Source organism: Wolffia australiana, chromosome 4 (assembly GCF_029677425.1).
Source record: "Wolffia australiana isolate 7733 chromosome 4, ASM2967742v1".
NCBI classification, from domain to species: domain Eukaryota; kingdom Viridiplantae; phylum Streptophyta; class Magnoliopsida; order Alismatales; family Araceae; genus Wolffia; species Wolffia australiana.
The window spans coordinates 7,992,661-8,136,839 of NC_135838.1; the positions used below are offsets into that span (position 1 = coordinate 7,992,661).

Sequence of the window (144,179 nt, forward strand, 5' to 3'; positions counted from 1 at the left end):
GCATTCCGTTCAGACACTCGTCGCGGGCTTCTTGTTCTGTTAGGTTCAACTCAGGGATTAGGTTGTTGGGCGGGTGACAGATTGGAGTAGATGTAGTCCCAGCAATGATGACGATGATGATGATGATGATGATGGCGATGGCGATATGCGCCGCAATCAGTATGTGGGGCGTTGGCGAGCTTCGCCGTCATTTTACCATTGGAATGACAGACGGAACTGGACTGAACGGGCATTCCGTTCAGACACTCGTCGCCGGGCTTCTTGTTCTGTTAGGTTCAACTCCGAGGATTAGGTTGTTGGACGGGTGACGGTTGGGAGTAGATGTAGTCCCAAGGCAATGATGACGATGATGATGATGATGATGATGATAGCGATGGCGATGTGCCGCAATCAGTATGTGGGGCGTTGACGAGCTTCATCGCCGTCATTTACCATTGGAATGACAGACGGAACTGGACTGAACGGGCATTCCGTTCAGACACTTCGTCGCGGGCTTCTTGTTCTGTTAGGTTCAACTCCGAGGGATTAGGGTTGTTGGGCGGGTGACAGTTGGGAGTAGATGTAGTCCCAGCAGCAATGATGGCGATGATGATGATGATGATGATGGCGATGGCGATGTCTGCCGCAATCAGTATGTGGGGCGTTGGCGAGCTTCATCGTCATTTTACCATTGGAATGACAGACGGAACTGGACTGAGCGGGCATTCCGTTCGGACACTGTCGCGGGCTTCTTGTTCTGTTAGGTTCAACTCCGAGGATTAGGGTTGTTGGGCGGGTGACGGTTGGGAGTAGATGTAGTCCCGGCGCAATGATGACGATGATGATGATGATGATGATAGCGATGGCGATGCGCAATCAGTATGTGGGCGTTGGCGAGCTTCATCGCCATTTTACCATTGGAATGACAGACGGAACTGGACTGAAGCGGGCATTCCGTTCGGACACTCGTCGCGGCTTCTTGTTCTGTTAGGTTCAACTCCGAGGATTAGGGTTGTTGGACGGGTGTGACGCTTGGGAGTAGATGTAGTCCCAGCAATGATGGCGATGATGATGATGATGATGATAGCGATGACGATGTCTGCGCCAATCAGTATGTGGGGCGTTGGCGAGCTTCATCGTCATTTTACCATTGGAATGACAGACGGAACTGGACTGAGCGGGCATTAGTTCAGACACTCGTCGCGGGCTTCTTGTTCCAGGTTCAACTCAGGGATTAGGTTGTTGGACGGTGACAGTTGGAGTAGATGTAGTCCGCAATGATGACGATGATGATGATGATGATGATGACGATAGCGATGTCTGCGCAATCAGTATGTGGGGCGTTGGCGAGCTTCATCGTCATTTTACCATTGGAATGACAGACGGAACTGGACTGAACGGCATTCCGTTGACACTCGTCGGGCTTCTTGTTCTGTTAGGTTCAACTCCGAGGGATTAGGTTGTTGACGGGTGACGCTGGGAGTAGATGTAGTCCCAGCAATGATGGCGATGATGATGATGATGATGATAGCGATGGCGATGTCTGCGCAATCAGTATGTGGGGCGTTGACGAGCTTCGCCGTCATTTTACCATTGGAATGACAGACGGAACTGGACTGAAGCGGGCATTCCGTTCGACACTCGCCGCGGGCTTCTTGTTCAGGTTCAACTCAGAGGATTAGGGTTGTTGGGCGGGTGTTGGGAGTAGATGTAGTCCCGGCAGCAATGATGACGATGATGATGATGATGATGATGAGCGATGGCGATGTCCGCGCAATCAGTATGTGGGACGTTGGCGAGCTTCATCGTCATTTTACCATTGGAATGACAGACGGAACTGGACTGAGCGGGCATTCCGTTCGCACACTCGTCGCGGCTTCTTGTTCTGCTAGGTTCAACTCCGAGGATTAGGTTGTTGGGCGGGTGACGGTTGGGAGTAGATGTAGTCCCAGCAATGATGACGATGATGATGATGATGATGATAGCGATGGCGATGTCTGCGCAATCAGTATGTGGGGCGTTGGCGAGCTTCATCGTCATTTTACCATTGGAATGACAGACGGAACTGGACTGAGCGGGCATTCGCGTTCAGACACTCGTCGCGGGCTTCTTGTTCTGTTAGGTTCAACTCCGAGGATTAGGGTTGTTGGACGGGTGACGATTGGGAGTAGATGTAGTCCCAGGCAATGATGACGATGATGATGATGATGATGATGACGATGACGATGTCTGCGCAATCAGTATGTGGGCGTTGGCGAGCTTCATCGTCATTTTACCATTGGAATGACAGACGGAACTGGACTGAAGCGGGCATTCCGTTCAGACACTCGCCGCGGCTTCTTGTTCTGTTAGGTTCAACTCCGAAGATTAGGGTTGTTGGGCGGGTGACGATTGGGAGTAGATGTAGTCCCAGCAGCAATGATGACGATGATGATGATGATGATGATGACGATGACGATGTCTGCCGCAATCAGTATGTGGGACGTTGACGAGCTTCATCGTCATTTTACCATTGGAATGACAGACGGAACTGGACTGAACGGGCATTCCGTTCAGACACTCGTCGCGGGCTTCTTGTTCTGTTAGGTTCAACTCCGAGGGATTAGGGTTGTTGGACGGGTGACAGTTGGGAGTAGATGTAGTCCCAGCAGCAATGATGACGATGATGATGATGATGATGATGACGATGACGATGTCTGCCGCAATCAGTATGTGGGACGTTGACGAGCTTCATCGTCATTTTACCATTGGAATGACAGACGGAACTGGACTGAACGGGCATTCCGTTCAGACACTCGTCGCGGGCTTCTTGTTCTGTTAGGTTCAACTCCGAGGGATTAGGGTTGTTGGACGGGTGACAGTTGGGAGTAGATGTAGTCCCAGCAGCAATGATGACGATGATGATGATGATGATGACGATGACGATGTCTGCCGCAATCAGTATGTGGGACGTTGACGAGCTTCATCGTCATTTTACCATTGGAATGACAGCGGAACTGGACTGAACGGGCATTCCGCTCAGACACTCGTCAGCGAGCTTCTTGTTCTGTTAGGTTCAACTCCGAGGGATTAGGGTTGTTGGACGGGTGACAGTTGGGAGTAGATGTAGTCCCAGCAGCAATGATGACGATGATGATGATGATGACGATGACGATGTCTGCCGCAATCAGTATGTGGGACGATGAGGAGCTTCATCATTGTTCGACCCTTGGAATGATGATGATGATGCCGGATCTCTTGGATGACAGACTGAACGGGACCGAATGGGCATTCCGTTCAGACACTCGTCACGAGCTTGTTGTTCTGTTAGGTTCAACTCTGAGGGATTAGGGTTGTTGGACGGCTGACGGTTGGGAGTACATGTAGTCCTAGTGGCAATGATTACGATGATGATGATGACGCTGATGACAATGATGATGTCCGCCGCAATCGGTATGTGGGACGATGACGAGCTTCGTCTTCATTCGACCCTTGGAATGACAATGATGACGCCGGACCTCTTGGATGATAGACTGAACGGGACCGAACGGGCATTTCATTCAGACACTCGTCGCGGGCTTGTTGTTCTGTTAGGTTCAACTCCGAGGGATTAGGGTTGTTGGACGGCTGACGGTTGAGAGTACATGTAGTCCTAGGCAGTCATACATTGTCACCCAGATTGTTGATGGATGGCTGATGACAGAAAATGACAAATGACTGGAAAATAACGGATCTGTGGGGAAAATTAAAAACCACGTATTAGAAAAATTGGATTAATAATGTTATAGAATATATAGTATATTAGATTTAATATATTGAAAACCAAAACATATACTTTACAATGAATAATATTTTTCATCAATGACATTTGAAGGATAAGGGTCATGGATGATATTTTTCATCAATGACAGCAATGACTGTCATGACTAGGGTTGGACATTTAGGACTGAGGACCTGTTTGACCAGACAGAACGGGGACCGTAGGTCCTCCATTTGAGGGTGGACCAGTTTGTCAAATAAGCTTAGGTCCAAGGGTCAAACCAGACCGGATCGGGGAGTATATTATTTTATATTTATTAATATGTTTTATAAAATTCTTAAGATATCAAATTCAACTCGACAGAGATTTCTTCTTGAGCTCAGCATAGACACCATATATTTCATGATCGGTGGGCACTCAGTTGATCTAGATGATATTTATCATTACTATGAGCAAAAAAAATTTTACTTTGACTTTGACATTGTCCAGTCAACCCAACCAAACCAGGACCAGTCCGGATCAGAAAAGGACCGGACAAGAACAGACCGGAAACGGGACCAAAGTATAGGTAAGGTTTAGATCTTTGCTAAAAACCCAGACCAGACCGAGACCATCAAACCCTTGTCATGACAATGATGTGACAGATGGAAGACCATTGATGGAAGTGTCGTTGACGAGGGCAACAATTGTTCTAGATGAGGAAAATAATTGTAGTTAACCAGGATGACAACTATTAATGACAACAATTTTTTGTGGATAATAACGAAGACTGTTGTTTTACAGCTACAGTGGACAACATCAGTGCAGACGAGAGGCTACAATGACGAATGTTGTTATGGCGACGAGAGGCAACAACAACAGACGCATTATCAAAGAGGATGATGAGTATAGTTGATTCTTGTCCTCGTCCATTCCTCATTGCGGACAAATGACAGAATGGGACCGATGACAGGATGGTGACAATAACAAAGTTAAACGGACAAGGCCTCAAAGAAAATGGACTGTATGAACAGATGACTGATCAGATGACCATTCATTCCCCTCACATTTATCCATAAACTTATTTCCACATATGTCCAACAACCATACTTGGGATAGAACGGAAAGCAGAGTAGTTCAGCCCCATTCTTCTTATCATCTCTCCATGAACCTCACTGTCGAGGATGAGGTCAATTGAAAGGCGATGATACCTCGTCTTCTTCATTGCTGACCAAGATGATAGCCAAGGTGATCAGATGATTTTGACTCTGTAATGTCAAACAATAATGGCATCCCAATAAAGTCTCCAACATAAGTCACATAAGCAATATCAGAGAGAGGAGCAGTGGGGACCACTGCATTGCCCCATCAAAGTCAACGACCAAGCAGTCAACTCCAAAGACTTCAGAAGGGGCGATACCGTGTCGGCCGGCGGAACCTCGGCACCTTCCTGAGGTCAATGCCCATTGGAAAATATGTTAAGAAGGCTCAAATGAATGAACGAAGGCGCGTAGACCAACTCACCCGTAACCATACGGTGAGTAGAAGTACGGCGGCACATAGGGGCGACGGAAGCGGTAGCCGCCATAGGGGCTGAAGCGACGCGGGCGGAACTGCTTCAACCCAGGCACGTTAGTCCTCTTGGGGAGCACCTGTTGACCAAATAAAGTCAATAGTCAATTATAAGTCAATGGTAGAAAGAGTCAAGGGGGTACGTGGCAAACCTTGAGTTGGCGGCCGTGGAGCTCGGATTCGTTGAGGAGGATGGCCTCCTGAACGGCCTCCAACTCGACGAATTCCACGTAGGCAAAACCCTTCGGTTGACCGAACTTATCGGTCAAAATGGTCACACGGTTGACCGTCCCGCACGACTGGAAGTGCTGCTGCACCTCCTCTGGGGTGCACGCGTAGTCCACCTGGAAATTCCACGTGTCAACAAACCCCCTCCAAATAGTAAAAAATATCAAAAAAATTATCAATTTCACATGAGAACTATGTACAACTTCACCGGATTAGCTAAAATGCTCATAATTATCTTTCAGCCAAATAGATGCCTTCCAGAAAAACTTAAATCATAGACGTCGTACATCGAAATAGAATTAAACTCTTGATTTACACCAGAAGATAAAACTAACAAAAGACATGAGACAATTATTGAAAATAAATGAGATAAAATCTTTGAGTAAAAGATCAAAGACCTCTGACCTAGATACCTAGATATCAGAGTTACTTACATCTCACATTCAACATTCATGAAGGCAAGGAATTCGGCTTGAGGCAGCATTCTAACATTCCAGATTTCTGTTTCATCGATCTACTGGTCTTCCCAGACTTGGGCTACAGAACCGGCTGATCGCGCATCTATTTTTTTCTCTACTCATTCTCTTTTCATTCAGCTTTTTCTTTTCTTTTTTCCTACTTTTTCTTCCCCTATTTATCAATTTTGGGGTGCACAAAAGCTTTTACGATCATTTTCCTCCATTTTTTCCCTTTTTAAGCGCGTTTCTTTTTTTTTGTAAAGCCCCAAGAGTTCTAGACCAGAGATTAGTGGCATCCCGAGAATCGTCTTTGTGAATCAGAAGATTGAACGACAGCCCTGCGACCATTATTACACACTTGGTCAACGGACATCGATAAAATAGCAAACTCTTTGTGGAATGTGATACAAAGTTCAGGAGACAATAACGCAGATAAATAGGATAGAATATCAGATCAATGTAAACAAACATCGTTTGATTCAACAGTTTTGACGGTGGAGTTGTTTCCTACACAAAGCTAAAACTACCTGTGTTCGTGGACAATGAAGAAAATATTGAAAAGTATGATAAATATCATATCACACTTGTGTCTGAGAGGGATTAACACAAGGAAATTGACAAGAGATGATGACGCGACAAAATCCCCATCGCCGTCATCATTCTGGTGAGGACGAATGAAGAAGCTGATGACAATTCGTCATCGTCCTCTCCTCATTAGTGATGGCGAACAATCTATATCATATACTTACTTTGTACATGATGAAAGAGGAGATGAGAATGCTACAACAATTGTTGAAGACGATCAAGAGCTGGATGGAGAGTAGCACAAAACAAACAAGAAAAGGAAAAAATCTTCACCGATGCTGTCACCTTGAAAAAGGGATGTACACAAGAAAAGGCCGGGCCAACGCTTAAGCCATCCAGTTAAAAAGGCAAAGTGAAACATAAAAGAATCCCGATAAGGAAAAATTAAACAACAAAGGATACCGCAACGCGTTGATAAAGAGACAGGAAATAAAATAGTGACATATCGAAACCAAATGTAGAATAAAGGACATGTATCACTCCCCAAATAAATGTCCTTTCGCATGATACTTGAGAAACTAAAAGAGTAGGATACACAGTAAAGTTCCCCATTGGAGATTAATTTTCACGTATTTTTTCCAATCAGTCATTCTCCGCCATCAGATAAAACAATAGATCACCGCATCACTAAAATCAAAAGTCCAAGATTAGGACTTTGCTTATTATACTCTAACTTTACTCAAGGATTAAAATTGGGTTAAAAGAGAAGCGAGATAGAGTTTTCCTCGAATAGTATGAAATTTACTTTATATCTTAAATACATAAATAATACGATATAATCAAAGATCAGGTCGATTAAGCAGTTTCAAGAGTAAAGGATAGCATAAATAAAGTCAGAAACGGAGTGGATATTTTAAGGGCATGATAGAAGAGAAAATAATCTTGCAGTCTAACGTTCTTAAAGACGTTCTGCAAGAGTTAAAACGCGACAATGGGCCATCTCGTTGCTCACGGCCTTCATGACATCACACGGTCACCTATCTAGGAAGAGCAGCCACTAACTGATCAAGTCACCAGATGCACTTCGTATAAAGAGAACAAGAGCATATCTGACATAACATAGTCACTATATTGTAGGATCTAGTTAATAATAAATTTCTCTAACGTGGAAGAAACTTATAATTAGCCAATCATCTCAGGGGAAAACGCGGGTACTGCGTCATTTTTCGGATATGTCTGAGACATTCGTATTACCTATAGCACCTTGAATTACTGAACTCAACGAGTGAACTCGGACAATAAGTCTACACCACTTATCGATCTTGCAAAATTCAAAACATAAAACTTGAGACGCCCCAGAAACAAGTTATCTACAACACAAAAATACATCGAGTGTGCATAAGTACTCACATTGCCAACAAATACAGAGCGTGCATCAGCTTCTTCCTTGTTAGCTTGAGAAGCAGCTGTACCAGATGGATCTGAAATTCATAATGAGAAAATACCATGAAGAAGGGCCCCAGTAGGGTATTCCGGGAAGCACGGATCTATAGCCAATAGATATACTACATAAACGGGAAAAGGCAACGAGTTTATAAAATCTATTAAGATGTAAGAAAACTCGCCTTCAGGTTCTCAAGCTGAGTGTAGTTTTATAACTCCAATTTTCTAGTGTCAGTATTTCATTCAAGTGGGTCAATGGAGGAAAATAAATTAGTTAACTACATTGAATGACACCTGCAAACATAATATATGCAAGGGTTTTCCAACCTCAAAATAGACGAGAACGAAAAGAAGTAATAAAATTTAGCCAAATGTAATCGACAAAAATGAAATGGAGACAATTTTTTCAATAAAACATAAATTTTTAAAGGATCAAGAAGTGAGCTGAATTAAAAATCCCGACAATAAAGTACAGGAAAACCGAATACAGAAGCCTAAACTACAAAACACTACACCAAAACATGCGATAAATACAGTTTAAAAAGATAAAAGCTCAGGGGGAAACTGGAGAGAGAAATCCAAAACAATAATACGATTAAAAAAATGTCAGGCCTCCCTGCAAATAAAAACCCTGCGATAAGAAACCCACCCCCACACATCTTACGTAAAAACAAGTGTAAAAAAAATTAATGGGTAGAAAAGAAACCCCGGAAAAATAAAAAAAAAACAGAAGAACACAAACCCTGAACCGCGCCCATCTCCTTCTCAACCTTCGCCTGCATCTCGCGCAGCGCAGCAGCCTCCTCCTCCATCTCCTTCAATCGTTTCTTCATCTCATCGAGCTCCTGGAACAAATCCAGGGTGTAATTTCACGCCCAAAAACGACACCAACAAGCGATCGCAGACGCGCAAAGGATCAAAAAAAGAGGAGAAAAATGGGACCTTGACGGCATCATCTTCGGTCCTGGACATGTCGATGTCGACGTTCTCGGCATCCATATCGCCCTCCATCTCTCCCTCGTCGGGGATCTCTCCTCCATACACCTCGTGCTCTTCTTCGTCCATGCTCCCCCGCCCAAACCCTAGTCTTCCTCCCCCCTTCTCCAACTTCGCAGCTCTGCGACTGAAACTCTAAGTTCGAACGCTCTTCGTTATTAGAAAAAGAATCAGCACTGGAGAAACGGGCCCAATAAAGGCCCATTAAGACCTGGTCCTGGTGATGTATTTTCAATAATGACGATACTACCCCTGTTGAATCCTTGTATGAAAAACTATGGATAGTTATTTTCTTGGATTACCTATCTATACTTTATTATTTATGTATTGAATAAACTATGGAAAGTGATTTCTTTGGATCAGCAATTTGTAGTTTATTATTTTTTCAGTGAAAAGTTTTTAATGGTGGTTTTCTTGAATCGGCTATGAATAATTTGTTGTATTTGGATTGTAAAACAGTGGGAAACGATTCTGTTGGATCCGCTACGTATATTTTATTATAATTTCATTTAAAAAATTGTAAATGGCGCTTTTTTTAGAGAAAAAATAACAGTACTGGAGAAACGGGCCCAATAAAGGCACATTAAGACCTGGCCGATTACGATGTATTCCTCATAATGACGATACTACCCCTGGTGAATACATAACGTGAAAAACTATGGGTAGTCATTTTCTTGGATTACCTATATATGCTGTACTATATTTGAACTGAACACACTATGGAAAGTGATTTCTTTGGATCGGCAATTTTCAGTTTATTGTATTTTCAATGAATGGCTTTTACTGGTGATTTTCTTGAATCGTCTGTGAATAATTTGTTGTATTTGGATTCTAAAACTGTGGAAAAACGATTTTTGTTTTATCAGCTACGAATATTTTATCATAATTTGATTGAAAAAATTGTAAATGGTGCTTTTCTTAGAAAAAATAACAGTACTGGATAAACGGGCCCATCAAAGGCCCATTAAAACCTGCCCCATTACAATGTATTCTCATAATGATGATACTACCCCTGCAGAACCCTTCCGTGAAAATCTATGGATAGTTATTTTCTCGGATTACCTATATATACTTTATTATACTTGCATTACCATGAAATATATGATAAGCTCGAAAATATGTGTTTCTATGTCGTTATTTAGGGGTTTTTCGAACTTAATCACTAAATTTATATATCCCTTAATGCTTGTGTAAGGGGTCGAACCCCAGAGAGGCGATAGAAAATATTCACTTTTCCTCTATTTAGGGATTAGCACTCTGGATTTTAACAAATTTATGCTTAGTTAGTAATTATCTATAAGAATTACTAACTAATTTAAAACTAAGCTATTAGAGTGCGAATTTGGTCTAAGACTTTTTTGGATTTGAGTGTGATCAAAATCTAATTTAGTAGTTTCTCATTAATCTTGCTTTGCTTGTTTATTTAACCCAAATACCTAGTTCAGCCTGAATACTTTTTTCTTACTTTTTCAGTGAATCAGAAATGACTTCAAGAAGAACATTGATCTTAATTTTTACTACCAAACTTCTTATAGAGATTGATCGAAATTACTTATGACTAGAGACTACTAATTCAGAAACCCTCAGGTCATACTTTCTAATATATTTAATTATATATTATTATATATATATTTATTTATTCCTCGTGGATTTAGAATGGTAAGAACATTATTATTATATTTTTATTTTGTCCTAATTGATTAAAAATTGTAGAACTATCCTAAAATAGCAAATCGTGAATGGGACTCCCGATTTGCTAATTTGAGAAATCTGAGCTTGAATTTGAGTGATTCAAGTATCAATTATGATTCGAAACGATTAAACTATACTTAAGAAATGTAAATTGATTTGCATTGACGGTAGAATTCAGAATTAAAGCGTTTTAAATTTGAAAATTAAGAAAAACGGTGAACGTGAACAGAATCGCTAAATTGAGAAAGTCAAAAACCAAATTGAGTGTAAAATATGTTCAGAATGAATCTAGAAATACCAGGAATAGCAGAGAATTGAATTGGGCGAACTTCTAGCAACGAACACCGAAGATTTTCCACTTAATCTGACGTGAAATTCCTGAAACTTGCGGCGACAGATCTGCGAATTTCTTCCGCCAATCGAACTCTGAATTCTTCTTGGCTGAATCTCGAGTCTTCAAGGGAGCTAAGTGTCTCTCCTTGGGCTTTAAAAATCAAGAATGGCGCTGAGTTTTTCGTTTCCCCCTTTTATCACCGTGGAATCGAAAGAACGTGTTCTTCCGATTCTGTTATTTTTCTCGTGTTAATCGCTTTATATGCAGGCTGCAGGAACGATTCGGGTTTGGCCACGTGGCAATGTGAAGCTCTGTTCGTCGTGTGCACAGCAGGTTGTGCGTGTGAAACGCACGGAAGAGAGAAGACGCTTAAGTTTAGATCTCTCTCTTCCGATTGGTCCACGACGCCCCGCACCGAATTTAGTTAAGTCGATTGGGATTGCTCCACGTCACGGTGCGTGCGGTCGCGTCGTGCTGCATGTGATGCGCGACAGGTATGACGCACGTGCGTGCGTGTCATGCATCGAAAGCTGAGTACGGCCTTCTGATTGGTTCACGCTCTCCTCGGTGGGTCTCCCTGCGCACCAAACATCCGATTAATGATTAAACTGGCCCAATAAGGGCCAGTTTTATAAAAAAATAGGTTTTAAACCTAAAAACAGTTCAAATAAATTCTAAAAAATGTTTATAAATGCCTAAAATGATTTTATTAATTTCTAAAATTCGTTTCATTTTTTTATTTTGTGTTTTTTTATAGAATTAGATCAATTCAACATTCAATTTCTTTTAAAATTCATTTTAAAAATGTTTAAAATGTATAAATTGAACTAATTATTTATTCAAAATCTTATTTAACTTGAAACTTAAGGAAAATCTTCTTTTGACCAGAAATCATGATAAACTGCATTAGAAATTAATGTTTTTAAGCATTAAAAAACCAAAAATATGATGAATTTGACACTTTATTAGCTCTTATTCACATGTTATCAATATACTTAGTATGTTTAAATTGTATAAACCATGGAAAACGATTTCTTTGGATCGGCCATTTTTAGTTTATTGTATTTTCAATTAAAAGTTATTGATGGTGATTTTCTTGAACCGGCTATGTATAAATTGTAGTATGTGGATTGTAAAACTGTAGAAAAATGATTTTTTTGGACCAGCTACGTATATTTTATTATAACTTCAATGAAAAAATTGTAAATGGTGCTTTTCTTAGAAAAAGAACAGTAGGTTGTAAAACTGTGGAAAAACGATTTTCTTGAAGCAGCTACATCGATTTTATACTTTCAATGGAAAAGCTGTAAACGGGAATATATGTACTTTATTATTTTTGTAATTAAATAAAATTGAACAATGATTGTCTTGGATCCGCTGCATGTACTTTATTATACCTGCATTGAAAAAACTACGAATAATGATTTTATTGGATTAGTTATACGTGTTTAGTTATATATGGCGTGATAAAAATATCAATGGTGATTTTCTTGTATCCGCTATTTGTACTTTAATATATTTGTAGCGAGAAAACTATAAATACTTTATTATATTTGTAGTGAGAAAACTATTAGCAGTGATCTTCTAAAATCCGCTATAAATACTTTATTATATTCACACTGAGAGTTGACCGTGTTGAATTTATTCCCAAAGTGAATCCTTCGATCAGAAAACTGTGAGCATTGATTTTCTTAGATCAACTATATATACTTTATTCTGTTTCAATTGAAAATACTGAATAGTGATTTCTTTGGATCAGCTGTGTAAACTTTATTGTATTTACATTGAAAAAACCGCAGAGAATAATTTTATCGGATCTGCTATATGTGCTTTATTATATTTTTGTGAAGAGCTGGCTCATTGTATTTGATCCGGCCATCTAGAGACAGTCCCTGGTGAATCGTTATGTAAAAAAAATAAGATTAATAATTTTCTAGGATGAGCTGATTGTACTTTATTATGTTTGCATTGAGAATACGTATAGTAACTGTCTTCTGGGCTATGGAGCTGTTTGTATTTTAATTATATTTGTAGGGCATCAGAGAAAATATCCAGAAAATTGCCTCATATGCTCCTGACACATCAAGGAAAACTAATTCACAAAAAAGTTAGACTATGCTCTTCTCACTTCAGCTAAATGCCTTTGAATATGCAATTTTTTTTTATAATTATTCAATAATCAAGACATCTAAACCCTTTGTGATGCCGAGACATGTGGCATAATGCATCCGGAAATTATGATAATGTATAATTTGAATATTAAGATTCTCGCGCAAGAGCCAGTTATAGTAAGTAGACAACTATCTTACAACAAGATGTCTTGGCACATATATATATTTTTTAAGAGGGGCGTGACATAATGCAAAAACCATCCCTGAAAACTCGACTAGCCTTTTGTCAATCTCTTGAAATCGAGAATAATATTTGACTCATATCAATCAGGGGTATCATGTGCAACCAACTTGATGTATATCTTCATTTAACGTGTCGTAAAAAATAATCACAGTTTGAAGTCCATCACATTATATAATGGAAACTGCTAAAAAAAAACTATTCTAATTAGTTTGCTCTTGAAATTCATAGAGATTAAGGGCATCTAGACTGAAAATACGCGACATAAAAGGGGGGTGAGTTGGATCCATAAAATTTAAATTTAATATAAATAATTGGATAAATTATGCAGAAACTATCCAGTATATAGATCACGTTTTACTCTTAACTTCGACACACGCACGTTCAACATTCTGAGAGGTTCTTCATGGCAAACAACTTGACAATTCAGCCCTTTGTCAGATATATCAATAATATAAAACTGTTAATGTGGCCCAAAAGTTATTTCCTTGTCTACCCCAATAACACTTTAATAAAATAACTTTTCCACTTAATCTCTGCAGCTGTTAAGAATCAAATATCAACAAATATAACAACTTATGTTTATGCGATCCACATCGACTGCAAGCTAAAGCCATAAAGATATCTATTACAGAAATAAGAAGGGGCCTTGGGCAATCACGGAACAAGCATGAAACAGTAATGTTCCCGATTAATATCTTCAGCTGTTAAGAATCAAATATCAACCAATATAACTACTTATGTTTATGCGATCTCCAGCAACTACAAGCTAAAGCCATAAAGACATTGGTAACAGAAATAAGCAGGGGTCTTGGACAATGAGAGATAACTATCAGAGTACACTAAGATCATGGAACAAGCATGAAACAGTAATGTTAAAAAAAGACTCCCAATACATAAGACAGAAATAAATGAAAATCGAGATGACAGGCAAGAAACAAAGAGGGAAGAACAGAGAGGTTCAAGGGGAAGGGGGCAAAAATGAGACAGCTATGTTGTGTTCTTATCTCTCTCTAGGCGACGATGGAAGGCTTAGAGGCAGTAGAGAGACGAGACCTCTTCTTGGCGAGACTCTCGCTCCTCCGGTCCCTCTGCTCCTTGAGCCTCGAGGCCAACAGCTTCTGGTACTCCGCCGCGTCCGACTTGGCCTTGGCGATCCTCTTCTGCTTCTCTCCGATTCTCGCCCTCTTCCTCTGCAGCGTCAGCGGCGTCACCAGCCTCTGAATCTTAGGCGCCTTGCTGCATTTCTTCCCTGCATAATCATCATTAACCCGTAAAACCCATGTCAATAATCACCGAAATTACGATCGACACGACTGATAATCACAATCTGAAATGATATCATTAACCCGTAAAACCCATGTCAATAATCACTCAAATTACAATCGACACGACTGATAATCACAATCTGAAATGATATCATTAACCCGTAAAACCCATGTCAATAATCACTCAAATTACAAAGGATACTAGCGATAATCACAATCTGAAGCGCCATCATTAACATTTTAAACCCATGTTAATAATCACCAAAATTACAAAGGATACTACCGATAATCACAATCTGAAATGTTATCATTAACATTATAAACGTATGTTAATAATCACCTAAATTACAAAGGATACTAGCGATAATCACAATCTGAAGTGTTGTCATTAACATTTAAAACCCATGTTAATAATCACCAAAATTACAAAGGATACTACCGATAATCACAATCTGAAGTGTCAAAATGAACATTTAAACCCATGTCAATAATCACACACATTACAAAGGATACTACCGATAATCACAATGTGAAGTGTTATCATTAACATTTAAAACCTATGTAATCACCCAAATAACAAAGGTTACTACTGATAATCACAATCTGAAGTGATATCATTAACATTTAAAACCGATGTTAAAAATTACCAAAATTACAAAGGATACAACTGATAATCACAATCTGAAGTGTCATTGCATCAATCAAACTAATTGATATCTTACAGTCAAATATGAGTGTTCAAATATCATTGCATCAATAGTTAACCATCATATGATAAAGTATAATTAACCATCATACTGCACGCCAAGTGATTACTATGACTAAAAACATAGTCTCGCACGAAGCAGTACAGAAACCCAGCAAATCTTAGTATTGTTTCTATTAAATCTAATTTGACGGTCAATAAACCAAATATTGATGATCGTCGCATCAATAATATTAGTTTCGATGCAATAATTGCAGATTCTGATAAATCGCGAGACATAATGCAAGCTAAGAAGTAAAATATGTTTAAAAAGTAATATTCGATTATCACATGACACTAAAATCTGCCTAAAAAGGTTCATAGAACTGAAAGGAATTAAAGATAGCAGTTTCACAAATCAGTGTTCTGGAGAGTCAATATAAGTGTTTCAGAGTTCATCACATTGGCATTAATAATTAGGTTGCATGCTTAGAGGTGTTGTTCATCAATGCATTTGAACAATCGTCAGAAACATAAAACAAAATGTGGTAAATCCAATACAATTTAAAAATGATTACGCAGGGCAAGAGTTCGTTTGTGGACCTTTAGCGTTGGTGAAGGTACGGCGATAAGTGTTAACGTATTTGCGGACGTCATCTTCCTTGGAGAGATTGAAGAGCTTCCTGATCTTGGAGGCTCTCTTGGGACCCCTCATCCTGGGCTTCTCGATGTCGGTGAGCCCAGGAAGCTCCTTATCACCCTTCTTCACAATAACCAAGTTGATGACAGAGAGATCCTGGCTAACAATGCACCCACGCACAGACTTCCTCCTCCTCTCTCCATTCCTCCTTCCATACCCACGGAAACAAGGAGTTCCTAAAACCCATAATTATTATAGGAAAATTAGGGTTCTAAAACTCAAAATAATAAGAAAAAATGATAGATTTTAAGTGTAAAATGTAGTTACCTCGAACCAGGAGCAGACGAACTCGGCCAGGGGTCAGCACTCCCTGCTTCATGGGGAAACCCTGTTTGTCACATCCTCCGGTGATCTTGAAGACGTACCCTTTGAATTCCTGCAAGAAATTTGAGACGATGGGTACTATTTAAAGATGTCATAAGATTATGTATGACACATAAATCAGAATATGGAATAGTGCGTACATCGCCCAGGGCATCCCCACTAACTTCCTGCGAGATCCTCTTGTCGTAAAATGCACGCCTGTGAGATGAAAAATTATGTGCTTAGAAAAAGTGCACAAGAATCATTAAAAAAACTGATTAGGTAACTTGACACTAATATGTTATAAGGTTAAAGTTATTAATATGTGATTTCAAAGAAAACATCTAGAGATTAAAAGAAAATCCTGGTAAGCGACGATGGTTCGAACAGCAGAAATTGTTCTTGCCTCGGAAAATCGCACGAATGAAGATATGTCTTGATTCATTCTAGATATCCAGCTCTTATGTATTCATATCAAAATGTCATAAAAGCATCGGGGTGTAGACGTAAACCCCTTTAGAAGAAGGAGAAAGAGGCATTCTTGCCAGGCAGACAAAACAGAACTGAATATCACTTTTTCCTTCCAATTCCCAAAACAAATGAATTAGCGAACGACATGTAGTTCTCAACTCGGAAGATATAACTTTTGAAATCATTATTCCGAATGCATCCACCCAAAAAACAAAATATTTAAAGAAGAAACTGAAAACGAACTCTTCAGTGGCAAGAACGGAAACGATTGAACAGCGGGAAACAAACTCACAGCTTCTGGTCATCGTCGATCTCGAGCTTTTTCTGACATCCAGTCGTCGGATTGGCGACGTTAAACTGTTCACAAACACGAAGAAAGAGATGAGAAGTCGGTAGAATCAATCACGAGCAAGAATCAACCATGGAATAGTAATCGGAAACTTCCAATACCTTCATTTTTGATCGAACTCTCTCGGCTCGCTCTCAAGACGGCGGCGGCCGCAGGAAATCAAGAACAGACGTCTTCTCGCTCGCCGTTAGGGCTTTCTTGAAAGAGCGGCCGATGGGTATTTATACTCCCGATGGAACACTCCGATTCAATATCCACCGTCGGATCTGCGCGACTTGGGCCTTCATTAAGGTTTTATTTTTATCCTGAATTAAATTTTGTTTTCTGTCCGTTTTTACAGCTTCTTCCACCTATATATTTATGCAAAATAATTTGAGAAGCCCTCACCAATCATCAGAAAAAAAGTTGATATTATATTTTCTTGAAAAAAAGGAGAGGCAGCAGAAGCAAGTCAGAAGAATATGTAGCTACATCTTTTTTTTAGTTTTATTCGAGATATAGGAATTTGCATACCCATTATTTGAAACATCAGACAAAAATGAAATGGACTAATTAGTTTTTCTTATCAACACATTTGTCACTCTTAGAGTCTTAGATTTGGTCTGAGGAATGTTTTATTTATATTAGCCCAGTTATTTTACTCTTGGAATCAAGTAGATAAAGTTTCTTAGAAAGTTTTTATGCATATCCAAGCTGGTCCATTTAAAAAAACTATTAGGGATTTGGGTCTGGGAAACACAAATATATTAATGGAATCGGGAGAATTTTAAATTGTATTGATATGGAAGTTATTTCGTTATGGGGTGATACTTGGTAGACCTGTATACTTGATAAAAATTATGATTGATAAAGAAACTAGAGATGCATTTTATAGAAAATATGCAAATGTGCAATTTAATTTAATGGGATATTGGAAAAAAAATTTGTGCGAAATAAATAAATAAGGCCCTGCATGAGGAGGGAGAGTTGATAATAATGTCGCAGAACACACATGATAATATAAATTAAGAGGATATACGCTTTTGAGGTAAAAGATATAAACCTCGTGTATTTTCTTTGAACTATTTTTTCAAAAAATACTGTCTTTTGAGGTAAAAGACATAATGCTAATTATTATTTGTCAAATGAATATTTCATACTTCCAACCAATGAGAAACTGATCACCCAGCCTATGGCGCTTGGAATAATATAGCCAATATATTTACTCATAAATTCAAAATGGACCAATGATACCCATTTAAGCCCTATACCTTACCAAAAATTATTCATTCTTCAGATCCACAAAATCCTCACGTGTCATGAGAATATGAATCAATTTGTGTTCAGAATTTTAAACAAAACATCTACCTGCATAACCTTTGATTTACAATAAATATGGATCTCATTAAGCCACGAAGGAGAAAGATATGTCTAAGACTAAATTAAAAGTTAGTTTTTTTGCATTAATAGCCAAAAAAATCTAAATTACCAACTAATCATTCCTTAAATCTAAAAAATAGTTCATACTGAGGAGCATCATAATTTTCTTTCCTGTTTTAACATCACGCAGATTATTAAAAATGATTGGTACTTCTAAACTTACTTTAACTTGAAGATATGTATTGTTCTATATTAGTAAATGGATGATGTTGAATCCGGAGATGAGTTATAAAATATAACTCCATACATATGATCGTGATCACTTATAATGTCGTATAAGACTATATTCAAGTTTTAAAATCTATAGTCTTATTATTTTCTTAAAATCATGAAACACCAGGCTAAACCTAGTACACAAGAGAATCATAATTTGGAAGCCTAATACTATCACATTGGTACACATAATATATAGTCTCCCCTGTGCGGCTAACATTTTGAGACAGTTACAAAGATTTTCCACCAAAAAGGTATAAATTAAAAGACTATATTAGTTTATTTGTTCAACCGGATTTTAAAGAATCAAGACTATTGCATCAACTTGTAATGCACAGATTAGTGTTTCATCAATCTAAAACTTCAGCATTATGAAGTCATAAGCAGATTAGCCAACCCCTTAACCATTAACTCGAACCTAGTTCATTCCCCTTTGGAAAATTTCAAGGCATGTGTGATGAAAAATTATTCATATTATAATAAAAATGTGTTGGTTTATATGACTGAGGTATGACAATTAGGGGGATGGTGGATTAAGTTATTTAGAAATTACGAAATCTAATATTTAGCTAACTGAGGCATGGTATTTTGTTCAGGGGAATACCATAGATGGTACTGAATATGTCATGATTTTTACACGGCTGCGATTATTCCTTCATGTTGTTCTAAGGATATGTAGCCCAATGTCCTGAAATCTCTTACTTGACTTTGTGTGAGTCCCCATTTAGAACATGGGTCATAAAAAAAAATGATAATCAATGCATATCTGACCTCATCCACCCCCAAAATTGTCTGCATATGATCAAATTCCACACCCTCTAAGTCGCCCCAAAGCCTTCTCTTATTTTTCCTCAAAAAACGTCTAATAAATACTTAAGCCTTTGTCTAAAAATTAATTCTAGCATGCACACCATTGATGGAAATCTGACCCAAAAAAATTATAAAATCATTAATGCTCCATCTCCAATAAATTTAATCAAGCCAACTTCAAGACAGTGTTTTGTGATTAATATTCTCAAGCTAGGTGACAACTCAATATTGTGAAGGTAACAATGTTTCTCATTCAACTCAATGAAAACTGCACCAATTAACAAAAAATTAGATAATATGGATCAATGTCGATGTCCGTATTTTTCATTTCGAATGAAAGTTGCAAATAAGCTTGCGACTATTCTTTTGAGGGTGATATTTCTCTCATGCTATTTGTAGTGTTTTTTTCTTGACATAGATATTGGAAATCAAATTAGGGCTCAGAGAAATAGTTCGAAGGATATTGGAAAGGAGAGAAGTTAGTCCAAAGATTAGTAACACATAAAACAGTAATAATTATGAACTGTCATAATTACGTGTTTTCCATTCATTTGAAAAGCACTATAATATGGAGTTTAGAAATATTGTTTCTCCATGAATTTTACTTAAAAAACTCCTGAAAATTCCAAAGATAATATTATGTATTAAATGAGATAAAGAAGTTAAGGCAGGGGTAACTCCAAAACTTTTTAATTGTGATAATTATGGGCTTGGCATTCATTTAGAGTGCATTATGACATGAAGTTTATATATTTTTTTCTTTATGAATTTTACTTCACAATTTCCTGAAAAGTTATGGTATGAAGCTAATTATACATTTTGTAAAAAATATATAATTAAATACTTTATATTTATTTAAACCATATAAAATAATGTATTAATTCAGACATAAATATGCAATCTGAATCCGGATGTAGATTCCGACATTGTGGCAGCGGTAGTTGTGGAACTGGCAATAATGCACAACTATAATAGAGGAGTGAGTGGCGAAGGTGCTCATAATTTAAAAAGTATAGATTTGTGGAAGCACTTGATGTGAGGTCAATAGTTTCACATAATTTGTGTTCATCGGTGTGGTGACAACAAGTGTGATTCAACAGCATTGGATTGGTGCTTATACACTAGCAGTGATGCGATGGGTAGAGGTAAATAATGGTGGCGAGAAATAAGGATGCAAATTGATTGTTTTAGGCTTATAAGAGACTATGGGTGGAAAGTTTTTTTGAGCGGAATTTTTTGTAAATGAATTTTTAGAGTTATTTTTTTGCTTTTTATTGATGTTTTCTATGGAAGGAAATCAAAATCTTAGGATTTTGAGGGGAGTCCCGAGACCAACAGGGAAGAAGATAATACAAACCTCTTTTTTGGTGGCAACCCTGTGCTACAACGTCCTTTATCATCCTCATGAAACTCTTTCTGATTATCACTCTTGAATAAGAATGGACCAAAGAAAAATTTGTTTATAAGTCTAGACACATCCCAGGAAAAAATCCAAAGGTGAGGTTTACAAATGAGGGATTTGAGAAGTGCGCAATAAAAGGGGTGGGGGCATATCTTTCTAGCATGGGGGCCTTATTGGGTTTTATAACCTTGATCTGGATAAAATAGATGGTATTTTGGCAAAGGAAGACTTGAAATTGAATCAAAATGATATGTATTAAACTATCGATCCAATCACCCATGAACTGATCACATCTGTGATTTCTTGGATCCTAGATTAAGACGTGTTGAGCTAATCAAGTGTGCAGCCCCTAGGCGTATCCACACGATTGATATTCATAAATAACATGCTAATTTACACAGTAATTTCATATATTTAATGTGTTTGTTCTCATCCAAACTATCATGCATCCATTTTTAAAATCCTTACGATGATTTATTACATTTTTAGAATCAAGTGCAACTTTTTCCATATATTATTGTATTGTAACATACTTTTTTGACATTATTCCATCAATAAATAAATTTAAGAGTCATACAATATCTATTTACATTATTGAAACATTATAATGGGGTTATTGTATTTTAAAAATTATATTTTGTTTTTTTGGGTATATTTATTGAAGGGACGAAGTCATAGAGAAAATAACTTTATAAGTAATAAAATATAGTTTTGAATTTATTTCAATTTATTTGTGAGTTTGTTGACTTCTTCACAATGGAGAGAGAACATCGGATGGCTCAGATTGCTCTCAATTTACACAATAATATCTGACGATTTAGAAGGTGCTTCATGTTAAACATCTGAGGGTAGTTACATATTTACCACCTCTCTTCCATCAAGAATCCTACATCTATAAATAGACCCCAATCATTATAAAAAGGCAACCTTGGATTTTTTTACTAATTACAATTAACGTAGTGATTTGCTCAATCAAAATCTCATTTGGCTCCCTTCTTTCTCCCCAAGTGCAAATGATTGAAGAAGTGTCGTTCAGATGAACACACATAATTATTGTTAATTAGATTTATTAAATTAGATTTAACTATTGAAATAAATATAAAAATTCCAAAAACAAAAATTAAAGCTAAATTTCACTTATTCAGTACTTGCTCGGTGAGGATCTGACCTTTGTTCACCATAAGCTCATATGCAAAATAAAAATATTGTTGCATAAACAAAAAGCCTTAACCGACATATTTAACCTTGATTTTTGGTTTGTTAGGGATCCATGATGAGTTGAATCTTCTCCTAAGTCTTCATAAACCTTATTCATGCTCCAGTGCCATTGTTATGTAGCCTCAAGTAGATTGTATTGGAGAGGATAAAAAAGGGAAGGGCAATAAAAAATTCTGGCCTAGGTAAATTTCATTCAGGTCCTTTACTTATTTATTATATTCATTTTGTATTTTTCATAAAACCTCCAAATTTTGAGTAAATCTTATGATATCTAAATCCCATTTTTGATTGACCTCAAAGGCCTATGAATAAGTTTTGTTAAATATTCCAACATTCGTGTAACCTTAATTGGCCTTCCAAAATAATAACCTGCATGATCATGAAGATTAAATAATGATGGATGAATTTAACCCAGTTGATTGGTCAAGTCTCTAGCCCGTGGGGTGCCAAGTTACACCTCATCCTCTAGAAGATACAAATGAGTGTATTAATGATAAACTCAAATTTATGATAAAATTACGTCTTTGAAACTTTGAGTTTAATCAATAAAATTTATAAACCTTTATTCGCGAATAATTTGACTAGATAGTGATGATCAAGGGTCGTCTCCACATGGAACGGATCTTAGGGAAATAGCTCTCTCCATAGAGTGACGAGAAGGGATACCTATAATCTAAGAGGTAGCATTAGGATGAATGCATTGATCATAGATTGGAATGACCCCCACTTAGGAAGTATGCGATGAGTAATGCACAAGTGGTGGGTTGAGTTCAAAGTGAGTGAAAACTAGAGAGTAGGATGGAGGAAGACATGCAAGAGTGACGATAAACGTAACGAGAACTAATGATTAGGAGCATCAGATTTGGGGTTAAATAATTTAGGGTTTAATAAAAGATAGGCAGTTGTGAAAGCAATATGGGATAAAGATGATGGTTTGAGATGCAGTGGTGAAGGTAGTGGAAGTTGGAGTAGAGTGGTGAGTCACATGGAGGACAGCAGTGGTTTATGTTTTATTAGACAAATGGAGAGGGGGACACATGGCGAGATCATGACGATGTAAGTGACATTTGAGGTGGATGGTAGTTGACAAAAAATAAGGATGGATGATGGATATTGATGGATATGGACAATGGATAATCTACCTAAATGAATGTATTAAAGAATGACCAATGCATGGCAGGAGACTAACCTTAGATCTCTATGTTTCACCATATTCAAGGCATCTTCCCGATGCAGATCAGCCTCAAAACTTCTCTGTTGATCCTCTCCGAGCACTTGAGAACCAAAAACACTCTTGATGGACCTTCAAAACATCAATTTCTTTTAATTTTCCTCTCTAGGAGGAATTGAGGTGAAATATGTTTTTACAAAGTTAAGAGGCTCAATTTATAGATCCAACCGTATGAATAGATAAAGGACATAAAGATGAAACTACCCTTCAAATTTCCAGTTCAATTGGATTTTGGATTGTCTGAAATCAAGCCTAGAAGTTGGATAATTCCTAAATGTTGATTTAATCCAAACTTTTCTCTATCGTCATCCTCGTCAGCTCAATCATGTCATTCTAATAAGGTTTTTTCTCTTCGTTGCATTAAATGCAATCATTGGATCATATATTAATAAACAGACATTTGGTTAATATTATAGTATACATATTAATAAAGTCATCCACGATTGATGTGGCAACGCGCCAACACACGCCACATCCATGCGCTTCCTTAAAACCCAATAAAAAAGAAACACATGCGCACCATGTGTACATTTGCACGCCACGTGTCTTGTAATAGTTGGATGGTGCCGCCATTTTTGACTAACCAATAGAGAGAGAATAATAACTTAAAATTTTGAGTTGCCTTTGTCTCCACATCGCATTTTTACCTTCTTTTTTATTGGGCCATGTCGCCCCTGTGACTAAAGAAATAAGAGAGAGTAGTAAGCATTAAATGCCATTATGGCATTGCTAATTGTGATGTCATATCGGTTTGTTTTTAATGATTGAATGATACCAATAGTTAACGAGGTTATACGTTTATCTGTCACTAATCATTAGCAACAATTGTATGTTGGTCATCATTTGATGAATTAAATGGTGACACGTGACATGGCAGAAATAAAAATCCAAAAATACCTTTAAATTTGTATAAAATTAAATATAAAACCAAATATTTTAATTAAATACGTATTTCAACTAAGAAAAATAATATCTTTATGAATATAATGTCAAAAATTCAGGAAATCTTATTGTGACTCAATAATTATAGAAATATGCTGCTAGAAAAATCCATAAAAATGCGTAAAAATGAAAAAAACTCAAAAAATCATTCTAAAAATGTATGTAATAATTTAGGCTTGATAACACACATATATAACTAATTTAATGTGAATGAATATGTAAATATAATCATATTAGCTTATTAATAGTGCATGTTATCGATTAAGTCACACATGGAACCTTTTTGTCATCAATTACGATGCATGTAGAGTCCATCATGATGGATATTATGTGGCCGTCAAGCCAATCACAATACCATGTTTATTTAAGTTCATTGAATAAAATATTTGCATTCTTTATTATTCATTGTGATTTTTATCATGAAGTCCATGAATACATGCAACGGCTTAGTGAATTATGATGAGATCATAATACAGTGATCGCTAGTCTTTAAACATTTATTCCAAATATTTATATTCGATGGATAGTCAAGACAGACATCAAATGATGCGGATAGAATAACGCTAGCTGATCCTACTTATACGATAAGTATAGCTTATCATGTAGCTATTGGTGGTGACACTAAGGACAGATAGTAGGTGCTCTTTGGAGAAAGAGTTCACTAAATTGATATGTAGGAATCCCTGAATGGTATTATACCTAAATGTCAATCAGGTTTATTCAAGTCACGGTTGTATAAGCGATCCACTAACCTGAGACACCAAGGACATCTCGTGAGTGGACGACTACACTTTGACTATGACTTACAAGCCTCTAATCATGGGATTCAAATAAGTTATATATCAGCTGTAGTAAGAAGCTCACGGAGATGATTGAGTGGTCAAGACGTGATCATTCACTCATCCGAGGAAGAGTGTCTTCATAGTGAGGAGATATTCAAGATTTTCAAGACGAGTTGAAGAAGAAGACATGGAGATCCAAGCGCGAAGTGATCGTGTGGATACTTCTAGAGGCTGGACGCATGAACGGCTTTAGAATGATCAAGGAGTGACAAAGTCAAGGGTGGAAAGAGTTCCCCAAAAGGTACTTTCAATGTTTTATTTTTAAGATCGATTGTGAATTGATCGACATGCTTCCGCATCCATGGAGGGTGTTTTCCATGGCCAAACCAAGGCACTGAACCCAACACATCATCTACTTGATACTCCTAGAATGAATAGAGTACAGTCAGTTATGAAACCCTAGTTGGTCGTCTGAGTTGTTCGGTTCTTTTTGTGTGAATTTGTGCAATTTGTTCGTTTTGTTTGGTTTTCCAAACAAAACAACAACGAATTTGCACAGATCATTGCACATACCAGTGTGTGGTTGAATTTTTTGGTTTGTGTGAAAATTTTTAGTCATTTTTGAAAAAAAGACGACACGATTTTTCCCTCTCCCTACTCCCTCAATGCTCTCCCAGTCCCCTCTCTCTATGTCTCTCTACTTTGTCGCAGGAATCAGTCTTGTTGCTCCGGCCACCGGTTCAGTTGAGGAGCAAATCATAGGCAGAAATAGGAAGCGGAAGATTACCAGATTTATAAGGTTGTTGGTACATTTTTTTCTTTCTGATTTTTGTTTGTGTTCTGGCGATCCAATTTTTTGTTTAGGGATTCGCGAATGATCCCGAATGACGGTGCAGGAGGGATGTTGGGTGTTATGGATTCATGGATGCCTGGAGAGATGGCAGACTAGGGGCCTTTTCTGCTCTGCGGACTAGATCAAATCCACGGAGGACTGTGTCGACCCTAGGAAGATTAGAAGTTTTCAAAGTCTCTGATTTTTTTTGGTCATGGGATAAGAGATGTTTAGATGGAAGAGAGATGGTGCACGCCATCTCGACACATCGAAGGCATCATCCGAGCCACTGCCATCATCGTCAACTGCCCACAGATTCGTGTCCAGCCGACGGGCACACCAAGGTGCCAACGAAGATACCTGGCGCCAATAGCCCGGGTGAATTATGCTCGCTTTTATTGTGTCTTGATTTCTTTTGTCTTCTTCGTTAGTCGCGCTTCTGTTTTATCAGTCTCGTCGAGTTGTTTCATCGAGTCGAGAACCATCTGTCATTTTGTGTGTGCTCTGTGTGTTTTCGTCTTTATTTTGGGAGGGTCCTTAGTTATTTGGAGCCCCCTCCCTTTTCTGTTCATGTCTTTTTTCCCCTCTTATTTTGTTGTAGTGGGGGCCCATTATATAAGGGCCCCCTTCACGGACTTTTCCCCCCCCCCCCCCCCTTATGGACCTCCTAGGGCCCATTTACTCCCCCTTTATAAGGGAAGAATGGCGCCCTAGGAGAAGGCAAACTTGTGTTTTCAGTGTATTGCATTCTGTGAAGAACGCAGGTCCCCCCATCTTGCTAAGAATAGGAGAAGGGGAAGAGGAGGCGACGAAATCGAAGAACAGGAGAAGAGGAAGAAATCAGGATAGGGGTAGGAGATCAAAGTCTGGAAGACAAAAAAAATAAGATTGCATGGTAGGGTTGTGCTCTCTCTCGCCAGGTTTTGTCCCCCTCCAGTCCGTTGATTCTATCTGTGGACCGGGTGACCGCTGTTGCCCTCGCTCGACGGGGAGGGTTTAAACAGCCCTAGCACCACTAGACAACCGGGAAAGTCACAAGACAGGATCCGCACTTCCCTCCCCGAGTCGTTGTCACATTAGTGCCAATCAACGACAGGTGCAACATTCGTTGCATCGCTACGGCAGATGGTCTTCGGTCGGTTGGCCGTGTGGTAGTTGACATCACAGCGCCTTTCATCGACCCCCGGAGTGGAGCCATCTGGCTCCTTCACAACTCCAGGGCGAGACATTTCCCTAGGGTCGGCCGCAAATTTATGGCTGTGATGGGAAGACCCGCACGCGGCCGCCGTTTCGTGCATTGGCTGAACAGTAGAATTCCCATCGGGGCTCCACTGGCTATCTAGTCTCTGGACCCAGAATCATTGCAGGGCCGTTGCAGCATCATCCGACCACACCGGTCGGTGCGGAACCATCGTGTGGTGGCTCACCTAGCCATTGACCGGCTGAAGTTGTGAATTGGTGCGCACTTTGGCATTTGCACTGGCTGCTCCTAGTCATCGACATTGCATCTGTTCGGCCAACATTCGAACGACCCAGCCCCCACACTGTAGTCAATCGACACCGCTCACGTCCTGCCCTCTAGCCGTCGTCTTCCTCCTCCCCAAGCTCCACCTACCGCTCCATCTTCGGGCCACTGCCTGCTATTGAGCCATCTCTATGCATTCCTCCACCACAACCACCAGTCTGGCCCTCGGCTTTGACGAAGATTCTGCACGGCGAGCAGTTCGCCGATGAGGTACGTCATCCTCCCACCATATTACCCTTTACAGTATATTTTAGATTGACTCCACCGCGCTCAGCTAGGTATAGGTGAGAGAGATAATTGAGAGATAACTACGATAATTGAGCGTCTTTACCGGCATGGGCCGAGCTCGTCCATTACGTGCGAACCCCTACGGATTGACGCCGTTCGGTGCCGTAGCCATCTTTGTCCCTCCGATGAGGCTCTAGAGGCCATCATCACCGTCACCGGTGACCCCCTTTGAAGCTTGGAGTTCGGTACTCATCATTGAGTCGGGGCCTACAAATACGACCATGTAGGCCACATCTTTCATTGTAGTTACATACCCATTAGGGTTTATCCGTTAGACGACGACACCGTCGACGTCCGGCATCACTATCTAGGTATCGAGCAAACGACTCAGTACCGATCGGACGACGTCCTGGACGACGCCCGACATCAAAGAGCATATGTTCTTTCTCCTCCTGAGCATTGAACACATTTCTATTGGGTCCGGTTTAGACATGAGTGATTGAAGCACTATATATCTGGAGGTCTGGTTGGATATGGCGATAATCAGCATCTCCAACAGTTTCATATCCTCTCCTGGTTTTTCTTTTTTATGAGTAAATGAGATAGCTCCGATCATGTATGATTATATCATTTTAATTTGAATCACCTACTTGAATGTATTATTGTATTTTATTCAAAATTTTCATTACTTCAATTATGACTTCCCCCTTTTATGTTTACTCTAACTCCCTATCTATTATCCTCTAAAATGGTTGTATTCATCATTTCATTAATTATCAATCTAACTTCATAATTATGTTCCGCATCATGATGTCATTAATTCAATAGGCATCATAAGATTTTTAGTGCCTTAAAAATGACCTTATTTGACCATCTAGCGGCCTAATTCGTTGAGTTCTCATATGGATGCATCAATAGAATGGATTCCAACAATTGGGCCAATTTCATGGTTTAGGAACTTCCTAGCATTCCGAGCATTATATATATGTGTATGTATAAGTTGCAAGAATCCTATTGCATTAAACAAACAAAGAAGAAGACTATGTGATTTTATGTATTCTTTGACTATACGCCAACTAGGGATGGCCCTTTCGTGCGACCGGTGCAAAAAGAGTGTGCAAAACCGCACATCAAACATTTCCAGGGTATTTCCCAATGCGCATTGATTCTGTGTTAGATTATTGTTGCCATTATCAAGCTACATTGATTCTGTATTTTTTTGCTGTTTTCAAAAGGGGTATTAATCTTATTAATTTTATCCTTCTTGGTAAAAAATTCTACAAAATAGAATAATACAATACAAATAAGATGATGTCAATTGAGAAAAACAGAATAAAAGATGTGTATGTACCGAAAATGTATTTTATTGTCATAGGGGCTTACGTGTTATTCTTCACTATCCATGGCTCTTCCAGTAGTTAGATATTCCTCTCTATCTTCTACTCCATCCAGCTTGTAGCATTTGGATTAGTTGAGATAATGGAATGATTTGGGTTTTCCTAGTTTGTACCTTTCTATAACCTTCCAAATGATGTAAGTTCATATTAAGATATCTCAAAAGGAAACTTTTATATGCCTTTAGATGACTTAATGCAACAATAAGAGACTAAGTCTGAATTAGGAATCAATAGGCCTTGCGTTGAGCTCCACACAGGGAGTATAAACAGAGGTAATTCCTGTCAAGGTCATTAATTTGGTACACATGAGATATTTCAAGCAAGTATGTCCTGATAGCCCTTGCTTTTGAACTGTTTTTATTCAAATATTTTGTATTTTTCTGAATTTGATCAAATCTGAAAGAAATTACCTTAATTCTCTAATTTTATTTATAAAATAAGTTAACAAATTTTCGAAATCTATAAAATTAACAAAGAAAAGTTTTATTGAAAAACCAGTATAAATTTTATCCGACTTGGGCATCTCCACAATTGTTTTCTTTTAATTGATTCTTCATGATTCCTCACTCATTAAATAAAAATCATCCATCAACACGATCAAGTCATGATGCATTATGCTTCTTTTAATAAGGGCTCGCATTCCAGGAATTTTACTATGTATTAGATTATTCAATTTCCTAATATCACGTGTTTCATTGTTGAGGATAATTTTTTGCATGATATATAATGGTGATAATTTAAAATATGCATATGCACTACATGTGGCCTTATAATGCCACCTCGCACGTGCCTGCATGTATTTTTTTATGTTATGAGATAATATGCCTAAATTGATGAAAATATATGTGGCCGGCAAGCCAATCACACATTCCACATCTCATTCCATGTTCATTAATAGAACATATTCATTATAGTGCATGTGTGATGCTTATAATGAAGTCTATGAATACATGATCAGATTTAGTGAATTATGACGAGATGTAATACAGAGATAATAAGTCTTTAAGAATGTGTTCTAAATATTCCTATTCGAAGGATACACGAGCGGGACATCGAAGTAGCCGGATAGAATAACACGATATAGACTCACTCATATGATGAGTATGGCCGGTCCCGTAGCCATTAGCGTGGATACCCTAAGGATAGATAGTGGGTGCTCTTTAGTAGGAAGAGTTCACTGTATTGATCCGTACGAATCCCTGAATGGTATAAAACCAAAATGTAAATCAGGTTGATTCACGTCACAGTTGTGTAAGCGGTCCTTAGACCTGAGACACCAAAGATGTCTTGTGGGCGGATGGTTGTACTTTGATTATGGCCAACGAGTCTCTAATCACGGGATTCTAAATGGTCTTAGTTCGGGTACATCAAGAAGTTCACAAAGATGATTAAGTGGTCAAGATGGGGTCGTCCACCCTTGGTATAAGAGGTGATAGCTCAAGGAAGACGATGCGATGAAGTCCTTAGTCAAGGCAGTGAAATATCAGAGAAGAGTTCTCCAGTGATTTCCAAATGCATCAGTACTAACTTGGATGACCGATTAGGATTTGATAGTTGACTGCACCCTAAGTCGTCCAAGGAGCATCAAGTGGATGAGAGACTATACGTACAAGGTAACCAATGACGAACATGTTCCAAGAGTGAGTTGATACACACTCCTTTGTATCTTCTAGAACACGAGGTATAGCTTGGCACCCCACATATTGGAGACTCAAATTATAGATTGGGTAAAATCGATCAGACATTAATTAATCTATATGATGATATACTTAATTAATTTGGAAGGCCAATAAAGGTTATTGGGCCACTAGAGTCGTTTACTAGATTGATACATGGGCCTAGAGGGTCACACGCAAATGGTCTTTTGGACGTCAAAAGATATATTTAAGTTTTGGATATTTTTATAAAAATACCCACTTAGTATGTATAGGGGAAGGCCCTAAATGAAATTCACCCGGGCCAGAATTGTTCAGGGCTCTTCCCCTTCTTCTCCCCTCTCCCCGTTCAACCTCCAAGCGCACACCATGTCAGCGGCTTACTTTTTTGTCTGATCAATGGCTGACACATATGCACCACGTGTACACGTGGCACCGTGTCATGCAGCTATGTCACCCCAGCTGCCTTCATGGCAAAGAGAGAGAGAGAGAGAGAGAGAGAGAGAGAGAGAGAGAGAGAGAGAGAGAGAGAGAGAGAGAGAGAGAGAGAGAGAGAGAGAGAGAGAGAGATTCGAAGATCCATATTTAATAAAATAAAGATCCAAAAATTACATATAAATATATATATTTTTACATATAAAAATCATATCTTTCTGAATTCAATGTCAAAAAATCCATAAAAATGATATTCGGACTCAAAAATTATATTATTTTATAATTTATTGTCACAAAAATCCCCAAAAATAGATAAAAATACAGAAAATTTGGTATATTATTCTAAAATTAGATTTACTTGTTTTGAGCTTAATGACATGCACATATAATTAATTTAATTCAAATAGAAAGATGTAAATATATTCTAATTTAGGTACTAAAAATGCATGTTATGAATTACGGTAATTTATTTTGGCAGAGAGAACCAGGGTTTTCCCACAAGAGCGCTTCGAACTTGATGTGGCAGCATTGAAAAATGTGCGGCAGATATCTGGTTATTCAGTTCAGTAAAAATCCAATACCGTGAACTATAGGACAACTTTTTTTAGCATTGTTAGCGATGTTGGAAAGCCCTGGGTATTGGCTATCACGTCTTATTAGAAAAGTTGAGTTTGGTACGCAAACACCTCTGAGATAATACAAAACTTTGGTGACACTGCCTTTCAGGTCAAAGATGCATTCTTCTTTAGTTTCCTCCAAATATGATGATCTGACTCCCTTCTTAACTCAAATGAAGACTCAAACAAAGTGTATCCAAGAAACACTTCAACACTCAAGGCTGCACTGTGAGAAACTCACGAATAGTTACAATGTGGAAAAAAAAAAGGTATAAATAAGGATCCCAGATTCTCAATGTGAAAAACTTAGAAATTGTGGCTAGGATTTGGCAATCTGGTCAGTCAATTCTGTGCCTCCCTTAATTAGAAAGAAACATCAACAACCCACTTGAATTTCTCCTTGATAGTAGGCCTCTCCTTTGACTAGACTTACACTCTTTTTGGGATTGTGTCTGTTCCATAGTGGGCTTCATTGTGCTTTAGGTCCCTCTCTTCTCCACCATTGATATATCATAAATATTCCAATTATCCGAGTCCTTTCATAAATGAGAGGATGCACTCTAAGAGTTTAACTTCTAAATTTACCTTCTTTAAGGGATGAACGGGATGGTCTCCTCATGGTTGGATTCTTTTTTATGTAAGATTTCTGAAATATCAAAATTTTATGAAGAAAGAGAACACGTAGTTCTAAAATCATGAATCATAGACCCCCCCCCCCCCCCCCCAGATTTAATTCATGCATGGTCCTCAGTGCGATGAGGATAAAACGTTCAAGAGGTGCATGAAATGCAAACTAAGGGGGTAGTTTTCTTCTTCATTTTTTTCTTAAGCTTGATGAGTAATGGCTTGAATATGCTATTGGCTGATTCCTTGGTTGAGTGTCTTTGGGCCACAAAACTTTCCAAATTCCAGGCATATCCATAATCTTTATAGTACACCGAGTCTCCTCATCATCTTCTCAAACAATGCCACCAGATATCCCTAAAGATCTTCTCACCATTCACTCCTTCGTTTTCGAGAAGGATGCTCAATAAAAAAAATGATGGATGCTCAATAGAAAACTGAAAGGAGGGGTTACTCTTGGGGGGTTGTCTTTTTTAACAATGTATATATGCTTTTAAACCCCCTTACACTTTAACTGTATATTCTAAAAGCCAATGAACCCAAATTGTGTGACTATCTAGACCCATATAGTATTGAAGTTATTAAGTCCAAAAGCCTCATAAATAAGTTAAACTAAATAATTAATTCCATCTAATAGGCAGATTAATTAATCATGTCTCTTGAACCCAATCAATGGGATGCATTGCCAACATATTGGTGGGATTATATACACGGGATGCAAGTGAATCACACATTCAATCACTTGTTCAATATTCATTAATATAAATTTATGCATATAATGAATGCACAATGCTTACATATTTATTTGAATATATATGCTTCACACATTGATTCACAGTTGAGTTTTTCTTCATGCTTGAGAAGATATCTTCCACTCTTATGGATCTATTTTCATGCTTTGAAGAATTTTTTTTTTTTGTATTAAATTTCTAATAAACCATGTTAAAGAAAGTTAAATCAACACATTTTACTCAACTTAGATCATTGCCTTGAGACCGTGGTATTGGCTTATTTATTTGAGATTGCACGTGTCATAAATTGTTTTTGTCTCCTGACCACTGACTATGGACTACTGACAGTTGATTGATTGATATTATTCTTATTACATAAAACCATTTGAAATCAAATGGACATAGATTCAATTTCTTTGAGATTTAATATTCTAGCGTGATATATCTCTTAACAAAATCAAACTTACTCATATAGGATGTTCTCCTAATAATTAACCTATGAGTATGGAGTTAAATACCAGTTTATAGCTTGATACATCAAGCTTAGCTTTTTAATATTAAGATGGTTTTCAAATATAGAATTTCTAGCAAACTTAATTAAGATAGGCTCTAGTAGTAAAAACTAATCGCTTCTTCTCCACTTAAATCCTTTTTGGAATCATTTTGGAAAAAAGAGAAAAATATAAAATCTCGCTTTATCATAGATATTCAGATAGTTTTTTGTATTCGTTCCAAGGATAGATTTCTTCGACAGAGGGGATAACTTTCTTCGATCGACATTCGTCTCTGATTTCTCCCGAGTGAACGCAATCGACGGGTAGTCGGCAAATGGCGTTCACTACTTCTCTCCAATCTCGATTGATGTCTTCATTTTTGGGAGAACGTGTAATCCAGTCAGCGATGAATCCCCTGCAGCCACTACATCGGTCCGGCTGCCCCAGTTCGTCTCTAATTTCTACTCCCCTCCATGCGTAGATAATTTTATTGTCGAAATCATCCCTTACATTCATATGAAGTTTTGTTTTTTTTTATAATTTGTGTTTCATTTGCTGATTGAAGTGCCGATCAGTGCAATGATGCGATATCGCTTCGTCAATAACCTCCGATTTATTGACAATGCGTCATATATGTTCTTATCGAGAAATTTGTGTTGTTAAGCATTCCTTTTCTTGTTATTGTACCTTCCGTGCCATGTTAATGAAAGGAAATTTATCCCCCGTAGCTTGACTTTCACGCAATGTATTATTTTGATTTTTTCTGCCGCCGTGAGTTCAAGTTATTTTTCAGGATTGTGATAGCAAGAAACTTGTTTCTTGTTTTAAGATAATTTATGCCTTTTAATCTATCGTCCAAACAATAATTCCTCATATTTGAAAAAAGTTAAGGATTAACTTGATTAACTTCATTTTCAATAACTTTAATTTTATATCTTTGTATTTCGTTTTAGCTGAATTCCTTGAGATCAATCTGGTATCGTCTTTTAGCTGTCATTTTTGTAAATTAAAGAAGGCTTATTTTATTCTTACATTGTTAAGGCATCTTTCTTTGCATCCTTCTCAAATGCTCTTTTTCTAGATTCTTACACTTACATTTCCACTGTATCCCAGGTCCCAAAGATGTTTCCAAACAGGTGCCCCGGGCATTATCAAATCTAGCCGATATCTTATTCAACAAAAGGTAGGCCATTTGCTCATCATCTTTATTAAATGACTATCTGTGGTGTGAAAATGGTGTGATTCTCTTTATTTTATTATTTTCTTAAAAAAAATAGCAAGTTGCTAATGAGCCCATGTCCCATCGTGCTGGGCACTCCGTCTAGCAATGAACATTTACTATGATTTAGAAAAATGCTAGTAGGATCAGTTGTAGGAAATGACACTGGTGACTGTCTGTTAATTTGTGGTATCTGATTGGTAAATATTTCTGTAAATTGACTTGCAAGAAGTCTAGTTCGATTCGAATTTCCAAAACCAGCTGAGTTCTTGAAATAAATCATAGAACAAGAGAGGAGAACAGGATGGAGATGATGGAGAGAGAGGAAGAGAGTTGACAGATACAAGAGTGGAGAAGAAGATACAAAAAGAAATCAAGGATCCTCCCGTCTAGACACAGGCTTCTCCTTGTCCCCAGCCTCAGTCCGTGTTGCCAGAATGGGACTTCTGACTTCATGAAAACTTGTCCTCTTGTCCGTGTTGCCAGAATGGGTTTCTTTACTTGCCATCTGCTGAGGTTCTTAAATCGGCTCTGATAAGTCTTGAAAATAATGCATCACTGTAACTCCATTATCCTTTTTGTCTCTTCGATTGTCACCGACATATTTTTTATATGCATGATTTTCTGGATACAGTCTTTGATATATCCTATTCGTATTTTTGAAAACTATCATAACGTTATTTAAGCTAGAAAAATAAACTTCTGGTCCAAAAGAGTAAATGTGTAGATTTCAGTTGAACATTGCGTTCTGTAAATATTACTGAAGGATGAGATTCATCTTTCAGGGGATAAGCTGCCCCGCGGTACATAATAAAAAAATTGCGATCATGGTTAAGTTTCAGTGCATAACAGCTCTGTGCGTTTTTTATAAGCTTAACTGTGATGGAGAAATGACTTTTTGATGCATCTCATGATAACATGTCTTGCTTGATGTTTCCTTTGGAAATTGTTGGCTTTTGGAACCAATTTCGAAACTTCAACTTCTATCAGTCGGGGTCTTTGATTTTATGTTCATGTTATGTCCATGTGGTGCCCTCATCTAAGTACATCCATATCACGTTATGGCTGCAGAAATCAGGGCAGCTTGCAAACTGATAAACGCAAACGCCTGCAGAAGGGTAAAGTTTCACCACGACGACCTGTTCCTAGTCATGTGCCAAAGCCTCCTTATGTAGATTCTCGGCAATTACCTGGTATCTCAAGCGGGCCTGAAGTTCATGATGCAAAGGGGATTGAATGCATGAGAGCAGCAGGAAAGCTTGCAGCAGAAGTTCTGTCTTTCGCAGGAACTCTTGTTAAGGTCAAAAAGTGTTTTTTTCACTTATTTTTGTTAAATTTAGTAGGGTTTTGAAGCAGGTCTATTATTTAAAAAAGAAGTAAAAACTCCTGTCCAGCAGACACAGGGATGGCAGAGAGGTGGGAAGGACTTTCGAATATTATATATAACTTGTAATATTTGTGGAATGCTTGATGTTTAGAGAGAAGAGGAAGGAGTAGATAGACAGAGATAGGAAGAAGCATAAAACTTAACTTAAAACAAAGTACAAGAGTCTTATATATACATCGGCTATAACGGCTAGTTAGCCTTGTAACGGCTACTTTGTAACGGCTAGTTTGACTAGCCGTTACTTACCCGATTTGACTTTTAAGCAAATCGGGTAAAACCTTTGGGGGCCCATGTGCATCCTTTATGGGCCTGGGCCATATTCGTCAACACTCCCCCTCAAGTGCAGGAATCTGTACTGGTCATTCCAAGCTTGGACACTAGATATTGGAGGGTCTTCATGGCTTGGGTAAATCTCCCAAACCATGCTCTAGGTGACTGCTTCAGACCATACAGTGCTTTCTTTAGTTTACATCCCTTTCCTTGAGTCGTTTCATCTGCATATCCTGGTGGGATCTCCAAGTAGCTTTCTTCCTTTAGATCTCCATGTAAAAAGGCATTTTTAATGTCATATTGGTTCAATGGCCAGTCTAAGTTTACTGCTAGAGAGATTAGAATTCTGATAGTATGGATCTTGGCTACTGGAGCAAATGTTTCTAGGTAGTCAATTCCATATGTTTGAGTATATCCCCTAGCTACAAGTCATGCTTTGTATCTGTCTAAAGTACCATCTGATTTATACTTAAGTGTATATACCCATCTACATCCAACGGATTTCTTCCCTTTAGGTCGATCGACTATTTCTGAAGTGTTATTTTGGTGTAGTGCCTTCATTTCTTCATCCATTGCTTCTTTCCACATTCTGTTTGTCATAGCTCCCCGAGGATTTCTTGGTATCAGAATATCTTGGACAGTTGTGAGAAACATTTTGTACACAGGTGATACCTTCTGATAGTTTAAGTATTTAGTTATTGAGTGAGGTAAGATTCCTTTAACACATTTTCTAGTTCCTTTCCTTAGGGCAATTGGCCAACTTGCATCTTCCTTTTCTTGGGTAGATATCTCCCCCTCTGCGTAATTCTCTTTGACTGTCTCTCCCCCTTCAATTCTTTCCATGGATTCTATTACTTTTCCCCTTTTTTTCCACTGGTAGTATTTGGGGTAGGGGACAATCGTACTTGATTCTTTCTGCCCTTCATTTTCGACTTTTCCATCTCCTTTTTCATCTGGTTGTTCAAATTCTATTTCCATTAAGTGTTGGTTCCTGCCTGCCACAGGCTCCTCATCTGTCATAGGATTGTTCTTCTCTTCACCAGTTATGGTAAGTAAATGGGAGACATCCCTATATTTTTCTGTACCACTTGGCTCGTAATAAAAGACCTTTTCGTCAAAGACTACATCCTTTGATACAATGTATTTCCCAGTGATAGGATGATATAGTTTGTAACCTTTTTGAGTGATCGAATACCCTAAAAAAACACACTTTTATCCTTTTGCGGACCATTTGTTCTGCTTAGAAGCATGGTTGTATACATAACCAACACAGCCAAATACTCTGACTGGCAATCCATTTTTTAGTCGAACGTTTGGATAATAGGTCTCTAGTAATTCCAAGGGACTCTGGAAATCCAGAATTCTTGACGGCAGCCTATTTATTAAGTGTACAGCTGTCATTACTGCAAATCCCCATAAATTTACTGGTATATTTCCATGAATGAGTAAGGTTCTTCCCTTATCTACAACATCACCTATCTTTCTCTCAGCCACTCCATTCTGTTGTGGAGTGTATGGACATGAAGTTTCGTGTTTTATCCCCTCAGATCTAAAGAATTCCGTCAGCTCATTGTTTAGAAAATCCTTGGCATTGTCTGTCCTCAAGCCTTGAACCTGATCTCCAAACTGTCTCTTAATCAGGTTACATAATCCTTTGATATTCTTAGTGACTTCACTCTTAGTTCTTTGTAAGAAAATCCAACTATATCTACTACAGTCATCAGTACACACTAAGAAATATCTATGTCCTAGTATGTCTGTTTGAGGAGAAGGTCCCCATACATCACAATGTATCATTTGGAAAGGTTTAGTCATCCGGGTGTCACTGGGTGGATAGGTAGCTCGCCTAAATTTCCCTAATTGACAGGATTCACAAGTCAAATTTTCCACTAAAACATCTTTAAACAATTTGGGATACATATACTTTAGGAGAAAGTAGGAGGGATGTCCCATTTTTTGGTGCATCTCAACAATCGATTCTTGGGATGACTTCATCACTATAATCGCCTTGGATTCTCCCTCCCTTAGTGATTCCTGACTTTGCACAGGTAGGTAGTACAGCCCTTGATAAACCTTAGCTAGTCCACCCGAGTTCCTTGTGACATAGGTAAGCATCAAGATTATCGAAGAGGACATTATATTCCTTAAGTTTTGCCAATTTTTGTACTGAGTCTAAATTTATAAATAACTTAGGAACATGTAGTACAGTTCCTAGTTCTCCTATTGGTTTGAGATTCATTTTACCAATACCAACTACTGGAAGTAGTGATCCATCGGCAGTTTGAACATATTTGCCAGGAGGGACAACCTCATATGCCATAAAAGAAGATCTTTTAGAGGACATGTCATCTGTTGTCCCGGAATCTAGGATCCATACATTTGCAGGTTCCTTAGCAAGTAAAGCAATACTATTAAGGAGCTCGTGTTTACCTGTGTTTGCCACTGATGTTGACCCAATGATAGTTCCAGAATTTATCAAGGACTTCAAGTTCTGGAGCTCTTGAAACATCTTCTGGAAATCTTGAGCTGAGGGAAGTTCATTAGCATTACCTGTTTGGGATGCTCCTTGTTGTGTGAAGTGGGCCTTGGCTAGATGTGGTGGCTTGCCATGTAATTTCCAGCATTTGTCTTTTGTATGGCCTCTTTTTTTGCAGTAGTTGCAGAAAATTTCTTCCTTGTTAGATTTTTCCTGATCTCCCTTCTGTTGACCTTTTGTTACATAGGCTGTACTTTCAACGGTTTCTTTGACTTAGTTTAGGCGGCTTTCCTCTTGCATTGCCTTGGACACAGCCTCATCAAATGTGGGTTCGTCTTCCCGATTGTAGAGTTGACTTCTTAGTAGTTCAAACTCGGGTCGAAGCCCCTGGAGGAATTGACAGAGGCGATTAGTTGCCTCGTGTGCTCTAGCCACTGGATCGGTAGAAGGTGGATGGCAGTGATCGAGCTCATTGTGAATTTCTCTTAGCTTATTCGAGTAAGTAAGTACGTCCATGTCGCCTTGCTTGAGGGTATAGGACTGGATGATCAATGTAATGATCTTCGTTTTGTCATTCTTTTTAGAATGATTTCGATGAACAGCCATCCATAGAGCTTTAGATGTCTCATAAGAGGAATATTGAGTAAGCTGCTCTGACGAAATAGAATCCAACATCCATCCAAACACAAATTCCTCCTCCATGACCCACTTTGGGTAATCTGGATGAGTTTCACTTGGACGGTCCTCGGTTAAGTGATGGAGGAGCTGACGAGGCTTTAAAGCTGCTTGGATAGTCCTCTCCCAGAGAAGGAGATTGTTTCCATTAAAAATGTTGCGTTTTGCGAACACTGGAAGATGGGTCAACCATTGATCAGGGATTATCAACGGATTCCCTGAAGATGGCGCAGCGGAAGCAGAAGATATAACTGGAACTGGGAGCTTCATTGAGTCATCAGCCATAGTTCCTCCCGTAGGATGATCCTCAGCTCAAATGATGAACAGAATCCTCCCAAAAGGAACCAGAATCCTCCCGTAGGATGATCCTTAGTGTCAATCGGACTTTCATGTGCTCTCGTAGATCACTCCCGCTCTGATACCATGTGGAATGCTTGATGTTTAGAGAGAAGAGGAAGGAGTAGATAGACAGAGATAGGAAGAAGCATAAAACTTAACTTAAAACAAAGTACAAGAGTCTTATATATACATCGGCTATAACGGCTAGTTAGCCTTGTAACGGCTACTTTGTAACGGCTAGTTTGACTAGCCGTTACTTACCCGATTTGACTTTTAAGCAAATCGGGTAAAACCTTTGGGGGCCCATGTGCATCCTTTATGGGCCTGGGCCATATTCGTCAACAATATTTATTCTTTCCGGTTTATTTGAATCTCATAGTTGAAGGTGGTGTAAAAGTTCCTTTAAATTGCATCTTTGTAGAGCTACCAGTGGTATATTTTATAGTGCTGGAATGTCTAATGATTGTAATGCTCTCCTTACTGTGGACAATTTTTTTGTGAACGGGAAAGTTCACGTGAGATGAAAGCGTATAAACTTTCTGACGATTTGCTGAAGAAATGAATTTTTTGAACAAGGGATTATAAAGCCCTTTCCCACCTTTACTCATATTCTGTAGTACAAAAAACATTAGTTTGCAATCCAGTGGTAGAACTACGACTGATTATGGCCATGCGTGGGTTTCACTGTTGATCTATTTTGATTTGAGCTCAGCCAGACATCGTATATCTTCCTCAGATGAAGGCTTTCTCCATACTTTTTCTGTTATTTGAAATTCTTGCATAGGATTTTTTTTTCATTATCCAGCTATTTTAACCAAGTAACCCTCCAGATCTTTATTAAACTGGGCAGCCAGGGATAACAACGGATGAAATCGATCAAGCAGTTCACCAAATGATCATCGATAATGGAGCATATCCTTCGCCTCTTGGGTATGGCGGCTTTCCGAAGAGCGTTTGCACTTCGGTCAATGAGTGCATTTGCCATGGCATCCCTGATTCACGTCCACTCGAGGTGCTTTCTCCCGCTGTTTATGGCATTACAATAATTTGCGTTGAATCGAAATAATGTTAAATTTCTTTTAATTTGGCAGGATGGTGACATAATCAACATAGACGTGACTGTCTATTTGAATGTAAGTTTCCTGGTGCATTCAAAATATATGTTTTCTCAAATCCATTCATATTACTTTTGGAAAGTTTTGTCAACTGATTTTTTTCAATCTAGTTTACGATCAACTTTTATCATCCAGGGCTATCATGGAGATACTTCTGCCACCTTTTTTTGTGGGAACGTAGATGAGGATGCAAAAAAACTTGTTGAGGTCAATCATCTCCGCTAATCTGCCTGTGTGTGCTGTTTTAGATTTTTTGGTTGCAAAAAATTCTGCATCCTTTTTTCATTTTATAATCTCATCAGAAATTGCAGAATAATTTATTGATAAATGCTCGGTCCATGCATGAATATTTTTTTAACCCTCTCTCCAACATATCTCTTCTTTATGCGATCTATAATGTTCAACTTCACATGATTTTTTCTTATTTGTGCAACAATTTTCTATTTCCCCTATCGTGGAATGTTATCCATTGATGTGTATGAATTGATTTACTTTCACCATCTTTATGACGGTGATTATCATTGACAAGAGTTGCTAATTACTTTTCTACGGAAATACTTTCTATGACTCATGTGATGCTAGTTTTACTGAATGCTAATTTTATCTGTATCTCTTTCCAGGTTACCCATGACTGCTTGCAGAAGGCTATATCTATCTGTCGGCCTGGAGTAGAGTACAGTAGAATTGGCAAGACAATACAGTAAGTCTTTCTTCACTCGTTCAGAATAAAAGATCTCTACTGAAAATTATATTTCTTCTTCGCGGTAATATTATATTTCTTATTAAATTTCATCTAAAAAGGCTTGTCATGAAGTGATCATGCAGCTAAGTTCAAGTTGGGGGTGGTTCGGCAATTCGTCGGCCATGGGATAGGCCGTGTCTTTCATTCCGACCCAGTTATTCTCCACTATAGTATGTTAGCTTATTTTTCCATTTTAAATAATTTATTTATTCTCTAGGTTTCTAAGTTCATTTCTTCTTCTTTAAAAGGAAATAATGAACGAGGGAGAATGCTTCTTGGGCAAACCTTCACAATAGGTAATGTTGCACAAACTGTTTTCAGAAATTTATGTTGACGTCGAATTAAAATATTTCTTATGATTTGTAGAGCAAGAAACTTCATGCTTTTAACACATCCGACCTTAAACCCCTGCAGAGCCGATGCTCACTATGGGCAGCATTAATCCAGTCTTATGGTCCGATGACTGGACGGCAGTCACAGAAGATGGAAGCCTCTCTGCGCAGTTTGAGCACACCTTATTGATCACGGAAAATGGGGCAGAGATAATGACTCAATGCTAATATCTGTGGTAATTCCAAACGCATCTTATCAGTATGATTGTAATTACTTGCATTTTTTACTCCATTTTGGGGTTCTATGCTCTTATTTTGTTTCAAAATGCCTCTTCTTTCGACTCTAATGGATTCTTTGTTTTGTTTGAACAGGAAAATCTTAATTTTTTTCATTTTAGGGGAGTATTCATGCCCAAAACCGTTTCATATTAGTGGGAAATCATCTGAAATGATGTGTATCTGCGTTTCTTGATTCATTGCCAATACTAAAATCCCAAAAGAAAGGGCTTGTGGCTGTAAAACGTTTCCTACGGGAAACGCACTATTGGGTTTATGTTCATGTTAAATGCTGAAACTGTTAGCATCTATTTTTGACGTACAGTAATGACTGTAACTCATCCTGTATCTATGGAACCTCCATCTGAATTTTTTACTTTCATCCTCTTAAAAGATATACGTTGAATGAATCTAGATAATTTTGAGAAGACAGGAAAAAAGTTTAAAAAACTAGAGGGTGTTACCGAATGATATGATGAGAGTAGATAGGAAAATGCCCACGAATGAGAAATGAAACTAAAAGGAAAATTGTTGAATTGTAAAGATCGGCTTGTTCAATTATAGATGTAGGCAAACTTTATGAATAAGTTTGGAATTGCATCTCCAAATACAAAACAATAAGGATCAATGCAAACACTTGCACTGAGTATCATTAGCCCGGCATTTGGAAAGAATCCAAAATTTTAGAAAGAAAACCTTGCATCAGGGCTGATACTAAATTGTTGGTTAGACAGATCAGTTTAGACAGATTGTTGGTTAGATATAAACACGATACCTGATAAAAAAATAATTCAACTGATGACACTGTAACATAACAGTTGAGGTGAGGATAGGTCGTCTCCGCTTGGAATAAACATTAGTTGATAGTATATTTTAAGAGAGGGTAAAACAGATGAGAGTTTTTTGAAATAATGAGATAAGGAAAATAAGAGAAAGAATGGAGCCAAAAACTAAGAATGCCAAGCCTCATAGAAAGAACATTGATAATGTTTTAATATAATAGTGGTGGAATGACCCCACAGCCTCCCCCATGCACGCTTCTCCCCCTCTGTTGGGTTATGCCAAGATCCACAATGGAATAAGTTTTGTGCAGTGAAAGTAAAACTGATTTTAACCTGGAATTTTGAAGAAACAAAAAATAGAAAAACTTGATGATCAAATCACCTTGTGCAGAAATAGATCAGCTATCATTTTTTTATTTGATTGAGTTGTTCCAGGTTATGAAAATGAGTGATCCCTACATGCATCCTCACGATCCCTTCATCTCCCTCTCCCTCATTATATTGCTATATCCCAAATGTAAAGCTGTTTAAAAAAATCTTATAAAATATAAGTGTTTTGTTTGTGATGTTGTGGACCACCAATAACTAGCTTCATTTTTCATATGAAAGGGAATGATATTAAACATTACGTGTTTTGTCTCCTAGGTCAACCTATTATTCTAGGATCATCATACTGTTTACATTTCATCTCCCTCATTCCATTATCTGGTGTCTTATTTTCTCTATCCCTTCAATTTATCTCTTCTTTCACCTTGCATTTTCCACCACCAAGAATATTCTTAATATCTAAATCCTAATTATACAACCTATAATCGTCATATCAACTAGATTAAAATCCTTAAACATGAAAACATATTTCCTTACATATGTTCTCTTTGATTTGAACTTAAACATATATATTTATACTTGAATAAAATACCACAAGATAGTATTGATTGTGTATATGACTACGTAGAGTAAGGTGTTGTGTTCTAGGGTCTGATCGAGGTTAAACATTGGCAATTTTTGAAGCAGAAAACTGAGAACAGAATTGTTAAAATAATTAAAACTTGATGATCAGATATCATGTGGATGAATCAAATCTGTGATTTCTTAGTTCCTCGAGTGAGACCTGTTGAGTTGTTCATGTGTCTATTCTCTAGATGGATCCACATGACCCCCTGCATGTTGAACTTCCTTTTTCATGTTGATGGTCCATGTTATTAATCCACCATTGTTATTGTGTTGTTCCAATCTAATGGAAGAAGGGAGCCAAAGGAAGAAGATAGAAGAACGAGAGGCGCTTGAATAATTTTGGCCCATGTGGATTTTTTACAACTTTCCTCTATTTATACTTAATATTTTTTTATGAAATACCTAATAATTTTTGTAAGTATATCTTCCAACATCAAAAAAGACATTTGTGTACGACACTCTAGGCACATGGATCAATCTAGTTAACAAATCTAACTGTCCAATAACTTTTATTGGATAACCTAATTAATTATTCAGAATATAGGTTAATTAATCACATATCACTTTGACCTAATCAATAGCTTGAGTTTCAAATCAATGGGGATCCAAATAACATTTTGACCCCTAGAAGATACAACATAATATAATTAATCTATTGTGGAACCTTATTCTCATTGCTTATCATGTATGAGTAATCCATCATCTGATTGTCACTCTTAGGATGACTTAAGGTATGGTTAACTGTCAAATCTTAAACGGTCATAATGATTAGTACTGGGGTGATAAACCAGAATTTGAGTTAAATAAGTAGTTTGTGGGCTCTGATTTATGACACAATATTTATAAAATTTTCCTTACTTAGAATAGGGTGAGGGTCTAACCCAAAAGGAGCAGGTAACGAGAGAGTAAATTGTAATTAAATATATTTAAAAATATTTTTGGTATTTTTTATATTTTTCTGGATTTAAAATATTTTCTAAAGCTCAAGTAAATGAAATGAAGGTGATGCCGGACGTCGTTGGGGACGTCGTCTGGTTGGCACCGAGTATGATGGCTCGGTACCGATAAAGGATAGTGGTATCGAACGTCGACGGTGTCATCGTTTGATGGATGAAACCCTAACGGGTTATGTAACTACGATGTGATGAAATGCATCCTACGTGTCGTACGTGCAGGCTCTGACTCGAGGGAGGCACTGAGCTCCAAGGTTGGACAGGGTTGCCAGGTGACGGCGACGGGGGTCTCTCGAACCTCGTCGGAGCGACAAGGACGTCTACAGCTGAACGAAATCAATCAATAGGGATCGCACGTAACAGACAGATTCGTTCGTACCGTTAAGACGCCCAAAGTTATCGTAGTTTCTCTGAAAACCTCTCTCACCTACCTAGCTTGAGCGCGGTAGAGTCAGGACGAAAAATTCCTGCGAGAGATAAGTAAACGAGCGACGGGAGAGGACGGCGTACCTTGTCGGCGTATGGCTCATGGTGTAGAATTTTGTTGACAGACAGCGGCGGTCAGAACGGGTGTGGCGGAGAGACGCAGGAGAAGAAACGGCGGCTCGACTCACGATTGCTCGCAGGAGCGCTTGGTAAAAGGTTGGAGGAGAATGTAAGTGTGAGTCGATAGAGGTGGCGTGATGACCACGAGGCTGACCCGACTCAACTGGCGGCGATCTTGACGATAATGGACCATCAGCGTGGGTGGGGAAAATTGGAATCCCGGCTGCCTTAAACAAACGGTCAGAGGGGCGTCGTCGGTCACATTTCGCTCGGTGGTAGATCCGATGCTGGTGGCCGCTGATGGAAAGGCCTGACTATGTCGCAATGAGTCAGCTTCAGTTCACGGTCAACGACTAGGGCTGGTGAAGGAGGGGGTCGCTCCTACTGCGTTACCCGTGGCTCACAAGCATGGAACAAGCAAGGGAACAATCCTGTCACCGATGGGACAAGCCCGTCGCCGATGAGAGTGGGGCACTCCATAAGGGTGTAATCTCACGCCAGTAGTGTGGGAACAATCCTTGAGCATCGCTCACTTGAAATTTGCGGTAGAGGACTCAGACAGATTTCTGCGGCGGAAGACCCGACATCTGAAATTGCTGCCTGCTTGAAGGGTTCCACGGACGCCACCGAGGATATCAACTGCGGAGGGCCCAACGGTGAGTCTTGGGGGCTCAATTGGCCAACATCGGTTCCGCGATCTGCTCACGGGGTCTCTTTCACCACCGTAACGTGATACGATCGAACTTGAAGATGCCGACGGTCCGTGAGGACAACATCGATTCATAGGTCTGGGAAGGGAAGACGGGGAATTGAGGGCAGGGTCCTGCCGTTTCCCTTTCCTAGATCCTGGATTCGTTGATTTTCCTTCCTCTCGATTCTTCCTTCTCTTGCTCCCTGTCCTTCCCTTTTTTTTTCTCTCTTGATGGAGGAAGGGGAGACCAGTAAAAAAACATAACTTCTTCTTCGTTAATTCCTGGTCTGCGGGGGCTAGGGCGCCCCCTTCTTCCATAAAGCATGAAGAGGTCAATGGGCCCCCCCTTAGTGGTTCAACAAAACAAGAAAGGATCCATTAGGGGCCCTTATAGAATGGGCCCCCATTACAAAGAAATAAAAGGGGAAATTGAAAATATAAAACAAAAAAGGGAAAGAGGAAAGGACTAGGGGTCCCTTCCCATGACGACGAAGACGGACATACATGACACGTTGCGAATGCGACGAAAAAAAAAAATGATGAATAGAAAACACAAAACATGACAAAGAAATGATGAAAATCAAAATGCGATAATTGAGCATCTTCACCTGGCTGTCGATGACGGTGGCGAGCGGTGCGGGCGACGTCATCGACAAACTTTGATGGCGTGCGCCATCAGAAGGGAAACTAGTCAAAACTATTTTAAGTAAATGAAATAAATATTTATTTTTTTCTAATAAGTTCTAATGATTTTTTATAAAAATTTTAAAACATGGTATTTGTTTAGGGCAATTAATAGTTTTAACAGAAAAATAGAATCTTAGGCTGCCCTTCCCGTGGTGAAGTTACAAAAAAAATGATTAGTGGACAAAAAAGCAGTAACTTTTGCTACAGGAGGAATCTTAGAGTGCTGTAAAATTAGAGAAAAAGCTAGAAGTCTAGGCTATCAATTAGAGAAAAAGTTAAGAACTTTCAAATCAAACTTTCAGGAGATCACACAAACCTTGTTGTCGCTTCTCCCAAGGCCAAGTGGTGTTTTTTCTCCAAGAATCATGATCACCCTTGAAATCTCTCTCCCACACGATTGTAGAACAAGAATGGATCAAATAAATATGATGCAATAGGCCTTCAACAACAAGTAGTGAGCAGAAATCCAAGATGAGATACAGAGAGAGAGGAGAAGAGAATAAATAGAAGTGCTCTAACTCTCCCAGCCATTGGAGTTAATTTCAAAGGTTTGTAGGGCTAGGATTTCTTTATTTCCATTCTGGACCCACGTTCTCTCCTTCCCATATTTGAAAACATGCCTTTCCAATTCAAATTGTGGGTTAGTTTCACAATTCTTGCCTTTAGTTGTTCCGGTCCTTAAGAGGTTTGAATGGGCTTCTAGAGTGGGTTTCTCGTGTATTGGGACTCTTCTAATTATCCATTAGAGGGATAAAGTTTCTAATTTCCTCCCATTTTTATATCAAATTCACCATAGTATTTACCTAAGTCCTGTTTTTCAAATAAAACTCCAAGAAGATGTGAGAAATCCACTTGACTCTTAAGGAGTCAAATAGGGTTAGTCTAAAAAATCAACAATGTTTATATATATATAAATAGAGATTAGGAAAATAAATCATAAATTTATCATTTTATCTTTAAATGGTGAATAATGGAAATGAAAATTAAAAATAAGATTAAAAAAGAAGTATACAAGCATAATTTTATTTATCTGATTTGATTTATCATGCAGTTTTTATTTCTTACTTCTCCATGTGACCAGACTCCCACCAATAAATATTAAATATTTGAAGTGGATCATCTATCCACTACTAAACTTCTATAATAAGCATTTGAGTAAATTCCAACTTATAAATCACCTCTAGAGGTGAATAAGTTGCCTCGTTCGATAGAGTTCTTCAGGTATGTCAATATATGATGTCCAACTTTGAGATGAATATCATAAGGGTTACTCATGAACTGGCTTAGGGCGTTGATTTATGGTGCTAGGGATAGCCTGAGGAAGGTTGGGGGGTTGAATTAGGTTATTCTTTAAAATCCTTTTACTTTCTTCTTTTAGGTTATACTATAAGCCTAAATCTTCTTTATCTATGTTTTATAATGATGACCAAGGGAAAGATGTCACCGGATATTTTATACAGGTTAGGTCTAGCCCCTTAATCCTGTCCCGAGATATCCGACCGGATTTCTTAGTCAATCCCAAACCAAGTCTCTATAGCCCCCCAAGCTAAAACAATCGGTAATAGGGATACACAGATCTCCTATCTAGGAAATGAAATAGCGAGTTGCCTTGGGCCCCCTTAGCCTTTTCAGGTACATACACGTTCTCCTCTCCTTTCAACGGACCACTCAGGTCTTTTGTAGCAGGCCCAATTTGCCTTCACCCAAAGATTCTTGAGCTAATCACATTAGAATGTCGAGTATGCAAGATAATTCACGATATAATTTCACAAATAAAAGAAAATATTAAGGTGTGACAGATAAATATAAAATATCAACCTATATCACTTTGAGTGATGTGATAACTCAGTCACTGCCAATAACTCAATCTCCAATGGACACTTTGCTTTGATCAATCAAATCTAAATTTTCCTTTAATAAGCAAATATTATTATTTCAAATACCCTAAAAGATACCAAACTTAATTGCTGAGAGATTTTCGGCAGAGTCTTGTCTGTATGTTAGTGATTTCTCACATTTTATCTACTCAAAATAATCTAGAGTTTTAAATGTAAATGCATTAAAAGCCTGAACCCAAACCTGAAAGGACTTGTGAAAGTCCTTCTGTATTATTCCTTCTCCCTTGATATATTTGTCGACTTTCCTGCAATGTCAGCTTCAACAAAAAAGTTCTACAATTCTAGTAGGAAATGGTCACTTAGGATTAATCTCGCTCAACCTTATTTAGGCAGAGTCAATCAATGTTTAAGGACTTCAATGTTTAAGGACTTCTAACAATAAATTAGCAGATATCACTATGTATTTTAGAAGTATCTTTTTTCTTAAAAACTGATATTGCGTACTTCACTGTGGTTTCAGATATTTATCTCAATGAATTTCCCAAATTTGAAACACCCTGAAGTTAAGCAATTTTCTCAATATCTCGATATTGTATTGCAATAGTCGATTGTAGATAGTGGATTAAATTCAGCTTGATAGAATAATATTCCTTGATCGAATAAGTAAATTCAACAGAATTAATTTGACATCGATGAATTTAAAGGAAAAATGGATGGATTTAATCAGGTTTGGAAATTTAGTTCAATGTTTGATAACTCAATTGATCTATTAATTTTTGGATTCACAATCTAAAGATATGACTAATTCTCTGATAAGATATATCTTCACAGTTCAGCGTAGAAAATATTTTAACCTACTTGTAATCCAGATTTATTATAAGTACTCTTACCATAAAAGTGATCGCCGTCTATTGAAGTATGCTCTATCTCACGACACCTTGTCGAATGACTTGGTATAACCTACAACAGAAATATAAACCAACACCACCACATATTTGTCTCACCGGATTTCTGGATTTCTGGAGCTCAATGTGTTCATAAAAGATCTTGATCAATCAGCTCAGCTGTTGTTCTTGATCACCCTTCTTCTTATTTTCAGATCTTGAACAATGCTTCGGGTTCTTGCTAGAGCACAGATGATCTTGCTCGACAACAATTGGAAGAGTCAAGGAACAGGGTAGGAGGGGAATGACCGCCCTTCCGAGTTTTCTTTTTATTTTGAACATTTTAAGGATTATGACTAAAATGCCCCTGCAACTCTTAATTTAACGGTTAATTCTTTTAAGGGTAAAAAGGTAAAGATCAGAAACTTAATTGAAATAAAATAATCTTTATGATTTAAACCAAAAAACTTGCTTTTATTAATATTAAACTATGCATCCAAGATATCCCCAAAAGGATATGTTTGCAAATTCTATATGATTTAGGATGTTTTCATGTTTAACTCTTCCTCAAACTCTTTATGAATATCAGATAATAGACAGGGAAGCTTTTGACAGAATTTTGACCAGAAACCTCAATTTTTACCATTGACCATTAAACTTGGTGGTTATCAAACTTTGGATTCACCTGAGTCGTCTCTAGCACATGGACATTAAGTTATTTGGACCTAGTATTGTAAGTTAACCCATGCTGTGGTTGACTTTGGATTGATCTTGATGTGATTGAAGTAAATTCATCAAAAACCCCAATTTCAAGATTAATGCTTCGGCGTTAATCTTCATAGGGTACTTAAACATATGATAGATCAGATATTTAAATAAATCAATCTTCCTATGGTTCTCTTGAAGGAGAATTTTTATACCAAAGAGTCATTTTCCCCATTTCCCAATTTACATTTACATCAATCGGATACTTGTGAGCTTCAAATCAAGCATTCTTGTTTCTTGGAGTAAATCTATTATATACCTATGTCGTGAGGTAAACACACCCTTTCCAAAATAGGCCACTTCAGTCCTAAGAAGATACTTCAGTGTGCCTAGTGATTTGATGACAAACTGTTCATAGAGCTTTCTGCTCAACTATTGAATCTCCTCGTGGTCGTCCCCTGTAACTAGAATGTCATCAACATACGTTGCAAGTACCGTCAAATTTCCTGAATAACTGTGCTTGATATACAGTTTATGGATACCATTATTATGCCAATGACCAAAACTAGAGACATATACACATATTCTTCCATTTCACCATGTAAGAATGCATTTTTCACATCAAAATTGAGAATTATCCAATTGAGTTTTGCTGTTCAAAGCAATCACAATTCTCACTATGTTGAACTTTGTCACTCTGGAAAAAGTCTTAAAATAATCAAAACCATATGATTGCATGAAATCGTTCACTACTAATGTGACAGTGTACCTTTCCAAGCTTCCATCAGCATTGAACTTGAGAGTGTGTACCCACCTGCACCCTAATACTTTCTTTTCCATACGGAGAGGGACCAGTTCCCATGTATTTTTTTCAAGTGCTTCCATCTCCTCATCCATAGCCTTCTTCCTCTCCCTACTTCAAAGTGCATCAGTCAGAGTTCTTGGAATGGTTGTATTCTTGAGAACACTTGCACAACTTTTACATTGGAGACTCAACTAGCAATATGACACATAATTACCGAGAGGATATACTTGGAGTCTGCCTACATCTTCTCCCACCTTTGCATAGAGCTATAGGCCATCTCAAGTTGCATTCTACTTGGCTGCTGCTGGCCGCCTGCACCCATTCCATACCTGCTAATCCTTCGTCCACCAACTCCACACCTGCAGTTGTGACTCCCCTCAAGCATGTCTATGGATGGGCTTGGTATTGGCTGGAAAATCTCTGATGGCACTCTCCATGTGAACTCAGTAATTTGTGGCTCGGAATTCAGTGGATCTGGTGGTGATAGGCTTACCTCCTTAGACCCATTATTATCTTTAGCTTGATCTTCTTGTGACAGAACTATATAATCAAGACTTTGTGGATGCAAGTGTAATTGAGTTTCAAGTCCCTCCAATAGCGGCTTGAAGTACCTCTCATGCTCACAAAAAGTGACATAAAGGGGTGAAGAATTTTCTGAATTCATGGTAATAACACATGTATCCTTTTTGGGTACTAGAGTAACTGATAAAGACACACTTAAGTGTCTTTGGGTCTAACTTCCCCAACTGTACATGCATATAATATACACATCAGAAAACTCTAGCAACCCATGTTAGTTCTCAATTTCATACCCGGACAAGCCAACATTATCTGATCAATCAAACTTAGAATTTCAATTACATTATAAGCTATTCTATTGATAATGTGTTGATGTCATGATTCTTCCGCTCCTCGCCCCAAAGGTATTTGAGCATGTTTATCTGGAATAACAATGCCCTAGCAGTTGTCAAGGTGTATCAATTTTTTTTTTAAGGATCATTCTGCCAGGGTGTATTGCAGATGAGGATTCATCTATGATGCCTCTTTGAGTGAACTAAGTGCTAATAGTAGCATTAAATATTCCCTGACACTATCAAATTTAAGGCACTTGATTTGGGCCCCAAACTATTTGTTCACCATTTTTCAGAACTGTACAATGGTTGTGTCCCTTCTTCTGACAAGGTTAATTGATAAAACCACATGATGGAATGCAATCATCAATGACCACCACAAACCAACAACACCCAGATAAACTTGACATTGGACACGGTCCCCTTATATTACCATGGTTATAATCAAATAGATAAAGATTTCTGTCATTTAAACTTTTAAATATGATTTTTTTTGCTTAGCCACCATATACAAAAGTGCTCACTTCAAATCCATTACAAAATGCAAAATAAGGCATAATTTAAAATGAAGGAGATAACCACAAATAAAATCCTAATTTTCATAGTAATTAATGTGTTTATTCTTATTGAAATTTTCATTAATTCATTTTATAAATGCTTAAAATGATTTATTACATAATTATAATGATAATTTAATGGTTTATGATTTTTTTATGTTCATGATTTTTAACATAATTTTATGACATAATTTTCATAAAAAATATTTTTCTCAGTCGTAAAATAAAATTTTCGATTAACTTAAAAATTTTCTAAGGACTTATTATAATTTTAGAATCATATTTTGATGTTTTTAGATTTTTTTGGTATTTTTACAGAATTAATGACTGTGAATTCATCAAGAACATAATTTTGTAAGTTAGTGGTGGTGCACACAACCATGCACCATCATTGGATGTGACACCACTACCGTAGGAGACGTCTCGTGTCATGACACGTCCCAACGTCAACATCAGACCTGGGATCCGAGCGTCATTTAAAATTAGATTTGAATTTTACAGTTATTTAATGTTTTCTCTTTCCTCCAACATATGCCAATGCTGTACTGAACTGTTTGGTAATTTTTCTTTGGAATTGAACTTTTCTTCTAAAGAAAGTTACCCAAATCTCTCCTCTGTCACCACTGCCGCCTTCGCTGCTACCGTCGAGAGGAGATCTTCCTGCCTATAGCCGCCGCATCGTGTCTGTCGCACGCCATAGCTGCCACTACGCATAGTACCTGCCCATGCGGCCATCGCGCACTGCGCCCCCCCACGCCGCGACTGCGCGCCACGCCCACCCGCTGCCACTGTGCGACGTCATCCTCCTGCTTCAGAAATGTCATCCTCAGCTAGATCCACATCCACCCAGTCAAAGCGCACGTCACTCACTCCTGCCATCGACACATTGACAACTTTCTACATTGCCTCTTCACACTACTCCTGTGCTAAAGGTCCATTCTTCCCTATTTGGTGTCAATATTACTTTCTCCAATGTTTCTCATGTGTTTTCCACTACCGTCAAACTTAGTAGTATAGGTGTGTGTCTTTTTGTGATCGACTGTTCAGAATAGTGAATTCAGAGCTTTGTTTTCACCGCGGTGGTTGTAAGTCAGTCCTCCCACCCTCGAATGAGGAAAGGGGCTGCACCATCAACATTTTCATCATATTTAAATGATTGAAAATTGATCGTGTTGATTTGTGGTTTGTTTTATCCATTCTTAGTTGATCGGTAGCCTATCCTATCTACGTCTGTCCTAGTCATCCTGAACCAGTCAGGAAATATAAATTTTAGTTTATTTAAATACATGTAATGAATTTTGGCTTGTTCAACTCCTAGAATTGCATACCACACTGGCAATCCATCACACATTAGAAGAAACAGAAAATTGGATGAGAGAGAAAATAGGATGACTTCAATTGCTCCGCATTGAAACGATGATATCTAACGATCCAAAAAGAGTTTCATTCTAAAAGGTTGAGTATATTTCCACCTTACCCTCCTCTATCCATCTACCATCTTGGATCTAAAAATATGACCCCCCATCCTTGTAAAGAAGGTACCCTTTGATTTTGTTGCTAAAAATGATTTGTGGAGTGATTTGCTCATTCAACATCTTTTTTGGGTCCGTTCTTATGCTCCAAGAGTGAAGGATTGAAGGAGCGACATTCAGATTGAGAGACATTGAGCAACATTAAGAAAAAACACCACTTTAACCTTAGGGCATGTGAAAAGAGGTTAGTATGATCTTTGTCCTTTTCCAACTCACATCTCCACCCTTTTTCCCAAGTTATCATCACCGATAACCTAGTGGTCCACTATCACGCATGCCACCTCCATTTCCACCGCTGGTCAGTCTACATCTTCCTCCATCTCTATCGTTCCAGCGATAGTAAAACCATCATCACTTACCCCCTTCTACCGCTTATCAACATGTATCCACCATCATCTCTGTCATAACCAACATGGTATCTCTTTCCTCCATTCCACTCCACTCACATTCATCGCAGTCAACCATCATCCAATGCTCTTGAGGCACTAAATAAGGTACTTTTCACAATAAACTACATTAAAATTCTTAAAATTAGTCTATTAAATACGAATAAATTTCTGTCTAGTGTCACACAATAAACAAACATCAACAAATCTCTGGCCAATATCACACACTTATCTTTGTAAGTATATTAGTTGTGCCTTGAGCCCAATCACATATAAAACTCCTTTGAGAATGCAATAGTGGTTGATGTGAACATTTCCAGTTTGACCACTAGTCAAATGCCTCCCCCTTATATAAGAACTTACATGGTTCACAAATAGACAAATAGGTGGTAAAGTGGGTTATTTGGAGTCATATGGTAAGTGACTCTTGTGTCTAAAATTCTTAAAATTATCAGAGTTAGAAGGATGTTTAAACCCAACTAGTGCATGACTCTCACCTCAGTGTGTAAGGGATGTAGAACAGCAATTCCTAGATGTGGCCCATGTCTTCTTTCAACCTTTGCACCTCGTCACCTCTTTCTAGAGACTCAATCGACTTCCCTTTTGCAATGATATCTCCCCATTCTCTTGGATCTGGGATGCAGCTACATATACTCTCTTTGCCTGCTGATGATTCCTCCGAGCCAGCTTCCAGAAATACTCAGTATGCCACCATTTCTTGTAGTACACACAAAATATGTTTTCTCTTGAGTCCGCTCTTTCTCCTTGGGTCTGACGTGGGTCAACGCCATGCTTCCCAGCACTAGTGCGCCCGCCAATAGGGACGCCTTGAGAAGTTGGACCATTCTTGGTAAAAAAGATTGTTGAGTTCCCTTTGGATTATTTTGGATTGATTTGCTACCTTTTCTCCTCATCCATGACCATCCTGACATATCATCCATGAGCATCCTGGTCAATCATTGTCTCTTTGTGAAAAATATTATGGGTTGAGGCCCATACAGAATATGAATAATCTCTATTTGAGAATATATCTAGATTCAATTGAGCTTCGATTATCTCCACACCAGTAATAATCAATCTCTCTCCAAATTTTTTTCAACCTAAAAGAGAAGGTCATTACCAGTGAGTCCCCTTGTTTGGTTTGCGTATCTTGCACCCTTGTTTTGTTACTTTGCATATATCTTTGTGATCTCAACCCAACTAATTTTTAAACTATCAACAGACATAAAATTGTGTGCCATATCTGAGGATAAATGCCTTCTCTGAGTTCCATGTCCGATCATGTATTCACACATTCCACATCTCATTCCATATCCATTAATAGAACATATTCATTATAGTGCACGTGTGATGCGTATAATGAAGTCTATGAATACATGATCGAACTTAGTGAATTATGATGAGATCGTAATGTGGAGATCACTAGTCTTTAATCATGTATTCTAAACATTCCTATTCGAAGGATACGCGAGAAGGACATCAAAGTATCCGGATAGAATAGCACTATCTAGCCTCACTCATATGATGAGTATGGCCGGTCCCGTAGCGATTAGTGTGGTGACACTAAGGATAGATAGTGGGTGCTCTTTAGTGGAAAGAGTTCACTGTATTGATCCGTACGAATCCCTGAATGGTATAAAACCAAAATATAAATCAGGTTGATTCACGTCACAGTTGTGTAAGTGGTCCTTAGACCTGAGACACCAAAGATGTCTTGTGGACAGACAGTTGTACTTTGGCTATGGCCAACGAATCTCTAATCATGGGATTCTAAACGATCTTAGTTCGGGTGCATCAAGAAGTACACGAAGGCGATTGAGTGGTCAAGATGGGATCGTCCACCTTTGGTATAAGAGGTGACAGCTCAAGGAAGATGATACGATGAAGTCCTTAGTCAAGGTAGTGAAATATCAGAGAAGAGTTCTCCAGTGATTTCCAAATGCATCAGTACTAACTTGGATGACCGATTAGGATTTGACAGTTGACCATACCCTAAGTTGTCCAAGGAGCGTCAAGTGGATGAGGGATTATACATACACGGTAACCGATGATGAACAGATTCCATGAGTGAGTCGATACACACTCCTTTGTATCTTCTAGGACACGAGGTGTAGCTTGGCACCTCACGTGTCGGAGTCTCGACCTATCGATTGGGTAAAATCGATCCAACATTAATTAATCTATATGATGATATAGTTAATTAATTTGGAAGGCCAATAAAGGTTATTGGGCCACTAGAGTCGTTAACTAGACTGATACATGGGCCTAGAGGGTCACAGGCAAATGGTCTTTTGGACGTTGGAAGATATACTTATGTTTTGGGAGTTTTTATGAAAAATACCCACTCAGTATAAATAGGGGAAGGCCCTGAACGAAATTCACCCAGGCCAGAATTGTTCAGGGGCTCTTCCCCTTCTTCTCCACTCTCCCCACACCCCCTCTCCATCCCTGATGTGATCGGGACGACGTAATGACGCCGACGGAGATAGAACGGGGCTCGTCTACGAGGAGGAGGAGATTCGACACACCGAGGACCACGTGGATACGTCTAGAGGCTCCACACTTGAGCAGCTCGACTCGTCTCACTCTAGGAACGAAGAAATCATAGATGCGATCCGTGAAAAGGTACCTCGTTTAATGGTTTTCATTGATGCCGTTCGATTAGCAAAAAGACTTCTGCTGCGCATCGTTTTTAATTGTTCATCCAGATCTAGGCCTCTAGAACCCAACAATTGGGACCACTCGCAACCATCCTATTTGGACGCTTACCCTTGATGGGTCCTTATCTTATCAATCTTCTTGGGAGCATTTCCATGCGAGCATTAAATATCATGCGATGAGTCCAACAGTGGATGCGACGCACCACCATCTCATACCGCCCCTCGCCTGCAGCTTAGCCCTCACATGCAATCTCCTTCTCACTTGGGGCATTTTGATGACCCTCGGCCCCATCACCATTCGGCTACAGCTTGTCCACTATCACCCCCCACCAATTGACATCCTCAAGTTGAATGTAGATGGTGCGGCCAAAGGGAACCCGGGACCAGCCAGAGGGGGCGGTATCCTCTACGATCACACATGGGGTATTATCTTTGCCTTTTCATCTTTTTAGGGTATCCAAACTAACACAAGAACCAAGGATAAACAAGTGACATGGAACACAATCATGCATAGGCATGTCAAGGCAAAATGTAAAGATTTGAGTGAAAACAAGTAAAATTATATGAAATTTTTATTTAAATTGCATCCACCTCCCCCCCCCCCCCCACCTTAACTTATGCGTTACCCTTAATGCAAAAGAAAACAAGCAAAATGCCGGTTGACAACAGGTGTGTGGCATGGCTTCTTGATACACGGTAAGCTTGATGATCCTCATAGTTAAATTTGGAGTAAAGCCCTTAGCTTGTTCTTAGACGCTCTCAAATTCTTGGATTTGATTATGCAACCCATAAAAACAAAGGAAACCAATATATATCTATTTTTAATCATGGGATGGAATTATATATGTATCCAAGTCCAGTTCCTCATTCTGAAGAAGTTGTTCTTGCTCTAGGTATGGCTTTACCCTCTTTCCATTAACTTTAAATTCAGAACCTGTCTTAGTATTTTTATCGTAATATTGACCCATTATCAAAACATTTAATTACAACAAAGGGATCATTCCATCTTGATCTTAACTTCCCTGTAAATAGTTTTAGCCTAGAGTTATATAACCAAACTTTTTAAGAATGATAAAATGTTTTTTTATGAATATATTGATCATGAAATGCGTTCATCTTGACTTTCTATATTGTTGAATTTTCATCTCATTTTCTTATCCTTTTTTTATTCTTCTCTTTTTATTTTCTTCTTCTCTTCTTCTTTTCTTCTTATGTTCTTCTTCTTTTCGTCTCATTTTATTCTTCTATTTTTGTTTTGTTCTTATCTTCTTCTTATTTTTTTCTTCTCTTCTTCTTTTCACCTCATTTTCTTATTCTTTTTATTCTTGTCTTTTTCCTTTTTTTCTTCTTTTGTTCTTCTCCTATTCTTGTTTTATATTATTCTCTTTTTCTTATTTTTTTTCTTTTGTTCTTATCTTATTCTTCTTTCATATTATTCTGTTTTTTCTTTTTTATTCTGCTGTTTTTATTTTTGTCTTATTTTGTTCTTTTCTTCTTCTTCTTTTCATCTCATTTTATTCTTCTGTTTTCTTCTTCTCTTTTTTTTCTTCCTCTCTTCTTCTTCTTTTGTTCTTCTCTTCTTCCTATTTTCATCTCATTTTCTTTTCCTTTTTTATTCTTCTCTTTTTTTTTTCTTCTTCTCTTATGCTTCCCTTCTTGTTGCCTACTTCTTTTTTCACCACATTTTCTTCTTTTATTACTCTTTTTTTTATTATTTTGTTCTTCTCTTCTTCTTCTTCTTCTCATCTTTTTATACTTGTGTTTTTTACTATCTTCTTTTTTTGTTCTTCTCTTCTTCTTCTTATTATTTTCATCTCATTTTGTTTCTTTTTTATTCTTCTCTTTTTGTTTTTTCTTCTCCTCTTCTTCTTTGGTTCTGCTCTTCTTCTTCTTTTTGTCTCATTTTCTTCTTATTTTTTATTTTTGTCTTTTTATTTTGTTCTTCTCTTATTCTTCATTTCTTCATCTCTTCTTCATTTTTTTCCAATCATTTTCTTCTTATTTTTATATTCTTCTTTTTTTCTTTTTTCCTTCTCTTCTTGTTTTCTTCTTCCATTCTTCTTCTTTTCATATCATTTTCTTCTTATTTTTCTGTTCTTCTCTTTTTTCTTTTTTTTCCTTTTGTTCTTCTCTTAATCTTCTTTCATATTACTTTAATTTTCTTATATTCTTATGTTTTTTTCTCATCTTGTTCTTCTTTTCTTCTCATCTTCTTCTTTTTCGTCCCCTTTTCTTCTTCGCTTTTATTGTTCTCTTTTTCTTTCCTGTATCTTTTGTTCTTCGCTTGTTTTTCTTTGTTATGATTTTATTCTTCTCTTTTGCTTTTGTTCTTTTCTTCTTCATCTTCTTCTTTTTTTATTCTTATCTTATTCTTTTCATCTCTTTTTCTTCTTCTTTTTGTTTTTCTCCTCTTCTTCTTCTTCTCATTTGCGTCTTCTTTCCTTATTTCTTTTTATTTTTGTATTCTTTTCTATTCTTTCCAGTGCCCTTTTTTCGTTTTCTTCTTTGACATTGACATTGACATTGACTAGTCAACCTCACTGGATTGAGTCCAGACAGGGATGGTAAAAACCTGCATATCTCTAGAAAATGTCTTAGGCCTCCTACCTGGGCTTGGTTTGCCAATGATCAGCCATGGATAAGGCCCAATCATATGCAGCCAATCAGATGCCGCCACGTGGATTTTTTTCCTTCCTTCAAATGGATTCTTGCTGGACCCCTTCTCTTGAAGGAAAAAGATTTCAATTTTACGTTCGAGAAGGCAGAAATGGCGTTGCCAGCGCTCAATCTACGCCGCCCTCTGCCCATCATCTCCTCCTTTGTCTCGATCTTTTCTTCTAATTCTTTCAGCTCCGGTTCTCTCTCTGTCAAAGGATCGGTGAAATTCTGCTCTTTGTCGCCTCCTTCTGCGAAGAAGAGACCCGACGTGATTGTAACGAGGGAGCAGGGAAAAAATTCAAAGTTAATCACTGCATTGGTATATTACCCTTTTAATTCTAATTTGGTGTCCGTCATTAGCGTTGGATTTGATTTTCTTAGCTGTTTCTCTTTTCTGTCTCCTGGCGTTTGACTTTCTAACGCCGAGGGAGCAGGGAAAGAATGCCAGGTTAATTAATGCATTAATATATCATCTTGTATTTATATTTGGGTATGTGGATTTAGCGTTGCATTTTGATTTCCCATCGCGATGTCTATTTTTTCTGTCTCTTGGTGTTTGACTTTTTAACGCAGATCCGTTTCATCACTTGTACGCGGAGAAATCTGTTTTTTTCGGTTAGAACTCGATTATTACATGGAGTCCGTTCGGATTTATTATAATTTTTTTTTTTACATTTATATTTTTTATTCTTCTTCGAGTTCGAGGAATGTGCATAGATTATTGCTGGAAAAACGCGAATCGCTGCTTTATCAATTATACTCCAAGAGTTATTTTTTTTTTCGGTTTGAAATTCAAGTTTACTTTTCAATTGGGTTTTTATGATAATGTTTTTACATACTTCTGGTTTTTCCTCTTTTGAGCTTGAGGAATGAACAAGAATTGGCTTTTCCTCTGGTATTTCCCAATGTGCAGGAAAAACACGAAGTTAACTGCTTGGAACTTCCTCTGGTAATGCACACTGAAGGCCCAGACACGAACAGGCTTCCATCTCTACTAACAGGTACCTAATCTTGGATAAATAAGTGTCATCATTAGTATTTGAAATCCGAGTCAAAGGAAATAACCCTGAGTCCACGCCAAATTTGATTTGTTGGTCAGTCCGAAAGAGGACAGTCAAACTCAATCATTCAGCTTGCGTCCAAAAATTTTGGCTTGCTTGAGTCCGGTTGCCTCAAAAAGACTTGTTGTGTACAACGACAAGTATTTTACTGCTCTCTACATGTTAAATTTGAAATTCGGAGTTATATTAGCGCAGTTAGTGCAATTAGCTTAGCCTTTGGGTTCTTGTCGGACATTTTCATTTAATCAGCTCATAAAGTTAATATTGCCCTCTAGTAAAGCTCGTCATGTTTGGGAGTTGACAAGAGTATTTGACCCGTCCCAAAAGGTCAAAGAAGATCAACTTTTGATAAATACCATTAGCAAAATGGAATCAGCACATTCAAGGAGGGTCATTAGATAAAACTGTACAACCAAGAAGATTTTGCATAATTCCCTAACTTGGACCAAATATCACAGAAAATGGGCCTTGGTTGTACCTCATATAGTGAAACAAGTTGGGAAAAAAAATAGGAAGAAATATATCGATTTGTGATTAGCCCTGTTTTTTCATTGCTGCCCTGCCTTTCTATTGAAACGACCCACCTTCATCTCTGGAAGTTATCTCTGCTTGAAATATCGTGGATCATACATTGAAAGAATGAATAGTTGTTAGATTTCTCAACGATGAACATGGTAAGTTGAAAAGTAAGAAATGCGGCTTTGGGTTGCTCTATTATGTTTATTTGTCTAGACGCACAATGTATTTTAACATTGGGTTGATCACCGACTTCGGTTGATCTTCCTTTTTCTCTAAAAGAAGACTCCTGTTAACATACTACTGGATAATGAAAACTTTGCTGGAAATGCACCGACTAGTAAAACATCATCCTTGGCGAATGAATTACTCTGGACTAACTAAAAATTTCTCATAAAATCGGGAATAAACATTCATGATTTACTCTTCTAGTTTTGCATTCTTCTTTTCGGGACAATGATTAGGTTATATCAAATGGCGCAAACAATTATTAATTTGATTCGTACTAAGTTTTTTCCTGTGATTTTTCTGATGGGTTCCGTGGCAGATGATATAATTTTTTCACTTTTGCATATACAGAGAAGCATTTTGACTGGATAATAATTACTTCTCCAGAAGCAGCCTCTGTCTTTCTCAATGCATGGAAGTAGGTATTCATGGAGCACCGATACCTCATTTGTTTTAATCTGATCTTCTTCTGTCCTCCTATTATCAGCGCGTTAAAATAGTTGTCCGATTTGGTTATTTCACTTTTGTTAACTTTATATTATGATAAGGGCTGCTTCCTGCCCAAGAGTTCGATTAGGTGTGGTTGGAGCCGGTACAGCTAGTATTTTTAATGACTTGCTGCAGTCATCAGAGAAAAATCTACAAGTAGCTTTCTCTCCATCAAAAGGTTTGCTTCAGCCTCCACTATTTGTATCCCGCTGATATAATGTTTTATTTTACTATCCCAGGATGAACTTGTCATTGACATCCACAAAGCATCATGTCATTGTCATAGTCATGGACAGACAGCTATGGTGGTGATGACTTTGTCATTGTCATCTTCGTCATCACTGGCCCTTGTGTAGAGGAATGATTCGTCATCACTGGCCCTTTTGTCATCATGAGAAGTTCACGGAACATCGGCCAAAGGTTGGTGATAAGGGCATTGCCAGCGGCTATCAACGATGGATTGGCAAAAATCCTCGTAGGTCTACAGAGAGAGGGTGGGGATAGTCAAGTCGGTGCTGGAGGGGGAGGCCGCAGGCTGCTACGGTGGGAGATGGCAGAGGCAGGCTGAGCTGTGGATTTTTCCTTCCGTTTTCTTTATCAACATCCTCTTCATCGTCCACTGTCAAGATGATGATGTTGTCTATTTCGTCATTGTCATCCTATCGACGAATGAGAGAGGATGACAATGAGTTCTTCGTCTTCATCATCATCATCATTACAGCACAGATGGATGGCATGGACAATGATGACGTGTCATCGTCATAAAGCCTGGCAAACCCTAAATAGCATCTGTCAATCATGGCCTTCTATTTCTTTTTTAATCACAGGGAACAGTTTCTGCAGTAATATCTAGTGTTGCTATATTGGGGGATCTCTCAAACTGACAACTATGTCCTATTTGAAAAAAACGGTGCAGCTCACCCAATCGGTTCATATTTTTTTGTTTCAGCTACAGGAAAAGTTCTAGCTTCAGAGCTCCCACATAATGACGATGGGATATGCTCTGTTTTGTATCCTGCATCTCTGAAAGCTGGAAAGGATATAGGTGACCTCTCAGTACAAAACACTTCTATGATTTCTCATCTTTATTTTGGTTGTAAATTAGTCAGAGTGTACTAGGACTCACCATCAATAATGATTATTATGGATCATCATCAAGATCGTAGTCCAATTTGATTTGCCATCATCCATCTAATGGCAAATCTTCATCCTCATCCGATTTCCAGGAGCCATCATCATCATCATCGTTGTCATCATCATCGTCCATCATTTCCATTTTAAGATGGAATATCAGATCACATCATTTTCATCCGTCATTTCCAATTTAAGATATAACATCAAATTACATCATCGTCATCATCAGCATCATCCAATTCCCAAGGGCCATCATCGTCATCCATCATTTCCATTTTAAGATAGAACATCCGATCACATCATTATCATCTATCATTTCCAATTTAAGATATAACATCAAATTACATCGTCGTCATCATCAGCATCATCCAATTCCCAAGGGCCATCATCATCATCATCCATCTGTTATGTTTATCACCATTTTGCCAAAACCATGCAGATGATGATGAAGAAGTTTAGGGATGGCACTGATGATGATGAGTTTGTCGGTGCCCCAAACCTAATTCAGGATGTAGTATTTTTTTCTTTTTTTCCAACCATCAATCAATTGATGTCCATGTCTGATATCAGATATCTTTTCTCCAAGTTGATCATAATAAGTTAGTTGACTATAATGACCAATAGCGAACTGGGTGTCCTGTTTGCAGAGGAGGGCCTCTATGCTCGTGGATTTGAAGTCACAAGGTTGAACACCTACAACACAGTAAGTCATACTGATAGATACAGCTCTCATTCTGGATTCATTTCCTCAGGATTTTGAGTTGAATTTTGCTTCTCCAGGTTCCGGTCAACAATGTCGACTCATGGATATTAGACGAAGCAGTGTCCGCTCCCGTCCTGGCCGTCGCTTCCCCGTCTGCTGTCCGGTCAGATTTCTTTGCGTTCAAAGTGACTCTTTAAAATCCAAATAACTTTCGAGTTTACTAAATCTGGACGGCCTTCTCAACAAATTCTTTTGCAGTGCGTGGATAAATCTTGTGGGGAGAGAGAGATGGAGCAACTCTGTGGCTTGCATTGGGGAGACAACGGCTTCTGCAGCCAAGAGATTGGGATTGAAGAATGTCTTCTTTCCTAGCAGCCCAGGCCTTGAGGGGTATGCGTCAATAACTGAGAATACTCTTTTCAGGAATTTTCTTTTTCTCTATTTTTTGCTAGAGATTAATGGGTGTGCCCATCATCTTAAAAATTGCCATACCCTTGTTTTTTAAACGAAAAAATACAATGCATTATTTATAGCCGACTTAAATGCACATTGCGATATACTTTGGTGCTTTGCCCAATATAAATGGGGATTTATTTTACTGAAATATCATCCAGGTTACAAGGGTTACACCATAATGCAAGGAAATTAAATCGCCAGGCATACTTTGTTTTGGACTTTTTTGTGTAGAAACGACATAAGCTTCATCGGAAATAAACGACTCTTTGAATTCCTGGTTTCTTTATTGTGCTGGATTGGGCCAACAATCCATTGAATTTCTGTTATCGTAATTTTATTCATAATTGATATTTCTGATGTGATAATGCCAGTTGGGTGGAGAGCATACTGGAGGCGTTGAAATGTCAACAGCAGGTTTGATTTCTACTCAACCACCTTATTTTTCCAATTATTGTGTTCTATCTCTCTCATTTTGAATTATTTTATCCTACTTTCAGACACTGGCCGGCTGAGGAAGGTTTTTTGGTAATTTCCTGTACAGCGAGGAGAGAGATATGGTTAATACGCAAAAGGTTCCTAAAGCAAAATTTTGTTTTGTATATGTGATCTTTCACTATTAAACTGCTAAATGCCATTAAGCCCACTGCTTTGCCTTTAATTTGAGAAAATGGGCCAGAAAAGTATCGGTGGGCCTGAGTAAGTAAAGCCCATCTTTAAAAAATGTAGTGTCTTCTTGAATGGCTCAACCCAAATTAAAAGGCCAAATCATTTTTAAACAAACCTTCTAAAAGAATAAATGAACTGGTAACTGGCATATAAGTGACTAACTTCCATCTGCATGGGATTTTGGATGAGAAACGATTCTACATAAACCATTTATTAGCCACATTATTCTTTTAAGCATCAGAAAGTGGAGTCCAGCTAAAAATTAGCTGCATTATTTAGTTATTAAATCCAGTCAACTCATATGTCCATTGTTTAACCCAGCCACAATTTTTCACATAAGATATCTTTTTCTGCAAAAAATAGAGCCTAGTTGGCCACGTACCTGGATGCCACTCCTTGGAGTGTCTTATATATGAAAAAAGTGAAGAGTACATGTCTATCACCTCACTCTCTTAATCCTCCGAAAGAGTCCAACTAAAAATCACCTCACTCTCTAATTAATTATTAAATCCAGTCAACTCATATATTAAACGTTTAACCCGGCCACAATGTTTCCACTAAATATATTTTTTTCGCAAAAAAACTGGGCCTTTTTGCCTGAGTCCCTTGGTACCATTCCCCATGTGTTATACATATGAAAAAAGTGAAGAGTATATATGGATAGGGAATGGCACATTCCAGATGTGACAGCTCAGACGTGATGGGCCAGATGATGGGCGGTGACGGATGAGTGCGTGATGTGGTATTCGTCATATTTCTCATCCCATCACGTGTCCCAGGGTTTTGGCAAAATCTGCTATGTTTTTGTCACCCATCACTGAAATACTCGTCCCGGCCTCGTCACATCACCAGGTAGCATCCCTGTCACAGGGAACAAAAAGAATTATCAACGATTAGAAAAATTACACGTTTAAATTTAAAATATTCAATTATCTCTCACTCTCCCTCTCTCTGACTGTTTCTCTCTCGTACTCTTTCTCTCTTGAACTCCATCTCTTTCTCTGTCTCCCTTTTTCTCTCAGACTCTCTCTCTCTGGAACTCCATCTCTGTCTCTGTCTCCCTTTCTCCTCAGACTCTCTCTCCCTCTATCATTTGATTCTAAACATAACACAATTTTATGATCCCCTTTTTCATCATTCAAAATTCTGTCACCATCATCATCCATGATGGCCGTCCTATCACATCACCCATGCGAGACCCTCTGTCGCTGTTGCATCACTCGTCACAGGTATTTCATCATGTCAACTGTCACTGTCATGGGGCAAAAAAATGTCAACTGTCAACGTCTTGTCGTTCGTCACTGATCCGTCACCGTGATGAATGACATGACAGATGACATTTGTCATTCCCTACATGTGGTATGAGGGACCGTGGATACATAGAAGCAGATGATTCAAAGTAAAGTAACAGATGCCCGTAACGCAATGTATTAAAGAGAAGGGGGCCAACAAGGATATAGCCTAGAGAAAAAAGAGACACAATAGTGCCATGGTTGAACCAGTAACCAACCCCATCTCCTGATCTGCTCACTGTTTAAGTGTGGCAACAATCTATTGACCCTGAGATAGACAGAACTGTTATAATGCCCTAATTCACGACCGAACTGGATAACGTTTTGGTTCAAGACGATTGCACAATTGAAAGAGGTACTCCATTAGATATGTAACTTTATTTGATTCAAGATTAGCTGTATTCTGGCAATAGTGCACATACGCAGATGGGACGGTTATTTGGTCCATGGAGAAAAAGTTGTCCCCTCCAGGAGATCGGACAAATGACAGGATGTACAATTGTCCGCAACTCTCTCGACATGACAATTTTGTTGTACATGGACGAAATTACTGTCCCGTCTAGGGCTTTGGACGGCAGGCGGGACAGTTTCTTCGTCCCGTGGGAGTCAAATAAGAGCCGAGAGGGAAAGAAGAGCGGGAGATGAAAGCCCGAGAGGGGAAGTGGAGGGCGAGCCTAGAGCGCAAGAGGGAAAGCCCAGTGTGACCAGAGCACAAGCCAAAGACGAACTGAGCGTGAGCAGATGATTCAAGGTGGATCCAATAGTCTAAGGATGACCTATTTTTTGTCTTGGATTTCGTGCGGCACAAGAATGTCTCGGACGGAACGGTTTTCAGATGGGACGTGGGAAAAGAATATTTGGGATGGGACGGTCCCCAGAGCGGACGGTTCAGACAAACCTCTAAAAATTGGGACGCATGTCGGGACTATAGTTTCGGATCGTCCTAGACATTGACGATGGACGGGACGGGATGAATTTTGTCCCGTCTGACGTCCGCATTCAGTGCAGGGACAAAGGACGGGACTAATTTTTCGTCTGACGGTACGAAAACCGTCCCGTCCAGTCCGCCGGGGATGAATTTTTGTCCCATCCGTGGAAAAACCGTCCTGTCCCTCGTCTCGGACAGAGAAAACCAGTTTTATTTTTTACATACCATTTTTTACATACTAAAGGTATGTTAGCATTTTTTACATACCATTTTCCAAAGTTTGTTACATATATGTCTGCAAAACAGCTCTCGGTTGCATGTACAGGCGTAAATATCCAATAAAAATAATTCCAAGGAAAATATGGAGGGGAGAAAATGCGCCAGGACATACGTACAATTACTTCTGAGCGGCGTCAGTTTGCGCCCACGTAACAGTACCAGGACTTTGATGCAAATTGTCATCGCGAGGCCACGTGGCTACATTTCAATCGTCGGATGCGAATCCGGCGGTTTTTAGTCCAGTATTCGTCAGTCCATCATCCAAAACCTCCGGACGGTTTTTTCGCCCCACGGGACTAAAACCGTCCCATCCAGTAGTCTTCGGGACGAATTTTAGTCCTGTCTTTCGTCTGTACCCTTAGATGAGGCAGTTTTTTCGTCCTGGGACGAAAAAACCGTCCCATCCGCCTCCCTGCACTATAGTTCAGACAAACTTCTAAAAATTGGGACGTATGACGGGACGAGCTTTGTGCCTGTCCTGGTGCATTTTAATTATGAGTTCATACAAATTTTACTAAGGCTGTCTTTTATATTTGTAGTGTACTCTACATTTTAATTTAATAGGAAGAAAAAAAATTGAGATTATTGGTCCCAGAACCCTACTCGGTCGCTCTTCCCCAGTCTGCGTCGGAGTTCAATCGGCGAGGCCTTCATCCACGTTGGGTTTCGACAATGACGGAGGTAAAAAGATGGATTTGTGGCGTATAATTTCCGCCGGTTCAGCATGAACTGTTTCATCGATTTACTTTGTTTGCTGGGTCTTCGTTAACTGATTATTTGAAGATATTCGGCACAAGGGAATCGCGTAAATGGGGATGATCATCCCTTCTTGCTCTTATTTTCTTCTGCGATTTTTTTCTCGTGCTTTGATCCTAATAAAAGCGGGATTAGATGTAGGCAAGTCGATCTGAATCTATATGTGCTTTCTGTTCGTAGATCTTCCCTTTCTGTTGCGCGACAGCATTTTTCTTTTTACTTTTAGGATGTTGTAGCCGGCATTGGTCATGACTTTTCTTCAGTGACCATGATTTTGGGATAATCAGCGAATTCCTCAGCTTGGTTTTCAATTTCTTGTTTGAAACAAAAATATCCTCATATGAGAAAAAATCATACCTGGGCATCTAATCTCAGATTGGAATCACTCAGTATGTACGATTGTATCATTATTTACATCGTATTTCCCTGCTTGAATGTTTACATCTTCTGACCACGTTTTGTCCTTAGGAATCATAATTTTGGAATAACCAACGAAGTTCTGAATTTTTCAATTTCTAGTTTTAAACAAAATCCGCATTCACTCCTGACCGTAATTGAGAAAAAATAGAAATCTCGGAAGACCTGATTGAGCATAATTCGGAACCTCTTATTGAGAAAAATTCACACCTGTGGGATTCCATAATCGGAATCCTTAGAGTGTTTGATGGCATCTTTATTTTTATCATATCACCTTTTTTAAATCTCTTCATCATCTGACTGTAGATCACATCTCATTTCAGAACAAATTTCTTGCTTATGATCTGATGATACTCTGCTGCCTTTGGATGTCAGTATTGGGTCAGCCAAGGGAACAAATGGTGCGATTTTTGCAAAATTTACATCGCAAACAATCCCCTGAGTATCAGGACCCACGAGCTTGGGAAACGCCACAAGGACAATGTCGCAGCAAGGCTTGCAAAAATGAGAAAGGAAAGCGCTGCCAAGGAAAAAGAAAAGAAAGAAGCGTTCAAAGCTCTCGAGCAAATCGAGTCAGTAAGTAGTTTCTCAACTAAGCAGAAAACTTGTACTGATTGTCTTGGTCAAATTAAATATTTATTTTTAAAGGATTATATTTCTCATGAACCAGAGAGCTCAACGCAGTTACCAGAAGGATCTAAAATCTTTTGAGAAGTCCAAGATTCTGGTTGAACAATTGCCTCCAGCATTTGACAATGATCCGAAGGGTATGTGCATAACATGTTTTCTAACTGATACATTTTTCGTCTAGTTTATTTGTTAAAATACCATAAGTAACATTTTGCATACAATTTCTTTCTCTGTTCTTTAAAGTGTGTAACGATTTTTCATCGACCCTTTCTACATCCATCTTTCTGAATCCATCTTTTTTCTTATTTCCCTTAATCATATTTTGCTGCTTGGCGTAATCACCCTTGGAACTCACGTCTTGCAGTGTGGCAGATTGACGCTTCTTCCGGCTATTATCATAACTCAACCAGTGGATATTTCTACGATCCCAAATCTCTTCTCTACTACTCCGACAAGATCGGTATCTCTCTCTCTTTCTCAGTGCTTCTTTTGGTTACCCTTTTTAGTTTTTTTAATTAAAATCAGAAATCAGGGGATTGGGTGAATAGGGAAGAACTTTACATCAGCGGGCAAGGATCAAAACCTTTAAAACCTTCTCCAAATTTACCAACGGGAGTTGGTGGGCCAGCTCCTGGATTGGTCATTTCAAAAACCCAGGCTTCATTGCTATCAAAGCAGCCTGTCAAAGGCGCCTCATCATCGTTGGCAACGGTCTCTCTGGCAAAGAGGAAAAGAGAAGATGATAAGAAGCCCAAGGCTGTGTCCAAAGAGGAAGTGGCGGCTTTGAAAGCCAGAGAAGAGGCTAGGAAGAGAGTGGAAGAGAGAGAGAAACATTTGCTTGGCCTGTACAAGTCCTACTGACCCATTTCTATCTCCTCTGCTATCTTTCTATAGTTATCTCCATCTCTGTTTCTAGCTCTATCTCTATCGCCACTGTTATCTCAATCGTGATCGCCATTGCTATCTCTAGTGTTCACCTGTCCTGATGCCGGTATCGGATACCGGTATCGGGACGGATGGTGAACTGGATACCGGAATTGAATTTTCCGGTATCCGTTTTTTCTGATATCCGGATACCAGATATCGGTATCGGATATCGGTTGATACAGTGCCGATATCCGATACCGGTATCCGTCCGATACCGGCATCCGTCTCCCGTCCCAGGGGGACAGATGACGGTACCGGATATCAAATGCGGATATCGGTTTTCGATATCCGCATTGTATACTCTAATCTCTCCCTCTCTGTCTCTCTCTCGTTCTCGCCCTCTCTCTCTCGCCCTCTCCCTCTCCCTCTCTCTATAGTTCTCGCTCTCTATCCCCCTCCCCCTCCCTCTCTAGCTTTTCATGCCTCGCTCTCTAAAAATATGAGAAGCACATGAAACCATGTTTCTCTAAAAATATGGACGTCTGACATTTCATATATCGCAGGGGTAACGTTGGCAAGGGGCACCAGAAGAAATTGTTATTTTGTTATACAACCAAGTCATTATATACACGTTACTTTTTTTTATTTGTTCCATATGGGATAAAGGGATTCTGGGTTTTGTGGTAAACTCGAAATCCCTTCATCCCAAATGGAAAGATAAAAAAAAATTGTTACTATATAATAACGGACATTGAATACATATTGAAATCTACTTATGTTAAATTAACTAAGTAAAACTATGCCAGATGAATGATTATTCTACCAAAACTGGTATCGGATACCGGATATCGCGAAACCAATATCCGGATATCGGTTTTCCGATATCCGGTATCCGATACCGTCTTCGTCCTCACCCCCTGGTATCCGATACCGATATTCATCTAACCCTTGATAGATGGATATCGCCCAATATCCGATATCCGATATCCGGAATCGTCCCATTTTTTTCCGGATATCGGATATCGGTTGTCCGATACCGTATATCGGACGGATATCGGGACGGCGAACACTAGCTATCTCTTTCTCTATCTCTATTGCCACTTCTATTTCTATCTATATCTCTATCTTTATCTCTGGCGCTACGTCTGTTTCTATCTCTATTGCTATCACCTCTGCTATCTCTATTGGCACTATCTCTGTCACTATCGCCACTGCTATCTATATCTATATCTCTATCTCTATCGCCATCGTTATCTCTATCTCTATCCCCACTGCTATGTCTACCTCTATCTCTATCTCTATCACCACAACTATGTCATCGCTCCAACGCCGATGCTATCTCTACCTCTATCTCGATTGCCGCTACTATGTCTATCTCTAACGCCACTGCTATCTGATAAGCCTAAAATTGGTATGTAAAATATGTAATAAAATTGTTAATAACCCTTAATCTCTAAATACTACGTATAGAGCAAGCAAGGGGTAGAACCACAGGGAAACACTCTATAAGAATTTTTATCCTTTTTCAAATAAATTCATCAAGAATGGATTAATTTTGCATTTAATGGTCCTTAATTGTGTTTAATTTTCTTTGTAATTAATCAAGATTAAGCAATAGCTTAATTTTGATCTTAATATTTTCGGTCAAGACACTCTATGACGTCGTCTAGGACGTCGTCTGGTCGGTACTGAGACGATGTTCGGTTACCAAGATAGTGATGTCGGACGTTGACAGTATCGGCATCTGACGGATAAACCCTAATGGGTATGTAACCACGAATGAATAGATGCGCCTACATCCCCCTGGGTGGCGTCCAGGGCACGGATGGATCAGTCTACGGGCACAACCCTAGGGTTGGACGTACCTGGCACCGTATTTTTTGCCAATAAAAAAAAAATAGATGCGCCTATGTGGTCGTACTTGCAGGCCCCGACTCGTGTGGATGCAAAACTTCGGAATCTGAAGGGGTTGCCGGGTGACAATGATGGTGGCTTCTCGAGACTCGTGTGGCTTCTCGAGCCTCGGCGCCATAAAGAATCAATCCGTAGGCCCACACGTAACGGACAGGCTTGCCTGTATTAGTAAAGACGCTCAATTATTCGTAGTTTTCTCTCACTTCTTCTCTCACTTACCTAGCCTGAGCGTGGTGGAGGCAAGTGAAAATAGACTGCATAAGATAGAATAACCGGCGAGGGGGGGGGGATGTACCTCGTCTGCACGTGCTAGTCGGAGAATTCTGCGTCAAAAGTGGCCGTCGCGATTGGCCGGCGATGAGGAGCGGCGAGGCAGGCCAGAGAAAGTCCGGCGGAGCTCGACCGGCGGTGGAGAGATGGCACGAGCAGGAGATTGGAGGTGAGGCCAGGCAAGGGCGTTTGTGACACATCTCGTACGTCCATCATCGTTGATGCAGGAAGGGTCATTAGCCATTTTGGACCCCCTTCCTTGTGCCTTGTCTTTTGTTTTCCTTTTCTTTTTATTTTGTTTTAATTCGGATTACCAATATTCCAATCAAGATGATTTATGAAGAAAGTTTTTATGTATTAGAATTGGGAATTAATAATCAAGAAATGGATTTTTTAAATTGGACTTGAAGATAGACAATGTTTTGGATGAAATTTTAGATTTAGGTTTCTTATATTTTGAATTGAATTTTAAGCGATCAATTTCTAAATCTAGAGAGAGAAATTTGACGAATTAACCTAGAGAGAGAAAGTAGAAGAATTTGGGGGAAAATGAATTAAAGATGAGATTCGACCGTAATCTAGAGATCTAAGATGCAAAATGGGATGAAAATCAATCTAGAACTAAGGATTAAGAGTCAAATCTTGAATCAAAATCAAATTGCAATGCTAATCACCATTCAGATCAACTTCACGTGCATGTACATTTGGCCCATGCCTTGGTGTTTTAGAATCGTTCAAGGAGAACTTCAAACAGTAAGGTAGAAACTTACAACTTTGAATAGTGAACCAAGATCTGTCAACTTCAAAAGCAGCACGTGTCCTTCCTGGCCAATTTCTTTGGGGAGAGCTTCCAAAGCCAATTTCTCCTTCTTCGAGACCTCTATTTAAAAACAGTTATTCTCTGGATCGTACATGGGTGAAAAGACAAGTGATGGCGCATGCCATCAAAGATTGGCAACGACGTCGTCGGCGCCGCCCGACACCGTCGTCGAAGGTCGGGTGAAATTGCTCGAATTATCGCATTTTTTTTTCTTCATTCTTTCTCGTGTTTTGTGTTTTTCTCGTCTCGTTGTTGTGTTTTTTTTTTTGCTATTTTGGACCCCCTTCCTTGTGCCTTGTCTTTTGTTTTCCTTTTCTTTTTATTTTGTTTTAATTTCCTCCCCCCTTTTTATCTTGTAATGAGGGGGCCCATTATATAAGGGCCCCCTTAATGGACCCTTTCCCCCCTTTTGTTGACCCAAAGTAGGGGCCCATTTTGACCTCCCCCTTTATAAGGGAAGAGGGTCGCCCTAATCAGGGTAGACCAGGAAGATAAAAGAGAGGAGAATTTCGTGTTGATCTTGGTCTCCCTCCTCGTTCAAGAGAAGTTCAAAAAGGGAGGAGGTGTGGAGAGTGAAGAAAGCTGTTGAAGGAATTGGACAAGGAAGATCGCCACTGGGTCGTCTTCCCTTTCCAACGCGCTACTAGGCCCCTTGAGGAGAAATCGGTTTGTCAGAACCTGTCCTAGAACCGTCATGATCGACCCACGGTGGTTATCTTTCGTTGACGATCAGTGAAGTTGCGTTCAACGCTTGAGAGCGTCGGATCTGATCCGAACGACGGTGAAATTGGGGATTTTTGGTGCCAATTGTGTTTCCCGAGCACATTCGAGCATCAATTTATGATCCCGACGTTTCTTGGGAGGGGAATGGACGCGTCGGGCGCTCGCTGAGTCCCTAGTGAACGCCGACGAGGAGAACGCGTTGGGCGACGCCGTGTCCCCAGGCTTGTTCAATCGACGGGGATCGTCCCTGCCCTCCTGCTCGCGGATCAAGCAGCCAAGAATGCCGGAGTTGAGGGCGGGAGGCCGGTCAACCGGGTCCCTGAAATTTTGATTGCCCACCAGGAGGGATCTATTCACAGTGGGTCACCGATGGCGGTAACTATAGTGCTGGGACGCGGACGGGACGATTTTTTCGTCCCCCGACGAAAAAATCGTCCCGTCCGGGGGCAAGGACAAATTCTGGGACAAAAATTCGTCCTGGGGACCGCCGGACGGGACGGTTTTCGTCCTCTGGGACGAAAAAATCGTCCGTCAGGAGGTCCCCAGACGACGGACGGACGAATCTGGACGAAAACTGTCGGATTCACATCCGACGGTTGAGATGTTGACACGTGGCCTGACGAGACGTCGCCAGACTTGTCGCCAGCCCATACGCAAAGTCAGAGTCGACGTGAAGAACCAACACTTCCACTATCAAGCTTGAAGCAACAGCCAAGTCGTCTTGGAGCGTGCCGAGACGTCTTTGTGTTCTTTCCTTTTCTTTGTTTTTGGAATTGGCGGAGGCCCTTCCTGCACGAGTACCGGCCTCCTGCGTATGTTTTCATCTTTAATGGTGATTTAGCTATCATCTATAGGGGGAGGAAATCCATATTGGGCTTCTTCTCCCCCTAAAGATCCATATTGGGTTTCCCCTTAAAAGGGGACCCAATGGGGCCTCCCACGATCACCACTTCCTCTCTATAAGGAGGAAGGGTGGACGTGGGAAAAGAAGTTAGTGTTGAACCCCAGATCTCGTTCATTTAGTTGTCAGTTATCATATTTTTTTTACATCTTTTGCTGAAGAAGAAGAACAGATTGCGTAGAAGAAAAGTCAGAAGATCAACAAAGAAGAGAAGCCGTGTTCCTCTGATTATTTTCTCGTTGTTCTTTGCTCTTGCTATCTCCCGACACACGTCAAAGGCTAGATCGAAGAAACAGGACGAAATAGACTCAGATTTTCCTCGTCCATTACCGTGGATTTTGATGGCGGTGAAAATTTTCTTTGTCGATTTTGAAGAAGACCACAAACAATGGACTTCCTCTGTTTCTCAGTCATGAGAATTCCCGCAATCAAAAGCTTCATTTTGATTCTCTTATAGTCCAAGCAACATCCTCAAGCTGAGTACTCTGCGTTGATCTTTGATAATTTCGACGCTCCTCCGTTCGTTCAACGTGATATCACCTGATTCTCAATCGACCGTCGCCGACTTTCCAACATTGACGCTGCTGTTTCCCCACTCGATCGTTGCTGGGTTCTCAATCGACCTATTCGTCGGAGCATCATTCTAGCACCAGAATCACTGGAAAATTCTCCATTGCAGATGTCTTGCCCAGGAAACACCATTTGATTTGGGATCCTCTCATCGCGCCGGTGAGAAGACGAGTCCTGGATTCTCATTTTGGAGTAATTAGGAGAATCTGAATCACACAGGAACAGTTTATTGGCTTTCTTGGACGTCTTCTCTGGAAAAGATCACCAGAAGAAGAATACAGATGAATTGTTGTGCCAGATTTTACATCTCCAGGGATCCTGTTTCTCATCACCGACACCATTTCGATCGTGCATCCATTGTAGAAGATTTGTGTGTGATATCTGACGGATTTATATCGCCTGGATTTCGAGCTTCTTCTCCAAGAGAGCCAGGTTACGGTGTTCCAACTCTGCGGGGCTGAATATTCCCTGCGATCGTCACTCCAAACGCTCAACAGCCCTCAACGCCCACTATTCTAGTCAATAGGTTCTTGCGGCTGGATTTTACGCATTGATCGATTACTGCACCTCCGCTGTGTGATCGAGGATTTCTACGCCACGAGAGCTACAAGAAATCACCAGTACCCATCGATTGTGCCCGGTCTGGATACCTGAACCGAACTAGCAGGTTCTACCCCTTTCCCATTTTCTTAGTGTTAATTGCGTCTTTCAGTGCTCTCTTAATTGCTCATTGCCCTTGAGTGAATTAGCACGTGAATTCCATGAAGTATCCACCATTATTGTATTAGAGATTTTCATTGACGGTATCAGATCTGATTGTCTACGTAGACGGTGTGGACGCTCTTGGATGAGAATCGTTTCCCACCACGTCGTCTTTTCGATCTGCTCACACGGATCATTGGGGGCTTGATCGGGATAAAACCCATCATGTGTTGCTTGCCGATTTACTATTCATCTCATCGACGGCTGAAATATTTCTTGTTACTATTTCCTGAATCCATATTTGTGAATCCACCCATTATATTGCATTTAGAGTTTACCTTCATGAGGTTTCGATTCCGACCAACGTGTTACATCACTTCGCAACTCCCTCGAGTCGGGACCTGCATGAACGACACGTAGGGCATTCACTCATCTTTGCATCGTAATTACATCGACCCATTAGGGCTTTCTGTCAGACGATGATACCGTCGATGTTTGATACCATCATCCCTTATTGGCACCGAGCCATCATACTCGGTGTCGACATCAACAAGCCTACCCTCAAAATTTGAGTGCAATCGAACAACTAGATCTCAAGATATTGCCATTTTACTGGCGATTAATCCTGGTCATTGGATATTTTCTGTCCTGCGCGACAATATGAAATGCTCTTTTTTTTTTTTCCCCTTGATTTCTCCGCCCTTGGATCGCGTTCTGACAAGTCTTTGCGCGCTTCCACAGGCCGCAATCATCCCTGTAAGATAGAGACAAAAATATTCTTTTTGTGTGTGGCTGAGATCACGCCATGTCGTCCCACGTCAGCACCTGTTTAAAAAAAATAAGAAAACGATAAAGCCTATTCTTTAACAATCATTACAGGCGGTTATCGATTGCATTGTGCAATCAATGCACGCGGCGAATTGATTCCACGTGTTTTAGAAACGAGGAATATTCTCATTTCATAAATGCACGCGGAGATCGATTCTCTGCGTGCATTTATTGCAGGAAAAAACCAATAAACAAAAAATGACAAAACTTACCTTTTCCTCACTGCCCGCACCAGGTTCTTTTCGTCGACCCATGATTCGCTCATTATTGCATCACACATTGCGATGCCAATCAATTGCCCAAATTTTCGGGCGAATGACGTAAACGCCACAAATCTAATTAAAAATCATAGTTTAAAATACTAAATAAACATTCTTTTAATTCTATAAATAATTTCTTGGCTAAATAATGGAAAAAAATTATAAAAAATACGGAAAAATTCCAGAAAATTAGTAAAACCCATAACAAACTCTAGCCAAATATTTTATGTCCTGCAAAAAATATTTCTTCAATGCACTGAGGTTAAATACCATGTAAAAATACTAAAAAATTTAAAAATTATAAAACCGTAGTGCAAGTCATTTATGTCCATTAAAGTATGATGACATACAAATATGGCCAATAAAACACATATATGTAATGTAATATTCATCAATTTAACATTATAATTTGCAAGTTATCATTATCTCTATCTCTATCGTCATTGCTATCTCTAGCTTTATCTCTATCTATACCGCCACTGCTATCTCTATCTTTATCTCTATCGCCACTGCTATCTATATCTTTATCTCTATCTCTATCGCCACTGCAATCTCTATCTTTATCTCTATCTCTGTCGCCACTGCTATCTTTATCTTTATCTCTATCTCTATCACCACTGCTCTCTTTCTCCATCTCTAGTGCCACTTCTACCTGTATCCCCATATCTATGGACACTGCTATCTCTATCTCAATTGCCACTGCCATCTCTATCTCCATCTCTGTTGCCACAGCTCTCTATCTCCATCTCTGTCCACCACTGCAATCTCTATCTCCATCTCTATCTCTACCCCAACCTCTCTCACCCTCAACCTCTATCCCAACCTCAACCTTTATCTCAACACTAACTTCTCAGACTTGGGTCTTTATCTGTCTCTCTACCTCTGAACATTGTGCTTTTGAAAGATGCCATGATTTCGTGGGATTTCATGCAGATGGACATTAACTAAAGAAGACATCCATGCTACCGATTGGATCAAGAACCATCTCCTTCTCTTTTCATAAATATCATTTATCACCATCTCTAACTTAATCTGGCTTTCGATACCTGAATCTTGATATCTACACAGTAAATTGAAAGATGTCATGATTTCTTCTTGTTCAATGAATGTGAAACTTCACCAGAAAACCGAGGGGTCTTCTCAGAATTAAAGCAGAAGATTAGTTCAGATCAAGAACTATGACAAAACCTTGATCATTGCCCCATCTCCATGTTTTAAGAAACATAAGCCAAAAAAAATCGTCAGTCATGAGGACTATCTTCATAGTTCCTGCATTTCAGAACCATCATCCTCATCATCGCTGCTGCTTTCTGACATGTTCTCATCCGCACCGTAGATCACATCATCGACGTCGTCATCTTCGACGTCACTCTCGTCAGCTCTGTTGAACTCTGGCTCCTTGTTTGTGTTTCCGCTACCAGCCTGCGGGAGAATTTTAGATAAAAAATATAATTAGCAAAGAATTGGTCAGGGAACAGTTCAAAGAATTGCCAGAAATATAAAATTTTATGATAGATTTGACCTGGGTGGAGAATAGTTGAAGACGACCTGACAGCTGCAAAAGGCTTCTAATAGCAGCAGATTTGGCCCCAGACATCTGTAAAGAAAATAGGCTCTTGGTAATATTTGATTCATGACAATGTCTAGCAGAATCTCAATTTATTTGTGTATTATTAATAAAAGTATAATATGCACCACGAGTGGACTTTTATGTTCTTTAATTTAAGGGTAATGAAATTTTGTCGCTTTGCAGACAAGAAGAGTGCCGATTTTCAGAACGATAAAAAAAGTCTTGGTCAAGTTTTTTAATATTTATTAAAAATAAACCAAATAAGGCAATTCAAAACACAAGCAACAAAATTTTTTTCCTAAATTTTTAAAATTTTCCTGTACGCATATGTGGGCTCTCAAAAGTAAGAAAAAACTGAAAATTCCCCCATAAACATGAACTCAACTGAGCATATTCGATTCATTCATGTAAAAAAAGCAAATTTAAAAATACGAATTCAACTGTGTACACTAGATTCATACGTGTAAAAAAACACATTTAAAGGGAGATTTTTAAAAAAAAATTAAAGAGGGAAATGCAATCTACGATGGGAAATTATGAGAAGCTTAGCTGGGTTCTCAACAATAATGACTTGACCACGACCTATTATTTCCAGCAAGAAAATTACCCATAAAAACTAAGTTCCATATAAAACATGAAATCAACTGACTACATTAGATCCATACAAGCAAAAAACAAATTAAAAAGGGAGAATTGCGACCTATGATGGTAAACTATAAGTTAAAACTGAATCAAGACATACCTTGCTCAAAGTGGAAAGCAGGTGAAAAGATGATCCACGCGACGCAATGAAATGACCATGACAGACCAAAATACACGAGATCCAGGGAAGAACAAGTTTTTCATCGACCGACCTAAAAAATTGTCAAAAAACGAGATAACAGAGTTTTAAATACGGCAAAAATTTCATAAAATCTGTTCATTAATTAGGAAAGATTGTCTCGGACAATGACCGTTGACGAAAATAAAGAAGAAATGGAAAGAACCTAATTTTCACGCATGATATTCACCCCCCATAAAAAAAGAATTGCAGCGTACAAACCTAGCTCGCCACATAATCAACAAGGCTTCCAAAATTTTCAATGCATCAGGCGGGCTCATGGATAGAACGATCGACTTAACCTAAAAGAGAAAGGGAATATAAAACAGTCAAGACTAGCGTTGAGCTTGATTCAAGGGAATTTGAATCATTGTATTCGTTCGGCTAAATGATAAGCAACAAAGAATTGTCGGGTTCATTGACAATGACGAGTTCATCATCAACTAGGGTCAATGAGTCATCGTCTTCACACGAAAAGAGTAAAAATAGAGAGTGTGACAAGTAAACAATGACGACTCATCATCACCATCTGTCATCAACTCACAGATGAAGGATATGATGTTGAAGAAGAACTATCTATCATGATCCCGATCAAAAAATTAGTGTCATGGATGATGATGAGTCTAAAAGTGTACCTTCTTTGCAGGGAGGCTCGTCCCAACTAAGCAATAAGGATCATTTCCATGATCAGGTGTTAAACTGGTCACGACGTTAGGCTTAGAAAACTTTATCTCATTTCCATCACAAAGAATACCCGCAGATTTGAGCCTTTCTTCGAGGCACAAGGTAACTTCGTCCCCTTCAATACCATCCGCAGAATCTAAGAAATATTCAAAAAGAGCAGAAAAAATTCACAAGAAGAAGGCAGTACACATGACTCCTGAATGCAGTCAATGAAAACATAAAGAAAGGTACGATTCTACCTTTAGATCGAGATTCATCTTTGGTATAAATAGAAGACTCGTTCATAAACTCGGCAGTGTCTGTTCTTAAACTCTTCCTTTTCTTTTCTTGAGAATCATAGAACTTGGCGATCGGCATTGTAGCATCTTCAGCGTTTGCGCGGTCCAGAGATGTCACTGCTCAGACAACGAAAAAAATCGTTAAAGGAATATAAAAAAGAAACTTGAGGAAACTTTGGACTCTGGAATTCCATGTTTTACTTGTAAAAAACTCACTCCTCCATTTGCAAAAATCACATAGTTAATCACAGAAACTTGTCTCAAAAGATTTAAAGTGCTCGGCATATAGTTATGCAATCGTGACAGCGTATCCTGCTGTACAAGAATGAAACCGAGTATTTTAAAGTGAAGGTCAAGACGAGAAGGCTGTGACTGACTGAAGGATTCCTGTCGGGGATACGGAGATGTGGACACTCCAATAACTCGAGAGATTGCTGGAATCTGGCTAGTCGCCCCTATTGTAAACATTCAACTGATCGGTCCCCTAGGGCAGAAACCCGGAGATGGGGATAGGGACTCATCCACGTGTTTGCGAAAGTGACATGAGCGGAACGTCCTCTTTGAATGGGGAGAAACCGAGTAGGCAATCGACCAACAATGGCTCCATACCGGGTGTTTTGTTTGGAGTCTTTTCTTTTGTTTTTTATCAAACAAAATCTGAGACGGTGATTGGTTTATTAAGTATAGAGAGTTTAACTCCAAAAGGTTGGTATTCTAGCTTTTCTATCTCTGGTCGAATTTGAAGAGTTAATCAAGATACATAAATTAACCAGGAACTTCCAATCTGTAGATGCTAATCACTATCACCCCATTGTATGTTATCTCCTGATCTATGCCAAGGATATCAAAAAAATAATACTACCAAACTTTAACTAATTTTTTTTAGATTAAAAAAATTGTCAACAACAACTATAACTCTCCACTGCGCACTCCAAACGTGATATCATTCAGATCCATCTAGAACCTAAAAGATAAAAAAAATGAAATATGCTCATGCCGCAGTCAAGCATCGACATATTACAATTAAAATCAAATAAATGCCATCAAATATATAGAATGAGTGTTCATTATCCAACTCACCATCAACTTTGACTGACAGCTCCTTTCCCGAGCTGGAGGAATGGCGACTGGGCAGAAGAACACCTTCATGACGGCCACTGAAGTTTACATCAACGCCAACCTCCACTGAAGATTTCTCAAATACTGGCTTGACCACCGAACCGCACGCAAAAAGAATCATAACAGAAGCAGGAGAAAGAACCCCTTGAATCTTCGCAGAGAGAATAGAGGAAAGATTATCCTGATCAATTGATGTGGATATCTTTGAAGGTTTGCAAAATTTCAGTTCTTCAGGTGTCTTTTCCTGCCAATAATAGCAAAGACCGGTTTCCGAGAGCGCTAGGACGCAGAAGCTTGAATTATTTGCCTTATCAGAATCAATGAGCTTGCTCGTCAAGTATATGGGCGGGTGTTTCATTGAAAGAACGCAAGTTGCGGATTGCTTTTTTTTTCCATTTATTTTCCAGAGGGCAATAAATTTTTCGCCTATTCCGGCAGATAAAATGTACTTCCCATTGTCGCTGAAAGTTATACAGCGCACGCCCACCTAAATAATAATATTCTCCATCACAATTTTGATTAATTTTGATAAAGACCATCCAATTAAGATATTCACTATTTCCATTCTAAAAAACCACTTTGTGCAGTCACGAAAAGCTAAGATGACAACTCACAGGATGACCAGAGAATTTCTGGATCTTCTTGTTATCTGAGCAATTAAAAACCTTTAATTGAGATGCAGCGGCAGCCAGCTTACTCCCATCTGAAATAAAAAAAATTCATATCTATTTGTCAAGAGAAATTCTTAACCAAAATTACATAAAGTACGTATTTATGGGGCACAAGTAAAACCAAATATCATCTCAGTAACCGAAAACACAAAGACAAAACGCCTTACAAGAGAAAATCAACATAAAAACGGGAGAACGAAAGATAAATTGGCAGGTAAAAAAAATGACTCTATTTTCTTCATTTTTGCTGTAAAGTTAAACAACAACTCTGAAGCCGAAAGAAATCATGAATAAATTTCTCCATTAATCAACATGCTATTCAGATGTTCATAGAGTTGTCCACGCAAAACCAACATTTCAAGATTATGTGGTCGCTGTTATACTGCACGTAAAAACTTTAAGAAAGAGCAGTTACATCTGGAACAATCCACTGACAGGGGAAGAGAAATTGAAAAGTTACGGAACCCTATTTAGAGCGTTAAAATATATGTCCCTTCCAACAAATGAAGAAATATTAACAAAAAAGACTGCAACCTGCAATCCGATTTTCACCATGACTAACTTATTAAAAAACCCTCCGAAATATGCATTGAAAAGATGCATCAACATTATCCCCTGTCTTCTGAAACATATCCATTGAGACATACCGGGAGATATAGCTAAGGAAGATACAGCCCTTGTGAAAGCTTGAAGTTTCCCGAGAAGATTTCCGGAAGACACATCGAGTTGGCAAATAGTACCATCAACACCCCCTGTGTAGATATAGCCTTGTTTTGAGAAAGCAACGGAGCTCACACCCCTGAAGATAATTCAAGGCTTAAATCAACGAACAGTTATACTATCACCAGAAAAGCAACACTGTTTTTGATGATGGAACAAGGGACAAAGAATGGAATAATTTCCAGAATAGATTTCTGCCGACAGAAATTAGTTATGAGTCGATCATTTACCCCATTAATGAGAAAAATTATTGATATAATCCTTTATAAGGCATTTAACGTTTCAATTCAAAAGAAACGACAAACTTTAGGCACTGAATTATCTGAATCAGATTATGAAAAGAAGCTATTGGGAATCAAAATCAAGAAAAAAAATTTAGTTGCCCTTTGGAGATGAATTGGACGGTCTGTAGATTTTCCCGCAAAACAAATTTTCTGATTTACTTCTTTTTGACGAGTGATGGGACGCAACATAAATTGCTAGTACAAAACCAAAAAACAAAAAAAACAGATATTTAATATAAGTGGACACTGTTTCCCCTTGGAAATTGTTTATTTCCTTTACGAGTTGTGGAAGGTAGTACCCCGGATGACAGTCGTTAACTTTCCACTTGATGGTACCAGAAGAGACATCGAGCGCTAAGACATCCCCGCTGCCTGTTCCTAAGACGAGCAACAGATTTCCAGATTTCCTCTTCTTCTGTAAAGCATAATCCATAACGATAACACCCAAATCAAAAAAAAATCCTAATTAAACAAAAATATAGGAAAAGAAAATACCTTGTTCCCCAACTGCACCCATTGCATGCATTTGTAATCAAGGGATAGGTGCCCACGCTCATTCGACTTTGGAAACAAACTTCCTGACGTCTCGTTCGATACAATATTCGAAAATTCGGTCTGAAGATGCCCTTTCAAGGTATCCCATACCTAGAAAAATATAACCATGAACAATTTCAAGCGTCACTCAATTCTAAACGACACAAAACGTCGACAGAAAAGATTCTCATGAGCAAGGAAATTAAAGGCTGGTGTGAAAATAAGGCCATGATGTCTTTCGACACTATATTCGTAAATTCAAGCTGAAGCTCCCTTTCAATGTGCCTCCCATTTCTAAGAAAAAAATTGCAACCCCGTGTTTGAGTCGTCACCCACTTCCAAAAGACACAAAAATTCCTCAGAAAATCTTCACAAAGAACAAGGAAATGAACGATCGGTGTGAAAATATGGCCATAATGTCGTCTGATACTGTAGTCATAAATTCAAGCTGAAGATGCCCTTCCAATGTGCATCCCATATCTTAAATCAATGCAATCATGTAAAGTTTCAGGCGTCACCCAAATCCAAACGACACAAAAATACTCTGAAAAGCTTCATATGAGCAAGGAAATAAGGGTTGTTATCCAGATATGGCCTTAAGATCTGTTCCTCGTAAAATTGAGCCTGAAGATGTGCTTCTCATTCTTAAAAAAATGCAACCATGTGAAGTTTCAGACATTGCACGATTCCAAACGACACAAAGATTCCTCAGAAAATATTACCAAGAGCAACGAAATAAACGATTATAACAAAAAAAAGGCATTAATCTAAGGGAAGAACAGAGCTTTAGACACCTTGACTCGCCCATCGCCAGAAGAGATAGCAAAATACTCAGAACGAGGACTGAACGCCGTCAACAGGTCCTTGATGTTAGAGGGAGCCATTTCAAAATCTAAAAGCTCTTCAGTTAATCCTTCTACACTCCTTCTGCCTAAAACCCAGATAAAACCCCGCCGCTGCCAGACTATTAACAAGATCAAACCGCAAGAAATAGCAAAAAAACACATAAAGATGATAATTTTCCACGCCGTCGAACCTCTCGAAGAAAACCCAGAAGCACGAGAAGTTGCACGATGGGAAGATGAACGCCGCCGCGGCTAGAGAGAGAAATAGCGACGCTGTTCACTAATTCGAGCAAGAAGAGCGACATCCTTCACCAAAACGGATCCAACTCGGGTCCCCTTAGTGTAATTCTTATCCAATACTCTCCTAATAAAGATCCGCAAACCGCTTTAGTATCCACTTTAGTAGGGTTTGGATGGATGTTTTTTCAAAAAATGCTTCATTTTAACTTAGAATAAATAATCATGTTTTAAGTTCAATAAGATATTTCTGTTATAAGAGTTCCGAGTAGGACACATCTAGCAGACTTTATGAGTTTTAAGAAGTTCATAACCAACCTTGGTATAGTTCCTTCGATACTAGGTCTGATCTCACTGGAGTAGTTGCACAAATAAAAGAGCCAGCGCCTCGTCAAAAGCCTAACCGTATTCTGACTCACGTTTATTTGATTGCGGAGATCGTTGGTAGAGGAGTTATTATGACACAAAAATAAATCCATCTATTGACAATGTGTAATACCTTTAATTTAGTCACTAACTCCTTTGTGAGTGTGAACATTGCATAAGAACCACATGCTTATTCAATAATTTTACACGATCCATACAGTGAAATCATTTCTTAATTCTTAGATGGGAAGGATATTTACTAATTTATTCTTAAATACTAAAAATTATGTAATAAATTCCCTTTGGCCTTGAGAATAGTGTTGGAGATGTATGTGACTTGCAATATATATCATTATAATGCACGTATAATACTTGTAATTAAAGTCCAAAAGTAAATATAATGACTAAGTGAATTATGATGAGATCATAATACATAGATCACTAGTCTCAAAACATGTGTTCTAGATATTCGTATCCAAAAGATACTCCATAAGGATATTAAAATACCCATATAGAATAATAGCATTATCTAGTTCCACTCATATTATAATTATGGCCGATCTTGTAACCACTAATGTGGAGATGACATATATTGAGCTCTATTTGGGAAAAGAGTTTGTTGAATTCATCCGTACAAATCCTCCAATATTATTATACATATCGTAAATCATGCTGATTATTGTTGCGGTTGTGATAGTGGTCCTTAGTCTTAGGACTCCAAAGATGCCCTGTGGATGAATGGTTTTATTTTGACTATGAACTATAAGTTTCTAATCTGGGGATTCCAAACTCTCCTCGATATTAGAGGAGATTGACTCAAGGAAGATGGTACAACAAAATCCCACGCTATGGTACTAGAAATATTACAGAAGGCGTCCTATGATGATTTCTCCGTACATTAGTACTACTCTAACGGCCGACTACAGTTTGATGATAAAAAATGTTCAGTTAGAAAACTGACATAGTCCTTTTGTATCTTCTAGGCCATAAGGTATAGGTTCGCACCCCATGGGCTGGTAACTTAATCAATTAATTGAGTTAAATTGATAATTGGTTAATTAATTTATATGTTATGTAGTTTATTATACAAGTCATCCAAATAAATAGTTTTGGAACATTGAGGTTATAACTAGACTGATATGAGGCCTATAGGTCGCACACTCAAGGATTTTGGACGCTGGTGGATATACTATAAGTTTGGGGACTTTAATTACCTGAGGACAATAACTTATATAAAATTTTCCTATTGTCTTTATGAAAATTTCTCCCGTAAAGCATAAATAGAGGGAGGCGCCTTCATATTATTCTCATACGAGTTAGTTTGAGTATCCTCCTTTTTCTTATATTCATCTCCCTTGGACGTCACTTATAGTGGAGACTAGATGGAGAGGAATTAGGATTTCCAACAACATAACTCATGTAAAGAAGAGGAGATCCAATGCTCAAAATATTGTGTGAATACGTCAATAGGCTTAATTAAATAATGGCTTGAAGATGCTTAATCAATAACTACGAAATCATGAATTCAATCCTTGAAAATGTGATATTGATCAACGCCCAAAAGTTAGTTTCACTAGAATTATTATGGAGTAACTAAGGTTAATATTGGGTTATAATCTTTAATTGAGATGAAACCAAAATGATTTTCCCAACATGATAGTGGTAACAATGATTAAATAATCGTAACGTCATTCAAAAACTGATGATTAAATCACGTGTGTGGATTAGATTCATGGTTTTAGATTCCTCGAGGGAGATGGGCTGAGTTGTTTGGGGGGGTTTGATAACATACTCCTTAATATGACCATATTTACATGTTTATTTGCATTGAAATAATCATATTTACATGCAGATGACGTGGAACAATCAGGAAAAAGAGCTATTTTTTAACAATAAATGCATTTGTGGCCCGAGAAAGATAGGATTAAAATACTATTTTTTCTCTCTCTTTTCTCTCTCCTTGGAATAGTCAACAATGACGACCGACAACGTGGCAGCACCACAGAGTGCCACCTGTACACGTGGCTCATACGTGTCACATTTCTATTGGTTTTGAAAGGGGAAATTGCTGATGTGGCATGCGCTGATGTGACACCACACCAGCTACGACAAAAGCTATAAAATAATATATTTAATTAATAAGCTATCTTATGGAGGGCCATCCTATCGATCAAGCCCCGACCGTCGCCAGCCATGTCGTGGAGCCCAAGCTGACGTGAAGAATCTACAGTTCCATTATCAGGTTTGAGAAGCGGCGTCGTCGTCTCGCTTCGTGTCACGTATTTTTATGTTCTTTTCTTTTCTTCTCATCTTTGGATTGTCAGGAGGCCCCTCCTGCGTGAGTACAGGCCTCCCCCTTGTATCGTGTTTGTTGTTTAAGTATTTTAATTGTATCTTTTAGGAAAAGGGGAAGAGTCAATATTGACTCCTCTTTTCCCTAAAAGACACCTTTTAAGGGAAGCCCAATAAGCTTCAAAAAAGACCCATTAGTCCCCTAACTGCCACAACCCCACTGTAACTTATAGTCTATAAGTAAATGGGAAAGGGGGGACGTGGGAACGGACTTGCAAAAATTGAAGAAAATCCAGACCTTGTTCTTGTTGACAGTAATTTTCTGTCCTTGTGGAAGTTGTTGTTTGGAGAAGAAGAATTTCATCTTGTTGCTTTGTTGTTCCAACGCTCCTTCTTCCCCCTGGAGAAGGGTGATTTCCGTTCAGTACCAGTTGAACCATCGGAACATGTCCCTGCCAACAATCTTCAACCTCACAGGTCCTTGCAAAAATCCCGATTTTATTATTTATAGTCACTCAATTGAGAGTTTGAAGATTGATCTTCCATAGAGAATTGTTGATCGTGAATGAATTCACCCGTAAAGAACTCTGTTGACCGGCGAATCGACTTTGCTTCTATATCGTGTTCACGGACAGTTATTTGTGGGCTTTGAATGGGGAATTCGATCATACCTGGTCTAATCTCATTGTGCTCAACCGCGGCGGTCCGTGCGATCTACATCGAGGTTTTTTGTACAGAAATTCATCCCAGTTGTGACGAAGCTTCACGATCCGCCGTGTCGTCGCATTTGATTTTCTGAATTGGGGCATTCGGCATTGATTCTACCCCGAATTCAGCGGGTTTATGATCCACTCCTCCCCTATTGGGAACCTCCATTCATTCTAGAATGTGAAGCTTCCTATCTCAAGCGTGGACATAGCGATTTCTCATTTCTTGCCAACTGCCAGGCGGCCGACTCAACCATTCTACTTGGGAGCTCATTATTCACACTTCTTCGATTCAACGACCATCTACATCGTGCCTTGCATGTCCAGAACTACCCCCACACGTCATATCCTCCTCCCCACTATTTATTCAGTATTAATTATCTTCTTCAGTGCCGGTTTGACAATTGCTCCGCTGCCCCTAGACAGGTTAAATGAGAAGGTTGAATTAGCCATTGTACAGTGTAAGATTTCCCATTGACGGTGTTGGATCAGTTCGATCACGACGACTATGTGGACGCTCTTGGACAAAGATCGTTCCCCTCCGGTCGGCCATCAAGCTGACCACGCGGGTCATTGGGAGCTTGATCGTTACAAAACCCGTCACGTGTTGTCCAATTGAGCTGCTTCTCGGGTCACACGACGACTGACCTACTTCTCGTTATTGTTTTCTTCTCAAATCATATACATTCCCCCTTGTCATTAACATCGCATTTAGAGTTTACCCACCGGACGTGATACAAAGTACCAATTTCGATCATCGTGTTACATCGCTATCATTATTATTTTTTGTCTTTTTCCTAGGGCGACACATGGTGCGACGAGAGCTGTCGATCACAGATGACGAGGAGGAATCTCAGCCAATCATCACATTTAATGCCTAGAAGAGATAAAATCCTAATTGAATGACGTGACGATGTTGACGAGGATGAGGAGAGAGAAATATTTGAATTAAATCGATGTGTAAAAATCATCCAACTTCTGGGCTTGATATCTGACGATCCAAAACTTGGATCGAGCAGAAAATTTAAGGGCAGCTTCATCTTTTTGTCCTCTATCCATCCATATAGTTGGATGTATAAATGAAGCCCCAATGTTTGTAAAAAACATCTTTAAGCTCACTTCCTCCAAGTGCTTGGGGAGGTTCAACAGAGAATTGGGGAGGTTGATCTGTAGCAGGAAGACGCCGTGATGCTGACGTAATATAGGGATCTAAGGTTAGCCTTTCGCCTTATATTGAATTGTTTCCAACACCCTTAGTTAGTTTATCCATCTTCACCATCTATCATCCTCATCCATTACCATCCTTAATCTACTCTGTCATCGTCCCCTATTTATCCTCACCTTAAACTTCATTGCACATGCACTCTACACCATGACAATCTCATCACACATCTATCTCCGTCCTATTTCAACCAACATACATTACTATGTCTCTCATCTCTACCATCTGTCTACCTCATTCTCACTATCTTTATCACTGTAACCACTCGCGTTTACACCACTTACCATGTCGTTGTTATGATTCCATCTCGCACTCCTTTCTCTTACATCCTAATCCTAAATTTATTAAACCCTAATTAGAAATTTATCATCTTATTATCTACTCTCATCATGCATTCACTACCCTATACATAATTCCTCTCCTCTTTGCTTCACCCAATTGAGATCGTACTTTCCCTAATATCTGTTCCCTGTGGAGACGACCCGTGCTCATCAGTAACTAATTAAATTATTTATGAGTATCGGTTATCAATTTTATTGATGAAACTCAAAGTCTCAACGATGTAATTTTTACACAAATTTTGACATTATCAGTGTCCAATAATAATATTTATATATAGGTTATAACATATCATTGGGATATATTGATAAACCAATATCATAGTAAATTCCCCTTATTTTCCTCTCTTAGGCATAAATTTTCAACATGGTATTGGATCAGGAGCAGATCAACAAGAATGTGGTTGTAGTCTCTTGGTACGTTCTCTCTCTCTCCAAGCTCGTTTTTCACAATGTGACGGGAGATACTTGGAGCCTATGATGGAGGCACAAGAAGACTCACCTGCCACTGTAGCTGTGATGGAGAGGGTTACAACTACTGCACTAGATATTCTAATAAAGTTTGACGAGAAAAATGGTTATTAGTGGTATAAGCATGTGGAGGTGTCGCTAAAGCAAGGTATCTCTTAGAACATCCTTTCGAGGACCCAATTTTCCTAGGGAATCCTCATAATAAGACATGGAACTTGGAGGAGTCACTGATTTGCTAGGGGTTTTTGGGAATCATGGTCCTTGATATGAAACATAATTTTATGTATGTCGATAGAGTAAAAATTATTTGGGATGAGATCACAAAGGAATGTGCAAAGCAACAAAACGACTGGTAGGGATTGCACATCTTGATATCGATTTCAGATTACGGTATCGAGACGGATGCTGTACCAGATATTGGAAAGCAAATTTCTGGTATATATTTTTTCCAATATTCAGATATCAGATATCAATATCTGATATTGGTTGCTATAGTACTGATATCCGATTTTGATATCCGTCTCAATGTCGTCATCTACCTCCATCTCAGGGGGAGGATGACAATATCAGATATCGATGTTGGATATCAAAGTTTGATATCCAACATCTATAACCTAATTCACTAAGTTTCGTTTGAGCATTTTGAAATTATTGGCAGATGGAAGACAGCGGGTTGCATCGACAGACGTCATATGGCAGATGGCGAACGACATATGGTGGACTGCATCGGCGGATGGCGTGCGGCGACACAGCGGCGATGGCGGCATCAGCGGACAATGGCAGCACTGGTCAGTTCTTTTCTTCTTCTATTCTTCTTCTTTTTTTTCTTCTTCGTTGAAAGTTCTTTTTCTTCTTCTTCTTCTTCTCCTCCTCATTTTTCATCCTCTTCATCCTCTTCTTCTTCACCTTCTTCCCCCTTTTTCCCTTCTTCCCCCTCTTCATCTTCTTCTTCTTCTTCTCCTCCTCATTTTTCATCCTCTTCATCCTCTTCTTCTTCACCTTCTTCCCCCTTTTTCCCTTCTTCCCCCTCTTCATCTTCTTCCCCTTCTCCCCCTTCCTCTTCCTCAAATTATCTCTTCCTCTTCTTCTTCTTCCCCTTCTTCCCCCTCTTCCCGTCTTCCCCTTCTTCCCCCTCTTCCTCGTCTTCCCCCTTCTTATTTTGAGGGTGAAAGATTACATAAGAAGTTTCTTTTGTTGCAAAATTTTTGCACATGTGGGTAATATACACCAAATAATATCTAAGGTAGAGAAGCGCGTAATGGAAGACAACATTGAAAGAGGTATAATAGTGGAAATTTAAAGAGGGGGAGCAATGGAACCTGATGGGTTGAGACCCGGAAGTTCGTGGCAAGAAGTCGTTTCACGAAAGATGATGGGGATCATTGGTGGGCTGCAAGTGCTGACTGATGTTAGGTGTGGGCGTGATCCCATGTGCATGGGGGCGTTGGGCATATAGGGGCGCTAAGAGCGCAGAGCACGTGGGGCACACAGCACGCACATAGTCGCGGAGTGTGCGAAGCACCCACGCACGCGCAGAGTGTGAGGAGTGCGCAAACGTGTCTAGAACGTGCGTAGCACGGATCACCAGTCCGACGGTTGGCAGCGACTAACAATTGGACGACGGGCGTGCTACGCGGGGGCACATGGGTTAGTGTGCATGACGTTGGGTGCGGTCTCTTACGCGGGTGGCCTGGCATTCGGCGGGCGTGGGCACTGGGCTCACATGCAAATTAGGGCCTGGTGTGTGGGGGCGGTGGGTGCTCACGCGCGGTCTGGCATATGGTGGCGAGGGCGTTGGGCACCCGCGTGTGGTTTGGCGCCTGGCGTGAGTGGGTACGGCACATGCACTTGGAGTCTGAGACGTAACCGTCCAAGATCCTGATTCTTGGATGAGTAAGGTTTTGGGCCGAGCAACGCAGTTTAATAGGATGCAAGAGGGCAAGGCGACTTTTGGCGTCTAAGATCCGGGGTGTTCTTGATGGAGGGATCCAAGAAAGCCAGGAAGAAAACAGCGACCAAGAAGGAGAAATTCTTGAATTGGGCTTCAAGAAGACTCCAAAAAACTAGTGCGACGGTCAGGAAGCAAGGCACGACGGCAATGTCATTCTTCCAATGGAGACGTGGGCTCGAGGTGGTGAACTGACAGTTGTGGTGACAAGCAGCTTCCGTAGAACTAATCTACAAAATCTCTTTCAACTTCAAATGAACTTCAAGGGGATTCCTTTGGCATGCCTCCCTTAATGTAGATAGAGTAGGGAGGATGCCTAAGTGGGTCGAAAGAGGGGAAACCGTCTCGGATGAGAGATTTCTCCTTAAACATAAAAAAAAAAAACAAAACACAACAGACGAGGCCCAAACATGTCAGCCAGTCTGAACTGTTCAGAAAAATCAAAATACATGAAAATAAAATCACTACTCATGGCCGTTACTATGCCGAGTACTTGAAGTCAGGGTTGTGTGCATCGGCTGGAGCTTCACATATCTCCATGGCACATTGTAGGGTTGAAAATACAATAAATATATTTTTAGGGTTTTATTGAATTAATCAAAATACTTCAATGATTTTTCAATGTTTTTTAGGAAATATTATTGAAAGAGAAAGGGGAGGGGCATATATACAAATACTTTTGGGCGGCCCCCTGTTTGCGTGTGTAGATTAATTGAGGGACCTTTCTGCAAAATGGCAAGAATGTGGGGCACAATATCATTTGTCAGAATATGCTAGTGAAGTCCTTCCTATGGACGGTAAGTTCACCGCCCATGTTGGGCATGCACGGGAGGTCACCTGGCTAGTTCTGATTGGCTGGCGACAGTTAACACACAAAAGTAAGTGCATTTTTAAATGTAGTTGGTTTATTTTTCTCTTTCTTGAATTTCAGGACAGCGGTATGTGGCCTGCCAAGAGAGGATGAGTTTAAAAAGTTAAAATTTCAGGACAGGGGTATGTGGCCTGCCGAGAGAGGATGAGTTTAAAAAGTTAAAATTTTCCCAACCAATCAGCGATCGACATGGGATTGCGTGTATTGAAAAAACTCAATTAAATAAATGGAATTTTATCCAACTGCTAAGATTGGCTAATTTTCATTTATTAATGACTTTTGATATTGAAGTCGGATTTAGCACAATGTTTTTATGGATTTGCTCATCTAGATGGCCTTTTTTATCTGTACAGTTGGATCATTCAGATCAAGCCTACATTGATGGATACAAATTAATTACTTATTCGGGGAAAATGGTAATTTTTACCAGCTAACATAAGCATAAAAACAGATATTCGAGTGGAAGAGGTCATTATGGAAAGGGCTCTTTCATAACTGGAAGATAGAGAGGAGAAACAACATGGACCATTTGTATGTGGTACCTTTGAACTTCATTCTATTTGAATTTGAGTGTAATTTGGATTATGTGTTAGTAAAAATTATGATTTTTCTGGTTGACCCTTGTCTAAATTTCTAAATCGCTTGGCTTGAACGGCATGTACAACCATTACTAGGATTGAGAGGATATATTATGAAACTGATCTAATTATTCCACTTGCACATAAAAAAATAATATAAAAATGTTTAATTTCTAGGATACATCAGATTGTATATATGATATAGTAGTTAGTAAATTTAAATACCCAATCCCCCCAAAACAATATTAACAAAGTCTACTTCTCAACCCTTCTACTTGACTCCTTTGATCAATTTTATTGGATCAAATCAGTTGATTTAGACATCCGTCATTTTTCTAGTCTTCCCATCTCTTCTACCCTCCTTTTTAAATTATTAATTTAACTAGGGTAGTTTTAGCTACATTAACGATTAAATTAACTCAAATAAGTATCAAATTAACTCAAGTAGACAACTGATTGAACTGCCTACTAGCTTCCCTTGGACGATACGTATACTTATCAAAATAGAACTTAAGTTAAGGTTTTATAAATTTTATTATACAAGTTTTAATTATGAACAATAAGGGCTAAAAATTGCAGAATTCACCCTAATTTTGGCTTATCAAGGAGCAAGAGCAGGAGCAGGAATAGGATTAGGAGTCCGAGTAGGAGTATGAGTCGGAGTAGGAGTAGTGATAGACCTAAAATGTGGCATGTAAACGTACACATTTTAAGGTCATTTTGGGTACATATTATGCATATAACATTTGATTTTAGAAGATTTTTGCATTTCATGCACTAAATAGAACAAGTAATAAAATAATGCATTTCCATGTCATTTTTATGCATGTTCTACATAATCAATAATTTTGCATTTATAATGTTCTCTTTAGTATGTTATCGATGCTATTGCAAGTGTGAAGTCAATGTAGAAGTTGAAGAAATAAATAATTAAAAAAGTGAGAAAGAAGAAAACAAATAAATGCACATATATAAATATAGGTAACAAGAAGACTTAAAAAAGACAAATAGAAGTGTGTTTATTAGGCCGGCTGAGGAGCCAACCAGGCACACCAGCGCCCAAGCCAACCACAATAGCCGAGCGTGCAGGTCACTCAGGACTGCCCATGGCTGTCAGGGGACAGCACGCTTGTCATGGAAGCCCAAGCAGGCTGCGTCAGGTGCAAAGAGGCCCATGTAGGCCCGCAGAAAGTGATTAAGCATGCAATCGATGCGAAGGTAAGGCATTTGAATCTAACAATGTAGAAATGCTAGAATATATATAGCCACACATTATTTGAAAACCTTCCGTATGGGATTGAGAATCCCACTTTATTTTACTCTCACAACAGGCCGGGCCATCGATGAGAAAGAATATGATTGCAGTCCAACAAGCCATGATCTAAAGAAACTAGAACACTTGTTGGGCGGATTGTGACTTCCCAAATTCTACCAACACTTGTTGGAAGGGTGATTTTGTTTACCGTAGTAGGAGCAGGGGGAAACAAATTCTGTCCCTTCCCACAAGATGGTTGATTGCCTTCAGTCCTTGGAACAGGTGGTGCTGATACTGCCAATGTTGACGACGTAGAAGAAGCCCGTTGTGAGATGTGAGACGCTCTTGTGGTCACTCGAAGTATAGCAGAGAAGATCTGAGTGATGTCAGGAACACGATCTCCAGAGAGAAGAGGGCCCTTGCTCTGCGAGGGGGTACACAAATGTAGACTGCCAAGATAAGCGCTAGCTATCAACTCTTGGAGATTACGCTACAGTGTTTGCAAGTTTGTTGTAGCTGGCTGATAGATGGCCAATTCTGGAATTATTGCCTGGATTTTCCGAAAGTGAGCTTGAAGCGTAGAATGCTCTTGAGTACCTAGGGGCTTGGCGATTGGCTGTTCAATGCTCTTGAGTATCCATGTTAATATGGCTGAGTTGAGCTGATCCCAATCTGCATATGCCGGTGATGTCATGCTGGGAGGTTCCTCCATTATATGATGACCCAGATCATGGGATGTCACGAAATGCTCAAATCCACATGCCCATGACCCGTAATTGTTTCCATTGAAGATATATGCCAGCCGAGTAAGTTGCATTATGATAGAATGTTGTAGAGCAGCTTAACCTTTTGGAGAAATAACCTCAGCCAATGGATTTGAATCATTCAGGTGATCCATACCTCAAGACTTGGATATGATTGCCTTTTGAAAAGATCCAAGGAATTTGACAGGGGGAGGCTGGAAGAAGACGGGGAGAACTCTGTGTGGGGAAACTCCGTGAGAAGTTGCAGCAGACCGCGATGGAGGCCTTGTAAAGCCGTGGTACGGGCCGCGGGATGTCGCTGTAGGGGCAGCAAAAGACCGTGGCAGGGGCCACGGTGTTTTGTGGCGGAATCGTGGGTTACTATGTTGGGGCCCTGATGGAGCCACGATAGGGCCACGAGGAAGCGATAGTGCGGTCGGGGTGGAGCTGCAGTGCGGCCGTGGTGGATCTGTTGTGGGCCGCAATGGAGCGGCGACGCGGCTACAGCAAAGTGTAAGTGCGGCCGCAGTGGACCCGCAGTAGGGCCGCTATGGATCCGTGACGTGGGCCGTAGTGGAGCAGCGCGGCTGTGGTGGCGCGGCGGCGTAGCCACGGTGGATCCGTGCGGGGTCCCGGTGGAGCGGCGACGGGGTTGTAGTAGGGTGATAGTGGGGCTGCGGCGGGGCCATGGTGCGGCTACGGTAGAGTCGCAGCAGGGCCGCGGTGGAGGCAGCAGTGAAGCCGTAGAGGAGGCCGCACTAGGAAGTCGAGGAGCAGATGCAGGGTGACCCTACGACCAGCAAAGAGGAGCAGGGGACTGCAAGGAGACGCGGTTACCTGATCAAGCCGGTGAGGAGAGGCTGGTGAGGAAGAAGTTCGGTGACAGAGGAGCGGTAGGGGTGGTGACAATGTCGGTGCCGCCATAATGTCCCCACTTGAGGAGTTGGGGGAAGAAATGTCTGTATCAGAGGTTACCAAATTTTTTTAATTTTTAGGGATCAATCGTCGCTCTGATACCATGTGGAATGAGAGAAGGGTCGTTTTCAGTGTAATCATAAGAGAGGATTACATGCCTTTATATAGTCTAATAAAAGTAGGATTAAAGAATAATCCTATGTGGGACAAAAGAAGAGAGAGAGGGTAGTGGATTAGGCCTAAGGCGCTTTCTTTAACAATATTATCTCTCTATACTTATCTAAACTCTTACTCAGTATATTATAGTTAGATAATTACTTATTCTCTTCCTATGTATCTTTTAATCTGTATAAATATTCCTCTAACCCCTCTTGTTATCACTTAATATACATATATCCATCTCTATAACTCCTCTTGCTTCTACATTCCTCAATATAATATCTAATATTTTTCTTCTTTATATTCTTAGTATCTATAAAATACATATTCATATAATATAGGATATTCTCTATTCTATACTTATCTTCGCTATACTTAGTACATAACTCTTCTTATATTCACTATCTCTAGTGTTATTATTATTATTTCTTATTTACTAACAACTCAACTAATGAATATATACCTAAAGGTCTGTCCCTGTGGAGACAACCTTACTCACTCTGTACATTTGAGTAAGTTTCAATATTTTCTTAAATTTATTTGATTTTAGGCAAATTATGTTCACAACGACAAATTAAAATATACTACTTAATTTGCCTCCTGTCAAGTAAGAGTAGGAGGAGGAATAGTAGGAGTGAGACTAGGAATAGGAGTAGGAGTAGAAATAGGAGTAGGAGTAGTAGGACCAGGAGTAGGAGCAAAATCATGAGCTGGTGTAGGAACATGAGTAGTAGTAGGAGTAGGAGTAGCAGGAGGAGTAGGAGTAGCAGGAGGAGTTGGAGTAGGAGGAGTAGGAGTTGGATCATGATTTGTAGTTGGAGTAGGAGTAGACGTAGGAGTAGGAGTAGGAGTATGAGTATGAGTAAGGGTAGGAGTAGGAGCAGGAGTAGGAGTAGAAGTAGGAGTAGGAGCAGGAGTAGGAGTAGGAGTAGAAGCAGGAGTAGAAGCAAGAGCGAGAGCTGGAGCTGGAGTAGGAACATGAGTAGGAGTAGGAGTAGGAGTAGGAGTAGGAGTAGGAGTAGGAGTAGGAGTAGGAGTAGAAGTAGTTGTAGGAGTAGGAGTAGGAGTAGGAGTACGAGTAGGAGTAGTAGGAGTAAGAGTAGGAGTAGTAGTAATAGTGGGAGTAAGAATATAAATAGAGTAGTAGGAGTAGGAGTAGGAGTAGGAGTAGTAGTAGGAGTAGGAGTAAGAGTAGGAGTAGTGGGAGTAAGAATATAAATAGGAGTAGGAGTAGTTGTAGGAGTAGGAGTAGGAGTAGTAGTAATAGTAGGAGTAGGAATATAACTAGAAGTATGAGTCGGACTCATAGTCAGAGTCGGAGTCATAGTCGGATTCTGAGTTAGAGTGGGAGTGGGAGCAGGAGTGGGAATAGGTGGAGAAGGAGGAGGTGGAGTAGGAGTAGGTGATAAGCCTAAATTTGGGTAAGAAAATTCCGTTAATAATGTCATTTAGAATTATGCAATAAAATAGAGTATGAGAAAGAGGTCAAAATTCTGGAGGCACTTTTCCAGAATTTTTATCCTATTTTTTCTGAATTAATTCATGAATGGATTAATTTGTATTTAATGAGCCCTAGTTATGTTTGATTTTGTTTTGTAATTACTAAAAATTATTGAGAATATTTATATTGATGTTTGTATGTTTGGTAAGAAAACTTTAGATATTAGTATTTTTATTCCTATGTAAAAATAAATGAAACAATAAAATGCAAGGCAATGTGATTTATCAGTAGAATTTTTATGTATTTAAATTGGGAATTAATAAGCAAAGCTATATATTTATAAACTTGACTTGAAGATGGAAGAATTTTTTATTGAAAATTTGAATTTAGGTATGGTAGATGTGGAATTGAATTTTTTAATAATCATATTAGAGATCTAGAGAGAGAAAGTAGGGGAGATAACCTAGATACAAAAAGTAAAAAAAATTGGGGAAAATCGGTTGGAGGCGAAATTCGACTCTAATCTATGGATCCAAGATGCAAGATCAGATGAGAAACAGTTTTCAACTGAGAATTTAAATTCAGATATTAAATCTAAACCAAAATGCATAGCTAAACACAATTAAATTTACCTCCAAGGGCATGTCGATTTTGCCTATGCCTCGGCGTGTTGAAATCCTTCGAGAAGATGTCCAAACAGTGAAGAAGAAACTTACAATTTTGATCCTTGAAGCAAGATCTGTCGACTTCAAAAGCAAATGTTGTGTCCTTCCTGACCAACCAAGCTCGTGAGAGCTTCCTCGGTTGTTTTCCCCTACTTCCCAACCTCTATTTAATAATCCTACCATATAAATTTTTGAGGGTAAAGAGACAAACTTGCCCTCTGAATTTGGGCACAAACGGAGGGCTAGATCTCAAGATATCACCATTTTACTTGCGACTAATCCTCGATTTTAGATCACTATATCTCTCCTCCACACAGGTAAAGAAATCCCGATTTCTGATTCGCCAAGTCATTTTCTTGTTTGCTCCGCCATTGGATCACGCGCTGCCACATCTTTGCGCGCTAAAAAATAATGCAATCATTGGCGTTAAGAGAGAGAATGTACCTTTTCAATGGCTAGGAGAATGACACATTGCCCCACCTCAATGTTTCTTGTTTTAATAAAAGAATAAAAAATTTATATCAATTTGTATGAATGCATGCGGTAATTGGTTCACTGCGTGCATTTTGGATGCGGTTACCGATTTATCACGTCTACTTATTGCATGCAAATGGCAAAAGGTAAAACAAAGGCACCTTTCTTCGTGAGGAACCAGTGCCAAGTATTAACAAGATGATGATTGGATAATTATGGCATCTGGAATCGTGATGCCATAACTAGGCGATGGCAAATGATTGGCGCCCAAATTTTCAGGCAAAATGACATAGAAGCCACGTAAATTTGCTAAAAAACTTCACTATTCAGTGCCAAATAAATCATGAAATACATTCTTTTAACTCTAGAAATTAGTTCTAGGCTCAATACTGGTCAAATGATTATAAACAAACATGAAAAAATTCCAGAAAAATTTTTAATGACCTTAACAGCATATAGAAAAATATTTTATGCCCTACAAAAAATAAATATTTAGTGCACTAAGGTTAAAATGTCATGTAAAAATACTAAAAAACTAAAAAAATCATAATATTATTGTGCAAGCTATTTATGTCCATTTAATGATGATAACATGAAAATATGGCCAATAGATCACATATATGTATGTAATATTGATCAATCTTATATTATACATTCTAGTTATTAGTTGGGCAAGGAGCAAGAGGAGCAGTAAGGATAGTAGGAGTGAGAGCAAGAGCGCGAGCAGGATCAGGAGGAAGCATAGAAGAAAGAGCAAGAGTAGGAGCAAGAGCAAGAGTAGGAGAATGACCAGAAACAGGAGTAGGAGCACAAGGACAAGCAAGAGCAAGTGAAGGAGTAGCAGGAGTGGGAGCGTGAGCGGGAGGGGGAGCAAGAATGGAAGGAGGTACGAGAGCGGAAGCAATAGCAACAACATGAACAAGAGAAGGAGCGGGATTAGAAGCTAGAGCAGAGCAGGAGCTAGAGCAGGAGCATGTGTAGAAGTGTGAGGAGCCGTAGTAGGAGGAGCAGGCAGAGTAGGAAAAGGAACAAGAGTGATGCAGGATGACTAGTAGTGACACGGGTAAGATGAGTTACTCAACTGGGGATGGATAAAAACAGACCACAAATCAACACGACTTGGAACATTTAAATTTGGAAAAAAATGTTGATGGTGCAGCCCCTTTCATCGGTTGAGGGCGGGAGGGCTGTCTTACAACCACTGACGTGAAAACAAAGCTCCAAATCCATTATCTCAAACGGTCGATTATGAGAAGATTCAAAAATACTTTGCTAAGTTCAACGGCGGTGGAAAACACACAAAAAAATATTGGATAAAATAATGTGGATCATCAAAGAGGGAAGGGAGGACCTTTAGCGCCGTCGTAGTGGAGAGCACATTGCGGAAGTTTTCAATGTGCAGTTAGCAGGAGCGAATGACGTGTACTTATTTGGCACAGGATGACTAGGATTTTAGTGCCGGTGTCGTGCGAGAGGGACGTGCGGAAGTTGTTGACGCGTTGTTGGCGGGAGCGAATGATGTGCGCTTCGTCAAGGTGACGTGGATCCAAACTACGTGGTCAGTTGGGGAGGGGGGTGGGGGGTCCTAGGGTTAGTGGCCCCCTTGCGGGTTTTGGGGCAGCGTCATGAAACCAAAACAGCGCGACGAGTGGTGGCTATGCTGGCGACCATGGGGCTGGGTGGCTGCACCCAGCTATCATGGGGGAGGCGACCGCGCGCAATGACCAAGCAGGAGGGCAACTGTGCCGGTGGTTGCACGCGGCAATTTAGCAGCCAGGCGGCTGCTTGCGGTGGGTGCGGGCGGTCCTGCATGCTGTGGATACAAACAATCATGTGCGCAGTGGGTGCGAGCAGTCGTGCGCGCTATGGACATGCGCGACCGTGCATGGTGTGGGCGCGGGCTTCGCTACGTCCGATGGGTGCGAGCAGCACTGCCTACGATGGGCATGGGTGATGCTACGCGCGGTGAGCATGTGCAACGTAACATGTGAAGGGCGCGGGAGGCTATGCCCACAGTGGCCGCACAGACAGGCATTATGTGTGTAGTGGCTGTGGGGGTATGTTCTGCGTGCGGGTGGGTGCTGGGCACGCAGGCGGCAACGGGGTGTGGCAGATTTAGTGACGTTGGCTACAGGCAAAAGATACTCTCTCGACAGGGGCAACAACAGCAAGTGACAACTGTGGCGGCAGCGGTAGAGAGGAGACTAGGGCAAATTTCTCTTTGAAGAAAAAAACTTTAGTTGAAAAAGAAAATACCAAGTTATCCAGTACAGCATTCGCCGATCCATAGGACATGGAGGAAACAGAAAATTAAAAATAACTGTAAAATTCAAATTTAAATATAAATGGTGCTCGGATCCCCAGTATGAAGTTAACGTTGGCAACGTGTCATGACACGGGGCATCTCCAATGGTAGTGGTGTCACGCCAAATGATAGTGTGTAGTTGTGTGAACCACCAAGAGAAAGAGGATTAGAAACAAGAGCAAGAGCCAGAACAAGAGTAGAAGCAGGAGTAAGAGGTAGAGGAGGACCGAATTGGATCAGGAGCAAGAAAGAGAGTAGGAGTGCGAGCTGGAACAGAATAGGAAGTAGGAGCAACAGTAGGATGTAAGGAGGGGGCCAAAGCAGGAGCACGAGAAGAATCTGAAGCAATAGTAGGAGCAGGAACATGAGCGCGACGAGAACCAAGAGCAGTAATAGTGAAAGCGGGAGCAAGAGTGAGAGGAGCAGAGCGGGAGCAGGAGTTGGAGCAATAGTGGGAATTGGAGTGAGAGCAAGAGTGGGAGAGGGAGCAAGAGCAGGAGTGAGATGAAGCAGGTGTGCAAGCAAGAGCGAGAGCGGAGCACGAGTTAGATAAGGCAAAAGTGTGAGCAGGTGCGGGAGCAAGGAGCAGACGCGAGAGCAGGAATAGGAGCAGGAGTGGAACGGAGCAGAGTGGGAGTGGGAGCAAAAGTGGGAGGAGGAGCATGAGTGCGAGTGGGAACATGAACAGGACCATACGAGTGGGACAGGGAGCAGGAGTGGGTGAGGGAACACAAGAATGAGTGGGGGCGTGAACAAGAGTGGGACCTACAGTAGGAGCCCATGGTGGAGCAAGAAAAGGAGTAGGAGTCGAAGCTGGAGCAGGAACAAGAGTAGCAGTATGAGTTACAGTAGGAGAAGTAAGAGTAGGAGCAGGAGGAACACCAAGAGCAAGAGCAAGAGCAAGAGCAAGAGCAAGAGCAAGAGCAAGAGCAAGAGCAAGAGCAAGAGCAAGAGCAAGAGCAAGAGCAAGAGCAAGAGCAAGAGCAAGAGCAAGAGCAAGAGCAAGAGCAAGAGCAAGAGCAAGAGCAAGAGTAGGGCAGGAGTAGGAGCAGAAAGAGGAGGCACAAGAACAAGAGCAGCAGCACGAGTGATGGCGCACACCATCAAAGATCCTCAACGACGTCGTCCGCGCCACCCGACACTGTCGTCGAAGGTCGGGTGAAATTGCTCAAATTATCGCATTATGTTTTCTTCGTTCTTTCTCATGTTTCGTGTTTTCTTGTCTCGTCATTATGTTTTCGTCGCGTCTATGACGCTACCCTACGTCCTTCGTCATCGTCACGATGAGGAATCCTTAGCCATTTTTGGATCTCCTCCCTTGTGCCCTTGTCTTTGTTTTGTTTTGTTTTCTTTTTTTTGTTTTATTTTCCCCTCCCTTTTTATCTTGTAATGAGGGGCCCATTATATAAGGTCCCCCTTAATGGACCCTTTCCCCTTTGTTGACCCACATTAGGTGCCCATTTTGACCCCCTCCTTCTTTATAAGGGTAGAGGGGGCACCCTAATGAGAACAGACCAGGAAGAACAAAGTAAGAAGCACCGTTTGCTATTTTTCTGGTCTCCCTTCCTCGTTCAAGAGAAGAACACAGAGGAAGGAAGAGGAGGTCGGCGGAGCGGAAGAGAAGCAAAAAAGAAAGGGGAAGACTGGGGAGGTGAGAAGGCAATGAAGGGCCAGGGAATCTCACTCCCTGACTTGCGCACGCCCTCCCCCCTCCCACAAATCCTCTATTCGCCTCCAGTGATGCCTGTCCCGTTGCCAGAATTGCGTTGCCACCGTCCATGAATTTCCACCACGGACATATTCCGTGGTCGATTTCCAGGCGGGATTGTTGATGAATTGGCGTTGGAACTTAGCAGCTACGGTGATTATTTGGGCTAGGAGCATAATTTGGGACTTTTTTCCCACTTTGGGCATCAATCCCTGTCATCCTCTGTCTTCCGACAATCCAATTTTTGGGCGACCTGTTCTTGATGTTGAATCCAACAACCACTGCTGTTGATTCCGTCAATTTGACTCTCCTGTGGCTGAACGGGGGGGAAATTTCACTGCTCGATTGATTGACGAGAGCGGGATGACTCCTAGCGTCAACTGGACTGTTCCCATCCGAACGGATTCATGGTGGCTGATCAGTACGTGGATCGATTAGAGAGGACCAGGCCATGGAGTTCCCACTACTCGATCAATTGACCAGAGGGAGAATTCACCCCAGACTTGGTAAGCAACGACATCGACTCTACCCAAGGTCATCGCCCGCCTATACGGTTCCTACCCCTACACCACTCCGAGGTCGTCCATTCGAGGTTTGTACCCCAGGATGACCGAGTGCTTGGCGAGATCCTGCCCGTTGTCCTCCTCCTCCAACCTTTATCAAAGCTCTAGCATCACCACTGCTCGTTGAGCTGCCGTCTGCTCTCCGACGTCTCTCTGCTCCACCCGCTCCAAATCGCCACCGATGTTGACGAAATTCTGGACCACGAGCCATGCCGACGATGTACGCTATCCTCTCCCGGCGCTCGTTTAATTATCGTTTGCAGTATATTTTTGTCTCGACTCCATCGCGCTCGGGCTAGGTAGGTGAGAGAGACAAATTGAGAGAAAACTACGACTCTGAGTATCTTAATGGTATGGACGAGTACGTCCGTTACGTGCGAGCCCTACAGATTGATGCCGTTTGGCTGTAGACGCCTTCGTCATTCTGATGAGTTTCGAGAGGCCACCGTCACCATCACCGGCGACCCTGTCCAAGATTGGAGCTCGGCGCCTCCCTCAAGTAGGAGCCTGCACATACGACACGTAGGACACCCATTCATCACGTCATAGTTTCATAACCCACTAGGGTTGCATCCGTCGGACGACAATGACATCGACGTTCAATACTACCATCCCTTATCGGTACTGAGCCATCATACTCGGTGCTGACCGCACGATGTCCTAGACGACGTCCAACATCAACGAGGAGGAGCATAAGTAGGAGGAGTGATAACACCATGAATTCGGTCTTTATTTCATGCTATTAGCACAATTTTATGCATTAAAAGAGCTTCAAATGGGTTGTTATCATATATTTACGTATATTTAATGTTTCCAAGTGATTTCTGATTTTTCCCTAATTTTCTGTTAATTTTATGAATTTTATGGGATTTATTTAAGCTTGAAAGAACTATTTTTAAATGAAAATGGCAGGTTTAAAATTTAACTCTGAGGTTAATTGTTATGGGGATGAATTAGTGAATTTTCTAGATTTTTTTGGGGTTTTTAAGGATTTTTTAAGGATTTTTTGGGATTTATTCAAGTGAAAAATGAAATTTTCTAGAGGAAAAGGATATATTTATGAGGAGAAAATGAGTTTTAAACCAAATTGTACTCTTCCAGGGCCTTTTTGTAATCATGAGTTGGAATTATATCCCTAAAAACAGCTCTCGGTAGTGGCATAGACACATTATGTAAATTTGGCAGGGATTTGAGTGAAAATGAGCATGGCATTTTTGTGAATTTAGGAAAAATCAGAGGAGAGAGAATATGCAAGGGGCATATACACAATTACTTTTGGGCGGCTTCAGGTGGCAATTTCTTGTTTTTAAGAAGGACTTTAATGCAAAATCGCCCGAGAGATTCTTGGGCGGTCGACGTCGCCTCATTTTGGCCGTCGGATTAGAATCCAACGGCGCTTGATGATGGGCGCCACCGGGAGGTAATTCATCGCCTGCGTGGCACGTACAACGTGCGCACACGGGAGGTGACATGGCGTTCTGTGATTGGTTTCGCAGTGACAGGAATGCATCTTACGTGCATCACAAAATGTACCAAGCCCCATTTTCTGATCTTTTCCTCTTTGTTTTTATTTTTCGCCAAGGGGTTCGTGGCGCTCAGAGATCAAATCTGAAAAAGGAATTCAAAATGCGCCTGCCAATGAGAAGATGACACATCATGGAGTGTTTCAAAAGAAAATATTTAAATAAATGGATTTAAATCCAATGGTTAAAATTAGTTTAAATTCATTTATTAATAACTTTTGATCTTGAAGTCGGATTGTGATGATTCTTTTATGGATTTTCTCATCTTGATCCCCTCTTTCTATCTGGATGGTTGGATTATTCTGAACAGGCCTAAATTGATGGAGAAAATATAATTAGTAATTTGGGGTAAAATGGTAATTTTTACCATTTAAACTAAGTATAAAAGCCGAATTTTGAGAGGAGGCGGTCATTCTTGATGGTACTCTAGCACAGCTGCAAGACAGAGAGGAGCTCCCACTTGGATCAACCTATTTGGTACTTTTTCCTTCTTTGTACTTTTAACTTTTGGTGTATTTTGGATGTTGGTTTAATTTCTTAATTGTTTTCTTGATTCTGGTCTGAACTTCTAAATTGCTTGGCTTGAGTGGCATGTACAAGCCCTTAATAGGATTGAGAGGAGAAATGGAGAGATTTACCTAGCTATTCCAAGTGCACATTAAAACAAAAGTATAAAAAACTTCAATTTCGAGGAGATTAAAATTCCCTTTTTATTATCCAATAGAGTAGTCATTTTTGAATTATCAAGCCTACAGAATCAACCAAAACAAATCTAAATCGTTTTCTTAATCATTCTAATTGAACTCTTTGATCCTTTCAATTGGATCAATTAATTCAAATTAGAGCCCCTCACTTCTACTCCTTCCATCTCTTCTACCTCCCTCTCTAACCTCCTTGTCTGATTAGGTTGATTTGACCTTCATTGAAGATCAAATTAACTCTAATTAGGGTTAAATTACCAAGAAAATGATGGGGACCATCAAGCCTTAAGGAAATATCTTCCTTGTTTTTTTGTTGTTTTGTTTTGTGGTTTGTTTCCTGTTTTATGTTTTGTCTTTTCACCTTCCATAATTGACATGGACCCTCCCTATAAAGAGAAGGGAACCCCTTGTATTAAGGAAGAAGGAAAAAAAAGACTCAAGAAAATGTGATTTTTAGCTATTTTTCTGATTTTTAGTGTTTTTTTTAGTTTTTGACATATTTACGAAAATGCCACTGCGAAGTTAGGAGAGAGAGAGGGAACCCTAGAGATCGCCGGAAACCGCCCCCGCCATCGCCGGAAACCGCCGTCTCCGCCACCGTCGCCGGTATTCAGGCAACCGTTCGTGAGGCTGCTCAGCGTCGCCCCTCGTCCCCTCCAGGCCACCAGCGGCCGCCAGCAGCCACCGAGGGCCGCCAGCGGCCACCTGCAGCCACCGAGGGCCGCCAGCGGCCACCCACGGCCACTAGCGGCCACCCTTGGCCGCCGCGACGCCGCCCAGCCGCCAGCGACCGTCGGCGACCGCCAACGGCCGCCACGGCCACGACCGCCGCGACCGTGAGCGGTGACTACGGCCGCTAGGGCCTCCCACGGCGCTAGGGCCTCCACGGCCGCCAACAGCCACCGAGGCCGCCAGCGACCACCCACAGCCGCCTGCGCCACCGCCGCTAGCAACCGCCCACGCCGCCAGCGCCGCCCACGGCCGCCCGATGACCGCCGCGATCGCCGCATCGCGCGCGCGCCGCCGCTACGCCCGGCCGCGCGCCACCCTCGGCCGGCGGCCGCCGCCACGCCGCCAGCGACGGCGCGACCGCCAGCGGCGACCGCGGCCACTAGGGCCGCCCACCGCCGCCAACGGCCACCCTCGGCCGCCAACGGCCACCCACGGCCGCCCGCGACCGACAGCGGCGACCGCGACCGCTAGGGCCGCCAGAACCGACTGCGGCCGCCCAAGCCGCCCGCGCCCGCCAAGGCCGACCGGGGACGCCGTCCCTAGATCGCCGGGCCCGCAACCGCCCCCCCTGGCCATCCGGCCGCCTTTCTCTCGGAGGTGATGTCCCATCCTACGAGCGCCCCATAGTCTCCCTTTGGACGCCTCGCACCCGCCCGCGGCCGCGCCTCGGCTATCTCCAGCATCCTATCCCAGCTGATTGTGGAACCGCCGCCGCACCGTGTCGCTCGCCTTCCACGGTTGCCGAAGAAGACACCCCGAGCCTATCATCCCTGGTACGCTCTCTGACTTCCCCACCAGTGTTATATTATTTCTTTCAGTGCCTCTGAACGTTTTCTCCACCGCCGGGGTTAGATTAGTGATAGATAGGATTCACGCTCTGAGGGTTAGGATTTCCTCTGAGACGTCCTTGGTTGGGATCGACGAGGGTGTGTGCAAAAGCGGCAGTAGCCGAGCTCGCACCGTCGGCCTTCAACCCGATCTCCGGATCATCGGGAGCCTAGTGGCATTCCCAGGTCTTGCTTGCCGTGATCTAGTGGGTGTTGACGCTTGTCGACACCGAATTCATACTTCTCATCGATTTTATTGACGTATTATCATTAACATGACATCATCATTATTCGTCTGTGCTCTATGACATCACCAATTTTTCAATTTTGACTTACCAGCAATATTTATGAAACACTCCACTTGAATACTCTATAATTAATTTCATAGTTTTTCATAATAGTGGAATGAAAAAATGAGTTTAAAAGCGAGCAGTATAATTATGGATTTTTTATGCTTTTAGTTGTTTTATATAATTATATATGAATAAAATTGAAGCATAAATAGAAATAAAAACACTGAAATCATATTGATTAATTTTAGTATTTTAATTAACATCAGAGATAGACGAATATCTTTTCGGAATTTTTTAAAATTTAATTTTAAAAAAAATAAATATGAAATTGAGATTTTTTTTCCAAATTTTGATTATAAAATCCCTTTAAGTTGAATAAATAAATTTAGACATTTTTCTGGTTTTTTTTTGGTTTGTAAATTGCATGCAACACAATGTATTTAAATTACCTAAGCTGGTTCGATCCGGTTCAGACCAGTTTGGACCGGTTCAAACTGGTTTGGGATGCTTCAGAATTTAGCCAAAGACTTGGCTAAGTCCTGAAGCAGGATGCTCATTTCTTCCCAACGGGCACACCGCTGCGCGTGCAGACGACCACCAGGCATGGGAGTCCTCAGGACATGCACGTTGTACAGTGCACATCACCACACATCAACGATGGTGGACAAGAAAGGTGGCTTTCAAAATGTTAAAATTTAATTTTTGATATTTTCAAGAGATAATACTGCATTATTATGGAGGATCTAGAGAAAGAAGTGGACAGACCTGAGAGAGAGAGAAGGGCGGATCGTAGAGAGGAAAAGGGTTGGAATGAAGAGACAGAAAGATAACTTGAAGAAATGGTGTAAAAAGGGTTTGGAGTGGAATTTGAAGATCAAATTGGTGTGTTCTCTTTCAAACATTTTATGGGAACAAAACAGAGATATGGATGAAGGTTTAGATAGACAAAAAGTCAATTCTAGGGACAGAAAGTAGGAAAAACAGGTATTTAGAGTGATAAAGTGATAGATTCAAAGGGAAAATGGATAGAGATTTATAGGAACGTAGAAATACAAGTTCCAAAAACCTCAATGCAAGTCTCTTGAGCCCTCAATCCAAGTCTTTTGCCCAGATCAGGCATTTTTCAAGGAAAACAAGAGATGAGATCGAATGAAAACATCAACGAACATAGATCAAGCAAGTTGAACAACCTAGAATCTGAAATATGCCTTGTCCTGTTGGCCACCCACTTGCTAGAGCACGTCCAGAATAAGGGAAGATTAGGGAGGAAAAGAGTACTTATATAAAGAAATAACTACTAAAATACCAATTTTGGCATTTCCTATTCTCTTTCCTTGCCATTTTGCCTCCTTTCCAATGGTTGAGAGCTTTGCCCTGTAATTTTTAGCTTATTTCTTTAGGAAGTATTTGAGAGGCCAATAGTCAGGTCAGGTAGTGGCCCATCTCTCTCTAATTGCTCTTTTTGAGGCCCACAACCCTGGTTGTTCATTTCAAGATGCACCTATCAGAAGACAGTTGCCTTGAAACTCAATGTATTGTCGCCCTTGGTCCTCTAGTTTAGAGCATCTCAGTAGAAGTAATTATGAAAGTGAATATAGAGTGTGTGAGATTAATTCTATTAATTAAAACTGGATTACATGGTAAATAAAGAGAGAAGTTTTGAAGCAAAGTGTGGTATATAAATAAAAATTATTTAGCAACTGGGAGTAAGATAAAAACAAAAAATGACACAATAGAAACATAACCTGATAACTGTGAAGGAGTATTTACAATGCCCACCAACATACACACAAAAGGAGTCACAAATTTTTTACCAATCCCATAGGAAAAATAGAAATGCCAAAAATTAAAGGGGGAAGTGAGATGAATAAAACTATATGATGACATAATAAGATGCATCATTCAGAAGACAATGGCTCTAGAACACCAGCCATTTCTCTCGTCGGTTCACTGTTTTCTACAGTATCTATTTAAATGGACCTATCCAAATTTTTTAAAAATGTATAAGACAGAAGAGAAATTAGAAAAAATAAAAGAAAATTTTAAACTGGACTATGACATATAAAATCAAACCATGTAGGATCTTGCACAAAGATATAATAAAACAACATAATGGATAGGCAAATATTTTCAAAGAGCTACAAAGGTTTCTGATGAAAAGAAACAAAAAAAAGAAATAACAAAGAAAAAATAGATAGTACTATTATTCAGCGATAAAAAAATGATGGAAAAATCTATAGCCAAGCATATAAATATGCATGCAGGAGAAAAGATGTAAAATAAGAAAAGGTCGGCTACAAGTTTATAGCTTTTACAGCTCATAATGTTCTAAAAATATGATCATACTCTCAATAGGAAAATAATTTTTTTTTGCAATATATTCATAAACGAATCTAAGAAAGTGAATAAGAATGTATTAGATGCCTTAGTTTAATAAAAACTAATGACAAGTAGATAAACGCTCGTTTGAGCAGCAAACAAAATAGAAAGGTACATGTATTACCACATTACGTGTAGATAAAAAAATTAGAACACAACACATAAGTGCAGATATAAGTTAATATTTTTCTACAAAAAATATTTTTCAAAACCAGCATTGTATGGACCATTGGAAAATAGAAAAAGTACAAAGCAGTACAAATGAAACATATAAGTTAAATGAATAATAAATGTACGCGTACCCTATACTCGATATTGATATCTGGTGGCTAGGATTAAATATAGGAAAACAAAGACATACATGATTAAACATATGTCGGGAAGATTGACGGTCAGGAACTAATCTAGTTAGTAGAAGAAAGATTGTTGGGATTCAATCTGATATTACATTAAAAATTGTTATGACGTTGAGGATCAGTTGAGCAAACAAACATATATTTTTATGTACATGTAACTTCTGTAAATACCAACACACTTGTATGTTCATAAATTCAAAAAATACAACGATCTTAACTGCTCCTGTTCTCCCCTTTTTCTTGCTTCATCACTTCTTACTCTACCTCCTCCTCCTCTCTCTCTCTCTCTCTCTCTCTCTCTCTTTCACAGTCTCTATATCTCAAACTTTGCTCCTTCGATCACATCTTGGAACTCAACCAATTTCAACATGTCTCTTGTGTCTCTCTCACCTCCCTCATTCTTTTACGTTTGTGCTTGATCTGGCTACAGTAGACTGCTTTTTAGAGCTCCATGACACAAAATTTGGGGATTCCATCTTATTGCAAGCTATGTTAATTGTGACTGCATCAGGTCTAGTTAGTGTCAAATACTACCGAGCAAAAACAATATGTCTATCCCGAGAATCATCCATTACTTTTTTTGACATTGGGATGTTGAAGACAGGGTGGCAGTAATTAATAATTGCTTTGAATTTTGCATGTTGAACCATTGATTTATGGATAGAAGATGCTTTGATTGTGATAAAATGAACCATTTGGGATGCGGTAATAGTTCAATTCAAAGGAAATATTTTGCAGTTCCATGATCACGAATTAAAAATTAGTTAACAAAAAATTAGTTGAATTTACTAACTTGTGGATACATTATCAAGACATCATCTACATAAATTGAAAATAAGCTGTTCTTGTATAATGTAATTTAAGAAACAAGGATGTATCAGTTTTTTAACCACTATAACATAGATAATAAAATTAAGATGGCAACTTATTAAACCATACTCGGGTGATTGTTTCAAACCATAAACTTATTTTTTTTAACTGGTAAACAATAGCAGGATGAGAAATGTCTTATTTGAGACCTTGAGGCTGTTCCATGTAGATTTCTCTTCTAGACCTTCATGCAAAAATGTTCTTGATACATCCAGCTGATGGTTTTTTTAATCATTGATAATTGTAATTGAGAATAGTAACGTATTGTGTCATGCTTCACTACTAGACTAAATGTTTCTCCAAAATCACATACTTATTGCTGATTCAATCCTTTATACCTATTAGTATTTCCCTTTGGCCTATATTTTAACTTGTTTACTAACTTATAAGCTAGTATAATATAAAAATCAGATTCCCTTAGGACTAACATCCAAGCTTGATTCTGTATAATAGCAGCATACTATACATTCGTTGTTTGCATCCAGGTTTTGTCTTTGGATACCACGGTGTGAGAAGTTCGTTCTGTATCATTTGTAAAGTTTGTGACCAAATATTTAGGAATCAGATGTTTAAAAAAACAGCTAAAATGACAGATGATGTCTGGTTTGAGTGGCTTCATCTTAGATATATACATCACTTAGACTATATGCTCAGATGTTAAATCAAGTATGCTTCATATAACTAAAATTTTATGATATATGTTTGACATAGAACTGCTGGATCGTATCAAGGTACTATTATTCTGAATATACAACGAGAATTGAGTCAGGGATGAAAGAATATCATTACCTGATACCAAATTCAGTATTAGTGATGATATGTTTTCTTCCTTATCGTAGAGTTATATACTAATTTATATGTGAAATATTGGGTGTAAGGAAAAGATGAGGCCCCAGTAGTCCATGATAATTTTCAGGTGATGACATATAAGAAAAAAGAAGTATATGTTATTTGAAAACACATGTATCCAATGCACATTGAGATGTATCCCGATAAGACTATACCTTTCTGATCATGCATCCAAAGTATCTAGTGCATATAACCTCAAATAAGGAGATAACAGCTGACAAGACACAAGAATGAACTCCAATCTGCGGATAAATCCAATGCTATTTTTTTATAACAAGGGATATTCTAATCGCAAATGTTGAACATTGTAGATTCTTATTCTCTATGATACAAAACATTTTTAGTGAGTGGATATATCAAATAAATCCATTTGCCTGGATAAATTTACTACCTATCATTCAGAAATGATAGATAGTTCCATAGAAGGTAAGAACAGGGTGTGAGCCTTGCATGGCATTCTTGATACTTTTTAACAGATGAGATGGCCATGAAAAGATTGAAAAATCATATGGATAGCAAAATATTTTAGCTGCACCCATAAGCTGTGTTAAAACATATTTTTATTTTGGAAAAAAACAATGGGAAAGACCTTATTGGGTTGAGTTTATGTGGAAATTTTATAACCAGATGAAGAAAATCATATATGGGGATAATGAACAACCATGAATGATAAAATAAGAAACCAACTATGAAGAAAAAACCAATTCCACCGTTCTCCTTGTTAGGGATGTCAGTCTCATGAACAATGTTCCCGAAGAAAATTGTGCTTTATGGGAAAAAGGTTTCTAATGGGAGTTGTAGTATAATCTCCCAAATTTCAGTCGCAGTCTCAACCTTTTAGGTACAGACAATAAATGTCTTCTTATTGTTCGAGTTCAACTTGAAGAGGGTTTGTGGCTCCAATCAGCTTCCAGGTAGAGGCAACCACACATACACCCTACCTTACCGGTCGTGAGAGAAAAAAAACAATGAGACCATTAACAGAATATCTATGGAGATTAGGACATCACACTGGGAAAATTACGAGAATGAGGATCAAATTCACGATTAAGATCACATGACGTGAAGCTTACTCGATGATATACAAGCAGATAGACCTTTTATAGAGGTCCTTGTAGCTCTCCTAGAAACCAAGTAATGACATTACTTAAAAACCACAGCAAATCATTTTTGCATATAAAATCATCAGCCACTGGATTCACCAATCCAAAATGACTGGTGTATTGGAATCAGTCTATTTTCAACATCTAATACTGATTTAAGTTCATAGAAGTATGTAGGGAAGGAGTAAAAGTTAAAGAGAAAAAGAGACGAGTATACACATTAATGGTGGCAAGGGGAAACCCACCACCATGCAATGACAGTAGACCAAAACTCTTTTATCAGATTCCATTACAGTAGTGAAGACAAGTCTTTGCAACCACCCTGAATGCGAAATGTTATATAAAAAATACTGACTACTCACATCTAACCATGATTGAAAATGAAATTTATGGTTATTGTTGCTAATTTGGGAATCATCCATGTTCAAAAGAGCTAGAGAATATAGTTTTCAAATGCATATCTGAGTTTCTATGGTGTTTATGAAGATGTAGGTGGGTGCCTATGATATGGATCTCTTCAGGATCTGATGTAAAGAACTCAAGTGTAATTTAATTAAAGGAATTATTTCTGAGTCAAAGTGAAAATCCAGAACAAAGGGACAATGTCTAAAGGGTTTGATCCATTATTCTTTGCAAATTATGGTACAATAATATATCTAAGACCATTATAAGCCGACTTGGGACCTTCCTTTGTAGACTCCTCTATCATGAGTAGTGTGGTATTGTCAAGCGCTAACATTTCCATGATACTATCACACGAGTTTACAAGTTAGAGTTAGATCACTACTTTCATATCCAATGTTCAAACGTCATCATGAAACTTGATATGGAGAATGTCTTGGATTGAATTAAATGGGCTTTTTCATTGATGTTTCTCTTTGAGAGAATCATCTCTCTCCCCACAGCGGTCTACGGCAAGGTGACCCCATCTCACCCACCATTTTCATATTTATGGAAGAGGTCTCGAGCTGATCACTCACACGAACATTTGCCTATCTCATACAACTGTATTTTTCAAAAAGAGTTTGTTGGATTATATTGCTTTCTCTATTTGCAGATGACGTGATCCTTTTCCTGAATGGATCTAAAATAACCATTGAGAGACTTATGAGAATACTTATGGGAGGGCCTCGAGCCCGCTCATCAACACCTTGGAGAGAAGCTTTAAGGTAGGACCATCTATAACTGTAAGATGCTCACATGCTCAGAGATCATCCAACATTACTCCCAACACTTACGATGATGCCTACCTTTCAATTATATTGGAGATGGAAGCTCTGTTTTCTATCCCAAGGATAGTGCATTTAACTCATAGGTCACATCCTAACTAGCATCTCTCTGCATACCCTAAAGGCACAATTTATATATCTTACTCTTCTTCGATTCGTGGAGCGCCCATGTGCACACTTAATGGTAGTCAAGATACTTAGAGGGAGGCCACCAACATCATTGGGTCTCTTGGTTGAAAGCATGTTAACTGACATACAAGAGGGGTCTAGGGCTCATGCACCTTCAAGACATCCAAGACATGCTTCAGAAGATGCTAGTGTGGCATATGCGTACCATGAGCTCATTGTTTGGGCACTTTATATCGATAAAGTATGGCCATTGGCACATTGTTAGATTGATATCAAAGGCCCCAAAAGGTGGCATACTTGGCAATACCACTAGCTATAGATATCCACGATGACTTGTTTACTTGTCAACCAATGTACGATTAGTGCTTGGTATGATACTTGGCTTGCAGGTATTGGCCCATCTGGCCACTCCACTCTTCTACACAGCTGAATCCTGTTGACCATGTCCCAATGGCTAGCGGGGAACAAGAGGCTCATATAAGAGCAACATGAACTTTTGTTAAACTTCTCAAGGATGGCTATGGCCATTGATATAGGGATCTCTCTTGGTCATCCAATCTAGACACTTACTATGGGAGATATAATGGGAGTTTCTCATGCCATTCCCTGTGGAATGACTTCGAGAGAGATTTCCTATGCAGGCTTGGGATCGACACATTTGGCTCCCAGCGATTATTTCCCCCGTTTTCTTCTTCATTTGGAAATTCATGCATTGTGACCTGCTAATAATGAGTGGGTGCCTGTATCAATCACTCCACTAGTTCATGCTGCATTTGTTGCATCGCTTATCCTCTAGTCGAGACTATAGAACACCTGTTCTTCCATAGTGAGATTGATCCAGAATGTTGGAATCAATTTACTCACCATTCTGGTTGGATTTTTTGTTCCCGTACCACACTAACATCTATAGTGTTTTGACAATATCTTTATCTCGTCCGCATGCTTTAACCTTAGCCGTTATCTGAACATTACCCTAGAATACTTGCTATGGGAGATATGGAAAGGATGAAACTTTTCCTGTTTTGTGTGATCCACCATGAGAGCGCACAATGCCATGAGCCATGTAGAGTGATATTCTCAAATTTTAGTGTTAAATAATGATTTTTTTATGACTTTTTCTAGCTTATCAATGTGTGAGGATTTGAGATATTCAACAATTTATTAACCTCACGAACCTAGGGTAAGTAAGGGTCGAACCACAAGGAGCAGGTAATTTTTCTCAATTTTTATTTCAATTCAATCTTTTCTGTTCCATTCTTATAGTTTAATCCAACAATTGTTTTAAGATTTAATAAATTCAGGATTTCAAGTATCGATTTAAAAATTAAGATTTAATAATATTAAATTAGAATCTTATTTGTCACCTTAATTTAAGATTTAATAATCTTAACTTTAAAGTTTGAATTTAAATATCAGATAGATCTGGACTTAGCCTAATTTTTGACTAAGTCTCAGGTCTGCCCAAAATTTGCGGACGTGTGTGGTGGTGGCGGGCGGCTGCGCATGGCGTATGCGGTAGCGGTGCGCGGCTGTGCGTGGCGTGTGCAGCGGCGACACACTACTGCACACAGCGTGTGCGGCAACTGCGCACTACAGTGTCAGATCGGGACTTGGTCAAATTTTCGACTAAGTCCTAGATCTGCCTATAAGGGACGCCCGCGTGCTGCCGTGTGCGGCAGCGGTGCACGGCTGTGCTCGGCGTGTGCAGCGGCGGCGCACTACTGCGCACAGCGTGTGCACAAAAAGGCAACAGGGTGAAAAACGAGAATGTAACAATTTTATAGTATATAATATTGAACAGGTTTGGTTGGATTTGTTGGAAAGTCACAAATCTACACTTTCCAACCCAACTTAACCTGTCTTAAGAGTGAGTTAACAACTACTGTATTCTGAGATATCACACATACCTTGTGTCATGCCCCTTCATGGCTAGGAAGTGATCCTCTTTCTTAGAATCTCCTCAGCTTTGCTTCTTCACTCAACTCAAGACAAATGGAGGGTCTAGAGAACTTTGATTTTCAACAATACTTCCACTTTCAAGACAAAAATTCTAGACAAATTTAAAATTGTTCTTAAGAGAGTATTTATAGAAATTATTCTCTCTTAACTGCTTTGGATCTTTTGGATGGCCAATATTGATCTACATTTTAACTAGACTCATAACCACCCTTTGACTTGGTCTAGGTGCCCTCCTTGTTCGGTTTTCATCCGTGTTCATCATCTCCTTTCATCTTGATGTCTGTGCTCATTTAAACAAAGATAAGATCTAATCCACTTGATTCATAGAATCAAGTGGGGTTAGTTTAAAATCATACATTGAGCAGTAAATGTAAAACTCATCATTTCGTGTATTATATATGCCAAACAGTGGTATAATTAATGCTAAATGCTTGGTTAATTTATTACAAGATTATGTAAAGCAATGGCTACCATGAACCCATTGCCTTGAACGTCCCATTCCCTAACGTTCACTCCCTAAATGTGACACACACCTGGTGGCTTTGACCTGAATCACCAGGCAGCTATGAATTGTCCATTGACATACACTACCAATGGGTTCTCTCATGCAATTTAATGATGTGGCCAAAGGGAACCTGGGCCCAACTAGTGGAGGTGGTGTCCATTGAGACCACACATGGAGTATCATTTTTGGTTTCTCACATTTCTATGGAGTTCAGAGTAAAACATAAGCTGAGGCTATGGTAATGTGTGCTGTGGAGGGTATCACCAAGAACATAGACACATAGTCTTAGGTGATATGCTCCATGTTGGATCATGCTCCTTGTGGCGCCTCAAAAGTCTATGGTCGTGTCCTTTATATATAAAGGTCCCAAATGAAGCTCTTATGTTCCTTCATAGGATTTAACCTAAAGACTCTTTCTCTCTGCTTAATCCATCCTTCCTCATGTTTACACTAATCCAAAATCAAACCTTGGATAAGTCGGTCATTCTTGTATTGGATATTCATGTTGGGGAGAACCTAGCGTAGAAGTACGCTTCATCATGTCATTCAACTAGTGAGTTATTAGTTCCTTCTGCTGTACAATATACTCCATGAGACCTGTAGTCCATTTTTTAATTCCATTAAAGTTTGATCCCTTCATAGAGTTTTTTCCCTTTATTCAATCATCAAGGAAAAAGCTTGATCCCTTCATGGTGTTTTTTCCCTTTCTTCAATCTCAGGGAATCAAGGCTCTGATACCAATGATAAGTACCTGCTCAAGATTTGATCAAGAGAACAATGATGTAAGGAAACAAAACTAATTATTCCCTAGTTGAAGTGAAATCCAGAACAATTTCTAAATAATTACACATAATCATTAGAGGAGTTTGATGAAAATGGGAATACAGAATAGAATGAACATAACCAAATGCTGGTGGATGGGCAGAGTTCTTGAAGAATTTTGAATCAGCTCCGCCAAACATATGCAAGGAATATCTCCATCACTTTTTGCTACTGTGGATGTGGAATCTTCATATCTTCTTAAACAAGTTTTAGTAATGTATCCCATTACCCAAGGCAGTGGGGCTCTCTTGTCAACATGCCTTATTCCAGCCAATGTTCACAGTGTATTTCTCAATGTTTAGAGATTTCTTGAAACACGTACATCTCAATATTATTCTCTCTACGGATGTCTCTTCTGATATTCTTCATAGCATTGTAGGAAGATGATGCAAGCCTCCAAAAGCTCTGTAGGGCACTGAAAAACAATGTAATAGTCACTTCTTTTATAACTATTTCTTGGCAGTTCATTGATCAGTCAGCGCTTCTACAATAAAAGGTAATGTAACATGCTCGTGTTACAACACAAGTGAGTGTAAGTTCGTAAAAACGGTGTGCGATTTTTTATGTAATGCAAGTTATAAGAGCAATGAAAAGTATGTAGCAACAACAAATAATTCAGATAATCGATTAAGTTGACGGAGTTTGATTGGTCACAATCAGACTCTTTAACGTCCCTTTGGACCAATTAGACTTTCACGACAATGAGGGTTAAAGTTAATTATCCGTAGCCGTTCAATCCTTTTTTTGATAAGAACTAGTGGGATCACAAAAAGAATTCCTATCTCTCACACAATTGAAGTGGATACATCCTATTCGATGATTTGAAGTCTCGGAGGCAAACATAACTCAAATTCAACAGAACTGGATTTTATAAACAATCTGCAATCGTAAGGGACATGGTCAAACCTGAGGGCTATGCCTGACGTCCAAAGCGGTGTAGTCTGTGAGGGCTGGCTGAGGACTATGCCCGACGTTTAAGACGCTGCAGTCCGTGAGAGCTAGCTGTGTGTGGTCAGGGTGTGTGGAGTGCCAATAGAGCTGTGGTAGGGGCGTCCAGGCACCTAGGGGAGCGGCGGCGTGTAGAGGCAACAACGCTTGAGTGCAGATGGGTGCTCGCAAAATGGCGTTCGTGCGTGGCCAACGCGCGGCCGTGTTAGTGCTTGGGCACACATGTCACGCGGATGCAGCAGCGTTGGTGTACAGGCAGCACTGGAGGGGATCGGCGGCGCGTGGAGCACTGCGGCATGCGGCCGCTAGCGCCGTGCGAACGAGGCAGCGGTTGTGCGCAGGCGATGGCGGGCGTGGCAACACCTAGGGGTAGGCAGTGCGAAATGGTACAGTGGCGCCTGAGCGCTGCAGTGCGCGGGCGCTAGCGGCTGCAGCGAGATGACACTTGCGCACGGACGACCCGTGGTCACGACGGCGCTCGTGTGCTGGCAATGGCAGGCGCAGTGGCACCATGGTGCTGGCGGGTATGGTGGCATCAGGGTGCTTGCGGTGCGGGGAGGCCACGGTGCTATGTGCTCATGAACAATCCATGTTGTGGGTTCCTGGCACCTTCTTGTGCAAGAACGGATCAAGAACAAATATTCTTGAAGGTCGGCTTTAAGAACGACGAAGGGGAGCTCGGGGATGGTTCCTCCATGGAAGATTCATCATGGCTGGATGCGTGGCAGACGTCTCCCATGATCTACACTAGGAAACTGTAAAACTCCCAAACGGGAGGATAGGCGGGAGCAAAAATGAAGAAACCTTTCAAATAAATTTAACTCCAACTTTGCTTCTTGGGCATGGCATCTTTTATATAGGGTAGGGGCATGCCTAATTGGGCCATAATGGGAAAGGACCATCTCGTCATGAGCGGCCTTCCCTTAATGACAAAATAAATAAACAATCCAAAGGACGAGGCCCAAACAGGAAAAGGCCCATCCATAATTTGAAAAGGAAATTACAATTGCACAAATACTAAAAGAAAGATAGATCATCTAATGGCTCGTCATTAAGCCAAGTACTTGAATGATTGGTCACGGACGTCGGCTCGTGCTGCTTGATGTGGCTGCTGGCGTTCGTTGGTGTTGGTGGCGAGATGGTCCCCCATCAAAAGGTATAAATATGGAAACTTAAATGCCATTGGGATCACTGTTTTCTTCCCTTCTCTCCAAGAAAAAGAGTAAATTATATATCTAGTTTACCATGATCTCGCTTAACCCCACACTAATTTATAGTTTCAATCCGCTGAGCTTGAGCCCCGTCTTAAATCATGAAATAGTATCAACAGTAGAAACCAGATCATAATGATTGAAAAAAATAAAATAATCTTATGAGATCTATCTATGACATAATATGCCACAAAAGTGTTCCGATGTGAGAGACCGTGATGCATGCCTCTCACATTGAAGGATCTGAAAAGGAACTATAGAGAGAGTTATAGATCAAATATTGAAGCAACCGATGTCAAAATACCCAAAGATTTAGACCCTACTATGGAGCCTACTACGTGCAGAGTGTGGCCTCTCCCTGACTGCCATTTGGCATTATATCAACCATCTAAGCTTATTGAAGACAATGCGTTTACTTAAGCTTTTCTCTTTGTACAATAATCATACTTCGGAAATCCTTGATCCATCATGTTTCTCTGGTCAAGAGTGAATTGATTTGCATCGTTGACAAGGTGACATTCGTACAGGTTAATATCAATATATCTGTAATCCTATTTTACCAGCTATCCATATCTAGCTACTAATTGATATCAATTATTTCTCTAGCTTCTAAAAAAATAATTTTCATAAATGTATATAATCATTTTCACCTCCAATCAACCTATATTCAATAGGTTGGTCAAAGTCAACGTTTTGCACTTTCCATGTATTTTCTCCTTGTTTTAAGTTTTTAAAAATTACCAAAACATATTCATGATAATCGATGCATTATCCTTTTTCTTAAAATATTACAGCCAAAAGTTTTCTCCATTAAAAATTTATGAGATGGTTTGGTGAACACACTTGAGTGGGGTAACCTTATCATTGATCATCTGTTCTTCTCTTTCATCCAGCCACACCTTCTCTGCCTTTCAATCAATGCACCTCTCTCTTCATGGCTTTATTCACACCGGCTTGCATCACACGTATGCATTGTGATGTTGATGTGATTTGAGAGACATGACTGTTGACATCAACTTTTTATGTAAAGATGAAATTTTTTTAAAGAATAAATAAACAAAATATTGACCTGTATAGATGATAAAGTGAATATGGTAAATTGATAATGAAAGACAGTACCTACTTCGCTCTCTCTGTATCTATATATATCTTTTTTATCTGCATCTATTCTCCCTCTCTCTCTATCCCTTTCTCCCTTCTGCCTCTGTCTATATATCTTCCTCCCTGTATTGCTCTCTATCTCCCTCCATCACTCTTGCTCATTCCATTCTTCTCTGTCTCTCTCTCTCTCTCCCTCTCTCTCAGTATCTATCCCTCTATCCCTTCCTTTCTCTTTCCCTCACTCTATCTCTACCTCCCTCTCTAAGTTTATATCTCTCTTTCTGTGACTCTCTCCCTTTCTTCCTCCCTCACTCTCTCCATTCCTCCTTCCATTCCTCTCTCTCTCACTATTTCTCTATCATTCTCTCTATACTTCCATCATTCTCGCTCATTCCATTCTTCTCTGTCTCCCTCTCTCTCTCTCTCCCCCCTCTCTCGCAGTATCTATCCCTCTATCCCTTCCTTTGTCTTTCCCTCACTCTATCTCTACCTCCCTCTCTAAGTTTATATCTCTCTTTCTGTGACTCTCTCCTTTTCTTTCTCCCTCACTTTCTCCATTCCTCTTTCCATTCCTCTTTCTCTCTCTCTTTCTCTCTCTATTTCTCTATCATTCTCTCTACACTTCCCTTTCTATCTCCCTATCACGTCCCCTCTCTTTCCATCTGTTTCTCACTTTTCGATGTAATACATGCTTGCTGGGATCAATGGTTCATATTAAAACACAGTAAAATGAGACTTCTTGAATTTCAAAAGTTATGCATGCAAGTATTTTAGGATACTTTGGACGAGCAATAAGAAAACAACGTCTCACTAGGTGAACAATCCACTAAAATCTCGAAAGAGTGAGTGATTACGACAGACTCTCAATGACCCTTAAAATCACTAGAGCTCCTAGGATGAAAGGAGCATTTTACGCCCCAAGGGTATTCACACTCTTGTAATCAGCAATCTAATCCTCTACCTCAAGGAATACCCTACCTCTCGCCAAAGGTGGCTATCCTATTTGATTTCGTGTTCAATTAGACGCGACAGAGAAAATGATAGGGGAACACGACACTACAAAAGATAATAATACTGAATTGAAAGTGGAGTACGAGAAGAACCTGGTTTGGACATTGACCCAAGTGTCACGCTCTGTCAACCAATGAAGCTGGCGCTGAAGAAGATTGTACTGGTCCATAGATACTTTAGTGAGGGCGCATGGACGGATGGTGCCGTAAAAGAGATAGCTCGATGAGGAGTGGACGGTGAGTGCAGAGCGCGCTCGGATGGCGTGCGGGTGACTTAGAGTGGTGCACAGGCAGATGACTGATGGTGCGAGTGTGCGGCCGCTGGGCGCGCACGCAACAGGATGCACGCGGCGACGGCAAGTGGGCGCGTGGGCGCTTGCCTCACGGGATGGCCGCGCACAGCGAGATCAGATGGCACACTGACGTTCGTGAGGCCAGCACATGATCAAACTCGTGTGCAGATGGGCACACGAGCGAGAGGCTTCTGCCGGAATTGTACGTTCATGGAAAGATCCGTCCAAGAAATGATTAGAGGGGATGAGGGCTGCGCGGCGGTCACGATGGCATTTGTGGCAGGGTGCGGCCTCAACAACAACGGCTGTGACAAAGCGATGGCAGCTGCAAAGGAGGGACGGTCGGTCACATCAATCAAGAAGCGACCTGGATGGAAATGCTTGACAATTTTGGACGAGCAACCGATCAAGAAAATCCAGAATCTTGAATGAAATTTCAAGAACACAGGGCGTGGAGAATGGGCACTCGTCGACAAAGGAATCCACGGAGTGATCTCGACGTGTCGTAATGGCGACGTTGATGAAGACTCATGTTCTCTACTCTCCACGAAATCTAACTGCTATCCACTCTCTAAAGAAACACGAGAAGAAATTTTCAAACCTCAATTTGGCAAATCCTACCTCACTTGGGCATGCCATCCTCTTATATAGGGAGGATGAGTGCCAAGTGGTCGACCATAGGGAAGGAAACTGTCACGAGATGAAGTCCCCCCTAGACGAACATTACAATGACGAAGGAAAATTAATGGACGAGGCCCAACACATAATGGCCCAGTCCAACTATTTGATGAAATTAAAAATACTACAAAATAACATTTGAAACTCACGAACAATTTCAAGCCGAATACTTGAAGTCGGGGTTGCGAACATCAGCACAAGCAGCTCGGTGCGGTTGAACTCGTCCTGTGTTGGCGTTGTCGCGATGGTCCCCCATCACTTTCTTTCTCTTCTCTATCACTTTCTCACTCTTACTCTTTTTGTCTTCTATCTCTATCTTTGTATCTATTCCTCTATCTATCCCTCTCTCTTTCACCTTTTCTCACTCTTAACCTTTTACCCTCTATCCCTCTGATGTTTTCTCTCTTTCTTTAAATATATCTGGTTTTTTTGCTTCATACTTATCTCTCTCTTTATCTCTCTTTTTCTTGCTCTCTATTTCCTGATATATAATTAGTGTTCCTCTTTCTATCACGTTTTCTCTTCCTTTATTTTCCTCCATATTTATTTATGTATAACTATATCTTTATCTAGCCATCTCTCTTTATCTATCTATATCATTACCTCTATCGATATTTATCATTTATTTTCCTCTCTCTATGTTCATTTATATATCTATCAATATTATATTTCTTTGTTTCTCTCCTTGTTTTTATCTCTCTGTTTTGCCCTTCTCTAACTTTATATCTCCATTTCTCGCTGTCTTTATCCCTCTCTGTTTATCCCTGTGTTCTTATCTGTCTCTTTTTATCCCTGTGTCTTTATCTATCTCATTTTTCCATCTAACTTTATCTCTCCCTTTTCTCTCTATCTTTATCTCTCTGTCTTATTTATCTCTTTTTCGCTCTCTTTATTTAACATCCATTTTATTTTACAACTTTACCTCTCTGTCTTTATATATCTCCTCTTCTCTCTGTCTCTGTATCCTCCCTTTCTCGTTCTATATTTAGCTTTCTCGATGTAATGAGTTCTCCCTTACTCTCTATTTATCTTTATATCTGTCTCGCTCTTTATATTCATCTCGTTTCTTTTCTTCCTCTATCTTCACATCTTCATCTATCTTTCCCTCTCCCTACATCTTTATCTCTATCGTTATATCTCTCCATTTGTCACTTTATTAGCAATGGCATAAGAGATGATGAATTTTTGTTGTAGTAAAGCCAAATCACATGACAGTGTCTTTGTTTTAGTCATACAAACTTAAATACACACTTAAAACTACTGGATAAGGCATACCCACTGCCTATTTGCTTAATTATTCACTTTACAGTATCTTCATAAGCCGAATATATAAAATCCAATTAGATAACATCTTACACAATGATTTAAGCATAAAATGACATAATAAACCCCAAAAGTACAAAAACAATATAAAAATCATTAACTCATTATTAACACAACAGAAAAAAATAATTAGCGACATTAAAGGGAAGACAAATGCACTATAGTTAAGAGGTGGAAGAAAGTTTGATTGGAAAAGGACATTAGGAGTAAAATATAAATCAAATACGCGATTACACAAACATAGAAACAAGATAAAACATAATACATAAAGAGAAATATTGGTACACATATAAAGTTCCACCTTTCTAAAGAGCGCAATATTAAAAGATGGCACGATGAGCTGAATAGCTATGCTGACAGCAAAAAACTTACAAAAGGGCAAACATATAACTCGCTATTAGAAGCTAAGATGGAAGAAAAGCGAGCAAATCATAGTTATATAGCAAATATGTATGCATATCAAACTATTGGAGGACAAACATCCACACCTCAATGATTAGTTCTTTATTTTATAGTATATTGATATGTAAAATGAAGCAAGTAAATGAAAAAGCATTTACGATAACTCAGATTCTCGCACAGAACATAAAATTCTAAAAAGAAAAAAAGTCAAAAGTAACCTTCAAATCCAAGATCCAAATGGATATAATCTTTAATGGAGATATGAACATAAAATAACATAATAAAAAAAACACAATAACTCTAGACATGCATAAAACAATACCCACTCAAGAGGGAAACATAAGACAAGCAGAATATTTACCAACAGTAAAGAGAAAACATAATGGAGTGTAGTTCAAAGTGGATGAAAGTTAATTTGAACAGGAAAATTGAAATATTTAAGATCAATCAAACACAGCATTACAACAACCTCAAAACAAGATAAAACAGAACACATATATATCATCATTAGTACATAAATAAATTTACAGCTTTCTTAATAGCAAAATATTCAAAAACATTGTCATATGCTCAATGTTAACATTTGATATTTCTTTTTATGGTGTTTCACTTTTGAACATCCTTATATCTAAACCAAAGAAATAATAAAAAAGTGTATCAGGTAAATCAGATTCTCACGCACAATATAAATAGCCAAAATAAAAGCAAAATTTCAAATGCTATCCTTTGCTTTTAATTCATATTAGATAGTATCATACACTTAAAGATAAACCCCAAACGCTAAAATAAAAAAATGCCCTTGGGGAAAAATGATATGAGAAAACAGTGGCGCAAGATTGTCATTGAAAAAAATAAATCACAACAGTAAAGACAGAAAAAAATGCAGCCAAGTTCAAGGTTGGAAAAACTTGATTTTGACTGGAAACCTCTAATACAAAAGTAAACCAAGAATCACTTTATTACATCATAGAATTAAGAAAATGGTGTTAGAAATATCCTCCTGAACTGAAAAGGAAATATGACCGAAGAATTGGGCAATACGACATAAAACAAGCCAAAGAAAAAAGCTTTTCTAAAGGCCATGATGAAAAATTATGTTTCATACCATCTTACTCAAAAATGTGAGCATGGAAAAAGATAAGCAAAAAACTAATACGTTGAGTAGAGAAAATGTTAAATAAAATTCCCATTCAAGATAGATATGTCAAAAGAAAAAAAAGCATCAGTAAAGACAAAATACAATGCACTATCATATAAAGTGGAATAAAGTTGATGCAGGAAACAAACTTACCATTGAAAATTAAATCAAGCAACACATTAAGTCAATGTAGAATAAGATGAAACATTACAAAGAAATAACATCATTTGTATAGTATCTTCGTAAGTTGAACCTAAAAAAATAAGTAATAAACAACCAAAAGAAGAGAAATTTTTTAAAACATAAGCCTGAGATGTAAAAATTAATTTAGACACCATTGTACATGAGATGATTAAGGGAGACACAATATTTATTGACACTGAAGTGAAAATACAATGCACTATACTTAAGGGAGAAAGATAATTGATTTGGACAACAAACTAAGAATATAAAGGTAAATATCACTCGTACATCATTTTTTTACCATCCATCTAAAAAGAATACTCTTAAAAAGGTTGTCATAAGCAAAATTAAAAACACAAAAAATAAAAAACTTAACAGAGATCAAAAAAGACAAAGCGCAATGGTTTGTTGTGTTCTAGTCAGTAATGGCAAAGCACACACATACATCAAGATCAAATAAATGTTGAGAGCAAGATAAACAAATTTACCTCTAACCAGATACCCTATTATATAACAGATACTCTAGATGACCACTTATCTCTTTATTTACAGATTTTGTTACAAAATCTACCATCAAAAAAGAAACTAACCAAGTAACAAAAAAAGGATCGACAAAAAAAGAAAGAATGCAAAAAACACAAATTTGTATGTAACCATACTAAAATAAACAACGCATAATTTGAGCATAGAAAAATGGTAAAACATAAAGCATAAATAGCATCACAAGTTAGCATTTGTGGCTCTATCTATCTAATAAGCAAAGTGTTCAAATGTTTACTAAGCAAAAATATTAGAAAAAGGCAAATAGAGAAAAAGCACTATTAATAAATCGTTATAACAATGAACAAGTTATACCTATTAATAAATTGTTATACCTATGTTGATGTCGGACGTCGTCGAGGGCGTCGTCCAACGGTCGACTATTTGAGCCAGTTCACTAGTCTTACGTCTCTGCCTCCCCTCCTCGCCTCCGTATTCTACGAATTGCTCCTGTGTCGCACCACCAGTTGAGCACCCCGACCACCCTCTAGCTCATCTCCACTCGCAACTCGCACCGGTCCTCGGCATCGACAAAGATTCTGGATGGTGAATGTTGCCACCGACGAGGTACGCCATTAGTTATATTACATCTTTTAGTATATTTTCGACTGCACTCCACCGCGCTCAGATTAGGATAGGTGAGAAACATTTATCGAGAAAAATACGAAATTGAGCATCTTCCTAGGCATGGCTGAGCCTGTCCGTTACATGCGAGCCCCTACGGACTTGCTCTGTTCAGCGCCCTAGTCGCCATCATCACTCCAACAAGGGTTAGAAGGTCACCGTCGCCATCACTGGCCGTTTGCTTCGGAGCTTGGAGTTCTCGCATCTACAAATCCAAGATGAAGGCATTCCATGATCAACACATACACAGGAAAGTTTTTGTCCCCTAACAAAAGTCTGGTTATATAATTCTCGACTTAAAAATATTGAAAAATATTGAAAAGTCTGGTTACAAAAAGTCTGGTTATATAATGCCCATAGAGATTAAAAAAATATTGAAAAAAATTATTAACCCTAATGGGAAGGATTGGTCGAGCAAGTTGCCGGATGCGTTATGGGCATATCGGACTGCATATAAAACCCCATTAGGAATGTCGCCATTCAGGCTAGTCTTTGGAAAAGCTTGTCATCTTCCCTTAGAAATCGAACATCGCGCTTTATGGGCTATTAAGAAACTTAATATCTCTTTAGATGGTGCAGGTGAACACTGTTTATTGCAGCTGCATGAATTGGAGGAGTTGCAAAATGAAGCATATAAGAATTCTCGCATCTACAAAGCCAAGATGAAGGCATTCCATGATCAACACATACACAAGAAAGTTTTTGTCCCCGAACAAAAAGTCTGATTATATAATTCTCGACTTAAACTTTTTCCAGGGAAGCTTACATCAAGATGGGATGGACCTTACATCGTATGCCAACCCTTTGACAACGGGTCTGTCCTAATTCGAGACCCAAAATGTGGGGCCGAATTCAAAGTCAACGGGCAGCGCTTGAAACCTTTCCTCAAACACGAGCCTAACCCTCCCAATGAGGATATTTCTCTAGCAGCGGCGACATCACCATTCGATTAGAATTCTCAATTAAGCTGTTTATTTTTTGTTATTTGTCTTAGGATTTGTTTTTGCACTATGTTGGCATCTTATGTTTGCTGTGTCTTCTATGGTACCTTTGACCAGTTTGAGAGCGTATGTGATTTAACGAAGCAGCAATGTCTCCCGGATCTTTCACTCATTGTGCCCTTGCGCACAATGTCGCCAATTTCACTGTTTGCCATTCTCACTTCAATTATCCTTTTAGTTATTCTTTTATCGCATTGTGGACCATGCACGTTTTAGTAGGGGGAGGGAATCTTGTAGTTTATATGGAAAATTGCTATTCATGCATTGAATTTTAGAAAAATTTACATGATAGAAAAATTGACATGATAGAAAAATTTTCATCCAATGGGTTCGGGAATATGTGTAGAGAAGTAAGCTCCTAGAGCGGATCAAGAGCATGCTAGAGGTGGAACATTGTTTGATTTTGAGCAATGTGGTTCAATTTCAATTTAGAAAGGTTGTCTAATAGGTTATTAGATGATGGAAAGTCTAAGGGTAGAAGCGCTATGCTCCAAAGGTGGAGTGACGAGTGAATTGAGATCCTCCATTCCATCAGCTCACAATAGCCGATCCCACTTATGTATTTTGTCTCACCATTAGCCTACTCTCATTTCAAAATAGTGGGCAGTCATTCTCCAAGTCTTATGCACAGAATAAATCATATTCGCCTACCTCATTGTTCCACACACTTCACGTCCTATCCATCAAACTTGATTCCACCACCTCATTTCCGTATATTTCGCATTCTAGCGATCATCCACCTTACTTCCACTACCGAGGATATGCCTATCTCCAAAGTACGTCTATCTCCCTTTCCACGGTATCACTACGATATTGCCTCTTCGACTCTTTTTCTGTCTATGATTCACTCTGCATTATCTCAACCCTATTCTTCTATCCCTTCTCTCTTGACCAATGTGATTGTTATGTCACTCATGCTAGTTGTGATAATATGTTTAGAAACCATGTATAGGATGGAAGGTGTTTTATTTCTGTTATGACCCTGTTTTATTAAAGAAAAGAAAAAGGAAGAAGAAAAAACAAGAGAAAAAAATATATTTATATGAATTGAAAAAAAAAGAGAAGAGAAAAGAGGGTCTTGACTTGTGCAAATTTCTTATGTTAATATTCCATTCATGGTCATACTGTTCTACATGTATGTATCCTCATATTGGTCCCATCTTTTCTATCTCCCCCACGTCTTCTAAAACCTTGGGAGTAGGTTATCGTAGGTAGCACCACATCCCGTTGACCATACATTCACCCCATTTTTAACACTTACTCCACCCCCTTCATGTTATTTCCATCTCTCGTATCACAATCCCGACAATTCTGCCACATATCCTTCTTGTTACCTTCCATATTCTGTGCTAAAAAGGAGGAAATTGGCTTCTTCTATTCTTGGGTTGGAGAAACGCTAATGGGAGACAAGTACTCGGTGGCCGCCACCCCAGGAGAGAGCGATCTTGCTTGCGAGAGACGTGAGGCCAGCTTCAAATGAGGCAGCGAGTTTACCTTAGATGTATAGCGTCATACCTAGCAACAAGTACACTCCCTTCTCATCCAATTAGGCATCCAAACCAAGGAGAAAGGAACCCCACATTCCTGAAAAGGTCGAAGCTCAAATTGTCATTTAGTGTTTTATCTCAGCTTGTGATTGATATACTTAACACTTCCAACACTCGTTCTTTGACCTACAGGATGATAAAAAATTAAAATTAAAATTCGGCAAAATACTTAGATGTTGCTAAGGGACTTGCAATGTCTAAGTAGGGGGGTATATGATAACACCCTAAATTCGGTCTTTATTTCATGCTATTAGCACAATTTTATGCATTTAAAGAGCTCAAAATGGGGTTGTTATCATCTATTTACATGAAAATACTGTTTCCAAGTGATTTTTCCCTAATTTTCTGTTAATTCTATGAATTTTAAGGGACTTATTTGAGCTTGAAATAATTATTTTTTAATGAAAATGGAAAGTTTAATAATTAATTTTGAGATTTATCAGTACGGGGAGGAATCAGTTAATTTTCTAGAATTTTCTAGGATTTTTTTAGGATTGTTCGGGATTTTTCTGAGATTTATTTGAAGAGCAAATGCATTTTCTCTAAAAAAAAAGATACATGTATTAAGATAATTTTCAAACTTTGAATGGTTTATTGTAAATTTTTGTTGCAATTATACCCTCAAAACAGCTCTCGGTCGTGGTTGCAGGCGTAAAGATGTTATTTAAAAGCTTCTAGGGTTTTATTGCAAATGATTTATTATTTGTTTTAATATTTTAGGAAAAAAACCGTAGGAGAGAGAGTTCACAAAGGGTATATACGCAATTACCTATGGGCGGCGTCATACAGCAATGCCAGTTTTTAAGAGGAGCCTTCTTACAAAATTGCAAGGAAGTCTTCATCCGACTGACGTGGCCTCAGCGTGGCCGTTGGATGATAATCCGACGACGTTTAATGAGGGCCAGCGCTGGGAGGTAAAGTCACCACCCGCACAGTGTATACAATGCGCGTGTATGGGCGGTGAAGTGGCGAATTATTTGTACACACAGTGATGAAGAAACACACATCTACGTGCGTATCAAAACGTATTCAAAACGTGACGTTTGAAATTTCTCTTTGTTCTTATTTTCGCCAGGGGGGTACGTGGTGCAACGAGGATGCGTCCGCCTGGAGGAGTTGAAGAGCCGTCGGCCAATCAGCGGAAGACACCTCAGCGCACGGAAAAAAATAATAATAACAAATAAATTTAAATCCAATGGCAAATATTGGTTTAAATTCATTTATTCATAACTTTTGATCCAGAAGTCCGATTGAGACGATTTTTTTATGGATTTGTTCGTATTGATCCCCTCTTTCTATCTATATGGTTGGATCATTGAGATATACCTACATTTATAGATAAAAATTAATTACTAATTAGTGGTAGAATGGTAATTTTTACTATTTTACCTAGGTATAAAAGCCGAATTTTGAGAGGAGAGGGTCATTCTTGATGGTTCTCTACCACAGCTGTAAGACAGAGAGGAGCCCAGCCTGGATCAACCTGTTTGGTACATTTCCCTTCATTGTATTTGAATTTTGGTGCATTTTGAATGAAATTAGTTCAATTTCTTGATGATTCTTCTTGATTCTGGTCTGAAATTCTAAATCGCTTGGCTTGAGCGGCATGTACAAGCCGTTATTAGGATTGAGAGGAGAAATTGAGAGATTTAACTAGGTATTCAACTGCATGTCCAAAGAAAACCCTATAAAAAACTTTGAATTCTAGGGTATTAAAACTTTGTTTTTATTTATTTATTATCTAATATTGTAGTCAGTTCTGAGTTATCAAATCTACAAAAATGAACCAACCAAATCAAAACTTTCTTCTTAAATCCCTCTAAAATGAATTCCTTGATCCTCTCATTTGGATCAATTAATTCAACTTAGAGTTCCCTAAATTCTTCTACTCTTCTCATCTCTTCTACCTCCCTCTCTAAATTTTCTTTCTAATTAGGTTAATTTAATCTTCATTGAAGATCAAGTTAGTCCTAATTATTAAAAAATCATCAAATTGAACTCTTTACTAGCCTCACTTGGACGATACCTTGACTCATCATTGTGCATCTTAAGTGAGGTTTTATAAATTTTATTGTATAAGCTAAAATTGACAACGACAAGGGTTAAAATTGTGTAAATTTTGCCCCTATTTTTGGCTTATCACACCTCTTCTTTCCTCCACCACCCTGTTCGAATCAATCGCACGATGATCTCATCTTCTCCTCTGGCGATTGTCATCGTCCGTGAATTTGGAATGGCGGCGGCATTAACCAATGAAGAGAATCACCCACGATCATAAGAATGGGTACCCTGGGCGACCGGAATCGCCCTAGTTGGCATTAACCAGTGAAGAGAATCACCCGCGACCTCCTCGTCTTCACCCGCTTCCTCTTCTTTTCTGATTTCTCCTTCCCTTCTCCTCTCTTTTCTCTTCTTCCTTCTCTCATCCTCTTCTTCTTGAATGTGAGATCTGAACAAGCTTGTAACTGCAAAATGCAAAAATCCAGATCTGAGATTGACCGTGCTCCCATCATGGCCTTATATAGGGCCATGATGGGCCCTTACATGGAGTTCAGAAATGAGAGTCCAATAAAGATCTCCCACTTCATTTACAACACAAATAAGAAACAACGGACAAGACGACGTGAACTTAAAATGATACAAAGGACTGAAGCAGAAATCAAGACAGCTGAAATCAAATAACGAAAACACGAAGATACGAACACGGACGTGCTCTACCCGGGGTATTTAAACTCGGGCATCTTCATGGACGATTTGGCGTGCCGGTCAGGCTGGACATGGACCAGCGGTGATGCTGATGTCGACGAAGACGGCTCCGATGACGCGTTGCCGATGACGCTTGGGGGTGCTCCATCATATGTATTAAATATTGTACCTAGTATCTTTATTCTTTGTCCCTGAGTTTATTCTTATCCTAAAATGTGAACCTACATCAATAATTATAGAATGAGTATGATAAACCATAATTTCAAAAAGAACATACCACAACAAAAAAATAGAAATATATAAAGATAAACTCGGATATAAATTATAGTATACTGCACCTTATATGATGATAAAGAAAATATTATAAGAAAACAAAAATCCTAAGTGTTCAAGGATACCTACAAAATAGGAACACAGGAGAGACATGAAGAAAACATAATACAAAGTAATAAAAAATAAAAAAGTACATTGCAAAGTAATTCAAGCATTGATGCAAGATAGACAAATGTGTGGAGTAGAACACTCATGTGGCGTAAAGAAAACTATACCTCCTATCGGTAGAGGATTGTCATAAAAGAACAGGATACAAAAAAAACAATATGATTCGCAAAAGCAACATACAACACCAAGTTTAAACAAGTTTGTTTAAACATCGAGCTTAGCATATGATGGAAACAAACAGAAGATTACATGAAGATAATCACACAATAAAACATACCTCATAAATCACATTATAAGTTCTATGTCTGAATCTTTCTTGCTAGCGAGCATAGTGTTCAACCAGCACTTTCTATGCTCAGCAGAAGTATGAAAACAAAAATATTAACAAAGGGAAACAGAGAAAGAGCACTAAGAATAAATCATAAGAGAGCATTAACAAATTATACGTACATTTTTAAAGACATACTATTTATCTATCTTCTTTTTTGTTTGCTTTCTACTGATCTTCGAGTGTGAACCTGTGCCAAAAAATTAATATATATGATATAACCGAGTATCTCCAAAAGAACATCCAACAACAGGAATAATAGAAAAAGCAAAAAAAACAAGCTCGGGTATAAAATCCAGTTGGACACCTTCTTAATCAAAGATTTAACATACCTAATGATAATAAGAAATACCATCTTAATATCTCAAATATACCAAATAAAATTATTCCTAGATAGCCATGGAGAGGGAGACAAAATTGTAAGTAATGAAAAAGAAAAAATACAACACACTAATTCAACCATTAAAGAAAGAAGGCCAAATGTATATTAAACCACGTAAACATGTGTGCAGTCGAGTGCATTTGCACCAAAAAAGTATAGTTTAGTCATACAGAAAAATAAAAAAATATTAAAAAATAAGATTCATGAAGCCATGTTTCTTGGCCTTCTTCAACTGTTCCTTTTAGACCTAGAAGAAGAGAAATTCTCCAATTCCACAAAATGTTTCATCTCCCCGTGGCCCCGATCACCCTTACCTAACCGTAGAGGTAGATTTCCCTGGTACTTTAGTGAGGACAGTTTTCCCCTTCAATTTCTTTGACAACGCCTCCAACTGATTCAAGTCCCATTGCCAAACACCAAAAAGATATACACAAAAATAAAAAATTGAGTCATAGATTGCACCAAAACAGGATTAGAGATCAAGTCATAGATTGCACCAAAACAGGATTAGAGATCGAGTCATAGATGGAGATTTTGTGCTGGGTTTGCAAAGAAAAGAGCGGAGGACATGACCTGCTCAAGAAGCTTGGTGGAGCAGGTCGGCCCATCTGTGGGCATTGACATTGGTCGCCAATTAAAAATCTGGTGGAGAAGCGGTTGCTGCTCTTCAATGCTCCTCCCTATTCCACCTCCCTTAATAAAACCCGTTGTCGCTACTCAATGACGCTGGATTTAGAAATTAGTATACAGTTTTAGAGAGAGAGAGAGAGACTGAGAGACCAAAAGATAGAGACTGGAAGAGTGAGAAGGATAGAGAAAGTGTGAGAGAGATAAAAAGAAAATGTGATAGAGACAGAGAAAGTAAGACTAGAGAAAGAGAGATTTAGTAAGTTAGTGACTGAGAGAGACAAAGAGAGAGTAAGATGCGGAGTCTGAAAGAAGCAAAGAGAGGGAGACTGAGAGAGGGAGGGAGACAAAGAGTGAAAGAATGATAGTGGGAGAGAATGAGAGAGACAAAGAGCGAAAGAGTCACATAGAGAGAGAGTCTGATGGGGAACCATCCAGATGAGCAAATCCAGACGCATCATTAGCTACGTTGTAGAGCCCAAGCTGACGTGAAGAATACAAGTTTCTGCTACCAGGTTTGAGGAAATGGCCTTCAGGTCATTTTATTTTGTGTTTGTGTCTTCTTTTGGTTTTATGGAGTCCTTTCCTGTGTATGGGCCCCCCTCTTCACATCATTTTGGTCTTACATTGTCGTCCCCTTTGACTATTGGAAGGCCTCTCTATATATGGAAGGGCATCCCGCTCCTTGTTCTTCGTTTGTTTTGTCCACACCCTTTAGGGAGGGAGCCCATGCTTGGCTTCTTTTCCCCTTAAAGGACCTTTTACGGGTTAAGCCCCCTAAGCTTCTCCCCTAAAGAAGCCCATTTGGGCACTGATAAGCCCTCCCTGAAGGAAATCCCATAGAGGGACGAGAATCACAAAGGAGATAGAGGAGAAAGAGCTGACGAAGGAAGAAGAGAGAAGATACCAATAATAATAAAGAGTCTTAACATTGTTGACCATATCTGTTACAACAATTGTAACATATACAATCGTTAATCATGCGTTTCAATCCTGACTGTTATAACTGGTTATAACGGTCATATTTATTCAAATCCCGACAGTCAATATGTTTTCCTATCTACCATTTAATCCTAGCCCTATATCTTTCATCCTGTCTGTCTTTGAACTTAAATTTTATTCTGACCACTAAATCTCAAAACAAGTATAGGGGTACGTGTTGATTTCTTACTTGTTAATCTTGTTATGGTCTCATCAATCTTGCTGCTGACAGGGCAGTCCACATGGCGAGTTGGCTGACTAATTTAGAGGAGTTTGCTGACTCATCAACACCCCCCCTAAGCACAACGGCGAGGAGGAGACTTTAAGCGTGCTTTGTATATAGTTGAGTCTGGATTCTGGGATAGCTTTAGTGAGCATATTAGCTAGTTGCCCTTCACCGTTGACAAACAGGATGGAGATCAATCTCGCTGCGACCTGTTCACATATGAAGTGAAAGTCTATCTCGATATGCTTTGTACATTCATGAAGTACTGGGTTTGCAGCAAGGTAGGTAGCTCAGATGTTATCACACCACAGAGTTGGAGTCGTCATGGAGAAATTTTGCTCATGAAGTAGAGATTGAATCTCCATTTGCTAATGCCTTGTATTCAGCTTCAATGCTAGAATGGGCGACAGTTGGCTGCTTTGCGGAGCTCCAGGATATTAGATTGTTGCCAAGAAAGATTAGAAAACCTCCTTTAGATCTTTGTCTTCTTGATCACTGGCCCAATCTGCGCCACTGAATCCAGTGATAGAGAAATTTGTTCCTTTAAGATATAAAAGAAGATGTTTTAAAATTTCCAATCATTATTGGTTGAAGTGTACATTTTTCGACACACTTTATTCACAGCAAACGAAATGTCAGGTCCAGTTATTGTAACGTATTGAAAAGTTCTAGCAATTTTCCTGGACAGAGTGGGATCAGCAAATATATCTGTTTGAGAGGAAGACTTACTCAAACTAGATGGAGTAGAAGTGGGTTTACAATGTTCCATTTTTGCATTCTGAAGAATTTGAGAGAAATATTTAGACCATGACAAAAGATAACCTTCATCAAGTCTGATTAGTTCAATACCTAATTAATGAGTTGGTCCTAGATTTTTGATAGTAAAATTATATTATAATTGTTGAGCTAAGTCACGAATGAGGGACAAACAAGGTGATATGACAAGTATGTCATCAGCATAAATCAAAATAAAAGTAGGTTTTGTTTGAGATATCTAAAAAAAGTGATGTATCAGTATTATATCCGATAAAATCAAGTGTATTAAGGAATTGAGTCAGCTTAGTGAACCAAGCTTGAGGTGAAAGTTTTAAAGCATAGATGGATTTGCAAAGATGACAAACATGATGAGGACGATGGGAGTCTTTGAAACCGGTGGGTTGTTCCATGTAAATGGTATCGGATAAATCTATATGCAGGAATGCATTGCAGACATCCAATCGTTGTATTGCCCAATTGTTTCGAATAGCAATTGAGCGCAATAACATTATTCTAGTATGTTTGATTACAGGACTAAGTGTTTAGTGAGGTCAAAACCTTATTGTTGATTGTATCATTTGGGAACAAATTTGGCTTTATACTTATCAGTTATGCCACTTGGTTTATATTTAATTTTATAAACCCATTTTCATCCTACAACATGTAATTTGGGATGTCTTGGGACTAATTAGCAAGTCTGATTTTCTAACAAAGCTCGCATTTGCTGTTCCATGCATGCATCGACTCAGGACTCTTGGATGCAATGTTGTCATTGTGAGGTTCCTCAATGTGGGTTAAATATGTCATGAGACATTGTGGCACAGGATGTCGAATGGCAGTAAAAGACAGTCGTTTTTGTTTAGATTGTATATCTGAGTGTTGTAGATTATTTTCTAAGGAGAGATCCTTGACAGATCTTGTTTTTAGAAGATCACCAGGTCTAGGGGAGTAATCTAAGGTAGACAGAATAGGTATTTCAGACTGCAAGGGTTATTTGGAAATAACTGAATAGAGTTCGAGTTATGAGATATTGGCTTGTTTAATTCAGTTTCTGATGTTGTGGATGATGGTTCCAGAAGATAATTTTTTCTTATAAGAGGATAAAGCCAGATATTTTACTGAAATCATAAAGTAAAACGACATAGTACAAAAATCCTGAATGAGATAGTAATCGTGATGGCCCCCATAAATCAGAATGGATTATTTCAAGATGTTTTCTATATGATGCATAGTAAAAGAAAAAGGGATCTTATGTGATTTTGAGATATGACATGAGTCACAAACAAAATGCTTTTGTGTGTGCAAAACAGGAAGACCATAATTCAGAATTAGAGTTCTCAGAGTTCGGAGTTGGGGATGTCCCACTCTCAGATGCCAGGTTTCTTCAGAAGTTCTTTCCCCAATGTAAGCTGTCTTAGGGAGTTGTTTATCCAAGTAGTAAAGCCTAATTTTTCATCTGAGGAGCACCTTCTTGGTGGCTTTGTCCTTCAAAAGACAGAAATAATCCTGAAATTCAAGGAAAACATTGTTAATAGAGGTTAATTTTTTGGATTGACAATAATTTTTTAGTACAGGATGGGGCGTGAAGTATGCTTTTTAGGAAAAGAAATTGATTACATGTAGTTATTTTTGAATTTCCAATTGCTAAGATGTTCAAACATGTGCCATTACCTATCTAAAGGCGACTATTCTGTTGGTTCCACTGTCCAGGTCAGCTATAACATGATTTGTGGAACAACTGTCCGGGTACAATCTTTGTTCTGTTGAAAGGCTTGAAGCTGGCCACCCGATCTGCTATGATGATTCTACTGGTTCCCTGAGGACAGATTGATGAACTCCTAGCATTCTCTTGCGCGATGTCCGAATTGGGAACAAATCTGATAGCGAGGTTGGTTTCTTCCTCGTCCACCATCTGTACTACACCATCGATCAGTATTCTTGATAGTTGTCACTCCATGAGCCACGCCCTTGATCAGTATTCTTGTTGGATTGAGCTGAATTTTCCTTTCTGATGATGCACCAGGGGCCTTAAAATTTGTGACAATTTGCTCGAACCCCATGTGATCAGTGTTGGCGTTGATACTAATAATTCAAGAGGCATTCCTCTAAAAAAAAAGTAAATTTTCGAAGGCTCACTTACAAGATGTCCCACAATTTAGAATGTTCTTGCTATTCGAAGTCGAGCAGGGAACAACCGCAAAATCATGCAGCGAGGTAATATGATGCATGCGATGAAAGAAAATCGACAAGAAGTACGTCAGAAGCCCGGTGATTCAAGGCGTAACCTAGAAGACAACACGGCGGGGGCGGGGCGTATTGCAGTACGCCGAAAGCTCCAATGACCCGTGTGTTCAGCTCGAGGACCATCAGAGCAGATGATGATCTTCATCCAAGAGCATCCGCGCCGTCGACATGAAAGAGCAGATCTGACACCACCGAAGAACTGTCCTAACACGTGATATTGACTAATACTATAACATGTCTAAATTCTCTGGAGGCAATGGAGCAGTCGAAGACCGGCACTGAAAGGGATAATAGTACTGTAAAAATAAAGGAGAGAGAGAATCGGACCTGTGGGCTAAGGCCTTCTGCCCTATTGGCAGACGGCGACCAACGAGGGGCTGATGAGAGGTCCTGGCGATCATGAAGAACTTCGAGCTCGCACGGGGGCTGATCGGGGTTCAACCAGTTCAGGGGAACCGAAGAGTTACGCAGGGACAGGGTGGGAAGTGCGGGCCGAGGGAGAGGTTTGAGAACGGCTATCGACGGTCACTTCAACAAAAGCTCTAGGGAGGAATGCACTCCCAACGCAGTGGATTCCACGGCAGTGGCGTTCGAACGGTTACAGACAACCCACTTGGAGGATCAGCACCGTTGCGGAAGACGAACAAGGGCACCAAATAAACTATTCCCAAGTAGCAGCGGTACTCGGTCAGAGTGCAACAGCACAGGCAGTGACCTTCGCCAGAGAAAAGTAAAAAAAGGTAGGTCAACGATTGGTGGTTCCTGTAGACGTGCTTCCAAAACGTGGATAAGAATTTGTACAAAGTGAGAGTCCCCTTGCGAAGCGGCAGGATATCCCCAACCGCAGCGACCTAGGGGCCTTGGGAGAGTCGAGACAAGGTCTACGGTGAGCTAGCAATCATGTTCACGGCGGTCAGAGACCTTATACAAACGGTAAAGTATTCCCCACGTCTGCGCTCGGGAGTCGTGGAGGGCAGCACCGAAGCCTCGGTGAGTTAGCAGTTGCGTTCACACTGGTCACCGAGGTGTCTCGGTGGGCAAGGGGAAAAGACCGAGCAAGGGGAAAGATGGGGGGCGGGGGGGGGGGGGGGGGGGGGAACCCCAAAGGGAGCAACAGGTAGCGATGGGCCCACGAGCAGTGCGACTTTCCTCCTCCAGCGACCGGGGTGGCAACATGGGGAGGCTTTCTTCTTCCTCGTTTGCAGATTCTGATAGGTTTCAACGTCGATTGAAAACTTTCAAAGGAAAACAAAACAACAGGTCCATTATTCTTTTCCTTTTTTCAAAAAAATAGTCGATGACAAATCGAGGGCCTCCTCCCCCTCTCTTTTATAGTGAAATAAAGAGGGTGGGATTAACAGTGACCCAATGGGCTCCTTTAGGGGAATCAGCTTAGTGGGCTCCCCCCACCTAAAGGGTCCTTCAAGGGAAAGAAGCCATGCATGGGTTTCTCCCCCTCAAGGGTGTAAATTAAAAGTTTAAAGACACAAAAACTCACATGGGAGGCTCCCACACACGTAGGAGGGGGCCTCCTTACTGTTTAAGGGATGACGAAATTAAAAAAAATGACGCGAAGAGGACCATACACATGATGGACTTCCGTAAAACCATGAGACAACCTGAACACTAAATAAACCACGCGAATTGGCTTGTCTTGATATCCGGTTTCTCAAATCTGGTAACAGAAATTCAGGTTCTTCACATTGGCTTGAGGTCGCGACGTGGTTGTGACGAGTCTGGGCATGCTCGACGGAATGGTCCTCCATCATTCCCTCTGGGTGGGAAGAACTCGGCTCCGAAGAGTTAGAGCCAACAATATCTTCAAGGAGCTGGACAAGATCTGGTCGTAGTCGAAGGACATCTGCCTCTGAAATCCACATGTCGTCAAATGATGGTCAACCCTGCCAATGTACAAGAAACTTTCGGTCCATGCGCTCCCCTGCAGCATTCATTACCTCCTCCAATATCGACTTGAGAAGCTCATGCTGCTCAAGGGACAGGACGAGACGGGATAAATGGGATCTCTCGCTCACATCACTACTAAAGCTCGAGGAGCTGCGAGGCTCAACAATGGGTGGCATAGGGTTGTAGCTGGTGACGAGTGTGACTGTGCTTGACGGGATGGTCCTCCATCACTATTGATCTGAAATGTTTTATGTGCATTTGTCTATTTAATTGTATAATCTGGGATTGGCTTATCCCATCAAATGTGTTTTCAAGTGTTTCCCGAGATTCTCTTGATGGTTTTGCCTTAGCAACGCATGGTAGCACTTGTTCAGCGATGGTGGATTGAGGAAATCTAAGGACCTACTGGACAATTCTCCACCAATTTTCAATCTCAGGATTTTGAATCAAGTTTCATTATTGATCTGAAACATAAATAGGGGGGTTCATCCCATTAATGAATCGATTTAGCTCATACCCACTAAGAAGAGGCTGGACGATATTCCTCCACATCTGGTAGTTTTTAGAGTTGAGTCTGATAGAGATTGTAGCTATAGGAGGAATGACAATTGGTACTGGACCAAAGGCTGTCATGCTTGAAAGACTTGAAGAATAACGGATGGAGATGGTAGCAGCATATTTTTCATATCTCATTCCTGACTCAGTAGCACTCTGATACCATTAACGAAATTCCCAAGAGGGATGAGAATCAAGCATGAGATAGAAGAGAAGGAGATGACGAAAGAAGAAGAGAGAAGACAACAAGAATGGTGATTACAGAATCGTTGTATTTCCTCAAAGATTATTGTTGACGTTGGTCGGTAATTCATAGTATCATATAATTATAGAAACTTAATGTTGTTAACCATATCTGTTACAACAATTGTAACAGATATTGCCGTTAGTCCCCTGTCTCAATCCTGAACGTTATAACTGGTTATAACGGTCAAATTTATTTAATTCTAGACCGTCAATATGTTTCCTATCTGCGATTTGATCCTAGTCCTCTTTCTTTCATCCTATCTATCTTTGAACTTGGATTTAATCCTGAACACTAAATCTAATTATGAGTATAGGGGTACGTGTTGGTTTCTTACTAGCTAATATTGTTAAGTCCTTATCTATCTGGTTGCTGACCAGGCCGTCCACGTGGCGAGTTGGCAGACACATTTAGAGGAGTTTGCTGACTGACGGAGGTAGATTGTGTATTAAATTTAACTTGTGGTTTTGAATTTAATTTGCCTACAACTAAATAAATTTGATATATTATAGAAACTTACTCAAATGTATAGAGTGCCCAAGGTCGTCTCCACAGGGACTGGCCTTTAGGTGTATATCAACAATTGAGTTGCCAGTTAATAAGATATAATGATAACACTACATATAGTGAATATAAAAGGAATAAAGTAATAACTAAGTAAAGGGAATATTAGTTTTATAAAATAAGTATAGAAGAGAGAATATCCTATATTATATGAATATGTATTTTATAGATACTAAGAATAATAAATAATAAAGAGATTGGATATTATATTTAAGAATGCAGCTAGTAAATAAGCATAGAGTACTTAATAAGATTCATTAGCAACAAGAGGATATAAGAAAGAAGATGAGTTAAACAGATGCAATATATATATGATAAGTGAGAACAAGAGGGGTTAGAGAAGTATTTATACACATTAATAAGATATATAGGAAGAGAATAGTAATTATCTAACTATCAATGTAGTGAGATATTAAGAGGGAGTAAATAGGTAGGAAGAAGTATTTATAATGATACAAAATGATATATAGGTGTAGAATATTCCTTAGAATTAGTACAGGTAATTTTATACGCTTTAACATAGCTAATATATTTTTTATAAAATTTTGTATTGTATATTTAATGAAATATAGGGTGATTTAGTCGAATAACCGGGAGGTGTTCGACCGAATTCCCAAGAGATGGTCGGAATCAGATAGATGTGTAATTTATTTAAGTTTTATATGGTTTTTATAGAGTTTATATAGGGTTTGTAATAGTAGATAAGGGGTATTTCTGTCAAACAATTGTAAAGTGTTCGACAGAATGCCAGATAGAAGTCGGATAAGAAGGATGTATCTATATTTTTTATATTTTTGTAATATTGTTAGGGGTCGAATTTAGGTAAATAAAGATGTATTCCTTGAACACGAGAGGTGTTGGATGAAGTATCCTAATGAAAGCGCGATGACTAATTTTAGTTGAAATGGATTATATCAAGGATTAAGCAAATAAAAGTCAAGAGGATGATAAAATCCTACTGAATTTGCACAAGAGTGACAAGAAAAATGCACTGATCCATCATCATTTGAAGATTATAGCGGCGGCGCCGATCGCGGTCGCCTAGCTTTGGTATGCAGTTTCGCTCATTCTTCTCCTCTGCCCTAGCACAGATCTGGGCTTATCCAGCCCCTTTTGAAGCCTACCCAAGTCTTCCACAACTGCCTGCCCTGTCACGACACCGTAGTCTACGTCTGACTCCAAGAGGGATCCCTACCGCTAGTGAAGGCTTAATGGTCAAAAGATGGATTAATTGGGGGCCTTCGGGGCTCCTTTAACGGCTCAGGAGGGACCTCCCAGGCCGTCCAACAGAGGGGGATGGTCCTGGGGGTCCCCCTAGGATGTGCGATGGACTGGTGGTGCCCATTGCTGGCCAACAACTATCTCCAGTCGGTGGTGTTGACGGCTAAGGGCACAACTGGACAGAACTGCCCATTGTTGTCTGATCCTCCTTATAATCAGCCAACATCAGCAAATAAATTTCACTAGTGGACCCTCTTACGGTGCACCGTTGTAGCCATGTCAGCACACCTCTTGGGCTGCCCCGTCATCTGCCTCATCACTAGGCTCTCTCCTGAGCCGCCTGCGCTGGGTCCTACATCTTCGCCATCCTTGCCCAGCAAATAAGACAGGCTGAAAAAGAAATAAAAATAGTTAAAAAATATTGAAAGGTACGTGCTTTAGATCAGGTTTGATGGAGCGCACCCAAGTGTCATCGACAACGTATCATTGGAGCCGTCTTCGTCAACATCAGCATCACCGCAGGTCCGTGTCCAACCCGACCGGCACGCTGAAGCATTCGTGAAGACGCGCGGGTTTAAATGC

At 39.6% G+C, this 144,179-nt stretch overlaps 6 protein-coding genes and 1 long non-coding RNA gene across 11 annotated transcripts; 4 read left to right on the forward strand and 3 right to left on the reverse strand.

The window, feature by feature from the left end:
* Positions 1-4,973: 4,973 nt before the first annotated feature.
* On the reverse strand, positions 4,974-9,054 carry LOC144701809 (RNA-binding (RRM/RBD/RNP motifs) family protein). Its single transcript, XM_078573577.1, has 6 exons — positions 8,866-9,054; positions 8,666-8,768; positions 7,891-7,961; positions 5,422-5,613; positions 5,222-5,349; positions 4,974-5,147 (listed from the first exon to the last, which is right to left on the reverse strand). The coding sequence occupies exons 1-6, from the start codon at positions 8,986-8,988 to the stop codon at positions 5,102-5,104; spliced, it is 663 nt and encodes a 220-aa protein (XP_078429703.1). The 5' UTR covers positions 8,989-9,054; the 3' UTR covers positions 4,974-5,101.
* Positions 9,055-14,148: 5,094 nt separating this feature from the next.
* LOC144701810 (small ribosomal subunit protein eS6) lies at positions 14,149-17,329 on the reverse strand. The gene is made up of 6 exons (XM_078573578.1): positions 17,175-17,329; positions 17,017-17,081; positions 16,415-16,472; positions 16,218-16,326; positions 15,854-16,126; positions 14,149-14,549 (listed from the first exon to the last, which is right to left on the reverse strand). Exons 1-6 carry the CDS (start codon positions 17,178-17,180, stop codon positions 14,311-14,313), a joined length of 750 nt encoding a protein of 249 aa, XP_078429704.1. The 5' UTR covers positions 17,181-17,329; the 3' UTR covers positions 14,149-14,310.
* Positions 17,330-33,846: 16,517 nt separating this feature from the next.
* Positions 33,847-42,783, forward strand: MAP1D (methionine aminopeptidase 1D). 2 transcript variants are annotated; one of them, XM_078573580.1, is made up of 11 exons: positions 33,849-34,074; positions 34,742-34,811; positions 35,919-36,147; positions 40,845-41,006; positions 41,086-41,127; positions 41,245-41,316; positions 41,730-41,809; positions 41,924-42,021; positions 42,100-42,147; positions 42,266-42,419; positions 42,556-42,783. In XM_078573580.1, the coding sequence occupies exons 1-10, from the start codon at positions 33,963-33,965 to the stop codon at positions 42,409-42,411; spliced, it is 1,059 nt and encodes a 352-aa protein (XP_078429706.1). In that variant the 5' UTR covers positions 33,849-33,962; the 3' UTR covers positions 42,412-42,419; positions 42,556-42,783. The 2 variants fall into 2 exon arrangements, with proteins under 2 accessions (XP_078429705.1, XP_078429706.1); XM_078573579.1 differs by having other exon boundaries at positions 33,847-34,074; positions 41,086-41,316.
* Positions 42,784-60,017: 17,234 nt separating this feature from the next.
* Positions 60,018-65,193, forward strand: HEMD (uroporphyrinogen-III synthase family protein). Its single transcript, XM_078573582.1, has 10 exons — positions 60,018-60,267; positions 60,862-60,949; positions 62,105-62,171; positions 62,302-62,420; positions 63,192-63,287; positions 64,024-64,079; positions 64,157-64,242; positions 64,338-64,469; positions 64,907-64,949; positions 65,033-65,193. Exons 1-10 carry the CDS (start codon positions 60,058-60,060, stop codon positions 65,045-65,047), a joined length of 912 nt encoding a protein of 303 aa, XP_078429708.1. The 5' UTR covers positions 60,018-60,057; the 3' UTR covers positions 65,048-65,193.
* A 3,057-nt stretch (positions 65,194-68,250) lies between these two features.
* On the forward strand, positions 68,251-70,422 carry LOC144701813 (C2H2 and C2HC zinc fingers superfamily protein). Of its 2 annotated transcripts, none has more exons than XM_078573583.1 (5): positions 68,251-68,381; positions 69,249-69,449; positions 69,544-69,640; positions 69,868-69,963; positions 70,036-70,422. In XM_078573583.1, exons 1-5 carry the CDS (start codon positions 68,373-68,375, stop codon positions 70,362-70,364), a joined length of 732 nt encoding a protein of 243 aa, XP_078429709.1. In that variant the 5' UTR covers positions 68,251-68,372; the 3' UTR covers positions 70,365-70,422. The 2 variants fall into 2 exon arrangements, with proteins under 2 accessions (XP_078429709.1, XP_078429710.1); XM_078573584.1 differs by having other exon boundaries at positions 68,269-68,381; positions 69,197-69,449.
* An 8,105-nt stretch (positions 70,423-78,527) lies between these two features.
* LOC144701814 (transducin family protein / WD-40 repeat family protein) lies at positions 78,528-85,210 on the reverse strand. Of its 3 annotated transcripts, none has more exons than XM_078573587.1 (13): positions 85,075-85,210; positions 84,833-85,002; positions 84,000-84,149; positions 83,804-83,919; positions 83,148-83,299; positions 82,444-82,532; positions 81,791-82,316; positions 80,672-80,827; positions 80,384-80,547; positions 79,971-80,050; positions 79,671-79,782; positions 78,881-78,955; positions 78,528-78,780 (listed from the first exon to the last, which is right to left on the reverse strand). In XM_078573587.1, the coding sequence occupies exons 2-13, from the start codon at positions 84,920-84,922 to the stop codon at positions 78,619-78,621; spliced, it is 1,872 nt and encodes a 623-aa protein (XP_078429713.1). In that variant the 5' UTR covers positions 84,923-85,002; positions 85,075-85,210; the 3' UTR covers positions 78,528-78,618. The 3 variants fall into 3 exon arrangements, with proteins under 3 accessions (XP_078429713.1, XP_078429711.1, XP_078429712.1); XM_078573585.1 differs by having other exon boundaries at positions 80,384-80,568; XM_078573586.1 differs by having other exon boundaries at positions 80,384-80,568; positions 84,833-84,994; positions 85,075-85,184.
* Positions 85,211-88,037: 2,827 nt separating this feature from the next.
* Positions 88,038-91,640, forward strand: LOC144701815 (uncharacterized). Its single transcript, XR_013581106.1, has 4 exons — positions 88,038-88,255; positions 89,287-89,699; positions 90,398-90,462; positions 91,175-91,640. It is a non-coding gene; the product is annotated as an uncharacterized LOC144701815 (long non-coding RNA).
* The last annotated feature ends 52,539 nt before the right edge of the window (positions 91,641-144,179 follow it).

Excerpts from the sequence above, each read along its gene's own strand:
- LOC144701809 (XM_078573577.1), bottom strand. The coding sequence starts at position 8,988 with ATGGACGAAGAAGAGCACGAGGTGTATGGAGGAGAGATCCCCGACGAG. Across the intron at positions 7,962-8,665 it reads GGAGATGGGCGCGGTTCAGG|ATCCATCTGGTACAGCTGCT; the intron begins GTTTGTGTTCTT and ends TATGAATTTCAG. Across the intron at positions 5,148-5,221 it reads TACTCACCGTATGGTTACGG|GAAGGTGCCGAGGTTCCGCC; the intron begins GTGAGTTGGTCT and ends CATTGACCTCAG.
- LOC144701814 (XM_078573585.1), bottom strand. The coding sequence starts at position 84,922 with ATGGCTCCCTCTAACATCAAGGACCTGTTGACGGCGTTCAGTCCTCGT. Across the intron at positions 83,300-83,803 it reads GTTAACGACTGTCATCCGGG|GGGTGTGAGCTCCGTTGCTT; the intron begins GTACTACCTTCC and ends AATTATCTTCAG. Across the intron at positions 78,956-79,670 it reads TGCTTTCCACTTTGAGCAAG|ATGTCTGGGGCCAAATCTGC; the intron begins GTATGTCTTGAT and ends TTTTCTTTACAG.
- LOC144701813 (XM_078573583.1), top strand. Across the intron at positions 69,641-69,867 it reads ATTTGACAATGATCCGAAGG|TGTGGCAGATTGACGCTTCT; the intron begins GTATGTGCATAA and ends CACGTCTTGCAG. Across the intron at positions 69,964-70,035 it reads CTACTACTCCGACAAGATCG|GGGATTGGGTGAATAGGGAA; the intron begins GTATCTCTCTCT and ends ATCAGAAATCAG.
- HEMD (XM_078573582.1), top strand. The coding sequence starts at position 60,058 with ATGGCGTTGCCAGCGCTCAATCTACGCCGCCCTCTGCCCATCATCTCC. Across the intron at positions 62,172-62,301 it reads GTCTTTCTCAATGCATGGAA|GGCTGCTTCCTGCCCAAGAG; the intron begins GTAGGTATTCAT and ends TATTATGATAAG. Across the intron at positions 64,243-64,337 it reads GCTTCCCCGTCTGCTGTCCG|TGCGTGGATAAATCTTGTGG; the intron begins GTCAGATTTCTT and ends ATTCTTTTGCAG.
- LOC144701810 (XM_078573578.1), bottom strand. Across the intron at positions 16,473-17,016 it reads ATCGACGATGACCAGAAGCT|GCGTGCATTTTACGACAAGA; the intron begins GTGAGTTTGTTT and ends TTCATCTCACAG. Across the intron at positions 14,550-15,853 it reads TACCTTCACCAACGCTAAAG|GGAAGAAATGCAGCAAGGCG; the intron begins GTCCACAAACGA and ends ATGATTATGCAG.
- MAP1D (XM_078573579.1), top strand. The coding sequence starts at position 33,963 with ATGGCGTTCACTACTTCTCTCCAATCTCGATTGATGTCTTCATTTTTG. Across the intron at positions 41,810-41,923 it reads AGAATTGGCAAGACAATACA|TGATCATGCAGCTAAGTTCA; the intron begins GTAAGTCTTTCT and ends CTTGTCATGAAG. Across the intron at positions 42,022-42,099 it reads CCCAGTTATTCTCCACTATA|GAAATAATGAACGAGGGAGA; the intron begins GTATGTTAGCTT and ends CTTCTTTAAAAG.